Here is a 144,179-nt window from a genome sequence, read left to right on the forward strand (position 1 = left end):
GATCATTCACTTAAATTTCTGGAAATTTTTGTTTGATGTACCTATTGATTGTTGTTTGTAAACGTACCTATATTTTAACCAGCAAGACCGTGCAAATTTCCATCTTGCTTTTAACAGAAGGGTTTTATTGCACCAAAGATGAGTCACCTGTTGTACAGCAATGCATCCCAACTAACTCTTTGTTTTGCAACTTGCTTTTAAACTGTGTTTATTACATGTTTTGTGTATATGATTTATATTTATCGTGCTTTAGTATCAATCAATTGCAACAAATTATTTATACATTGACAACAGTTTCACTGTTGCTCATTCGAGATTATAGGCTATTATACAATAACCAGAGCTGCCGTTAGCCTTCACGGACCTCGGGAATATATGTGATGACCGGGCCCCTATAATGACAAATTTTATTATCCATCATATATTTTCAATCTTTCCTTCTTTCTTGGATTCAAAAGGTGAACATTTGAATAATGTTCATATATGTACCTACATACACAGCAATTTTCATAACTTATTATTAAATGCAAGATCCCTTTTGTCCGGGCCCCCAAAATACGATCGGACCAGGGGACATTACCCCTGCTTACCACCCTTATCGGCGGCCCTGACAATAACTGATCTAAATGCAAAGACATTCAAAATGAGAATTATTTTTTGTTGTTGTTTTAGTCTGTGTTTCTTCCCAACAATTCTTCAGGTCATAGCGTTGTTAACAACTAACATAAGGGCGGCCTGTCTTAGATGTTTGATAACGTGCCATTTTTCGATTTGAAATTTTAGCGGGATCTGTTTAACTTTTGGAGTGAATAACCAGATTAGAGAACCAGTGCAACAAAACTAAAGTACTCTACAATAGAAGGAGCAACCCACATAAGGGAGGCAATTCACTAATTTCAGGTGAATGACCTGTACCTGATGGCCGAAACACTGTAATAGTGTTTGTGGACATTAATAAGAGCATCAGAAGCTGAGATATGTCAGTGTCTAAAATGCTCTATCTGCAATAATGATCTGAAAGGAAACCCGACCCTCAAAAAATCAGCTAAAAAAGGGCACAAAAGACCATCTACAAATCCTAACAGAGAAAGAAGAAGTAACAGTTCACAGAACATGTCAAAAAATATTGCAATGAGGCTATGATCGCCGCTCATAGGTAGGTATATGCCCTGAAAGTGCGGGATAGATGATTCAGCCCACCCGCCATCAACGAGCTTTAAAAGGTCTGTGCTCAGGTCAGTTTTCGCTTCAATGGTCATTTACCGCCTTTATGCCGACGAAATAACTGCTATTTTTTTTGGAAAAAGGAAAGCAGACTCCTCTTGCAAAACGAAAAGAATGCTGCCCACAATCGTGGAGATTGAACATTCTAGGACGGGTTCTTTCTGACTTGCGGCTGATGCACAATACCATCATTTTTGTCAGAGGTACCTACCTAGTTATTTCTCCATGTCTTCAGAGTATGCATATGCAGTGCTATTCATTATGAAGTACACATAGGAATTTATGAGTATTGTTGTTGACTATGTCTACTTTTAAATGACAAAATCTCTTCTGACGGGCGCCTAATTTTATCCAGCCAAAATAACTTTTTAAAGCAAATGAAGATCTGCCCGTCACATTAATTACTTTGAATACTGTTGCTTTGGGTTCCGTATTTTTACTTTCGTTGATATTCCTAATTGGTATAGTGTTGGCAACAGTTTAAGAAGCGTAAAAGATTTATTTTCTGGTAATCCAAAACTAATTATTAGTATGACAGGCTATTGTAGATGCTTAAAATTAGGCGTTCTTCAGAAGAGATTTTTGTCTTTTAAAAGTAAACATATACCTAACTCCCGCCAAGAAAGATTGTCGGTCACAGTACACCTTGTGTCAATTTAAAATCTATGTTTTTTAAGATGCGAGCGACTTCCGGAATAGGATCGTGCCAATGTTGAACGAAAACACTTTTCCTTCAACACTGGCACGATCCTATCCCGGAGGTCGCTCACATCTTTAGAAAAACAGACCGGGATCAGGTGACCGGCAATCTTTCCTGGCGAGAGGTTTAGAGAAAAACACACGTAAATCCCTTGTCTACTTCTTAATAAATACCACTGTATAAGAAATGCGGCATCGTGCGCAAATTTTTTTAATCACCTGTAATACGCACTATTACCACCTTATGACGTAATATACAATTTATCTAAGTGTGAAATTTAAAAATTACCTACCTATGCATAATTATTGAGTAGTAATTTAAACACAAAATTTCCTTAATTTTAAATACAATTTTTGACTTTAAGTCTCAAAGAATCAACCCTAAAATCCTTCCTTGGATGCACTTCAAAAACCCGAATCGAAAATAATCAAAACTGCATTCAATTTCCAGAAAGCGCTAAAAATCTGAAAAAATAGCTTGTCGTGTCGATTGCCGGAATGTCAATGCAAATTTTTTTTTCCTTATATTAAGTAAACGCAATTATTTACGTTAAATTAGACTATACAGTTATTCTGGGGAAGTTGATATCAAATGACTCCTCGAAAACAAAGTGTCAGCAGCGGTACTTCCAAATGGAAGATGGAAGGTCTAGGAGAGAATATTCTGTCAGTGAGTGTGAAAATTTCGAATAGCTCGAGAACGGTGTAGGGAGAGAGCATTCTAAAAGATAAAATAACAGGTCCAGACGAAACGTGTGTGTCTGTGTAACTGACCCAATCCTTGATAGATTGTGGGAAAAATCTGTTCACCAACAAGCAGCGTGATAAATTTGCAGTGCATAAGTAGGTACATTTTGTAATTTTTGCCGTAGTTTAATTTCAAGTGAGTAGGTGCTTAACATTTTATATGTGGTAAGTACACAAACACCTACCCACGTTAAGACCGTAATGTACGACAACCGCCGCCTACCAGAGTGAATATTTACACTGTTAATGAGGTAATTTCCCTAAATGAAATTATGCAGAAAACACCCTGTATTTGCTGAATTTAATTTTCGGTCACACTGTCCACCAAATAGCGAAAACTTGTTTTTCGATTTTCACAAAGAATGCGGTTCCAGATCTTCGTTAGGGATAACTACCTGCTAAATTGCGACATGATAGCATCAAAATTGTGTCCCGTATCAAGGTGATAAGAACAAAATGTGATAACTCCAGTATGACACCATGACCATATAAGAGCATTGCTGTTGCGGTATTTGCCCAAATTATTTTTTTGTCTTTCTGATGTAAGGAATTAGAAAAGTGACATAAACCCAGAACTATGAGATCTTGAGATCCAAATCCTTGTTTCTCCATTAGAATTCAACCCAACATTCTCACTGAAATAATTTTTCAATTTGTAAGCCGTCTGTGTCGTGTCTATTTAACACAAACTAAAATCAAATGTGCTTTTTCACTACACTTTGTACAGAATAAACAAATTAGAAATGTTTGGTTTTATACATATTTATATTTGACTAAGTATATTGTAAATATATAAAAATCATACATGCTCTTACAGTACATTGTGTTATACGTATTCCATAAAAATATTAGTATGTTGCACTACAAGCGCTACTTAACAAATTATTATCCAATTTTCAAATAATTTTTTTACAGAAGATATTATAAATTGGCAAGAAAACTGAACTTTAATCAAAATTCTGTAGTGGAACTAACTCGTAAGACAATTTTAAGGCTTGGATTTTTTATTGAACACCACATAAAGTTGGGACACCTAAACGTTCATCAAAATGCCGATAGGTACTATATGTACATGATGTGATATGAAATTTAATAATTTCGGTATTTATTGAAGTGTGTGATTTGCATATAGCACTGCACTATCATAAAGTAAGTATAAAAACAAATATTTACAATAGCTGAACTCTCTGAAAATAAATTATTAAATATCATGCAAGTTGCATTCAACAGCAAATATAGTACAAAAGTGAATTTCTCACGTTTAAATCTTCGTGTTTAATGACACAACGATTTGAACATTTTTGGTCAATCCTCTACTTCATATAATCTATTTAAATAGATACCTATAAGTAAATGTTCGTTACACACTAAATATTAATAGGTAAATCTTCTGGCACGTGATATATAGTTATTTGTGTGTCATCTGACAGTGTAGGCGTAGTTGTGTTAGACTTCATTGAACTAGTCGAGTGTTGAGAATTTGATTTCTCCAAAGGCCAATAGGTGTGTGAATTGTCGTGGCAATCTTCAGGACCCATCGAAATATCTGCTATAATCCCACTTTCTGTAACAAATTACTGTCATTATGCGAATTGCCCCATCTAATCACTCGAAACCTTTCAGAAAGCTCTTTTTTGGCACCGCTCCGGCAAGCAGGTAAAGGTTCTGAGTGAGTTTAGAATTTGCGCCCCATGCACTTACCTGTTGAACATTGACTATTTAGAGTTCCAGATCTTCGACAGAACTTTGGACTCCCACAGAAAGGTTCAAATAATACTGGTGCGGCTGCAGACGTTGGCGTAGTTACGGCACCTCCAATTGATCCGCCCGAACTGGTACTACTCGATGATATACTCGACATGGAAATCACAGAGTGAGGTCTTTTTGTACTTCGACACGATTCAATTATGGGACCGGCGATCGAGTTACGAAATCGTGGCGCAGCTGAAATCAATGGAAACGTTGCCACCCTCAGTGCCAGAATGTAGACTTACTTTTACTAAGCTGGGCGAAGCTAATGGACCGATCACTAATTTGGTCGACGCTCGGTCGGATATCCAGGCACGGTTTATTTCCAATTCCCATTGAAGACATTTCGGCCATTCTTACCTCTACACAAAGAATTAATGACAACAGCAAGAACGGGAATACTCACCTCGATTCCTAATCGCCTGTTTCCACAGCAATTGCGAAAGCTCCTCAGCCCAGGCCTTCTTGCAATCCTCCGAGGTTGCTTGAATAGTAAAGGTGTCGTTGGGCTTACGTTTCCTAAACCATATTTCAAACTTCGTAGGGCTATCGCCTATTTTGGCGGTCAGTCCGATATCCGTCAGTTTAATACTGTTTTTGTAGATAAATAAGTCTAGATTCTGAAAGGACACTTAATTCATGGCGTTAGCTACAAATGAGACGTACCTTTCTATCGGGAAACCTTCTGGCTTTACTAAACAGTATCAACTCCTCGAACAGGAATACTTGTCGCAACGTCTTTTTACCCGTACGTCCCTCCCACACCAAAAATTCATTTTGCCTTATTAGCTTTCCTTGTTCCTTTAAATTGACCTAAATGCATGCGATTAGAAAAATGCGCGAAAAGGGGAGACGACTTACATCGCAATCCCGAATGGAATCCATCGCCAGTAAGTCATTGCCATGGCGCAGTTGGAAACGTACCATCTCTTCGGCTTGCTTCAGATCGTCTTGTTCAGAAATTGCTCTCTCTGAAGCGCCAGGTGCTAGAGGGGGGCAAGCTTTCATCATCTGCTGCAAGAGTAACGCGTACTTTCCCATGCGCTGTACCGGCTTCAGCAGGTAACTGGCCAGGTCCATCTTATCCTCCAATTGCAACTGCTTGGTCTACCAACAAGTAAGTGAACAGCGGGTCGTTTTTTAGACACTCACCTTAAAAAAGATCGTCCCGTATTCGGACAGCAACGAATCTGACTTTGGCTTGTTTTTGTTGTACAGAGCGTACAAATAAAATTTCTTGCTATGCTTTAGGAAGATCTGTCCGACCTGCAACGGATTATTTTCGCACTGCTCCAGTTCCCTTAGAAAGTGCTGACTGTGAAACTCGTAAATCTTTTCCACATTTCCAAATATTACATTACGTTGTCCACGTAACGCTTGAGGTATATCGTCCCTCATTAGCTCGGGTATGTAGTTTTCAATTATATAATCCAGGGATTTGACGTAATCTCTCTCAGTATGTATCATCTCTCGCATTATGAATAAGAGAGTTCTGCGAAAAGTCATACTAGGCGCACATAATTTGAGCGTGGTAACTTACTTCTGAGTTTTTGGATCGGTGTGCGAATCGAAGGAGTCGACTGGTAAGTGGAAAGTTGAGGCATGGCAATGTAAGTGGCTGTTGGCTGAAATGGGAGGCACCTTTTTCCTGCTTTCGCCAAAATGATCGTCTTCAATGTCATCGCTACCGCTGGAAAAATAAGTGTAATAAACATATTAGGGTAAAAAATGTTTCGTTTGGGAAATACGTTCCCAAAAGTCCCAAAACTTGAATTTTTTATGTTTTTTTTTACAAACAACACGCAGAAGAATCAAACTAAACGGTTATACCCACATTATTATGGATGGTTTATTTACAAAAATGTTCGTTTTGGATCTTTCTACAGGTCGTCGTTTTACGTGTTGGGCACATATAATATATTATATGGTTAGGCAACATACCTCACAGCAAGATTAATGATACTACAGCTGCATCCAATTCGTAGTCTTTTAGTGAAATCCGTCATATCACAAAAGCCTAATCAGTTCGTGAAACAAAGAGAATTTGACGTGTGGGGTAGTTTCCCTTCCCATTCTAGATCGATTTTTATTTTTTTCTGGATACCGGGGACGGATACAAAAAAAATTGCCAAACCAAAAGGTTTCTAAACAAATCAGAAAATTAAATTCTTGTTTCACAATCTACAAGTGGTGCACAGAAAAGAAGTTCAGGGGTAGAAAATGGAACATGACTCCTGCAAAAACAACACCCTGTAAATGTTCACTACCATTGACATGGCCAATGATGTAATACCTTCAGCGTAACTTATATTTCACATATGAGCCCAGTATCCCAAAAGCTGCAGGAGATATAAAAAAATAAAAAATGAAATTTTAACACCCTGTAGATCGATAATGCGGACCTACGTTTATATGAAAATGAGGTAAAGAATTAGCCCCTTCCGTATTTACATCATATTTAGGAAGACCCCGTGTAAAAATCTCGTGTCAGGGTGTTTGTGGTGGCACTCCTCCGAAACGGCTCGACCAAATTTTTATGAAATTTTGTAGGTATGCCGGGGCGCTTCCGCCGAAACTAAGCGTATGTCCCCCAAAAAAAAAGATATTTCCCAACGTCAGTACAAAGTCCGCGGGGTCTGCTAGTTATTAGACAAAAATGCAAAATTATTGCTTTTCTTTAAATTGATAAGACATTGTAAATGATAAAGTTGCACATGTTCTTTGTACGGAATTTCTTTATGCTTAGAAACTATTTGTAAGTTTTATCCTTCGTATAAATTTAACACGTGTTAAAAGCAAAGGAATTTTGTCTAGATAAGAAACCAATCGATAAAAATTGAGTTTATGCGTGTTTAATTAAAGTAGTTTAGCTTTTTGGAAAAAAAAATAAATACAATTAAATTTTGTTTTTAAATCTAGTTTTTGACCTTTTGAACTCATTTTTAGTGACGAATAGTGGAATGACAATCTCATTTATTTTTGTGTTAGTCGAGGTGTTACCCCTGTTTGTATTTTTTGTGTCACACAGCAATATACCGTGCGTCCTATTTTGGTAGAGATTGTAGTATACATTAACTGTTTTTAAAGGGACTTGATGTTTTCGCCAGGCCCCTTTTTGGTAAAACTTTTAATAGTTTTCATGCCAGAATAAGTCTATCTACGTTTGTCTCTGAGATACAGGGTGAAAATGAAAAGTTTGCACAGAAATCCTCCCAAGATCCACGTGAATGGTATAAATCTGGTAAAATTGCTTACTGCAGCTTTTAAATGTTCCGTCCAAAATTCCAAAAATGCCCCTTTACCTCTTTCACTTGACCCCGCAGTCTTCCCATCATCGGCGAAAAGAAATAATATAACGTTGATCAATCTCTCATCTTCAATGTGAGCCGAACATGGCGGTAGGCGCTAAAGAATCGCAAGAATCCGAAGGATGTTAAGGTTTTAAAATTTTAAGAAAGAACTAAAAATTGGAAAAACGTGAACAATTTATAGATTCTCAAAAAATTCAGCAATTCGAAAAATTTGAAAATAATTGACGAATTTGAAAGATTGGATGGAAGCATCAGAAATTTAAAAAATCTGAAAACTTTGAGGAATCCGAAACACGCGAATAAATCAAAAAGAATAATTGCTAGAAACTGAAGAATACAAATAATTGAATCGTATTACTTATGTGAATATTTTTGAAGATTGAAAAGGTCATTTTCGACATTTGCTACACATTTCAACAATTTCCTGCACATCTGTAACATTTTCGTCAATTTTGTGCACCAGGTAGGTATATTTCCTTTCTAAACATTTTGAAAAGATTTCCAAAATTGTCTTTTCTTAAAAAAAAACTCAAAAACTATTACTTAATAACAGGCAAAATTTTGAAAAGTAGGTTTTGTTTTTATAAAATTTTTATTTTTTTTCTGCAGGATAAAAATTGGGTGAGAAATATGGCGGTTTAAAGTTGGTAAATAGTAACTTCTTCAAACCTCAGAGCAATACTGAGGGTCAAACCTGTTCAGCTCAAACACTATCAAAAGTTAAGGTGAAAGGTGAAAAAATAAATCTGTATAGGGTATATGAAGCAGTTGAAAAATCCACAAAATGGTTTTTTGAATAAAGGGGAGCGGACCGGGAGTGACATTGACAGACAGGCGGTACGAATTTCGTAGGGGCTGCAAGAAATTAATAAAAAATTAAATCAATAAAGAAATGTGAATCTAATACCACTATACAGGATGATTCAAACTCCCATATTGTTGAATGGGGAGATTAATAATGCAAAAAATAGTATAAACAACGTCATTTAGACGTTAATTTGTCCTAAACACCAAATATAAAAAATAAGCACAGGGGTCATTTTGCTTGTTTTTGTATTTCAGCGTGTTTTTCCTTTTAGAAATTTGTGTAGAAGCGTAATGTTTTCGTGTTGTAAAATGTTCAATTTCGATAAGGCGATCCCCATGAGAACATCTCACATCTGGTCGAATTTGTGTGGTTATAGAAGGTCTTATCTGGTCGTTTGCGATAAGAAGTGTTTTTATCAGGCGAAATTTAATTATCGCACGTGTTCCTTCGCTGATAAAAGAGATACAGGTGTTTTACGAAGGTATGCGCTTTATTTCGGCGTGAATGGGGACGCGTCCTGTCGAAGCTGGGGTTATTGAAGTCTAATTGTGAATGGCGGTTTATTGATAAATTCATTGAAGATGGAGATTATTTTATGTTGGAAGTGATGTTTCATTAAATACCGATGACAACGAGATGACGGGGATTTTTTTCAGCCTGTGTATGTGAAAACGTAATTCGTCGGTATGGAAATAAGGTGTTCAGAAGAAGTTAAGAAAGATTAATAAAAATTTAAGTTATTACATCGTCAAATGAAGTGATAAAAGTTCTCGGAAAGTTTTTTAAACATGTTTTGCTCGTTACATAAGATTTTTTATTAATTGTCCATCGAACGACTGCGTGCGGGGTATGTGTAAAAAAACTGGATCGATAGCCTCTCTTTCTGTCAGCGTCTTGTTTAATTTTGTTTTTCATGTTTTGCGGAATAAATTTTTGTCTGTCATTCCCGCTAGGGTAAAACTGATGTAAACGAATCTAAAAATGCAAATTTTCGTAATATTCCGTAACTGTAACATCCACTATGAAATGCATCATTTAATAATTAGACCTTTGGAATGTGCTGTGAACAATTCCAAAAATATTGTCTAATACACAGTTTTTATTCCAACCTTGAACCACAATAACTAAGAATTTAATTCTAAAGATTTTTTACATTTTTAATGATTACTGCCATAGGGTGATTTTTAGGGGTTGAACATTTTCAATTCATCACTATGTCTCCCTCAGAATGCCATTGATTAGAAGCTAGAATCTACAATTTTATAATTATTTGGAAAAATGAATAAGCAACCTACCCTGGTAGAACCTAAATTCAAAATTTCATGAAAATCGGTGAGATTAACGTAATTAGACGATTTCAATCGATTTTGCGCTCGAATCTAGACCTACAAAGTTATCTTTGAATGGGAGTGGCATTCACTCCCAACTTTGAATTAGCGGGTAAGTAGAACTTAAATCCAAATTTTTGTGCAAATTGGAGCTGTTTCGTATAATTATAGGGTATGGCCGTAGCTTCAATGAGTGGACTATCAAAGAATTTTTGGAAATTTGCACTCCATATTTCTATTTGTAGAGCTTCTCCAAAATTTCCAAAACCATATTCAAACAATTTTGCGAATCAGTATTTTGAAATCAAGGACACTACGTTTCAAAATGATGTGCCGCGCTTTTGAAGAATGGAGTTGAGATATTCTAGGTACACAAAACAAGGTAAGTAATCGATTCTACTGATGAACATGAAAAGCCGCAGCCTGATGGACCGCAACGAATACACCTGTTACCAAACTGACTTCATCTAAACTTGCTACTTGGGAGTCTACAGACTTACAGTTAAAATTGGAATTATAGCTATTATTATTATTCTACAGAACTACAACATGGAGCACTTTATTTACCATACGAGTTAGATAAATTGGTATACCTGACCCTCGACCTGACCATAGTGATAATATCTACCTTTTTCCAAAACCATCACTACCCTCCTCCGTGATGCTATCCTGCTGGTTTTCTGTATGGTCTTGATTAGATCCGGTGCTGGAGCTGCCCGTACTGCACAAGGTACAACTTTCACTATAGAACTGGCACGAACAAGTACTTTGCAGTTTCTTTTTGTAGACACTATCGTCACCAAGCGAATTGTCCGCGGTCGAAACACCACTATCACAACGGCCACACCCACTTAAACGTGAATCCGAACTGTCAATTTTTTCTAATAAATTTTCTACACTCTCGCGCACCTCCTTTATTCCGTCTAGGGTTAAACTGTTTTTACGATCAAGCGTTTCCTTTGTACTGTTCGTTAGGCTACACCCGCAGCTTTGTAGGCTTTGCATGTACTTCTTCTTTAACTTGTATGACACACTGTTTTCAATGTCCGACTCGTGGCAGCTGCAGGGAACGCCGGCAGCATGGTGGTTGCATTTGTAAATGAAGGCTATGGAACTAACGGAACGTCTTCGGAGGGGCTGGGTCTGCATTTTAATTGGGGTACTCGTCGCGTATTCTGATGATGATATGTATTGGAGACGATCAACTTTGTCCTCTTCCAGCTTAGGTGGCTGAGAGTGGTGAACACCCTGAGAAGGCAATAAGACAATCGGTTTTGCAAACGTGCAAATTACTTACCTTGTATAATTCGACTAACTTCTCATTTCCCGTTTTAATCGCAACCTTCCGTATGTTTTCACCCTCGGCACTTCCAACCGTCGAATCGACCAACTGGAGGCACCGAGATACATCTTCCAAATTTTCCCTGACCTCCTCCAGTTTCTCGCTGAAAATCTTGACGTGAGACTTCAAATCGGTCGCGTTTTCCTTCAGGTTTTTCCCTTTCACGTCGGGAATGTTGCCGGATTCGTCGACCAAGTCACCGACTCGATCAATTTGCCTCTGCAATTAAAATCGTAACGCAAAAAACCGTTACAAAACAAGCCGTAGCATTCAAAAGAAGTAATGAATGGGTAACTTTTTGTCGATTATTAAATTAGATGAGCATTCTTTCTTTTTGTTAGAGTACTTTCATCGGTTGCACCATTATTCAATTTAGACAATTACGATTACAACAATGTAATTTAGTGTTATGCAGTGCCAATCAGTGAAAGTGCTAAAAAAATGCAATAGCCGTTAATTACCGATTGATTTATCTAAATAAAAAGGGGTCAACTAGCAAAAAAAGTCATACCATAGCGTCGAAGTAAAATTTTTCAAAATCCTTTTCGACAGCTTTCACACTTGCGACGTCACCAACCGCGCGTAGTGCCATGGTCTGACTTCGAAGTGTTTCATCCCCGACTTTGCGAATCCAGGAAAGCAACTGCAAAAAAAAACGCACAAGTAGTAATTTCCATACGTACAATGAAATCATTACGCTAATTGCACGTGAGAAAATAGACCGCACGCACTCTAAAATTTCTCCACAAGCCTTTCTTACAAATTGCACTATGACAGTTACCGTCGACTTTTTGTTAATTATATTGTGCAAAATTACACAGTGTTTCAGTTAGGCGTACCTCACCGGAATCAAACTCGTACTGTAAACAGGTGAGAAGTGGTGGGTGATAGTAGGTACCATCGTCACATTCGCAGAATTTATTGTTATAGAATTGAAATAAAAACGAAAACTGTTTATACAAAAGCTCCAATCACCATGGAAAAGTAAACTCGAAGAATGTATTTAAGGATATCGGAGAATGTATTATCAGTTTCCAAGTAAGTGTTCTATTGCATTACTAATGCAAATGCTTCGTATTTTAATCATCCGAATAAACGGAGGCGTATCAGAAATTCCACTATAATAGACTTGCAATAATCATATCACATTTTTTGCCATAGAAGAAGAAGCTGATTGTGTTATATAGATAACTGTAACTGGTGATTTTAATGTTGACTATCTCAATGCCATTTGTAGAAAATTATTTGGATCACCATGAATGAAAGAAGCTTGTCTCCTCTTTTGATTCGTCAATAAGAATACCAAAGTACAGTTGTCGATGAGTTGACATTTGATTCTTTTTATTTATTTTAGTGGTTATTGTGTATAGTATAAGTATAAATAGTAACCTTATTATTGACAGATGCAGTTATATTTGTTGTCTGTAACGTCAAGAGCCTTAAAAGACCTCGATAGATTTTATGTGTTAAACAAATGGTTTTGATCTACAATGTTATTAGTATTTATTTAGGCACGATCGGAATTTTTTTATTTGCTATAGTATAAACCGGGCAACATTAACCAAATCATAAGACAGGTTCTAAATTATTTTTTGCGAGGCGGCTCAAATTGCGTAGTTACGCCACTGTTCGCCGCAAAATTACAATTGAATGCCATGCCTATTCAAAAAAACCTGAAAATGTTGTTGCTCGATTACGGAATTTCGTGATAAAAGTTAAATCCAAAGGATCAAGCCGCACCAAACAAAACCGTGACAAAAGACTCGTTTGATTCAAGTCAAAATTAACTTTGATACCCAATTTTTGGGGAATATAATTTAATGCTAAGAACGCTGATCGTCGATCCGATCAAGATCAATTGTGCTCGTTTTGGCTGTTTTGTAGTTTCATTTCCTTCTAATCACAACGACGGGTAAACGCGACACTACGGCAGATTACGGCGTTGTGTCAGGAAACCGTCAAGTTAAAAGCGCGACCAACCACGGCACGTTAGCGTGGAACTTCGAAATGAGCCAAACCGACCCTTTACGTGCTCGGATTCAGAACCCACCGTTTTCTTTTTCAATCCATTAGGGAATGATATAGTATTCCAAGGTTGGACGACACAAAGGGTAGTTTTAGTTGCTGTATAAATAAGGTAACGTGTTTTTTTTCTATTGTATTCAATACAAACCGATTCCTTTAAGGATAGTGTATAAATAGAGTAGGAATTTTGTCGTTTAAGCAGTAAAGGAAAAACATTCCTTAAAGGTTGGGTCAAGTTTAAGTAAGTTAATTAGAAAAAGATAAAATATTCAATTTGAATTCCATACTAAGTACCAATCAGCAACAGACACTGGGAACGAAACTTGAATGCGATAATAGAAATATAAAAAAATGTGAATTGCGTTTGTATAGAACAAAAACATGGAGAGGAAACAAAACGAGAATAATCTAAAATATGAAATCGGAGACGGAACGAAAACGAAACGATATCGGAGAAAGAAAATAAGGAAAGTGGAATGGGCCTTGTAACGGAATGACCCGGAACGAAAGGGTAGCATAAATTGAGTCAACTTGTATAAGGGAAAGAAAACCAAAATGGATTGAGAAGGTAACGCAAGCGGAAATATAGCAATAAATCAATAACATAAACATGAACAGAATGAGAACCGAACCGAAAGAGGAAACCAAGAGTATATGAGTAAAACTGAAACGAAATGAAACGCTAGTGGAAAAGCGAATAGGAGCGGAATAGAAATGGATGAACAATAGGCCGTATAGAAATTATAAGCAAAAAAGGAACAGAACAAAATGTGAATCGAACATGACAAAAAGGGAAACAGAGCGGAAGCCATACTAAACACAACGATAACACAACGGTAGTGGACCAAAAACAATTGAGAGCAGGAACTATAAAGAAATGGGTGAGAATTGAAATACTCCAAAAAGAATTCAAAGGAAATCGAATGAAAACTGTAATGGAATGGAAAAGCAGAGGAACTTAACAGAAGCATAACGAGAAGATAACCTGAACGGAAAGAGGTGCTGAAACAGGTAGGGAGATGGAACGAGATTTAAAAAAGAACATGAAAAAAATGGAGGGATAGCAAGAGAACAGACGAACACAGAACCAGAAAATCGTTAAAACAGAAATAAAAAGGAATTAAAACGGAGATGAAAAATAACTGCAAGAAGCATGAGTAAAACAACTGCTACTAAGAATGGAACGAGCACGGAAAAACAAGAATAAGGTATATATAAAAAATAAATTACTTAAAAATAAAACAAGAACACAGCGAAAATCAAGCGGGGGCCAAACTAGGAGATAACGGAAATGGAAAAAACTAATACAAAACGAACGTGGGCGAAATGGAGCCGGAATTAAAACGGAACACGGCCAGAAAACAAAAATAAGAAAACTGGAATATGCGGCGATAGGGAGGATAGAAAAACATCCTATTTGAAAAATAGACAACCGGGAGAGCAAACGCATTCAGCATAGAATTGAGGGCAATAATAAATAAATACTGAAGTAGAACGACAACAAGATGGGAGTAAAGCAAATACCTATTATGAAATGAGAAGATAAGGAAAACAGAATCAGAGATGGGTGGGAAAGAAAAGACGGAGTAGAAAAGGGAAAAGAAAATTAACCAAGAAAAACAGAAACAAATCAAAGCAGAAGCAAAACAGAAAGAAAATAGTATAGGTATAAAACGGTAACACAACGAGAACGGAACGGAAGAACAACGAAAATAGAATAGGCGCTAAACAAGAACGGAAGGCAAGCAGAATGTGAAAACTGGACCATAAAGGCAATCACGGAGAAAACATAACGAAGATAGTATATTGCTAGAATGGAAATAGAAGGAAAAGGTAACGTAGACGGAACGCAAGCGAAGTGAAAAAGAAACAATTGCGCAACAACAACAAAGAGAAACAGAATGGTTAACACTTTAACAGAGCGGAAACAAAATAGCAACGAGCAGGATACAGATACCGAGAACGAGAGCACAGCGGAAGATATCGGAAAGGGATTGTAACGGAAGCGAAACGGGAATAAAACGGAAACAGACCACGAACACAGAAGGAAAGGCATATATAATAAAAGAATAAAGTTGACAGAACGGGAAATAAGGAAAACAGGTATTGAATGAAACGAAAACGTAAAAGAATGGAAACAAATAAAAACCCAAAGGAAACGAGAATTGGGCTCTGGCGGGGAGCGAGAGTGGAGGAACCCATTGTTCCACATGACGTGAGAGAAAAGCTTTCTACCACTGTGGAGGATGTAAAACAACAAGACCACACACGATTTTCAGTAGGGGAATTTTTTGCCACTCAGTCCGCATTCGGAAACCAGACTTTTAATCCGGCTCGTATTCAAAAACCTTGAACACTAAGAAATCCATGGCGAAAGTTTAACATCGCGGTTTCGTTCTCGAGTTAGACGAGGAACACACGGACAAATCAATCACAACGGGAATTTTTCTCTTTCGAAAAATTCCTGTAAAAATCGCTAGGACGTCTAAAGAATATTCAGATAAGTGAATTTAAAAAATGTTTTGAACAATGGAAAGATCGTTTGGAGAAGTGCGTTGTAGTCAATGGAGAATAATTTGCAGCTGATCAAAATTATTAAGAAATAAAGAAGTTATGGATGAAACTCCCATTTTTTTGGAGGTCCCCCCTCATATTTTAATAAAATTTAGTAGAATGGAGAAGAATAGAACGTCAAATAGGGAGAAGGAGCATCCTCAGTAAAATAACCGGAAGATAATGAACATGCACTTTCGGTTGCGCAAAGAGAAAGGTTGCTAATGGTAACAACAGAACTGGAATAACATAGATGTAAAACGGTAACTCAGAGAGACGGCAACGGGAACAAAACGGAAACAGAGCAGGGAAACGGGACACGAAGTGGAAGGGGAACGAAATGGGAAAGATAATAGATAAAATAACGAGAATCTAACCAAAGAGAATAGAGCACAGGAAAAAAATAGAATTGTAACGACAGCGAAAGAAATGGGACGGCCACGAATGAGGCGGTAAGAAAGAAGAAAACACAGGAACAGAACAGGAAGGTAACAGAAACAACACATGGACGAGGCAATGGCCCGTATGAATAAAAGTAAGCAAATGCTTATACTTGCAAAATTCAAAGTAAATACTCGTAAGTGCTCCTTCGCACTGGGCGACTTAGTAGCGCTTCTAAGCAGAAGGACAGGACGCAATGCAGCGCTGCTAAACCATGCTAAACAAACCAGTATGAGGGGGCAGTTACGAGTATTTACTTTGAATTTTGCAAGTATAAGCATTTGCTTACTTTTATTCATACGGGCCATTATAACGAACCGACAACAGAGCGGGAATAAAATGGGAACATAGCAAGAAAATGGCTGGAACAACAACTGGACAAAAACAGAACGGAAACAGAGAAACAGAATTGAACCGGAGCATATATGTAGTAAAAAATTATCAAAGTCCTCGTGTGACGAAGGGACTTCAGCGCATTTTTGTGTGGCAGATCAGTATTCAATTAGCCACTTTTGACTCAACCATCAATAAAAGATCTTGTCCAAGGCTACTACATTCACTTTGTCGGTACCCGCTTCCCACTTTCCGCGTGCACCCGCAATTAGCGTGTAAAGTTTTGACTCCACCATCAGTAAAATCTTGTCGGGGGCTACCATATTCCCTTTGTCGGTATCCACTTCCGATGTCCCGTTCCCTTCCAATGCGCGTTTGAAGATTTGACTCCACCATCAGTAAGATCGTGTCGGGGGCTACCACATTCCCTTTGACGGTACCCACTTCCGACGTCCCGTTCACCCGCAATTCGCGTTTGAAGATTTCACTCCACCATCAGTTAGATTTTGTCGGAGGCTATCACATTACCTCTTTCGGTGCATACTTATATTACACCCACATTTTGGTGAATTTCGCTAAAAACCTTCCACAAGATAGTACTTAATTTTTGGGGCACTTCTTATTACTCGAGCTTCTATTGGCGACACGAGAAAGAGAGACAGCGATTCGAGATTTACGAAACGTTAAACCGCGTGACAAAATTCGCAACGGAAGGTAAAAGGCGCCCGAAGTTTAGTACCTCTCGAAGACGCGCGCGCGCGCCTTGAAAAAGGTCGTTAATTTCGCCCCTAGGACAAACAAGTTTTCAAGCGGCGTTAGTTATTTCGCAAATTCTAATTAAACGCAACCACTACGGGCTTAATGAATGTCCATTGCGCCAATAACTCGACAAGACGGAGATAATGCAAAAAAACCGGACCTCTCTACGATGTCTAGATCAAAAGTTTTTCAATCCGCCCAGCCAGCCAGCCAGCCAGCCAGCCGGACAAAGTGAAATGATAAGCTCCTTTTTGTTACCAAAAATGCGCTAAAAACAGGTTGGAAATAAAATGGGAAAATAAAGGAAATGGAAACAGACTGGTAACAAAATAGAAACGAACAAAATGATAAAGGAAATAGAATAGAAACAAAAACAGATTGCGTATAAAACGCAAAACAAACACCTAGAGAAAAGAGTAAACCAAACAAAAGAAAAAGGAAGAAGAAAACAGAAATAGGAAGAAACTAACACACAAAAGGAACGTAGGTGTATCGGACACGCAATGTAAACGGAACGGAAGGAAACAGGTGTGTAACGGTAACAGAGAGGATAGCATGACAGGAGCAGAATGTAAAAAGCACAAATACAAAACTGAAATAAGGAATCGGTAACTGAAGCGGAGCCGGCCGAGTGGGAACGTAGTAACAACAGAACGGAAATGGAATGAGATTGGTACGTAAGCGAAAGCCAAACAGAGCAGGAACAGAGAAACAAATAATGAGTGCAGAACGAAACAGGTTAACAAAGTAATCGTAAACGATTTACAAAAAGCGCATTTCCACTTGCATTCATTTCCCATTTGTAAGATGCAACTTCTATTAAAATCGTAAAAATGCGGTCACAAATATGAAGGATAGCGTTGCATAAGTGCAATCAATTTTTGGCGTCCTACTTCAATTTCAGTTTATAAGAAGAAATTCATTTCAATGCTTTCATAAATAAGAAAGTTGACACTGCGCATGCGCAAACCTAAATTTTGAAACTGGCGTTAGATTTTCTTTTATTCCAAGCGCCTATGCATCAAATTTCATTTAAATACTTTTATAAATAAAAAAGTTTGCAATTCGGTTTATAAATGGTCGAGATGCGAAAAGGGCACTGTGAATTTTGAATCGATTCGACTCAACTTTTGGCATTGCGTATTATATGGCTAAAGTTATGCCCATATTGAATTTCATGCAATTCAGTTAATAACTAACGGAGATGTAAAAGCGATCGGACATTTCTAAACAAAGTTATCGTTCACACGGACAGATAGATGGACAGACAGACAAAGGAACAAACGGACAGACCAACAGACAGACGACAGAAAGCAATACAAAATTATAAACGATCTCTAGAATCGTTAAAAAACAGCAAAAGTGTAAAATTATGGAACATGTAAAAATCGGTTTTTTGTTTTTTTTTTACTTTTTTAGCAATAAACGCAGACACCATAACGAACCAAATAACGCAAAACGTAGGATAATAGCTCTTAAGATAAAGAACTAGTAGCGTCTCAACGAACGAGCGGGCGGACGGACGGACAAAGTTGCCACAATAGCGCATTTTTTAAAATTTGTATGGAAATTATTATTATTATTATCCCTCTCTTGTTTTGGGCCCTCAACAGGCATGCCGCCCAATTACAGAGTGACCCGCATAATGCTATTTAGAGGTGCCTCTGCAGAAGGTCTTAAGATGGTCTATACTACTCCGGTATTTACCTTACGAATTAGGAAAACTGCAGGAAAACCTAATTCGGAGTAGCCGGTAGAATGCTCGGAACTGGCCTAAGGTAATTTCCATCTCCGCCACAGATGAAAAATTCACCTCAACCCAGGTTCGAACACCCGACCTTCGGATTTATAACCCAATGCTCTTACCACTGAGCCATAAATCCGAAAATGCGCTAAAAAGGTGAGCAAAGTATATGAATAAGAGATAATGGAAAGATAACGGTGAAGAACAAGATAGGAGCAATACGCATACAACGGTAAAAGATCGAAACTAACTGAATAAAAATCTAAAACAAAATAGAAGTTAGACAAGAGGGAAAAGAAACGAAGGGGCCAAAGAAAGAAAAAGGAACATATAACGGAAACGGAAACACAACAAGCATGTCACCGGAGCAAAACGGAAATAGAGTAACAAAATGAAAACCAACTGGTAAGGTAAAAAAGAACGAGAAAAAACAACAGAACAGAACGGGAACACTACAGGAACACAACACAAACAGGACGAGTACTGATCGTGAAAACGGGAACAGGATGGGAAACACAATGGTCACAGAACGATATCAAAACGACAGCGACATGAGAAGATAATGGTAAAACACGGTTAAACACAAAAGACATAGAAGAAAAAGGAACTGCAAAAAGAATGAAACAGACAGGATGCAGAATGCAACTTCAGTAGTCCTTAAAATTAAAGAAAAAACTGACACGTGTAATTTAAGTTAACCTTTCATCTCTCCCTCAATACGAAACCTAAATCATTGAATTTTGTTTTAGAGTCGATATATCTTCAAAGGCAAGGTTTTCAGATGCATATTTATCCAAGTAAATTTAGGCGAGTTCTCAGTTCAGATGTCTATGCATCGAAACGAAATGCAGATGTCAGATTCTCGCATCTGGTGGTTTTGATGCAACAACATATTTCGAAACCCCCTAATCCTCAACTTATGATAAATGTGTTGACTTGTAAAAGTGAAAGTTTTTTATGTACCTACACGCAGATTGTTATTGCGAATTAGAAAAATGTCATTCTTCATATATTCCGCATGTTTAATCGAAGTTCCTGTTAAACAAAGGCAAACTCTTGACCGTGACTTGCAAGACATGCATATGAGCCATAAACAAACTAAAAAGACAGGCAATAAATTAGAAATTTATCGAAAATAAATTAACATTCCTTTGTATCGATGCGGTAGACACATGCATCTACCTATTTGCTAATTTAGATCCCAGCCGTAAAAGAGCAACATAAACTTGCTTTATTGTTCTTGTAGTCGGAACACACCATTCATTGCTTCCTATATTGAAAATTATTCATTATTTTCCATAATAAGTAATTATTGCGTGCCGTACCTTGTCGAGAATTATGTCGGAAAAAAGCGCGACCATGCCGGAGGTGGTAGCGGTTTGCCGTCGCAATTACAATATTCGCCCGGCAAATGGGACCGTCATGTATAAAGCTCGAAAGTACAAAATTACATTTATAATTTGTAGGTTAATTGATCCAGGAAAGAGATTTATAATCAAAGAGAATCTCAATGGAAGAAAAAAGAGAAGTACAAATTAGTACATCGAGATCACGTTCTGAGATTCTATAAAAGGTTGCACATCTCCTTAAAAGCATTAGAACCTAGAAGTTCGTCTTCGTGATGTCATGTGAACTGTCAAGTCAACATTCACAAGACGAACCCTTGTTTATGTAGCTGACATATTTAAGAGTGCACAAATGATACTTACAACTGCCGCCTCGTCTTCCAAACTTCGCAACCTCGCCAGCTCCTTCAGCCGCTCTTTGCGCAGCGTGGAAAGCTCCTCGAGCCTTTTGGCCACGCGATCCACAGACTGAAATGACGCATTCGCGAAATTCGCCAGCCTCCTCACATCTCTGCTCGCTCCCAGCCACTGGGTTCGGTCCTCCAAACTTTGAAAGGTCACCAGACCGTCTCGCCGCAACTTTTGAACCGACTCGTTTTGAAGCGCCTTCGATATTTGCCTACGGAACGACTGAATTAAAGCACATGTTCGAATACACATTGCGATCAATTGTAGTTTAATTAGGTGATGTCATACGTTTATTGAGAGAAAAATTGGCACGCACCTGCATTGATGGTTTAGAAATCTTCTATTCACTTGCGCCGGAATTTCTTCGCCTCGTAATTGAGACAGAGCGGAAAGTAAGGCTCGTGCAGCCGCCTGACACGAATTCAGGAAGGGCTCCAGTTGCTTGATGAACTCGACCCATTCCAGTTGGTCGTGTGTGCAGGAACCGCCGCAGCTCGCTGGTAACTGATCTTTTTTTATGTACGTTTCAAGGATGGATTCGTCGGTGATAACGATTCCCTGCAAAAGAGAATGGCAAGTTAAATATTGTAGATATAGCCTTTTTTTGGCTGCAACAGAAAATTGGAAAACCCCTTTTGAAAACCAATTATAACCAGATTTTGAATAAACTTTATGCACTGTGCAAATAGTAAATCCAGTGCCTTTCCTTAAAAAAATTTAGTTGGGTGCGAGCTTGATTACCTACTATACTGGGCGTTTGATGAAGGTTGGCACAAGTGAGTGTATAGCGTTCTCGTACGTTTTCGCTCCATTCGCCTTAAACAGCGATTTTCATTTATTACCCGTTTTCCAAAATTGTGGAATCTTTCGTTGTGCAGATATCGCGCAGTAAAATTTACCAACACCGAATTTCGATGGAAAAAACAATATAATATCGTGATTGTCATAGTTTAGATGTAACAAAGAAAAATTAGAGTCGATATTTCAACTTTAAGTAAAGTGGACTTAGGGTACGCTTTCTAAGCCATAGCGAAAATTGTTTTTAAACTTTCAACAATATTAATTTCTATGTTTGACCTGGAGATGGATGGCGATGGCGATTAATACTTAGAGACTACAAGGACCAGTTGATTTGGAGGACGAGTTGCGTTTCCAATGTTATTGTTAATGCTGAATGGGCTACACCGAGCATACCGGCCGAGATCCTAGGATAAAGCCGGAGTTGTGTTTCCCATTTTCTATATGTAATTCAATAGAACTTAATTGGGAAAAGTTCCGTAAATTTGCAAGTGAATTAAATCATCTTTCGCCATTGTGTTAAAATTTCTAATCTATGAGTTATTTTCACCTAGGTTAGGTCATGAAGTAGCGCATATAAGACGGCCATTCAGGAAACAATTTAAAATAACTAGTAAAAAATCAATATAGTATTACATATAGGATATATGTAAACAAGGTAATCACCCAGGGCCCATCGCTTACTTTTAAGAAGAAGAAATCTTTGATAATTGTAGACCACATCTGAAGCCCCTGAAGGAATTTAAATTACAATTAATTTTTCTTTAATAATATGTGCAACAATTTGGCAAATCTCAATTTTTTAATCATCACTTCAATCTAGTAGTTTTTTCTAGAATTTTTTCCTTCAAACGAAGAACCGATTACCTATAACCATATTTGCAGGAACGGTACGGCCAGATTCCGTTATTACACAAAATCTCGATAAGACTTTAATTTATTAATCTGAGAAAACTCTGCAGCATTGATCATTGATCAACTCCACACCTCCAAAGAATAATATATAGCGAATTTTTATTTAAACCATGGCATAACCCTGGTTACCAACAGAATAATTTAGCATCTTACCTCGGTGGTAATTTGGACCCAATTAAACACAACATATATTATTATAGACGAAAGAAACTTCTAAACAGAGGCTGAAATAAAAATAGGCACTCAGGGCCAGAGTATAAATACCACACAACAAGCGATCGTGGCAACTGATGTACTTCTGAAACTTCACTTTTTACTTTAATTGCACTTGAATCTCCCTTAAGATGACACTTGTTTTGTTGTAATTACTGATGTAAAATTGGCTTCACTTCACTTCTTTATTTATTTATTTATTTTGCCTTTATTTTTTAGTAGGTGCGGTTTCAGACAAAGCTGCTCTACCAACCCAACCCACTATACTTTCATTCGACTTAAACATTTACTTTAAACGGCATAATAAAAATCTCATAGAGTATTCAACATTCAACAGAATTCCAGGTGAATTTTCCCCCGGGAGATTATCTCCCGGAAGTTCCGCCCCAAAGATTTGCCCACGCGTATTTACCTTAACAAAATTGCTGTTGTATATGTACCTCAACAGAAATCCAAAGATGTGAGGTGTATTAAAGTCAAATGGACAGGAATAAAATTAACGTATTGTTGTGTAAACTTCGTCATGCGGACGATTCCTTTGGCATTACCACCTATAATAATGATGGGTCGCCCTGTACGTGAGTTTCGTTTATTTGTAACGTAAAATCTTGATTGAACACAATCTCGATCATATTAGTCGAGGTCAATATTTTGTATTAGAATTGGATGTTTGATTTTTGTTTAAATAATCGCCTTTTAATTTGCTTATTTTACTGTTCAGTTAGTAAGTTAAGGAACATCTGGAATTAAATGGGTTAATATTATGTTAAAGTTATCTCTTGTAAATCCGGTCGTTGCGATAAGAAGCTTCGTTACCGCTGCGTAAGCTAATTAAGTTAAGATAAGCAGATGTTTTCAGATGGCAGTTATTCGACGACGCAGTAATTTTCATAAGGGGATTGTTACGAAAAGAAAAGAAACTTGTTTTAAATAGAAGAGGCGGACGTTAATCGCGGGTTTTTTGATGGTGGAGGCTTTTGGTGTATCGCAGTCAGCGACAGTTGAGGATACTTTGTTACAAGACCGCCGTCTTACCAGTTGTACACTGCACAGTTTTGTGGAAGAAAGTTGTAAGAGATGTTTATTAGGCCATTTAAAGTAAATGTTTAAGTCAAATTAAAGAAGTTAATCGGAGTGTTATAGAAAGCCTTTTTTTAAAGTGATCCAAATTACCTGTTAAAGAGAGTTTTATTTCTACCATCATAGAGTCAATTTTGCCTCTGTAATTACAGCGAACCCAGTGTCGTCTGGATCGAAATTTTAGTGCAAGTGAAGAAGTGGAGTTTCGAAGCAATATCATCGTTTAGCGTTTGTGTGTTTGTGCATCACTTATACAAAGCGCAATTGAACCGGATATTGTGGATTACTAACAGGTTAAGGTAATTAAAATTTCTTTAATTAATTGTTTCAATCGATCGCTTGTTGCGTTGTATGTGTATTCTGGTCCTGAGTGCCTATTGTTATTTCAGCCTCATTTGATTGATTTGGTCTAATAACCTTATTTCATTTGTAAATGCCGAAATTACAACTTAGGTAAGAGTTCTCATGCGAAATTTTTGTGTTGGTATCCAGGGTTATGCCAGGGTTTTTAATTCAAAATTTGTAATATAATTCTATGGAATTGTGAAGATGATCAAGGCTGCTGAATTTTGTCAAATTTTATAAAATGAAAGTCTTATCGAGATTTTTCGTAGTAACAAATGCTGGACATGCCCCAAAAAAATTGTAATTATTTCTTATGAAAGATTTTGTTACTGCCTGTGTTTAATTGAGCTAACTGGACAGGTGCTTGTGAGTATAGTCAGTGACCATTTGCCATTGCACAATGCACATAGCAGTATTATTAGATGATGCATTTAAATTGGGCACATACGCTATGTACATCGAAATGGCACTTTTGAGGTACTCTTATGCTATTATAATTCCTTGATTTGAGACCTTTAATTCAAATACCATGAATGATACAACTTTTTTTCCAAAACAAAGTCACAAGTAATAAATTTCAATATGGACTACATGATCGCAAACAATGGTGTGATACGAATTGATCGTCGGATGTAAAAGCGATGCACGTTTTACCTTCCAAAACAGACTCTGAAGAAATAATTCCAGGGACTCGGAGTTAAGAAACAAACATTTGAAGACCATCTGGCCCACCTTCGACACATAATACCTACTTATTTCATTAAAATTCAGAGCCATTTCATAGTTTAAAATGGCAGAAGTGCTTTCTGGCAGAGAAACAAGACGTATACAATAGCACTTTTTTTTGTTAAAACTGTAACGAAGCATAAGTCTGGAGATTTCCATTTTTAGTGATTACTCTGTAGATGAACACCCGGTATCTAGAAGCGTTTTAAGTTGGGCGCCTCGTTACGAAGATTGTCGGTCCGAAAATATTTATCTCCGAGTTTGAAATAGAAGATAGAAATTATGGAGTTAATTTGTAGAGCCGCCCGTTAAGGAAAATAAGAGGCCGTATTTAATTTGCCGTTTGCAACCGTTCCCGTAGGAATATTTAAATTTACAGTCCCCGAAAGCTCTCTTGTCAGGAAATGAAGATTCAACCTTGTTAAGTTTTGGGTCCGTTAATTACCCATTAATCGATTTTAATTTCCAATGATATACGAAAACCAGCATTAAACCGACAAGGTCGTGCAGTTTAAAAAAAGGGAATTGCTGGACTGCCGAATTTGGAGATTTCATTCCGACTATTTGGGTAAGTACAATTAACCGTAATTAGTTAAATGGGTTACAAATAACAACCTCCCATTAAATCGAGTCGTTTCTTAAACAAACTTGAATTTTGATATTGGTTCCGTATTTTTAAGACGTCTGACGGCCAGTTGCACAAAAAAAATAATCCAGGATTATTGTTTAATCCGGTATTAAGACATTTGACTGGCTTTATACTGCTGTATGCAGCCAATCAAATGTCAAAATTCTTGTTTAAACTCAGATTTGGCAAATAATCTAGGATTTTGATTAAAATTCGCTTTCCTGCAACCGGCCGTCAGAAGGACATAATTAAATCTAATTTTTGGATGTAAATAACCAAATACGCTGTGTCGATTGAAAAACTGGCATATCCGTATTTTATAAATGGTCAAGCCGTTGTTTAGAGGGGATCTTTTATATTTTTCCCTTTGAGTTTACCGAAACGTAAGAAATCTTGTTGCGTTTAGCATCTTTTCCAGTTCCGTTAGTAAATACCGTAATTTTTAAGATTTTCCGTAAATTTACTTTGCCAACCGTACTGTATTTAAATCATGGATCTTTTTGAATTTAGTGTTTAACCGAATAGTAAGTTTATCTTTCTTCCTTTTGTAGTTTCGCAAGCTAAATTTATTTTGCAATCATGCCGTTTAACTTTTGCGTTTACATTGAGTTTACGGCACTGTATCTGTAGATTTTGCTTTTTCTTGCACAGTAAATTCTACAGTTTCATTTAGTTGCAAGGTAAGTGTTTAGGGAATCAAAGTATGCATTTTATTTTGCTAAATCAACCGAGGGCTTAAACAGTTTTTTTTTAAGCTACACTTCTACAAGTAACAAAAGTTGCGTTTCTTCGACTTCTTCCTCGGTTTTACCTGGGACTTTGAGGCCCAAGAGAGGCCTGGTTTTACAAAATTTGGTATCTACGGATTACTCAACATAATAATGCCGAATCCAACATTTTTCAATTCCTCGCGGTTTTTAAATATGATTTTTCAAATAAAAATAAATTCTTTGCGCATTTATTGAACGCCGGACACCGATATTTTTTGGAGAAATGATCGTTCAGAAATCAACGCTTCTGTTTCTGAGTCGTACTAGTGCCAAAAATGTATATTTCAGTCAGAGTATAACCTTCAGGAGCTCCAGAATTGCGGAAACCTCGTTCATAATAGAAAATCCGAAAATCCGAGTTGGTCGCAACATTTCTCTTGAGCTTTCTAATTTGTACTAGGTGATATGAATGCGATGTCCACTCCCAGAATTGCTAGGAGCAATCGCTGTGAGAGAATACGAAAATAAAGATGCGCGTAAGTTAAAAATGCAATGTGGATTGGGTGGGTTTTTAACATTTCTCTTCAAAGTAAAATTTCCCTCCCACTGCGATTAAAAAACGCTCGTGAGGCAAAACGTGGGGTAATGCTCGTGGTGTAGACACAAACGGGATTCAAATGGAGGTAATCTAAACGGTGAGGGGGTAAAAAACCTTTTGAAATTTTTAACAAACTATTTTTTTTATGTTCTACCATAGAGTAAATACAATTATTGTATGGTTCTACTTAATTTATGGTTTGTCCATTTCATGCTTTATAGTTTCCATTTCAAATACAGCTTATTAGTTATCATCACCACATACATTAAATGTTCGTACCTACCTATACTAAATTTGTTAAGCCAATCTACATTGTTGAGTCGATTAATATTTCATTACCTACCTCGATTTAGTTGCTAATATCCTAATGGATGGCGCTCTCATCGTAACTGTCTGACACCGATGACAGCTGATTTAGTTGCAAATTGTTCAAAACCGCATTTTAAAAACAATTCTTATTCTTATTATGAGTAATATGGATTATTTTAAGTTCTGTGCTTTTTTTTGTAAACTGCAAATGAACGACCAAACGCGAAAAAGTGAAATAAGTAAATGCGTACCGAAGTAAACACAAGTAGGAGTTGTGATTAACTTTAGCCAGATTACGGGAAATGATGGTTTGTTTTACGTAACCTATAACTAAACGAGCGCTGTGCTAAATGGTTAAGTAAAAACAAAAGCAAAAAGAAACCGTTAATTATTAAAGGATCGGTAAGTATATAAAACTCGAACTTGAGTTTAATAAAATTGATTGTTACTTTAGAAAGCCCATTACTGTTTAAATTTCTGGGTGGAAAAGTTCAATTCTTGTCTATAAGACATGGAAACATTGGGTTGCGCTTGCGACCCATGAGAAGAGCAAGGGATGGCAATTTATGGCATCATAATGTTGCATATCGGAGACGTAGTAGCACTACCTGAAGAGGATACTGCCATACTTTGTTATTTTCGCGTGCCCGTAAAGCGAATGGGCCACTAAATGGGCGACGAAACCTCCTGCTAGTGCAGCCAATCTACAGCCACCGAACTGTTTTAAGTTGAAGAACTCTACTGGCACTTGCTAATATTGTAGCGATCATATGCCAAAAACAATGTCCGGTAATTAAATGTAATTTGTCACATTTTAGAAATAGATAATGCTATTTTTAGGGCTATCGTATTGGAACAGGTGTTTAGTGACTACCTGCTTGGATCTGGAGAATAAATCTTTCGTTATTGACATCTGCACAGATTATAATACTAATATTGTAACCCAGTCTAAATCTGTAATCACAAAAGATCGCTGTAGGTACATTTTAGAATAATAAAACTGACATGGTCATTAGGCATTACCGCATTAGGTTTGAATGTGGATCACAACATTATTTGGTCGTTCATAATGTGGATGATTTTTTTACCTTTACCTCATTAAAATAAGCAAGTAAAACATGAAGTTTTACCTATACCCTTTCCTGCCCACCATTGTTCATTCACTTCAAAAATTCATTCGGGGAGTAAATTTTTTACTACACTCAATTTCCCTTATTTGAGGGGATGTACATTGAAATTCTTTAGTATGGGCCATTTTTTAACATACATGTTAAATTAATATGAATATTAATTAGGTAAATTTCCAAATCTGTATTACCGACAACATTTTATGTAGGGCAATGATATTGCAGATGGCGCATAAGATGAATATAATACGTATAAATTTAGTGAATTATTTTATTTTTGATAATGGAATGATTATAATGATGATCGTGAATAAAATCGTATACGAACCTCGACGAAAGGTTATTTTTCTTAGAATATAATCACCCTCGGCGCTGCGCGCCTCGGGTGATTAAAATTCTTCGAAAAATAACCTACTTTCGCACTCGGTGCGTAATATACTAATTATTCCTTGCGCAAATGAGATATGCTTCGGCCATATACGTCCAGAAAAAAAAGATCAAGAGGGCACGATCGAAAACTTACCTTCAATTGACTAGCTTGTAAGTGGCGAGGTGCCGAACTGGTTGTCGGTTTCCAGATGAGAAAATTGACTACTTTGATTAGGCGCGAAACCAACGCGATGGCCTCGTCTAAGGACACAAGCGCCTCTTTCTCATCCGTCTCGGCGAGCAGAAGAACGGTAAAACCCTTTTCCTTCTCCTTGGCGCTGCAACAAAGGCCAATTTAAGTAACGTTACCGCAGCTTACCTAATTTTGGACAATTACGGGAATGGCAACAAATCAAGTCGCAGATATAGAACAAGATAAAGTTAAATGCATATGCCCGACTATAATTATGAATTTGCTGCAGTTGGAAATGAAAGGAGTTGCATGTACCGCATGACGATTGTATGTAAATCCAAAGACAGGTGACCATAAGCCGCCTCGGGTGTCGTGGAACCTACATACTGCCTTAAATGCACTTACTGTGTCACCTACCAATTTAGGTTCAGCTCACTATACTACCGCATACTCAGTCAATGCGAAATTATGCTGTCATCAAATCAGTTAGCTAAATAATAACGAAATGTGAGAAATGTTACTAAACCGCCCCGAGCTAGGAATACATGCAACTCAATAAATAATAAAGGTAATAATTACATATGTTATCTTAATAGTTAATATACTTATAATATAATTATAGAAAGTTTAACTTCCTTTTCAACTATCGATTTGTTTCCATCCTATCTCGCTAAAAAATCGAGAAAAACGCAATGGAAAGTTTCTTACCTCGGAATGGACCCGTAATAAAGAAGAACCTTTGCAATTTCGTACTTGTTTAAACCCGCCCTGGCGATGCATTCCGCGTAGCACAGCAGAATCGGCCTTCCCTGTGCGTCCGTGGTACCTGAAACAAAAAATTGAGATTATTGCAAACGTTGTTTTAGTTTAAATAAATCACGTCTTACTAGAATCATCAAAATTCTCAAGTGTAAGAATCGAGAATTCTGAAATTTAAAAATAAGAATGGGACATTTGTTATTTCGTACGCTTGTTGACAACGCAGAAGAAAGCAAAATGCGCAGATTTTTTTCTTATAAGGGGTCGCAACTTAGAAACTAAAACGCACATGTCAAATAATTGTAGAAACAACATTGCCTCATATTTTACTTGATCCTGTGTGAAAAGTCACGCTTGCAATACCCGATATCTAACATACTCTTAGTTGTGTGTTGATAAATACGGTAAATTCCATTTCGGTTACCATAAAACGCATGTAAGTACAGAACCTATGACCATGACTTTGATACCAAATTTTGGAAATGATAACTTACTCTTTGACACTCTTTAATACTTTTAATATTGTGTAATGAAAACTAATATTTGTCAAAAAAATGTCCCCCTTGGCCAGGCCAGAAGTACGCCACTGGCAACAAATTTAAAGTACGTAGATTGCTAGCAGTTTTAATTTTGGATACCATAAAAAGCTTCTTTAAAAAGTCTTGTTTTGAAGGTATATCTAGTGTTACAGACAAAATGTTCACCCTGTGTAGTACGATTTCCCTATTCTTTAAAATGGACTAAAGTTTTTCGATTTACTTAATTTTGGTACCCTTAACGTAATGTAATATAATGTTTCCTAATTATTTCTGTGTATCCCTGTAAGCAAAATTTGTTCATATTATATGCATCCGCAGATGTAAATTTGCATTTTAATTTCAGATTATTACTAGAACGTCATCCTAAAAACGACAATATTAGAGATAAATGGGAAAAAATTCAAATGCTTGCAACAAGATTGTGTATTAATGTTCCTTTACCATGCCATCTTAATTTATTATGGAATAGAAGATTACTTTCTTGTTTCATTTAGCAACAGATCATTTGCTAGCTATAATCAACATCTATCCATCAGAGGGAACTAAGTATAGCGTAAATGTCAACCGTAGGTGCAACAAAGCTAATTAATACAATGCCAACCACCTCCATATTGACAACACTAATAAAATACAAAATTACTCTTGTTGCACCTCCAGGTTCACTAACAACAAAACACAATAATGACTTTGCGTTATTATGGACACCAAAGCTACGATCATCAAATTAATAAAAAAGGGTACCTTAATTAAGCGTTTTCAACAAAAAAATTTGTGGGAGACGCCCGAAATTTTCCACCATGTAGATCATTATGCTTCAAAGAAATGAAAGCAGAGATTGGCCACTTGAAAATATGGTGGAAGTTTCAACAAGATCTTTAAAAAACTAATTCTGACCCCACGCAATGTAACCTAGCATTCCCTCTTCCACCTCAAAAATGTAATTAAGAATGTTGAGCTTTCACTATCCCCCATTCAGTGTAATTTCCTTATCGCACCTGTTTTCCTTACACTTTTAATCTCCCAAATTTCATTTTACTACTATTTTTCTTCTATTTCCTATCACCCCAGCCGCATGTTTTTGATTCTACTCAACGTTTCATAACCCTGCAAAGTTCCAATTCAGAATTAGTTGCGTGCAGTCAATCACCCAAAATCTTACGTTCCTGGTCATAATTTTCTTTATTTTCATTCAATTTTTCCATTATTTTCTACAGTAGTGGTCAGCAATGTTTAGATTCCATAGGTCAAGTTGCCTCTCATTCACAAAATCACCCCCTTCGTCTAGGATCCATTTCCATTTCTTCTATATTCTTGTGAATTTCATCCAACAACTCGCCATATATCTGGTTGAAAACTCTCTCATTCTACCTAACCTACAGCTAACTTTTTAACAGATAATCAACAGCTGCGTCAGGGCTGCGTGAGGATCTGCGAAAACTAATCCTGACAATATTCAGACAGACAGACTGAGGTGTATTCAACACTGTGACGGGTTTTTAAAGCGTACACGTCGTTTTTGAGCAATTACAAGGGGGGGGGGATTTTTGGGATTTAGTTATTTATTTTACTTTAATTTTTAGCTTTGTTTGTCACAATCCAATTTTGTTCTTTACTCTTCTTTTGTCCTCTGTGATTTATTTATTTATTTTTTTTTTTTTATTTAAGATCCCTCTCTTATTCTGGACCCTCAAAAGGCTTGCGCCCAATTACAGAGTGACCCGTATAATGCTTTTTAGAGATGCCTCTGCAGAAGGTCTTAAGTTGTTCTATACTACTATGGTTCCTTACGAATTAGGAAAACTGCAGGAAAACCTAATTCGGAGTAGCCGGCAGAATGCTCGAAACTGGTCTAAGGTAATTCCCATCTCTGCTACAGATGAAAAATTCACCTCAACCCAGGTTCGAACACCCAACACCCGACCCTCGGATTTATAGTCCAACGCTCTACCACTTAATCCATAAAGATTTCACATTTGCACTGTTCACATTTAAAATCTTATCACGTATCACTCTTGGTCTTTTTCTACGTAGGTATCTTCTCTCTCTTTCCCTTTCCTAAAATTCAAATGTGTAAAGTATAGTTCATTAAACCTAAGACCGGTGCAGTATAACTACTGGTTCAATTGAATCAAATCTTTGTAAGACAAAGACAAGACCGTTTCAGCATTAAATACTGCCTGGTTCAATACGAAAAATCTTTCAATGGCAACCTGTGCACAATAACACTTTAAATCCACACTTCTGCTGGTTTATAATTAAAACTAGCCATTACTCTTGTTGCCATCAGGTATGATTTTCTATCGTACTTAACCAGGCAGTATTTAATACCGCAATAACCAACAATTAATAATAATAATTGAAACGGTCTTGTCTTTGTCGGTTCCCAAATTTGAATTTTAGTAAAGAGAGAAAAGATACTAAGAAAGACCAAGAGTGATAAGAATTTAAATGTGAACAGTGCAAATGTGAAATCACAAAGAAGAAAAGAAGAGTAAAGTAAAAAATTGAAATGTTACAACTAAAGCTGAAAATTAAACTAAAATAAATTAACTAAATTCCAAAAATCAGCCCCCCCTCCTCCATAATTTCTCAATGACGTGTACAGTTTCGGAAAAAACCGTCACAACTACCGTGACAGTTGCCATCAAATCTTCCCTTGCTGGGGGGTATTCTATACCCCCCTGACCCTCGGGTGTACATTCTTCCCCAAAATTTTCAGACCTTAGAACTTTTGTATATGGCACGAAAATTTCATGACACTCACTACAAAACAGTGATAAGCATGGTGATTATACTAACCATTTTGGAAAAGAATTTATCACCGGGGGGACTGGGGAGTATTTGAAAAATCAACCCCGCCCCCATAATTGCTCAGAAAATGACGTGTACCTACACTTGTACAGTAAACCGTCACAACTACTATGGCAGTTGTCATCAAATCTCCCATTGCTGAGGGGTATTCCCAGGGGTATTCCATACCCCCCAGACCTCACGGTGTAAATTCTCCCCAAAAACGTTCAGACCTTAGAAAGTGATTGAGGCAGAGACGAGGGCTTTACTATGGGCTATAATTTGTATCGTATCCCTCAGTAACCATCTACAAGGATTTTTCTGCGTATAGCGAATTTGCCACATCATAAGTCACTAATGGCCGTTTGCACCAACAAAGTTATGATCAGCTTAGCTACGCGTAGATTAAAATCCATGACCAACATTGTCGCAATAGTCGTTGCTATGGATTTTAAGTTATACCTAAGCTAAGCTCCTCTTAAATTTGTCCGCGCAAACGGCGCTAAATCGCGTTTTTAAATCATTTTCAAAACTGCGTTTCGCTTTAAATTATTAATGCCTCTTTCTGTAAACGTTCTGCATTTGCATAAATTACGTACGCATTCACTTTTGATAACTGATAACATTCTCCCTTAAGTCAATAGTGTGCGAAGTCCCTAATTCGTTCCATGAACTGTCGTCTGCTTCCTACTGTTCAATTGCAGATAAGCGTACGGCGAAACCAGCACACATACCACCGCGATGAAAGCCATCTTCATTTGCCTACCCTTATAGCACTAAATTACTACATCTAATATACAGTGGTATTCATTTCAATTCAGCTTCTTAAAACAAATGAAGAATTTGCTATCATATTAATTTATTGGAATATTATTGCTTTGGTTTTCGTATTTTCGTTCGTGTGCGATGTAATCCACTGAAGAAAAAGTTGATTGTCAATTGGTATAGTGCAGGTAATAGTTTAAGGGGCGTAAGACACCGCAAACGACCCTCAATTTTAACGGAGGATATTAAACTGAATGTTTAAATTTTTGTGGAAGGGAAACTATCAAAAACTTAACGGAAATAGCCACCAAATTTAATATCTCTTCAACATAAACTAAAAGCATACCGTTTACTGTCGTTTTTAATAAAATGTAGACTGTCAATGAAAAATACGTGCGCATGTTATTTCGGTTGCATAAAATTAGGCGTCTTTCAGAAGAATTTTTGACATTTAAAAGTAGACATAGGAAATCCCAAGGTCTACTTCTAAATAAACCGGATTGTATATAAGGTTGTATCTTTTTCAAAACATGATTACACATAGGTACAATCAAAACCAACAGTGCCAATTCAATTTACGTGTAACCTTTTTAAAAAAATAGCAAAAATCATTTCTATGCAGCTTAATACAGTGAAAAGGGGTAGTGGATTAAAATGCTGCAATAATCGGATTCTATCATGGCTAATCGGACGTGTTGATTAGTGTCGATTAGATCCCACAGTTTGTAGTCTCGTTAGTTATACACTTTGCAGAAATTTTCAGGAGAAAGTACTTCCCTTGCGCAGGATTTAATTACGCCTTACGAGTGCAGTACAATTAACAAGATAGCTCGGGGCGAGAATCACTATTTCTATTTTCAAGTCGAATGGCGACGCTACACGCTGAAATGTGCAAAATTAATTATACCCACTTCGGAAAACAATTTGTATCTAAAACGAACACTCCTACATCCACCTTTAGCACAACAAGGTAGCTTTGATAATGACTTAATGTGTATGCGGAACAGGTTTACCTACTGCGATGCCGGACACGCGCTCAATCACAGTGGCAGGTGGCCACCCTAAAAAAACTCATTGTTTTAAATTTAGTTGTAATTTTTCTCGAATGAGTGCACGCGCTCCATTGTTTCTCACGGTCCGAGAACGCCTGACCCATAGAGTTGATTACCATAGATCAATCTCGACTTCTGGTGCACCTACACTTCACCGACCTGCATCTCTTTACGTGGATGCTCAAAAGACAGGGCGTTTCACTTAACTTTTCTTCTGCCACTTATCTGATATACTAATTTCTATTTTACTCTTTGCTTATTTCCTCGTTATTTGAATACGAAGACACGCGACATGCCCCTTAAACACGTGCGCATACATTTGCACTAATTCCAGTGTCAAAAAAATTACCTAACGTTCTTGCATAACCGTTTTATTTATAACACGTAGTCGTCACTCATTTTCCTTTGAAGAGGATGACTGTTTAAGATCTCTGGATAAAGCGATGGTAAGTGCTCTTTCTTAAAGTGAAAGGGCACCGGGTTGTACCAAAAGTGCTTCATTACGTAAAGCGATTAAGATAGTGGCTGGGTAATTTCAAGTGCCATTTCTTAATTATTATTATTGACTAATAATTTATGGACGATTGCCATTGATTCGTGACCTAGTCGCATACGATTGTTGATATACATAGGTGTGTTGCGACTGAGAAACAGATCTATTAACACTTTTGCAGTTTTAACATTCTAAAGCAGTCTGATGATAGGATAGAAGGTTTTACGAGGAGCGAGAAGCTTGATAAACAAACCAAAACAAGAATAAGGCCCGTTTAGGGTTTGTTTATTTTTTTCGTTTAAAGTTGTATCCGACCAGAAGAAAAACAGTATTTTAATTAGGAGGAAGTACCAAATTAATTGATGTACTCGTGTTTGATCTGCACTTCGTGGAGAGTAACCCAATGAGTGCTAAGTGGGAGTAAAAAGTCAAGTCAAGACATACTAAGAACGCGGATGCTGTTAGATTATGAACAAGAATTGTCAAAACGAACGTTCATTTTGTTTTGGAGAAACTTGTGGTAAGGATCGGTTGGTTCCTGGTTGAGTATCACAGTAATTTTTGTTCGAGGACCACTGTATTTCCCAAATTGTAGTTTTTAGACGTGGCGAATTATGATTGACGGAATCCTAAAGGCGGGTGGATCGCGAATATTGGTTTTGGTTTCCGCTTCATTACATTCTTGCGGTATGATGTTGATTTGACACGTTGACGCTTGTTTTAATTGAAAAATCGTTAGAATATTGTTTCTGGCGATTAACCAGGTGCGGTGTATTTCTCGAAGTAGTTTGGAATTGGATTTATTAAATACGTAAGTACATAGTCGCCATTTACTAAATTAATTGATATCTCGTGTGTTATTTTTTGGATTACGGAATTCGCAGTTGATTTAATTGTCAACCGTTGCCGTTTTGCCGTTTCATTGCCATTATTGTTTTTTCAATAGCCCTCTTATTAATTTGACGTATGTTAAGTTTTGTGTTCGTAGGGAAGTTACATGTGATTTTTTACAGGGTTTTAATTTTTTGTTTTAAGTAGCTTCAATCTTAGTGAAAAGCTCTAATTTTCAAGTCTACATCCACGGTTATGAGCTCCACTTTTAATTGACCTTGACACCTGCCCAGCTATATTAATTCAGGGAATGCAATCGTTAGCATAAAGTCAACACCTTCTCTAAGTTAACGTACCGGGTGACCCAATAAGACTGTTCCCCGGCCATATCTCGGGAACTGTTCGTCGTGTGAGTTAGGGGTAAAAAAATTATTGGGTAAATCGATTATGAAGGATTGCTGGAAAATATTTTCAAGTTCTAAAAATGACCACCAGAGGGTGTGACTGCCATCTTAAATTTTAAAATTGAATTTTCTTTACATTGCGCATAATAAACTAAACATTCTTTTTTCACATTTTTATAGAGAACCAGTTTATCTATCATTTTCGTAAAAACAAAAACTCAGTTATTTCAAAAACAAAGATGGCGTGGGGCGTTCAATTGTTTTTGCAATAATCTTCTTTAACTTCTTAACCGTTTGACCGATTGTAACGCATTTGGTATCGTTGAAAAGAGCATTCCTTGGGCGGGCAACAAGAATCAACCAAAATACAGTTAATTTAGTTGAATCCTTCTCCGCCAGGGGGCTAGTGTTGACACTATGATCCAAATTCCTAAAAAAATTTAAAAAATCAAATGAAATGATAATATGACTTTTTCTTTATGAAAAAGTAGCCACATAACACATAAAGAAGCCAGTGAAAACCGTTTTTCAAAATCTCGTTCCTAATCTCAAATATTGGGAAAGTGAGATTAATTAATTAATAAAAATGCTTAATTTGTATCTTATTTGACGTATTTCCGGTATTTGTGGCGCGAAAGATTGTTTGCCCAAGGAATGCTCTTTTCAACCATACCAAATTTGTTAAAATCGGTCAAACGGTTAAGAAGTTAAAGCAGGTTATTGGAAAAAAAAATTGAACGCCCCACGCCATCTTTGTTTTTGAAATAACTGAGTTTTTGTTTTTACGAAAATGATAGATAAACTGGTCCTCTTTAAAAATGTGAAAAAAATGTTCGTTTAAATTTAAATTTAAAGAAAATGTTTAAAATTTAAGATTGCAGTTACGCCCTCTGTTGGTCATTTTTAGAACTTTCCAGCGATTCTTCATGACCGATTTACTCAATAATTTTTTTTACCCCTGTCATATGACAAACGGTTCTCGAGATATAGCCGAGGAACAGTCTTATTGGGTCACCCGGTACAGACAGCGCTTTGAGGGAAGTGTGAATATTTGAAAAATTTCTATATTTAAAAATTCCTAACATTCGGAAAATTAAAAATCTCTCCTGAGGGAGGTTCACGGAATATTTATTTCCTGGAATTTTTAATTTAATAATTTATAATTATAATAATAATTTAACCTGTGTATGGCTGACCCCCCAGTCCACCGGTGTTTGACTCTCCCTGAAACCGGTAAACTTCCAGCACGCTTGTGATCATATTCGGGGAGGGCAATCGAACTTTTTTTACCTGAAAGGTAATCCATATCTCCTAAAAATCCCTGTGGCTGTGTTGTCCTCATGAGCGTTCAAGAGAATAATAAACATTCGATGGCCCTCCTTGAAAAATTAACACCAGAGTAGTGATGCTTTAATAATTTGAGGGAGAGTCAAACACCGGGGGGCTTATACCCCACAGCCACACACAGGCATACATTTCAGGAAAGAAGAACAAAATAACCAACTCTCGATTGGTTCTCTCTCGCAACCAAAAGCAACACTTGATTGGTTTTACGAGATAACTCCGCCCTCTTTCTCTTACTAATTCCATTCCTATGAACTCAAGAATAAGGGCGCTGGAAAGTATTCCTGTGTGGGGCATTCCATACACCCCAAACCCTCGGTGTTTGACTCTCCCTCAAATCGTTAAACCTTTAGTCCCCTTGTGATCATATTCGGGGAGGCCTATTGAACTGAATGTGTCTAAAAGGTATTCCACATCTCCTAAACTCCCTGTTGCCGTGTTGTCTATACCCCCAGTCCAGGATTCCTGAGGTAAATTCACCGAATATTTCTTACCTGCAATGTACAGCGGGGGGGTATTGATACCCCCCCCCTTTTCAGCTCGCCGGTGTTTGACTTACCTCAAATCATTAAAACTTTCAGCACTCTTGTTGTTGTTGTCACAAGAATACTGAAGGTTTGATAATTTGAGGAAGAATCAAATAGCGGAGAGTCTGGGAAGTATTGAATGCCCCCCAGCCACACACAGGTATGCATTCCAGAAAGAAGAGCTCTCGAGATTTCAATAACAATTTTTGAGGAAGATTCGCCGAATATTTCTTTTCTGGTGTGGTGTGGAGTATGACCTCCGGTGTTTGACCCTCCCTCAAATCGTTAAACTTTCAACACTCTTGTGATCATATTAGGGGAGGGGAGGGCCGTAGAACTTTCTTTGAATGAAAGGTATTCCATATCTCCTTAATTCCCTGTTGCTGTGTTGTCCCCCAAAGCGTTCCAAAGAATAATAAACAGTCGATGGTCCTCCTTCAAAAATAATCACCATCAAATGAATTTCAGGGAGAGTGTGTGCTGTAACAGGAGTATTACTATAATAGGTGTTCCTTAAAGAGCGGCGATTCTTGGACCCATTTTAAGAAAAAAAACTTCCTATGAACGTATGTCCTACACGTTTTAACTATTGAGCTAAAGAGGGTGGTAAAGTTAAAAAAAATCACTTTTTAATAACAGATAATATTGTAGACATCTTTATAGAATTTGGTACATGTCTTCTATGCATCGAGATGCATTTTCTGATGTGGAAAAGTATTTATTTTCTCTGTCAGTAGCTTTTGCATTGAATATTTTTGAAGAAAAAAATACTACGCCACTGCCTTCTCTTAAAATAACAATTGTTTTTTAAATCCTCATTCATTTTTTAGCAAATTTTTCTTTGTTCAGCGCATGGTGTTCGCTTAAAAAATAATCATCAAATTTTTAGGAAATTGATCCTGAAGTAAAACGATTTTTATTTTTTTAAGCGAAAACCATGCGTCAGACGAAGAAAAATCAGAAGGACAAATTTGCTAAAAAATGAATGAGAAGTTCAAAAATAATTTTTATTTTAAGAGAAAGCATTGGCAGTGGCGTAGTATTTTTTTATCCAAAAATATTCACTGCAAAATCGGTACGGACGCCACTGATAGAGTAAATAAAAACTTTTGCACATCAGAAAATGCATCTTGATGCATAGAAGACATGTACCAAATTTCATAAAGATGTCTATTATCTCTGTTATTAAAAAAACTGACTTTTTTAAAACTTTACCACCCTCTGTATCTCAAAAGTTAACGTAAGACATTCCATAATGTTCACCCCAGCATGGATCACTGTGGTACCCCAGCAAGAATAAATTCCATTGAAGATATGCTTACTGTCATCTGAAATTCTCTGCCCAATAACCTACCGCATTTTCAAACTGCGGCCTCCCTTACAATAGAAACACTTGAGCAACTATTGTAGGTATTAGTTCTATGCCCCCCCCCCCTTTCGCGAAATTCTGTGCTGCAATGCGGTTTGGGCACCTGAGATCAAATCGAAAGTTTGTCTTAAAAACGGAAGATGAAAAGAAACGATTATAGATTGCCAAACAAAAGGCCTTCAGTTTAAATAGTTAAGGACGATATATTACTTCCTTGTGACACCCCACTTTCCCGATCCGGTATATGAGAAGTGGTCCAACAGACCTAATAGACTTGTGTGTCGCGTATAATTTTCTCAATTTAGTTATTTCAGGATGCGATTCGCCGTTTCGCAATAATCAAGAACGTTTATCTTCCTTATCAATGTCAGAATTGTTAATCTATTGCAGCACCATCACGACCGACAGATCAATTCAATAAATCCGATATTAATTGGGCCGTACATGGTCATTATAAATAAATCATCATTTCATAACGTTTATGATTGCAATCAGAGTTGGACTGGGTCACTGGGTCACTGGGTCAACTGGGTCACCTGGGTCACTAAATTAAACTGGGTCACTGGGTCGCTGGGGCACGTCATACTCTTTTCAGTTAGACCCAGTGACCCAGTTGACCCAGTGACCCAAAAAATGACCCAGTTGGTGACCCATTGACCCAGTTTGACCCAGAGTTTGACCCAGCGACGCAATTTCACCCGGGGACCCAATTCGACCCAGTCACCTAGTTTGATTGAATAACGCAGTTAAGTCAGTGCCCTCGGTTCAAGTGTACAGATTATGCAATAAATGAAATGCTGGTTTGTTGAAAATAATACTCGATTGCTTGACAACTGCCATTTCTGTGATGTTTGCTTTAATACTGCCGTAAAAAACTTTCCATGTCCCGAATTGTATTAGAATAAGTTATTTCTTTGCTTCAGGGCTTCCAGTTTGCTTACAGGTGTTCATTCACATTTAATTTTTTTCTACTAGTTAGCTTAATCAAATAAATCTTTTCTCTAAATACTTTCATTGACTACTTGACTACAAACTATAAACAAATGCATTTGATTTTTTTAGGTATTAGTTCTCTTGAATGAAAACGAACTGGGTCATGGGTCACTGGGTCAAGCTGGGTCACCGGGTCAAGTCACTGGGTCACTGGGTTTGGGTCAAACTGGGTCACCGGGTCAAAGTGGGTCACAGCTATTGCTTGACAAGTTCAGGAATTAAATACATTGAACTGTATACGCATTAAATTACTTAAATTAATATAATTAACTTCGCACGCGATTATCTTGATTTACAGTAGTCATATAATAGTGAAACATTACCCAATGCGTGCTTAATTGAAATACGCATTTATACCAATGTCGGCGAAAGAAATCGTTTCCGCTATCTAGACATTTATCAAGTGCGTAATTTTACAAGAAATCTTTAATTATCCCATAATTTACAGGGAGGGTCGTTTTTTTCTTCGGCAAGGAAACTTTGCATTATTGTCTTCCGCCACACGAATTCCTTTCGATCTTCCGCATGTAAGTAAACTGTTTAGTAATTAGCAGTTTTATTAGATTGCCTTCACTCGATTTCAAATCCGCACATTCTTCCTGCACCATTCTCGCTGCCACATGCAATTGATGACAGATTTTTTTTTAATTATCGGTCTAGTGTGTGAAATGTCAGCTTTTGGAAATAATGGAATGATTTCTCGCATTTGCAAACACTTGTGTTGTACTTTCGGGTTATGATTCTAGGCACTTGATCAGATGGCTCTGCCAGTTCTGAATAGTAGGTACCTATACTGGGCTCATCGAAAAATCACAAGCTTCTTCATAACAGCTTTTTTGCCTTTAGTGAAAACTTATTTGACGAGTGTCCTAGATCCTTTAAGTATAATTAGAATCACAGACAATTCTTGTTTTAATGTTAGTTTCTCATTGTAAATTTGGCCGGTAATTGTTTCATTCATTTAATTCTATTTGTTGTATTTAGTTTCTATGATAAATTTAAAACGAGTAACTTATGGAGCATTTAATAGAAATTTTTAACGTGTGTTTAAGGTTTTATCTCCTCAGCGTCAGGTGTTGATGAAAAGTTATTTTCAGACAAGAATTAATAATTTAAAAATTTTATTTAAACGAAATATTTAAAATTGTGTAACAAAGAAGAAAGCAATAATTAACTATAACAAAAAAATTTCGTCGAACTGTTTTTGGACCAACAATGTCACGTGCGAGATAAGCGATACAGGTGTTTTACCGGTTCTAGCGGCGTAGTCGGAATTTTGAGTGTCGTCGGGAATAACGATGTTGATTTTATCATAGGAAGTGACTTTTGCTTTGAAAGAAAGCGCAATTATATGTGATGCTAATTTTGGTACCGGTAATACAGCCGGCTATGCAATTTTAAAAATAAAAAACGTAATCGTCCTCGCGTTAGTTAAATAATGTGGAAACAAGTTTAATGTTGTGCAAGAAGTTTTACACATGGAATTTCGACTTTTTAAAAGTTTGTGGTATCGAGTGTGATTATTCCAAGGATCCATTTCGTAATGAGGTTAATGTGAATCAATGAAGGAAAAAGCATAAGGGGAGATATTGATTTTTCATTCATTGGTACCTTCATTGATTATCAAGTAGGTAATAGTAGGGGAGCTAGCACGAAATCCACTGAACGAGAATGATCAAAATTTTAACCGATGGAGTTCCATTTTGCTCTATCAGAGTATGCTAAAATCGATCGTCTGCCGCCTGAGGTCATATGACTTAAGGCGCTGCGGGTACTTCTTGCGGTACCAATTCTGAAGGGTTGTTTTTCGAGAAAATAAGTTATACACCAAATGAAAACGTTGATAATAGCTCTTAAAAAAATATTTAAAAAAATCGCGCACATTTGATAACTCCGTAAAAAAACAATTCTTAGTCGGTTTTTCACGAAATTTCTACGGATATAACTAGGTTACGGTTGGACGAATGAAGCTGATTTTTTTTACAGACTAATGATAGGCACAGCCAATGACTATGAGAGTGTTTCTTTTTTAAATTTTTTCTCTAATTATAAGATATCTTATAGGTACTGTTAAGATAATAAGATAATCTTATAATTAGATAAAAAATTTAAAAACGAAACACCGTTAAGTCATTAGTAGTACCTATCATCAGTCTGTAGAAAAAATCAGCTTCATTCGTCTAACCGTAACCTAGTTATATCCGTAGAAAGTTCGTGAAAAACCGACTAAGAATTGGTTTTTTACGGAGTTATCAAATGCGCGGGATTTTTTAAAATATTTTTTTAAGAGCTATTATCAACGTTTTCCTTTGGTGTATAACTTATTTTCTCGAAAAACAACCTTTCAGAATTGGTACCGCAAGAAGTACCCGCAGCGCCTTAAGTCATATGACCTGAGGCGGCAGACGATCGATTTTAGCATACTCTGATAGGGCAAAATGGAACTCCATCGGTTAAAATTTTGATCATTCTCGTTCAGTGGATTTCGTGCTAGCTCCCCTACTATAAGTGTGAAGAAGTAATTGGTGTAATACAAGAAAAGTCTTACCATCAGAGCAGCCACAAAGGAAAGTATTATTGTCTTTGAACCAGATGTAGTGTTTCAAGAGTGAGTTTCTGAAAAGAATGTGTCAGATTCGTGTCAAGTTGTGTGTTTTGTTGAACGTCGCATATTTCTTGTCCTGGCCAGTTTATGGGATTATTATTAGCAAAACTGTAAGTAATTTTTGAGAACTCTTAATTTGTTTTTAAGTCGACAACGGAAGGTTTTGTATTCAAAAGGCACTGTTGCCCTTAAATTTTTTTCTTACAAGATTTTTTTGTATATCTTTTTCTTATTGTGTGTTAGACTAAATTTTTGTAATTTTTCATGTGTGAATTTGAATCGGAATTTGAAATCCGGGTAGTTTTATTTTTCCATGTCAGATTTTTCCAATTCCTTTTATCCGAATATTATTTCCATTTTTTCAAAATTTGAATAGTGATTGCATTGGAATTTACGGAATTCGATTGAGGCCTGTTTCGAGTTTATAAGCACCACAAGAAGCAAGAATAAAATCCTCCTACAAGAGCTACAGCCCTGGGCCGCAGCATAGAACGAAGTTTTTTCACAAAAAATTTTCTGTATGTCGGCTTTGTAGCTGAGTGGTAGAGCGTTGGGCTACAATACCGGAGGTCGAGTGTGTCGAGATGGGAATTACCTTAGATCAGTTTCGAGCATTCTCGTTTTCTAATTCGTAAGGTAAATACCGGACTTATAGAACAACTTAAGACCTTCTGCAGGGGCATCTCTAAAAAGCAATATGCGGGTCACTCTCTAATTGGACGCAAGCCTGTTGAGGGCCTAGAACAAGAGGGACAATAAATAAATAAATAAATAAATAAAGCTTTTTAATACATTACCAGACGATATTAAGTAACTAGTTAGTCCACTCTAGTTATTTAGATTGTTACCAATAATTTTAGTATGTTTTAATAGTTTTTATTTGTTGTACGTTGTATTGATTGTGATTCTACATTTGTGACATGTCCATATACATTGAAAACGTCTTAACTGGATTTCAAAATAAATATTAAATATCAATATATATCAATAAATATATCAAATATCAAATAAGAATTTTAAATTAATATTAGATTTATTTGTGCCCCGAAGGAGAATTAAAAAAAAATGTGTAATTTGAGCTAGTTAGGTAAGGGTGAGGGTGTATCTGTTGAGTGGTATAGTAATCGCATAGCATTGCACACAGAATTATTATTTGGCGGCCAACGTGGGACCACAGCATTATTATTTGGCGCCCAACGTGGGGCCATCGCAATATTATTTGGCGTCAAAAGGTGCCACTAAAATTATTTGATATGTGTACTGAACTCTATAAATGGGCACACAAAATAAAATGTATAGGCATAAATAGTGGACAATACTAATGCGTGTTAAATGTGAAAGACAAGGTGAGGTGATTCACGAAAACAAAATACAAACATAGGAAGTACCAAAATAGTACTGACTACTGGATGAAGCGTTGCAGACGCAAAATCGCCTGATTTTTATTTTATTGTGCCCCACATATTATGCCCTACAGCCCCAGGACACAGGAGGCTAAGTACGCCATTTCTAAATACAATTGAAACAAAATTAGAACAAAATTGTTGCATAAACGAGTTTCGCGTCGCTAGTCAAAATGCGGATGGTCATAAAAAATGCAACAAATTCACTCTGTAGAATCCAAACTTGAACGTTTTGGAATTTCAAAATCTAGAAAAATTTTGCGTCCTGTGTGGGGTGTTTAAGAACCTTTAAAATTATTTAGAAGCCATTGAAGTCCTTCGAAAGTTTTCAAAAGCTAGCAGGGTTTCTAGATGCCTCAAGAACATACCAGAAGTCTTTAAACATGTCAATTTATTACTTTATTACCCTTTAAATGTGTTTAAGGCTCTTCTAGAATCTTTAAAAACATTTCATTGTCTTCTAAGGGTAATTAAGAGAACTCTTTTAGACTGTAATGAAGCACCCCTTTCAAACAGCTTTATAATGAATACCTGGTACATGGATGAACACAACCGGGTGCTTCTTTACGAAAAACTGTAGCTTCTGGACCTGGTAGAAGTAAGTGCTTAGTTTCCAGTGTGTCTTAAGCGCTGATATGGAAAAGAAGATGCCGCATCTAATTATTCCGTTTTCTAATGGTTCCCGTAGAGATATTTTAATTATTCTTTCAGCCTCCGAAAGCTCTCAACCTTGGGAAGACGATTAATATTATATGACTTCAGTTCCCTTCGCTCAATAACCGATTTTAGTTTCTTTGTGATTTGCGACATTTTCAATTAACTGCATGCGAAATTAGATCACTCACTAGTAGGCGGGGGACACTTTGTAACCCGAAGGCTGTTTGAAAAGTGATTTTAAAAAACTGTTCGACAATTTTGTTCCTTAACTCATCAAGTATGTACACAACAAATTTCGTGGAATTATCTCCATTTTCGTTGTCCGGGCAAGAATTGCAGTAGAATTCTTTGTCGAATTTTAAAAACACTTTTGTGGGGTGGCTCCCAGACGAAACACGTTGGACCCTCGATATTTGAAAAAAGTGCTTGTTTTGATCCCCTCTACAACTCAATTTTTTTTTACATACTTACCTATATGTAACACCCTGTATTTTCCGATTTCCCGATTAAAAGATCAGTGGCTATCGATTCAAAAGGTTAAATGGCGAACTTGAACTACTGCAATAATTCAAAAAACAGCGTAAATAACATTGAGTCAGTGTAGAGGTGCATGGACTAACAATTATAACTACATGACGTAATCCGTCGGCTGATGAGAGATTGCCTACGTAAAAAATGTCTGACAATATTGACGTCTACCCTGGGGAAGCATATTTCCAATCGTCAGATAAAAAAATTAGCCGCCCAATTAACACGAGAGCTAAATTTCTGCAACGCCTGCTATCTGAGTCCATTGGACCCATTTAAGGGATGATTCAGAACTTCCAGTTGAGTGAAATGGGAGGAGGGGGGACATCGTTATCTTTACGACTGTGTACTTACGGTAAATGATTTAGTTTGTGTTCAGAATCAACCGCATCCGTAAGTGTTATAATTTCGTTTCCAATCAAATAACATAAAGAGGATTCGAGCAATATTGTACACAGAGGAACTTTGTTTTTCTTGTATGGATCCAGCCAGAAGAAAGTAAAGTGTTTCCGATTAAATGTAATATTAAATAATGAGAATTTTCTAGCCGAGTTGAAAAATTAGATTTTTATTTATTTATATATTATTTTTATTTTATTTAAAAATTAGATTAGATCACTATTAAACAGGGGATCAGGAAATTAGTTTCAAATAGAAGAGACTGAAGAGAGGCTACATTGATTAATATCGTACAACTGATCTTGAAATTTGGTTTTCGATCTTAATGCGGAGGGCCGTTGTAGAAGGCAGATTTTTGATGTCTCATTTTTTTAATTATTATACGTAAATATTTTGACAATTTGGATTTGTATTTATTTGCAACCACCTTTTAATCATTTGTGCTGATTTCATTTTCGTAAATTGGGTTTTATGGGGTTTTATATCATGTCATGTCATGTAATGTTTGTTGTCCCTTCAATTTTATGCAAAGTGGAACTAAACAATTTTAGGGAGCCTACCCTCGCCCTACTATGGAGCCTCGCTGTTAAAAATACCTCTACGCTTTGACACTAATGAGAATTTAAAAACAGTTAACAAAGGTCAATTTGTGTAACTTTAATAGGTATAAAAGATTTTTCGCAAAAATTAATTATGAAAATATGGCATTGAACAATGAATCTTAATAGAAACGATATGTGGAAAATTAACGATATTACAATAATAGGTAGGCATGCCGTGTATTTCTAAATGATTAAGCAAGTTTAATTGCTCAGAAAATCGATTACATACCAATCAATTGAGTTCTCATAGAACACACATGCGAAATGCGTACACAATGAGAATAAGAAATTTCGTTCTCAAGCGCTTGCGTTACGGAATCATTAAATGATTTACTAATCACCGATGGCGGAAATGAATTAACGAAGGTTGAAGGTGATGGACGTTTATTTTAATACGCGTCCTTGGCGAGTTAATTCCAGCTTCCATTCCACAATAACAATAATTAACGTAAACTTAGACCGTTGTGTACGGTTATATACTCTAATTACCGCGATGAAACATGTGTCATTAAAGAAAACCGCACGTTCTATTTACTTTACACAGAGCTAGCTCTTCGGCTACAAACAGTCAATTCGTCCATATTGGGGAAGTAATCAGAGGTAGTAATGTGTGTCTATGTGAATCTACGCTTCACCGGTTACGTGGAGTTTAAATCAGCCATATTTGGTATTAAATTAATCATCAAACCTGCAAGTTTATCATAAACGTATGGATTGAGAAAAATACAACAAACCATAAATTTTCCGCGCCAATATCTTCGATTAATTTAATATTTAAAAAGGGCAAAAAACGTTTCCTGATTCGTATTTGGTATAAATTAAAGAAATCGTGAACTTCATTAACCGTTTACGTTCCCATGGGTTGTTCGGAGACAACTTCGCCTATGAATGTAGGCCATCTAAAAAGTGCACACATGACCATTTACCGGATTGATCAAAAAAACGTCCTGCGTCCGGTTAATCGGTTACGGGCGCGGGTGAACTTTAACCCGCGCCGCTTCCGCATAGCGGTCGTCCGAAGATCCACCCTTTCATGTTGCACTAGGTCATGCCTGTCATGATTGCGTGCGTAATATTTAAATTATACGTACGCGAGTGTAGCAAAACGTAAAGAAATTGCGGAGTGCCGCCGACGGCTACAAATGAGCCCTATTTCATCGTCGGATACAAATTACCGACAACTTTGAAGCTGGCACTTATTTTCCTTACCGAGATGTGAAACTTATTATTTATTGCCGATTTATTGTTAGTTAAAGTGTAGAATTCTATACGTCAAATAATGAATAGCGGCAGGTACGACATTGAGGTTTTAAACTGAAAGTGAAAAAACCTTTATTGCCGATTTACGGACGATTATTTCGCAGGAATTTGACGTTCCATTTAGACAAAACACCTACATTAAGATGCACTCCCCTGCCATATCTAATTTTTTATTTATTTGTGTGCTGCTGAATTAGCATTCCGTTTCTTGACGATGGTAGTACTTTGGAGTAATCGTTGTACCCATTTTAAAAGAAAATATATCGGTCTTAATACGTTCTAGCTGATTATTACAATACTAACTGGAGATCGATATTCAAACTACCTTTGAGACACTTCCATACAATGGCGTAATTTCCGGTTTACGCATTTGAAATAGCAATCAGGACATCCCCTATGTAAAATGTCTCGATTTATGTAATAGACCCTGGGGGAATTTCGAAAAAGACACAAAATTGGAAAATTTGGAAAATTGTCATTGTATTTAGTTTTTGTTTTTAATGGTACATTAGTAATCGTTCAAGTCACGTAAGTTTATTCGTAGATTTTAGAAAGCATAATGAGGGAATATTCATCGTAAGGTCGACGATAGATAAACGTCTTATCAGATGTTTTGTAAAAGCGTTATCGGACAAATTAATTGACATTATTTATTAACAACGCCAGGTGCGAGATACCGCAACGGTGTTTCGAGTCTTATGGGGAAACTACGAGGTTGAAGGCCATCATAATTATTGGTTAAACTCATCCAACAAGTCATTAGATTATCCAGTTTATGTGTTAAACAAAAGTGAGTTAAAAGGTGTCAGCTTTGTGTCACGTGTTTGTTTTGTCATTGTACGGACCTTCCGTTTTTTTTAATTTATCCTTTTTGTAAATGGGTTGTGTTTACGATAAAAAAAGGCGTTGTTAGCATCAATTTTTTCCCACAGGTTTTTGTATTTGTTTGTTTTATTATGATGTCTTAGAATAAATTCTTGTCATTTCTTGTTATTCATCAATTGAGGGTCAATTTGAATCTCTATTAGAGATCGAGCTAAAGTTTCACATTTGCACTCAAATTTAGTGATCTATCTGACAATTCAAAAGTTGCCAAATCAGTCTGAAAATTTATACAAAAATGTGTCTGGAGAATTTACAGACCTATCTGTAATTTTAGTTATTTATTTGAAAATATACAAACCTATGTGGGAATTTACATATCTATCTAGGAATTTTGAATAGTTGCCACATTTATATTGTTATGTGCAATGGTAAACGGTCACTAAACCACCTACAAGCACCTGTCCAACTAGATCAATTAAACACAAATACTAGCAAAATCATTACAAGGAAAATCCGGTCATAATTATTGGGCTTTCTATAACTGACGCACAAACACAAACACCAAATGAAATTACTTCGAAAATTTGCTTCTTTAATTGCACTTAGATCTCGATCTAGATGGCACTGGGGTCGTTGTGATTACAGATATATTGGCTCTTTGGTGGTGGGAAAACTCCCTTTAACGGGTATTGGGAAACAATACGCTCAAATACGGCTAACTGTCGAACACCAAAACCAGAAAACAGTTACGTTTCAATGCCTACCAAACCAAAAACCCGCGATTCACGTCTTCCTCTGCTATTTAAAACCGGTTCCCTTTCCTTTCAACCTTCCGAACCACCTCTGTAACAAAGTACCTGTTTTCGCCTTGACCTTGACCCGTTTTGGTGACCGCTCTGTAGATGAACACCAGGTATCTAGAAGCGTTTTAGGTTGGTCATTTCTGTTTAGGATTCGGAAATATATGGTAGAAATTAGTGAGTTAATTTGTACACTACGGACGCTCGTTAAGAAAAATAAGAGGGCGTATTTAGTTCCCGTTCCCGTATGAATATTGAAATTATTTTTACAGCTGCCGAAAGCTCTCTTGCCAGAGAACAAAGAGAGAGAATCAAGTTTGTTAAGTGAACACGGATTTATTCAAACATAAACGCGACTACAGACTTTTATAACGACGACTTCAAACTTTCTTTGAAAAAACACAAACTCCAATATACAGTAAAACGCCAAGGCAAAAAGCCTCCACAAAACTGACAATTCATCTTTTGTTACTTCATCAAACAGTTTTGCAAAAAAGCCACCACACAACAAGCTTTTGACTAAACAAAAGATAAAATGCAAAAGGCGAAAAAAGTCTCGTTAAAACGTCCGTCTCTCTTTTCTATTGAATAACTCTTCCCTTTACTTAACTTCCGTGCCTACTTTAACAAAATACTGCGTCTTCCTAGAATAATCTAATCTGCACCTGTGTTTAATTTACGCGCAAAACATCTGCTTATCTTGAAACTAATTAACAGCGATAAGAAAACTTCTTATCTACCACCGGAGGTAAGTTTTTACAAATTCTATGCAATTATTCCAGGTGTTCCTTATCTTACTAATACAAAACAACTCCGCAACAAAATAAATAAATTAAACAAAGCCATTATTTATACAAAGTTAACAAGTAATAATTGTGATATAAAATAAAATTGACAGGAGTCGTTGTTTTCTACGTCAAAATATATATCTAAATTTTTCAGTTTTTACCTTTTTTTCTTGCATCTTGCATCCCAAAAAGTCAACCTTTTCGTTTTCGCCGTGTACCTATCTCACAAACAAACGTAGCTAGATTGATTCTGTTTGTGGTATTAAAAGTTACACGTAGGGTCGCGAAAACCGCGATGACCCTGCCGATGCCAGATGCGCTCGTCATCAGTGTGCTCTGCTGATGCAGCGGAATTTTGAATCAATGTGGATATGATAAAACCTGCCAATTTGGGATTCTGTAAATTTGGTTGGTTGAGAAGAAGTTAGCTGGTTGGTGGAACATAGTCCAATGATTGACGGACGTGGTTCTAAAAAATTAAAGGAATTTAGGTCATTGGTAGGGTGCCGTGGGACAATGCGCGTTAAGCCAGCGTTCGCGTCGAGCGATTTAAGTCAATTCTAAGTTTGCGCGGGGGGGTTTTATAAAGTGAAAAATTCAAATTAAGGCACGGGGCAGTCGTCGTAATCCGCGAGCCAGAGAATGCGAGCCAATTACAAAAATCAAGTCGGTCACTGTGGTGTAACTTTTTGTTTTTGTGCAAAATTCACGTTGACCCTCAGCGAGATTAAATCAATAGCATTTAATCTGCCTCAGGGTGGATTTTTATAATTTTTATGTTAATCGTTTTCAAAGTGCTTAAAATATCAGGAATTCTTTGAAATTTTTACGAATTTCCTCGCTGCGACATAAACTCCTTTTGAAATTACTATCTTGTACAGGATAATTGACTGTGGTATATTACTGGCATTTTTTCCAATAATAAAAAATGTATATCGTACAGGGTGGTAATTTCAAAAATTTCATAGAGTATTTTTTTCCTTCCTGGAAACATCAAAATTGGTCCCTAAAACCGTGGCGCACAACATCCATACTAAGAATGTTTCAACCGCGACTCTGATGGAAACTTCAAACGAGAAGGGTGAAAGCATTAAGTTTAAATTTAAAAGTTATAATTTTAAATAAAAAGAATATTCCAACCCGAGATTCTGATACGAAACTTCTAATTTGTAGTTCTGAGTTGCTATAAATTCCAACCTAAATTCCTTAATTTTAAAATTTGGAGCATCAAGAACTAGTTTCAAACAATTTCACACGATGTATGGAAACTATTTGCAACCTTAAATTTCAATTAAAACCCATGTCAAAACATCTTGGGTATGGATACTGCACAAATTAAAAGTTTTAAAGGTTAAAAGTAAATTGAAAGTTAGAAGTTAAAAGTTAATGTTAAAAGTTAAAAGTTGAAGGTCACCTAAAAGTTATAAGTTAAAAGCTAAAAGTTAAAAATTAAAAGTTTTAAAGGTTAAAAGTAAGTTGAAAGTTAAAAGTTGAAAGTAGAAAGTTGAAAGTAGAAAGTTGAAAGTAGAAAGTTAAAAGTTGAAAATTGAAAAGAGATAACTGGAAGCTATCATTGTTGATTTGGGCTTCGATCATTTTAAGCATTTATCCCTCAATTCTAGAAAAAGAGGACGCTACTACACCCTTCAATTTTCATAGTGGTAAAATTCCTTATTTAAAACGTTTTTCGAATGTTACTAGCGACTCGCAAAACAATGACTGTACTAATTAGTAACGGACATTCTCATTGATATATCAAAATATTGCGGTACTTTAAGATATAGAAGAGAAATTCTTAAAAGAAAACAAAAAACAGTCACTCTCACACATTTTAATAACAAAACTGTTTTCTTAAACCCCTAAAGTAACCACAAAATGAAAAGGAAGACGAAACACAAATGGCGTTGGTATGAAAGGTATTTAAAAAAATGTCTGAACAACACGCTGCGTATGACATCAGAAAACATGTACCTGCATGCTTACCCTCACTTAAGATTTACCTGTAAATAAATCGACGCCTATCTATCTATTTATAAGCAAGACAGGCGCAATATCTTCAGATTCCACTTACTTTACGACGGTAGATACGCAGCTATATAGGAAAATGGGTCGTAACAATACCCGGTCTTTATTTCCAGGTATCCGAAGTAGGTGGAATTCAATGCAACATGTGCAATATCTGCATTGAGATATAACTGATTGAAAGTAAATCCAAGAAAGTAAACAGCTAACAAGCTAACAATGTCCTCACGACTGGATAGGGCGTGACACACGAATATCTACTCAATTCTTATAATTGATTTCAAAATACCGCACATTCTGGTAGCTTGGCGTTTTTTTTATTTACGTTATGCTCAGCATGTCACACGGTTTATTGTGTTTATAGTCCAAATTCGTAGGTGTCGGTCAATGTTTTGCATAATTACAGTTGACCTTTGCAATCAAATCAAAGGAGTGTCCCGCGACGAAACAAGTTCAGCCCCAATACCAAAATTTGCCGTATCATTGTTATTTAGACTTTCGTTAAGATGCACATTTTGATACGGCTATTACAAATCCCCTAATCCCTAATGGGATTAATGTAATCTTTTTGAAGGCTAACCTTTGTATGGCGAACAATGCAATGGTACCTCCTTGTGTCAATAAAGATGATGACGCGACGGACAAAAGAGGTTTTTTGAAGTCCAAAAATATTGGAGTTGTGAATTCTAAAATTACTCTGAAATTTAATTTTTGAGGACCGAGATTGCATTTTAGAAATTTCTAGATTTGAATTAAGTACTAGTTTTATAGTAAAACTTGGAAGTCTTGAAAACCGAATTTCGGTGTTTTTGGTTCGAGATTTGGAGTGTAGAGTTTAAGGTTTAAAATTTAGCATTTGAGGCTAGGATATCATAGTTTGCAGATTTAGAGTTTCAAGTTAGATACAGGAGATTTGAAAAATTGAAGTTTGAAAGACTTTAGTTTTGGTTAGATTTTAGACTCCAAATTCGAGTTGGAGGTTTGGAACGTTATGGTGAAATATGGAAGTTAGACTTCCGCTGGTTCCCAAGAACCTGGAAACCAATTTTCGAAATTTAAGGTTTAAGGTTTCTGTACTAAAGTTTCAAGAAAAGATCTAAAAGGTAAAAGTTTGGATTTTGATGTATCAAATTTAATGTTCCGAGTCACAGGTGTAGGGTTTCAAAATCTCGAACTTAAAAGACGTTACTCCGAAACGCTGTTAGAAAACTTCGAAGTAATGGTCCGAAGGTTGAGTTTCGAGTATTAAGGTTGAAAAGTTCGAGATTCTAAGCTTTCCAAGTGTTGCGGTTTTCAAAATCCTAGGAACGTTGATGGTAAAATATGGAAGTGAGGATATCTGTCACACTCAAAATCTGGAGATCCTTCAAGACTCCAAGTCAGAGACGTCCAAAGTATCAAGTGTATAGTTTGAAGTTTGAGGTTCTAGGTTTGCAGGTTCATGGTTCGCAGTTTAAAGTTTGATGTTCTAAGTTCGCAGTTTTAGATTTTAAGTTACCAGTTTCAAGGTGATATCTCCCATGTCTCAAAACCAGTAAATCCTTTAAGGATGGAAGTCATAAAAAAGAGGCGAAGGTTGAAGATTGCAGTTTGCAAATTTGAGGTTTAAGGTTATGATTTAGTGTTTCAGCATGGCAGTTCGAGAAACCCTAATGGTAAATTTGGAAGTAAGAATTCCCGTTAGTCTCAGAGTGCAGAGGATATTGAAGTTTGGAAGTTGTACAGAAGCTATATCCAAAGTTTGGAGTGTCACGTATCGAGTTAAAAATGTTCAGTTCGCAGCTACAAGGATTTTAAATTGACCTTAACCAAAGTCGGGGGTTGGGAGTGGGGGAAATTGCTTTTATCCTACATGGATAGTTCTCGATGAAAGTAATCAATTTCTGCCAAGCATAGTCCTCCTAGACCCCTTATGCGTATACGGTTATAATTCCTGATATCTCAACAACGAAATGTGAGAGGAAAGTACTCACAATGGGCGATTGGGACATCTGTAAGAAAAATATCTATTGGTGCTGTCAAAATTTTAAGAGCGAATATCTCCAAAGCGGTATGTCTCAGAAGGTCAAGATGAATCGTGTGGGCTGACACATATGTATTGGTGAAGTCGAAGCGACTGGTGATTATGTTAAAAAGATGTCGATACACTTTGTATATTTAAATTCTTTGTTGTTAACCAATGTCCATACCGAAACAGTTTTTGGAGAAATTGCAGAAAGAGGTGTATATTTTTAAGTAAAAAATGACCTCCTTCCAAACAAAATCGACCTGTTTTTGCACTTTTTCCGAGTACTATTTCTATGCGAGTATTCAGTTTCGTTTTCGTTGTGCCACCCTGTATTAATACATAAACCTTAAGAGAACATTCCCTTGAAGAGAGCCACTTTTTCAGGATGCAGTCTGTTCACTGTTCAACAATTTATTTATTTATTTATTTATTTATTTATTTATTTATTTATTTATTTATTTATTTATTTATTTATTTATTTATTTATTTATTTATTTATTTATTTATTATTCTCTTCTTCTGGGTCCTCAACAAGCAATTACAGAATGACACGCATAATGCGTTTTAGAGGGATGCGTATATGGCGATATAAACATTTTTTATCCCTGAACCAGGTAAAGGTGACTATTCTACACCTGAATCGTATCGTTATATTAGTCTGATTTCTTCTCTTCCTAAGACTTTTGAGGGGTTACGTGCGACATATATACGGGTTGAAAATATTGTCTGCAACAACTCGATAAATAAACTACGTCACGCAGACGTTATTTTGGTTTCGGCACCTTCAATAAGGTTGGGCCACCCTGTATGTGAAATAATTTCAATTTTTTTAGAGCATTTTTGAAAAATTATGCTTGAAGCTTGTACCAAACGGTATTCAAACTTTGTTGTCTTAAGCAGGACACTCCCATTAATTATTTTCCGAGATGCATACCTTTTACATGGGACAACCAATTGTTCTCAGACTTTGCATACGCATAGGGCATTAGTTATCTTTCATGGTATTCTAATTAAAGGTCTCAACAAAAGAAACTAATCTCTATCAACTACGCCCATCTTTGTGGCCCATTATCAAAATAGGAGATGGGGGGGGGGGGATACTTTTATCCTTCATGGTACTCTAATGAAAAGTATCAACGAAAGGAATTAATTTTACCAACCGTAGTCCTCCTATCTCAAGAACGGATTGTAGGAAGAGGGTACTCACAAAAAGCGATTGGGACGCCTGGAATAAATATATCCATTGGTGACGCTACAACTGTTAAGAGCGAATATTTAAAAAACGGTTTGTCGGAGACTCTATTGGTGAAATCTTGGCGAATATCTTGAAAACAAAGTGTCGGCATAGCGAGACGGTACTCATCAAAGACAAGTGAAACGTCTGGAATAAATATCTGCAGATCGGAGTGTCGGGGGAGCACACTCTCAAAGGGCGAAAAGATCGTCTAGACGAGACGATGTGAAAACTGAACTGTGAGTATTTCGAAAGAGGAAAGTACCTACAAAGAGAAAATGCAATATTTCGTGAGTCTCTCAAAGGACTTGGTTCTTCTTCCATTATACAGCGCAGATTTTGAATGTATGTTATTATCAGGCTAAATTTAATTAACGCACGTGTTCTTCTGCTGGAAGTGGCGTTTCGTTTAAATACTGAAGACGACGAGAAGACGTGGCATCATTTTTCAAGGCGGTTTGACAGCGTGTACATTTCTTGACGCCTAGATTTTGTCAGTCTGTTTTATGCGAAAACGTAATTCGTCGGTACCGAAAACAAGGTGTTTTAGAAGAAGTTAAGCAATCTTAGTAATAGATTCAAGTTGGTTACATCGACAAGTGAAATAGTAAAAGTTCGTGGAAAGTTTTTGAAACGCTTTGTCCGTATTAGTGTTGAGTCATCCAAGCAGTTGCTGCATAGTGAAGCCTTCGACAAGGTTTGTCATTTATTAAAAGTAAAAGTATTATACCATCAGAAAAAAGTCATAAAATCTAATTCAACAAGTTCAGTGTTACCAAGAAGAAGTGAGGTTTCACGAAGCTGTCACAATTCTAAATTTAAAGGTAGATTTGTTTTGAGCTAGCTGGACAAGTGTTTTGTGGGTCGCTTAGTGACCATAGTTTGCCATTGCACACAGCAATACCTTTAAAACGAACAGTATTGTAAAGAAACTCTTTATGGTATCCAAAATTATTTATTATTATTGTATTAAAGGTCATTAAAAGTAAATCCACATGCCTAGAAACTATTTACAGTGGCGTGCGTCTAGACTCTAGAGAACTAAGAGGGTCATTTTTTTAATGGAAAACACTATTTTTCTTGCATTATTCCATTTTTTTTAATATGACCCCCGCTCCCACGCAGAAGTACACCATTGCCCACAGTAAAGTACGTAGATTATTAGCAAAACTTTTTTTAAATTGTGGATACCATAAAAGAACTTCTTTGCAAAAATTGTAATTTTGAAGATATATTTAGTGCTTGTAACAATATATTTTCTCCATTATGAATGTTCACGGTATATATTACTTGTTGGAGAACCCCCGTAACATCTAAAGCGGTTTGATATAGAGCTCCACCTATCGATGCAATTTTTTCACGCAAATTTTACGCGCAGGGGTTGGGAACTTCCTTTCACTTTCTGTTTCCGATAGTGTCATCGGTCGGCACGATTGACAAAAGCAGCTAATGGTGTGTTAATTTCATTAAGGTGGATTGTATATTTTCTATCTTTGAAGATTCACATGTATTGTTGTGACTTTGTAGGTTGGGTTATATTTCGAATTACACTTATCTCGCTATGAGGATATAAGGGGGGAATTTCAGACGCGGTGAGTAACCTGCCATTTTCATTACCGGGGATATTTTGATGCCTTTTACACTTCTACAATCTTACGGCTGAGACAACGTAAATTAATTAATTCACCATCGTTATGTTGATAATCATTATTTTCTGAGCACCCTCTTGTGGATTAGAGGTAGGTGCGATTGGAATTTACAGATGGGTGTTTAATGTACTCGTAGTACTTTTAGAGAGTTTTTCGGGTAGCCCTGCTGAAAAATACCAGTCCCAGTTCGAGGGTATACCAACTACAAGGGTGCAAATTATCATCGTAATTAGGAGCTGTAAGTGTTCACTCTTATCAGTTAAGATAAGGCCTTCCTGAGGAGCAGCCATTTATGCCATCCTCGGTTTCACACCTGCCATATGGACACTTGGGGAATTAACCAAGGCATATAACTAGCATTTGATTTCACTGTGAGTCTTCTCAGCTTTATCCAAGGAAAATACAGTATTTAAAGAAACTGGGTGGCGCTAAACCCTAGGGTAAGTTGTAAGGAGGTTGGGAAGATTATATACCTTACACCATTGAGTATTCACTCAACGCCTAAAGGAATCGACTTGCTGTGGAAGATCTCAGGCCTTTAAATTTTCCAACCCTCGGCCAACTGCTCGCTATGCGACGGGTTTGAGTTAATTAATTAATTCGATATCCGTTGTATCATAATCGGCATACCAGAGAGGTCTGAATTCGCACTTCACCAAGTGGTGGATCTTTTAGTTAGCTATAACCTCGCCTATAACCTTTTTGATAGGAGGTTAAGTTTCTTTGGAAATAGTGAAAAACCATTTTCCACCCTTAAAAGCTAATCCCCTTTCTTTTTAACTCCATTCGAATCGACTATAATTAATTACCTTTCCTGTCATACTCGCATTATCTTCTCAACGATTCTCAAGGTGTTACTAATTTTTATGATTTCTTGTCTATTTAAAGCTTTTTTGTACAAATGTATTTTTAAAATTGTGTAACACAACACTTCGAGACACGCGTGACAATCTCTTAATCACATATGGGGGAACAAAAAATATATACTAATTATAGACAAGTATAAGTATTTATATTTTTAGACCAGTGTTTTTCATTACATGTTGCAGTAGTGACTTAATTTTTTTTTGGTGCCGCTGAAGTAATGTCAAAATTTGGCAAAGCTAAGCTAGAATTTACTGAAATACCAAGCCAAAAAGTGAAGGGTATACACTTAATAATTTAATTAGCCCCAAGAAACCTCTCTATTAGTGTAACCGAAAACCAAAAGTAATATAGAAATAAAAGTATAATAAACTAATCAAAATTATGGCCTTTCTTTTCACTCGCTGACGCTGTTGTCGTGTCTAACATCCACGAAAATATGTTAAACATCATCGAAACACTAAAACGTACATCAAAACGTACTCTCCGTTAATTTATTACTCAATAACCCGATGTCCCTTTATTCAAATTTGTACCTATTAAACGAAGAAGAAAGAAAAAGGAATAAAGTACATCGTCGTTCCGTATAGAAACGGCAAGTTTCTCGCCCGTGTATCAGATACCTACATTGTGTACCTTGCCCATAAAATAGTCGCTTTACAATGAGTTGTGATTACGGTCAAGTGTGTGGTCTGAGATTACATGGTAATGGGATACAGAAGAAATTACTCTACGTGCATTTCCTTTAATCTTAGTACCACAGATAAAGGACTTTATAATTAGATCGACGTTATACGTTTATAATTGCCCTTAACGTACCTGGCAAATTGATTCCGGACATGAGAAGCTTCTCAGGAATATCCGTTATCCTTTTAGGCACTTCGATTTCTTCCACGCGCTTCCCTTGCAGATCTGAAACAATTTAAGGCGTTAGGTACAGTTTTGCACTTTGCTAAGGATAGTAAAGTAAGGATGTCGAGTATAGATACCTTTTATCCAAGTTTGAAATAAACAATGTACTAGTATGGCAAAAGAATGAGACCATATGCTTGACATTCACCAACTGACAATTCAGGGGTTTAGCTATACGTTTATAACAGAATTGCACGTTTATTTATAAATAAACAAAACTTTGTAACCACAAGATTTAATTATGGATTTCTCCCTTGAGATATGTACATTGTATGAGACGTTTCACTTTTATACAGCAGATTAGAATCTCAATCTGGAGAAATATTTCCCAGAGAGATTAATTGTGTGCGATAATTAATACTAATCATTTTTTAATTGCTGGGTCACTACAACCTACCCTAATACTATTGAAGCAAGTGCTAAAAATAAACAGAACTTGCCTTTTTACTACAATAAAAACTGCCCATTTTCATCCTCCCCATGTTGCTAAATCGTCCAGTCAAATTAGCTCCAAAAGTATTACTAAGTAAAGTTCATCGAATCATTTTCCGTATTTGGTAACAATGTTCTAAACCCGATCATCATAGGTTTTATAGTCATTGCATAATTAAATAAACAAATTTAAAATAACCATCATACGGTGGCGTTTTATTTATTCGGGGTTTACCGTTCGTATCTCGCTATAGTCGGAGCTATATAAGAGCGCGATTCGCAATGAACAAAGGCATTCCTGTTCCTAAAACCGCTGCTCTCGATTCTACGATGGTTAGCGCAAGATTTACAGTTTGTGTAACAACTAACAATGGGTCCTATGATCGCTTTCCGAGGGGAAAGAGCTCTATGGCATCATAAAGCATTTCAGGCGGAAGAAGAGGTCAGAAGAGGGGTATTATTATTATTCCGAAGACCATGGCCCAGTCGGTTAAGACCACCCAAGATTGTGTAACAGTTTATTTTCTCAAGTACGCAAAACTTACATTAGTTAGTTGAGGGTCACTGTAATTTTTGTTTGAGATTCGCTGTAACATCTAAATCGTATCTGTCATTTCGTTCCTTATTGGTGGATTCCTTCACGTAAGCCCAAAGGCATATTTGTGCTGTGCTCTTCCTTTTTCCGGTCTCATTCTTTCGACAAGCACGTTTCGGTTCAACACGCGAAGCGAAGTGTAGTATTAATCATCCGTGTGGGTATAATTGCACGATCTTTAATTACTATATCTTGGCGATTAAACCTATTGTGGGATTTCTCAGTGTTGTTTTGAACGAGTTCTGTCCAGTGTCTCCGGTCTGGAGGATATAATTTGGAACGCGAGTTGACCGCCATTTTGGTTGCGTTATTGTTATTTTTTGCATTCTTTTAGGTAGGTAGATTGTTGGGATCAGGGGGGTTGTTACTTGTTTCAGTTTCAGGTCCAAGTTGTGGATTTCTCATTTTAATTTTAAGTTTAATTTCATGCCAAGGGAATTTTTCATTTACACTTGATTGCGGTTATCAACACGAGTTTCTTATCAAGATATAATAATAATAATAATAATAATAATAATATATATATTTACTCCAAATTACATGGAATCCCATGGCCACAAATTCAGCAAAAGCTGCTCTTCCACATGCACCATGCACATAAATAAGTGGAGTAACCGAGTAACGTAAAAAATAACAAGTAACACTTTTTCAGCTAAAAATAAAACCTGTACATCATAGTGACATAAATATAAATAACTATTCCAATTGACAAATATTAAATAAGGAGACGTAAAATCACACGAGACAAATAAAAATGAAAAGGTAAGTAAAACAAAATCTTAACTTTGTGATGTAAATAGGATATTGAACATCTCAAACTTAAATTTTTCTCAAACTTCAATTTCAGACGGCGGCCATTTCGTTATGGAAGTTACGCGAAAGCAAGGACAACACTTAATCATTCTAACTCGTAATCTAAGGTTGTAGATAGCGAATTGAGTCACTAACTGGAATTCAAATACCGAACTAGTAACTAATTGGATAATTCCTCTACAAGGAACAATATTCGGAAAATTATAACGACAACTTTTGTAAAGGTTTTATGGTGGGTTTATGCTATCATTAGGTCATTAATAAATACCCAATAGAAACAAATGTATAGCTTGGTTGTTTAACGACGCACCAATAAACCTTTGATTCTATTGACTATACACTTCAGATTCAGATTCGCTCTCACCTCGGATCAACTGCCGAAATATGAACACCCCCACCCCAACTCCCAAAATTTGACCTTGCACCCAGGGGCCAACTTCCGAAATATAGCACCCCGAACCGGACTACCGAAATACCTACTCCGGGCGAACTGCCAAAATACGACCCGGGTCAACTACCGGAATTAGGCGATCCTCAGAATTCTCCTAGGCCAAAGTGCGCCAATAGCTACTCTTGTAGTCTCATTTAGGATATTTAAGATTTAAAATTTCGAGACATACTCCATACAGCCGAAGGAATAGCACTATGGAGAAAAATACGAAACGCTTTGTATACAGCAAATCCGTGTGAAAAGTTTGCCACTTTGACCGTTCTGCGCAGCGAGTACTTACAGATAGTAATAATTTTATTCTTTCTCGTACTAGCCATCAATCTTTGAATTTTATGTCACAATTTGTTATTATTTACATTTTGCATTAGATTTTGATATCGGTTTATTGTAGCATGGCGTGTTCCAAGCTTTTGTTTCTTTGTACCGTAATCTGAATCACGTTTTTTTGTATATTGTACAGGTGGTTATGCCGTTATGTCATTTTATGAAGTATTTATTTATGTATTCGTCACAGAGAAGATTATCTAGTGTGTTGTTGCCCTGTATGATTTCATTAACCGTTTATACCATGGAGGAAGCACCAAATACAGTTCCGATGTATGTGTGTATTCCTTTCCCTTCTCGTGCCCGCTGTTGGACGATATAATAATTAACGCTTCTTTTGTTTAGTATTTGGGTTCGCTTGTGTGATAATGGCCTTTACCTTGAATACTGCCTTGCATTCTGGCCTGCATTTTCTTGTGTTGAATTAATTTATTATGTCACTTGTATTATCTCGTTTTTTTAACTTGTTAATTGTGTGTTATGCCGTGTTGGTTATTTTTTCTGATTTTTCATGTGTAATATATTTCATTGTTCTTGTTTTTTATCGCACAAAACTCATAGTTTTGTTCAGTTCCTTTCCCGATTGTGTCTCACGTCCCAAAACATAAAAGAATTGGCCTATTATAACACAACGCAGGAGTTCTATTCGTATCACCCACTCCGCGTTGACTGCTACCGAGATTTGAAAGTGGCGCGAAACGTCTATCATTTTGAAATTGGTCTACATGTAATTTTTGCCAGAGTTGCCAACTGTAAGTATATGGTAAGTAAAAAGAATTATCATAGTCCTTGTGTGATATCGAAGGCTACCATATTCCCTTTGTCAGTATCCACTTCCGACGTCTCTGTAGAAGATTGCAAAAAAACTGAAAAATCTCCGGGTTAGTATAACACGCTCGGGGATGGCGCCTAGATGTCGCCGACCCCAGATCATGTAGCGCCGTCCCGAAAGTTGTTAATTACACGGCCACGGTAGGTACATGTATGTACACTCCTCGTCTTTTTCCTATCTTGTTTTAAAGTTTTAGTGAGTTTAAGTCAGTACCGACAAATGGAATGTGGTAGCCTCCGACAAGATCTTACTGATGGTGGAGTCAAAACTGGCCAATAGGGAATGATCTGCCACACAAAAATGCGTTGAAGTCCCTCTGATCTCACGGGAGAACTTTGATAATTTTTAAAATCGAATCCGGCACCATCGGCTAATACTAAAATTGTTGCATAAGGTGTTATGGTAGCCACCATTATTAAAACTTTGTTACCCATATACTGGTTAATGTAAACAACGCCAGGTGAACGTTATTTACGCTGAAATAATACCGAAGAAAATAAAGAGCCATCCTGTATGTGTGAATGTTCAAATTTAATTTAAATCTCTAGGATTTCATTACGAATAAGCACAGAATTGGTTTATTTCATCGGAATTTGTTATTCTAGTGTCTATTTTTCCATTTTGCATTTTCATTTTGAGATTGGCTGAAGTAGGAGTTTGGGACGTGTCCTGTTTAAAGACGAAATTAAAGAGAAAAATGGAGCTCGTTAGCCTAAGGCGACTGTCAAGCCGTATGCTGTTCACCTCGCGACGGGACCAAGAGCGTGTACGTCTTTGTACGCTAATTTTGTCAAGCAATTGACCTTTTTCGTTATTTGAAGACGCAGTTTCGTCGCAATCCGAATAATCTGTACAGATGCATTTAAGTTCAAGTTCGTGCAAAGTTGAATGCGGTTTGTCCGTTTACGGAAGTAGACTTTAGAAAAGAATGAAACTGTTTTAGATTTTTGTTTTTGTTTCATTAACAAAAGTTTAAAGTGTTTACCGTTTGGATAGCCATAAGAAAGGAATTTTGCCTTTCAATTCAACAAACCAGCTTGAGTGATTGAGTTCCGTGTAATAGTAAAGAAATCAAGTTTTTTGATGACGTCAACGAGTGTTTTTGTGTTAGTCTGAGTATCGCAAAACTGTTGTTTTGACCAGATCAAATGAATTGAACTCCAAGTAATTTTAAGACTTTCTTTGTTTATTTGTGTCGATCACCTGCATGTAACGGGATTGTAACCCTCGTTATTTCAAGGTTTTCTTGATGATTTATTGCGTTCCGGAAGAATTTGTACCATAGTGGTGGCCCCCCTTGACCATGCAGACGTACGCCACTGACCACAAATTGAAATCCCGTAGACTGGTAGCAAACTTTTTATAATTTGGGTACTACACAAATCTTTAAAAAAAATGTTGTTTTGAAGACATATTCAGCGTTCCAGACAAAATTTCCTCTGTATACAATTTTCACAGACTTGTTTCGGAAAATTAATCCACTCCTTGACACCTAACAATAACGGGGGTTTATTTACCATTTAAAAAACAAAAAAATTAGCAACCGCAAAGTTTCATTAGTTCTACCTACATCTTCTACGTGAGGGGATGTTGAATAGCGCTTATAATTTAAAGCAAATAGTCTGTGAGTTTAAATTAAGTTCTTTTAACTTGAAAAATACGGATCTAGAAAAATTGTATCATATACAGGGTGTATCAGATAAATATGTAAAAAAGTTAGGTGGTGGAAATGACAAATATAATCAATTCTTTCCAAAAAACTGAGAATTTAACCTGTTTGGTTTGGGAACAAGTTCCCAAAAGTACTCAATTTCTATGTAAAGCCGTTAATTCCACCCTCCTGTATGTTATGGTTGCACAGAAACAAATTATAGGAAGGGGGTAACTTTCAAATGAGGCATTTTAGGCACTAGGTTTACTTGGATCTAGTGCAAAGAATTGCATCATCAAGTGAGGGCAGGGAACACCCGATATATTGTTTTTAAAAGTTTGAAGGACTAAAAACAAGGATATGTTCATGGAAGTCAATCAGAATGAAAATCAAAAACTACATTTAGAAACAATTTAAACAGGCAAAAAATCATTCCTAAACAAATTTTTAAATTTAAAACAAGTCAGGCGTGACTTTTTGGAAATTCAAAATAGCACGCACATCGAAGAATCAGAAAAGTAAAAAGTTAAGAAATTGCCCATCAATACAGGCAACAAAAAGAATGATTTTTCAAAAGTCCTAAGTAAAATCGGGCCAATAAAGAAAAATATCAATTCGTTTACATTACGCATCTATACCCCTTTTGTGTGAGATTACGTGACACTTTTTTCGAGCTATCAGTACCTCAATCGTACAATCAGTCGTTGACGCTTTTTGATAGCCTTTGACTTACGTAGTTGGAAGAGCTAAAGACGTAAGTTGTCTTCCTCTTATGCGGGTTGGTTCATTTAATTCCTTCACCACTTCTAAGACCACTCTCACTAAAAGTGATAAATATAATAATTACTTTTCAATTACGGGTACACCCCAATATGTTTACTGTCTTATATATATTATTACGAATCTATTGTAATGAATAGGGTGAAATTAATACACAGTACACATTAGTTCAAATTATAAAAAATCAGAATGTTTGCATTAGAATGAATCAGGCAGTAATTTAATACAAAGCAGCATCTGTATTTGAAAACTTAAAACATGATTGACAGACTGTAAGTTAATACAATCCAAACACGTATGGTATTGCAAATAGGGCCTTTCGACGTTGAAGCACGCCGGAAACAACATCTTAACGGTAAACTGTTTTTTAATGTACCTACAATAATTTGTATGTACACACTTAATGGATAATACCTTTGTTTATGTGAAATATTACGCAAAACCCTCACCTGGGAGTACTTAAGTAGTGCTCCAGAACGTACCGTTCCCTGCTAAGTGCAAGCTTTTTCACACAAGACAGAAATTGACTGCATACCAAACCCACGCGTCCGTCCGAAAATCGACATTAACATCACCCAGAAGTAGAATGTTGACCGAAACCGAAAGCCTAATTTGTCAGTGGTACCGTTGATCGTGATTAGAATTGGACATCTTAAACACACACCGCGGCATTGAAAGTAAAATTAAACAGATGCGACGTCTTGTATCTTCTCATATCAATTTTCGACGTTGTTCTCGTTGAACCATCACAAAAAGTTAATCGAAAGGATGCTGCACCTACCGGCTCGTGGGAATTTACCTTGCGTTGTCTTTTTTTTTGTCAATGGAACAGCTGATTAGCGTGTAAATTTTGAAAGGATCGGCTATAGTAAGGTCAATATCCCGGTATTTATTACACTCTTATTTGAATGACAGAACAATGCGAGCATATCAGTCCGGCTATTACATGCGATTACATACAGAAGCGTAAGATAAAGATCAATCACACAAACACAAGGTATGTTGGTTGCACGCAAGTTTTTTTTTTACTTAAAGAAACGGCCAGTTGAATGTATTAATTAAGAGGTGCATTTAGTTATCTGGTGCAAGCGTTACAAATTTTTTTCGATCAGTTGTCTATACATGTAACGTTTCTATTTCCGCACCTTCGTGCTTGAAAGAAGTGCGGCACTTACATTCACTTGGGATGCAGTACCTATTAATTTATGCTTCAGTGAGTTACCATTTTCTTCCGATTCATATACAATACATCAAGTTTTATCGACCATTTTGTATAGGAAATGAGTGAAGGGTGATTAGTTGCAGAAGGATGGTCCACCACATTGTTTTGTTGTTTTCCTAAATTGAAACTGAAGAAACTGCGAGATGCGTTTGATTGATGAAAAAATTCAATTTCTCCATTTTGTAATAAAACAGTGTGTCGAAAATTGTTATAACAATTTCCATAGACACCATTCCGAATTACACCCTGAGGGAAGTTAGAAATGTTTGTCGCAAAAAGCATTAATTTAGACAGCTGGACAGGTTAATAGTACCCCTCACCGAAAGACGCCAATAAGCATTTCTCCAAGTCAATGTACTGTGTCAAATACTATCACTATTTTCCTCGATAACGATTTCATTTTTTGTATGAAACAGTGTAGTGGTTTAGAATTTAGTAATCTCTTCAAGATCACATGCTTCTTGTAACCACAATTTCCAGGTTAGTTTTTAACAATGCTGTGTATTTGGTTAAAACATGATTTCTTAACTACCAATAGGAAATGGCCACACTGTTACAGATGCCACGAAATGATCTGGCTCAGTTGTACCACTTACCAATATACTGTTGTGTAAACCTATAATAATCTAGTGGGTCACCCTGTATGTGGAATATCAATTTTTGTTAATGTAAATTTGTTCGCCTTTTAATTTGTTTTGTAAGTGAAATTACGTGTTAAAAGTTAGGAACATCTGGTCGTATTTGTTTGGTTTTCAAAGCATAATAATGACTATTTTATTTTTCCGATAGAATTTTGTAATCTGCCAGGGTCGAGTAGATAACTGTTACTCGCATTCAGTCCGTCGTGCGAATAAGTCGTTTTTCGTTTGCTCATACAATTTTTAAATCTCTGATACGGGACAAAAGCAACTAAAACTCGCCTAGTGGAATTTGTGAAAACCGAATAACGAACTGGTAGTTCCACAATAATTCAATATTGCATTCCCCCTCACACCTTCTTTTTTTCTTTCCTTTCCCTATCCGTTTGTGCGAAGAAACTACATCAAAAGGGTAGGTGCAAAAGATTAGTAAAATTACAGTCCATTGCATTATAAGACAGTATTTGCGTGTTGTATTAAAACGTTTATCTGGTCAATGCAATAAGAACATTTGTTCGCCCTACGCAAGGTGGAATTTAATTAGTTCCTAGATAAGGAGGTATCTTATCTCAGAGAAGAAAACAACGGGTGTGCAGTTTATTTCGAAGCTGACGTTAGTCAAATTTGGTTTTGATTGGCTATTTGTTTATGAAATCTTAAAGGAGATTTTTAAGGTGGAAGAGAAGAGATCTTTTTAATACGCGAACATAACGAAAAACGAGGCCTTTTCTTGGCATTCAACCCTGTTTGGATGTAGTGACGCAGTTCGTCGTTATCCTAACAAAGTTTTGTAGAGGGAAGTTCGTGAAAAATGTAAAGCGTTTCAAACGTATTCGGAAAAAGTAATAGTTCGAGTTGTGTGTCGTCCAAGCAGTTTATGGTACAACGACCCTTTTACAAGGTTATCGTTTCGTTAAAAGTAAAAGTGTCCTACCGTCCGAAAAGCCACAAGCTTTATTCATTGAATTCAACAAAGCCACTTCCTGTCATCCGGATCAAGTGTAATAGAAAAGATGTGCAATTTTGAGTTTGTCAGGGCATGTGATTTGGTGCGCCAGAAAATCGCTGTTACCAGATTATTGGATTATTAAAAACTGTAAGTAATGAATATTTGTTTACATTGTCTATCAATCGCTTGCATGAGTGGTATGTGTAAAACTGGTCCTAAGAGCCTCTCTTTCTATCAGCTTTGGTGAGTATCGAACTAGGTATCGAATGGTAACTCCCGAAGGTATTTGAAAACCATTTTGGATCCGCTTGGAGCTTGTATAACTATACATTCCGTTACAATGTAAGTAATTTTGGTAGCCGAGCAGTTTAAGGGTGGCTTATTCTAGGTTAAGTGTGACATTGAATTTCTTTTTGAAACTATGTAAGATGGGAAGAGTAGTCTCATTTTTATCGTTTCTTATAAAAAAATTTAAGATGAATGAAGAGCGAAGAAACCTTCATATGTACCACTTCATGCGATTAGGTTATTGATTCCGTTTTGCATTTTTCAGCGGGCATGTTAGCAAATGAAAGAGAGGAAGAACGACAGTGAGAACGTTTGCACCATCCAACAGCCCTCGGTATGGGAAAGCAATGGACAAATTAATATTTTATAATTTCAGCTTCGTTAAATAATTATTAACAGATTTTAATTTCCCAATGTTAAGTGAAAACGAACATTAGAGCTGCAAGGTCGCGCAGTTGTCCCGAAATTACCGGTAACAATCCGAGACCGTTCGGAAACCGCTGACCTTAGAAAGGCGTTAATCCTCTGGTGGCGCTCGAGTTAGTCAGAAATTCCAGCTAACAATGGCCATTACTGGGTCCGAATTTGGAAATTTTAATACGGCCATTTAGTTAAGCATAATTAATCGTTGCTAATTAGGTGTTACGGAAAAAGTTATCCGAACTCGTCGTGAGATCAGTTACTGATTTCGTTGCGGCACAATTCAATAAAGTTTTAACTTTTGGACGTTATTATTCGAATACGTTGTGTTGGCTGGAAAAACCGTCGATCCCTCCATGAAATGGCCGAAGATAAAGCCTTAGAGGGAATCTATTTGCCTTTGGTGTTTAACCGAAATGTAAGATCTTTTGGCATCTTTCGTTATGCCCGAGTATGCATTTTTGTAAACCTTTATCATCGTACCGTTAAATTTTAAAGGTAAGCGTTGGATACTTTCCATTCCGTTAATTATAAGGGGGATATTTCTTTACTTTTCCTGTATTTGATTTTCCGTAGTTACCGCTAATTAATTTATGCTTTTGTAGCGAGAACTTTTACTTTTGCTTTCTAAAAAGTGAAACTGAGTTCCGCTTAAAATTACCCCTTTGTACAGGACTGAAAGTGACCGGTCCTTTCACACCAATTATGCGACACGCACATGTGCTACCCATTATGAGTATGGGGTGCGCTGTGGGGTATCACGAACGTTACCTTCACGGCAACGCGGATGTTTTAAATGGTGGTTCCTATTAGATGTAGGTTCCGACGCAGCAAAAAAATCCTAACATGACTTAAAAAGCACTTATAAACTTGAAAGGGTCGATTGCCTCATCAAATTCCGTAAATTCCGATGAAATCACTCTTCAAAGTTCAAGCTGGAAATAACATTCGAATAAACAGAAATTAGAAAAACCTTTTTTTCAAAATGTGATAATTTTAGGTATGTAATTTCTCTGGAAATGGCGGATGGTGGTCATTTTAGAGAACTTGCCCAAACGTTTATTGAGCGAAATTTCGGGTCGTGTTTTCTAAAAGTGACAGCGTGACAGTTCTCATTATTGACTACTAGTTAATAATGTCCACATTATTAACCACTTTGAACAAATGCCGAGAAAGGCTACTTTATAAGTGGAAAAAAGGTTAATAATCATGTCATCAGACGCTAGTAGTGAAAAAAAGTAGTTAAGGCCTCGGACAGACGGACGGACAGAGAAAGTGGCTTCGTTGGAAAATGCGCTAGAAAGTACAGTTTTGACATGAAAAAAAAACATTTAAATTTATAACTGATTGGATGGTAAGACTTTTCTTGTATTACACCAATTATTTCATCGTTCATGAAAAACACAAACTTTTTAAACTCGAAATTACAAAATGAGTAGAAGATTCTCCACAAAATAAAATTTATTTTTCTTCTTTTAATATCATATACCCGGGTAGACTACCGGTGCTCTCCTTCAAAATATCCCAAGACATATCCACAGCCTGGTTTACTCTTAATTCTTCTTATTTGAGGGAAAAACTACTTCCACTAATAAATTCATCGTTGTTCTACGGCGACACTCAAAATTCCGCACAATCGCGTTGCCCGAACTGATCGACACCTGCGTTGCTTATCTCGCACGTGGCGTTGTTTATTGCAAAAACCAATTAATTTTTGTCCGATAATGTCCCCTTACTTAGGCGATTTAAATTTATCATACAAACTAAACATCATCTTCGGCATTGGTTTAATCTAGAGAAACGACATCCCCATGTAGTTTATACAACAATATTTACAAAGATTTACTATGTGCCATTGACCAGAATCACTCGATTGAATAAAATTGAATGATGGCAATTTTATTTTTTTCAATTTTAGCTACAACCACTTTCTCCATCAACGTTTACGATGCGTTGAAGGAGAAGCGTAGAAAATAAAAGAAGTGCAGTTTAATGCATACAGCGGGAACCGAACATAATGGGCATGTTGTAAAGGAGAAGTGCAGCATATGTACATCAATCAATTTAATAGCTTTCAATTATGTAAAGAATGCATAATATAAAATAATGGCCACACAACATGAAGGTATGTTACTTGTTACACCTACCTTCAAAGACAAGTGGAGAAAAATGCATAACCATACGCAAGTAGCAATAACTTTGAAATCAATTTCATGCAACGTAACGCAAAGAATATGAATAAATATGACAGACATGCACAAGTGCACTCGGAACTTGTTTGATTGGCAAATTACCTTCGATGGTGAGAGAAAAAGGTATAATATCTGTTGGTAAAGATCAAAATAGTAGCATAAACGAAAACGGTAATGAAATATTAGTATATTCCAACATTATGTTGTATATTACACGCAAGTTAAGTGTAAATGTGTTAAGATCTTAGTGATTTGTTTTCGCACTGAAAACGTACATTCTCACGGTTATAAATTTTCCGCACGTAACCCGAGATAAATGCCTTAAAGGAAATACTACAAATCGAAATTATTGCATTTCATATATTGATAATTACTTATTGTCCGTAGAAAGTGCGCGCATGTTGCAATATGTTGAAAGGAGACTTCAGAAAGTATTAGTTAAGACAAGTAATCAACGATTGATGTGTAAATCAAGAATGAACAAAATAACCGTAACGAATTTGCTTTCAACTTTGCAATTTATCATTCGAGCAAATCGGCGAAAAAAAAGCGAGAATGTGTTCGTCGTCGTATCGGCGATTTCAGGATCGCAATTACGGTAAATGTTATAATTAAATGCCGTTGTGTCAGAGTAAATGCCATTATTTGCAATTTTGCGCAATAATATTTTAATCTGATGTGAAACGGTTTCGAATTAAGGCCTAACCTAATTATGTGTTTCTAGTTGATCTCGAAGTGTGACGGTTTGACCTTTATCTGATACCATCAATTGTAAAAGTGGCCACGAAATATTAGTTTTTGCGTAAATATATAAATCTAAATACTGAATTTTTTTTAATATAGGTAGGTAGGGGTGGGGGGGTTCGTGTTTCACACCTAATTTTCTCTTTCGCGATTTATCCTTTGAAGTCACTTTGATCGCGCGTGTTCTCTTCCTTGTACCTACTAAAAAATCACCAAACAATTTTCGATTGCGCATGGCCTAACGCAATAATCTCGTTTAAGAATTTTTCCCAACTAACCCGCGGAACTTTACTTAAACTCTTTTAATTGTTTGACGCGAATGCTACCGTGGCTTGACACACATTGGCCCCCGGGTTACCACCAACGACCCATTTCTTACCACATTAGTCTTTTGAAACAACGCCCATCGAATCTGTTCCACAAATGAACTAGATTCTTTCAACCAATGAAATCTGTAGAAGCCCAAATTGACATTTCTTCCCAAATTCACGTTGATTCAAAATTTCGAGTGGATATGACATCAGATGGACCGTCAAGTAATTCTAGTAAATTTCGCCCAAAAAATCCAACAAAATTTTGCAAAATCTGTCCCGAAATGATAACGATAATTTGCATCACCAATTTAAAAAAACCAAATAAATTTAACGCCGCGCCTAACTTGGAAGAAACCACCCTTAAATCCGTTTCAGTAACCAAAATCTAATTAATTTCCCGCATATATCCCATGCCATTTTTTATACGTTGAGTTTGGGACTGAAGCAGGAAAAGTGGCATACATCTTGGAAAGGGCCTAGCTCTGACGCGGTAAACAAAAAGTTGTACCTGAGGAAGCCACTTCCCTACATACCCGCCAGGAAATGCTGGACATTTACTACAAAACACAATCCTAATGACTCGACATTAATAATCACGAGACTCAGCGTCAACCAACTTTCATAGATTCCCAAGAAATCAATTACAAAAGTTTTGTTAAACACCTGAGATAAATTTTGGGCACAAATAAAATTTGAACGTGAGAATTCTATCTGGATCGTAAAATGGATTCAAATAAACACACTTAATTGATTGACAAAGACAAAAGAATTTATTTTGAAATTCATACGCATAAAATAATCAAGAGAAACCTGAAATAAAGAGGAGCACAAGCCCGTTACATTTATCCCACACGCAGGTGGTCAAAATTACTTACAGTTTTTCAAACAATAATCCCTTAATCTGGTCAACGGCCTTGCAATATTCCGACGCACTTAGTATAGATGGAAAAACACTCGCCGAAAGCTTCAGGAAACCATTTTTCTACTCTATTGAGACAAAGATAACACAAAGTGGCTTAATTAACACGATTAACGTACCACGCCCTATTAACCCGTGACGTACGGCGGGCGAAACAGCGGCCTTAGGCTCCACCGACCCCTTTCTTCCTTATTTTTCCTACTTAAGGTAAATCACCACCTTTACTCCATCAGACTCCTACTTCCAGTAATTTCAATAAAATTCATCAACAAAACAAAACGCGTCGTGCGTCCCCACTTATGCCGAAATTAATGCACAAAAAAGTACACTTTCCGTTTCGTTATCTCCTTTATTTATTTATTTACTTATTTATTTATTATCCCCCAATGACCCCAATAACAGAGTGACCCGCATAATGCGATAAAGCACTCGTGCATTAATTAAATTAGGTCGGATAACATTTCTTATCGCAAAACGACCAGATAGCCCAGAATGCACTCGACCAGATGTTTAACATTCTGACACGTAATTTCACATATTATAATTTTAAATAAACAAACTTACACAAAGAATAATACTTAAGCAAAAAATCAAGCAATTAAAAATGAAGCTAAAATGCACAAATAGACACAAAAATAACAAATTTCGATCAAATAAACCAATTCCGTGCTTATGTGTAATAAATTCCTCCAGGTTTAAACTAAATTAAAAACATTCACACTATCCGGATCACGCGTCCTTATCTTTAATAATAATAATAGTTGATTGTGTCACAGAAAAAGGAATCCAGTTACAGAACAAATTAACACATGTTAACATAAAAAATTTAACCTTTACACAAACATACCTTCAAATAACAAAAAAAAGGAAACCTAACTGAATATAATATGATTTTAAAGTCAATAACTAAACTTAATCCAAGAGAGCTAAGATATCATTTAGAGAATTGATATTTATATCTGCCAATCTAGGTAATTTATTAAACAAATTTACAGAGTAATGTATAGGAGATTTAAACAGCGAATTGGTGTTAGGTGTTGGAACAAAGAAGGTGGAATTACTACGGAAAAAATAAGGTAGAACATAAAAGTGCGACTAGGTCAGTGCAATCGATCTTATCATGTAATAGTTTGTAAAGTAATGTTAGACTTGACAACTTTCGTCTTTGTTGTAATGATAAAACATGAAAACGTTGCAACAAAAGGCTACTACTATACCCTCTAGGTGGGTAAACACTGTCTAGCTAGCTTGTATGCTAGCTTGAAAAATCTACGCTGGACAATTGCAACCATATCAATCTGACTTTGGCAAGTTGGGTTCCAGATTATCGAACAATATTCAAGTCTAGAACGTACTAAGAACGTAAAAATTATATTGCAAATTTTTATTTAAATACACGGCATAACCCTGGTACCAAAAAAAATTATCATAAGAACTCTTATTTAGGTCGTAATTTGGGCTCGATTAAACAACACATAGAACATTTACCAATGAAACAAATTTGTTAGACAAAATCAATCAAATAAGGCTGAAATAAATAGAGGCACTCAATGCCAGAGTACACATATCAGGCAACAAGCGATCGATTGAAATAATTAATTAAAATCTTAATTACCCTAAAGTGTTAATCATCCAAAGTGCAATACGATCACAAACACCAAATGATGATACTTCGCAATTTCACTTCTTTGATTGCACTTAAATTTCTAGTTAGAGGACACTTGCTTTGTTTCAGTTGCTGATGTAATATTGGCTCTCTGATGGCGGAAAAGCTCCCTTTAACTGATACTTTTATACCTTGAAGAAAGCGATAACTGCACAATACCACAACACTCCGACTAACTGCTTCGGAAACTTCACTTTTTATTTTTTATTTTTTTGCCTTTATTTTATAGTGGGCGGAGTGTTAGCAATTTGCTACTCTTCCCACTCAACCCACTATACAATCACAAACAGCCATGCCTTACCTGGGATTCGAACCCAAGACGTTTTGTTAGTACAATAGCTCTAACCTTGGCTACAAGGGCCAACGTTAGAGCTACTAACGTAAGCTCATCTCAGCTACGCAGGTCGACTTCTTTAATTAGACTAAACTTTCACTTTAAACGGCATAATAAAAATCTCCCAAAGAAACCTATTAACTTTCTTCTGCAACACTTTACTATTGGCAAGACGGACTGTCTTGCAATAATAGCAGGCAAAACTGCCACTCACCAAAACAAGCAGCGAATAGGTTTCAACGCCCACCAAACCAAAAAAAAACGACGATTAAACGTCCACCACCGAAAAAGCCTCAATTAACGTTCGTCTCTTCTATTTAAAACATTATTTCCTTTTTCACTTTCCGGGTCTCCTCTACTTGAATTTTTGGCTTCGATAACCTCATACCTGTGTTACTTCGGGGATTAACACGTGCTTATCTTCAAACTTAATTAGCTTCGATAAATAGGCTTATGCCTGGGTTTATGGAAACGACCGGGTTTAAAAAAGATAGAACTTTACAAAAAAACGCCATTTTTTCCAAATGTTCCTAACTTACTAACACACGTAATTGAACTTTACAATAAACAAAGCTATTATTTAAACAAAAGTTTTCCATTATTAAATAAATCTTAACAAAAAAATCAACATTGACTTCAAATTCGAGAAAATGATCGAAATTGTGTTCGTTCTAAATTAATGCCCACGTTTAACGTTACGATAATTGAAATTTGACACATACAGGGTGGCCCACCATTATTGTAAGTACTGAAAGCAAATAAAACGCCGCATGACGTAATTTTCACAACAATGTACAGAAGAATATATCACCAAATAACAATAAAATCAAAATAAATTAAATAGAAAATCAAATCAAAGGAGTGAGTTCACGGAATCCCGTTACACCTTGAACATTTATTCTTGAGTCATGAGAATTGGAACTTCCCCGCTACGCAAAGTTTTAAGCTGAAGGCCTGAAGTTTGAATGCGTGAGCCGTTAACCCTAAACGTATTGGAACAGTTGTAAAATAATATTAACATTTCTGTCCATATTTCAATTTCCACTTGTATATTTTCTAAATTTTCTCGAGTCATTGAATGCGACCAATTTCTTTGGCTTGGGTAAAATTTCGAAACTTGTGGCGTCTTCCAGCAACCTGCAATAGAATCGGTGGTGCTAAATTCCCGAGTTTGGGTGTTTGATATATTTTCCAATGGCCGAATTGATGTAATAATTAGCGAAAGCATCTTTAATCAATCGATTACCCGTTGTGCTGACAATTTGTTTTTGGACGTTCGGTTACAATTTTTTCCGAAATGGACGTTTAACACGGAAAACTCAAGCATTCCAAATCGTGAGTGTTTTCTTGTGCATGAATTGAGGTTACCGATGTTATTTTTTCTATTGTAGAGGAACAAATACCGACCATATAGTAAATTTTGGAGTCATTTGGGACGTATCCAGTTCTTTTCTTTTGTGTACTCTGAATAAGAGGTTAGCATTATTGTGGGTTATGACGTAGTCGTAATTAGGTTACTTTTTAGAGGCTTTGCAAGGAGCTCAATATTCAGCTGAATCCGGGGAAATAATCGGCCAACTGCAGATGAGTGTGCTGTAACACATCCCGTAGAATCATTAAGATCTTAAGGGCAGCCGAACGTAGATCGTGAGAGAAATATACCTGGAGCACAAGCTTTGTTACCTCCGTAGGAGTTATTTTTGGTTACACCAGGAACCTGTGGAATTGCCGACACAATTTGTCGTTAGCGGTGACGCACCTTCAACCTTTTTTTTGTTGTTAAGACCTAAATATCTATGAACAGTTTATTTGACCCACATATGTAAGTGGAAATTTTTACGTGTAATTAGTATGCTTGATCTTTAGGACTGTTTAACTATCAAATACGAATTACTCTAGAGAAGTAATCACTTGTAAGGTAAAGAGCTCGTTACTACGATTAACTTCAACACCTCAAGCTACCAATTATAGTACATCATTTCAATTTTAATTTCTATTAATTATACTTGTCGTTGCTTAGCGGTACGAGGTGTCACATAACTTCAGAGGTTGTTGGTGGGTTAATTTTTGGGTTAATAGTTCATGGGAAGATTTCATTTTTTTTTGTATTTTGCATACTCTGGTTAATAAACAATAATTTTTCTTGTGGGTCAATTGTTGACTCTTTTTATACTGAAGCTACCTTTCGTAATTCCGGTGGCTGCAGATAAAATTGTTAGCGGAATGAGGTGGCGCCCGAAAGACTTGAATCGAAGCACCAGTAAGTATTAGTGGCGGAGATTTACTTGGAATCTTTTATAATAATTTGTAGTCAAAGTTTTTAATTCACTTACCTACCACCCTGAGTAAGAGCATATCTCTCTACGCTGTTAACTATTTGCACGTGTTTGACGCTTAAATCAGTGTTAATCCTGGACATTAACTTACATTGAAATGTATCCCTTAATGGTCTAGTGGCTTGCATCCAGGGGGTTCGAGTTCGATTCTTGCTATGAAAAAGGATTTTTCGCAAAAATGCATATACATTCAGCAGAGTTGGACATTTGGTTATTTCTTCTTACATTTTTTTGAAAAGTAAACACACAAAACGTTTTAAAAAAGTACAGCGCATGCCCATCAACGTCTTTCTTCTTTTTTTATTTTTCCACTATCCCTTTGTATGAGCATAAAGTCACATCACATTTAATGTCACTATCTATTTTACTCTTTTGTGGCGTAAAAGCTTGAAATGTACGCTGTACATCCTTCTTCAGCTCTTCTAAAAGGTCTAATGATCATTTTTAAACGTTGTGAACGTCTCAATCATTAAATCTATTGGTAATTTTCGATTCAGGTAAGCAGATTCATATAGCAAAGAAACCGTTAAGGGATTTCTTGAAATGTACCTTATCGCAAAATCACAGTCTCAAATAAAAATTCATACATGCAATACCTAATAGAAATCTCCCACAGAAGATATAATCCTTATTAATTGCGATTTATTCTGGCGTCAGATTTCGAAAATAAAACGCATTCGAGGTTGTAGCTAACGTAAATTCCTTGCATTCTCGAGATTTGCAACCAATTTCCTATTCTTGGCAACAGCAACAACATTAAGTAAGTAACGTGTGTGTCACTTATACCATGTAAGTAAAACTAATTGCTGTGACATATTACCTTATTTGCCTTTATGTAATTTAGTTTGAAAAAACTGGGCAGGTTGAAAATTTGCATTTGAAGTATCTCGTTTGCAACTCACAGGAAACTATGCAATACCGATTTGTTTCACATGTGTATGTGACACTGGTAGCATTTTTTGAACTACAAACTAAAGTGATTGTTGGGCAAGTAAAGGCGAAGGCAAGGTAATAAAGCAAGTTGCAACAGTTTTATATGGCACTCACCTACGCCAAACACAATTTGTACAACTTTTCGTGTTCTAATAACTAAATTTTTAAATCGCTTGGTCATTCACTTCGGCTCGATTACAAAAAGTAAAAGTCACGAGCGTTACAAATATCTACTCTCCCATGATCATCAATCGGATAAAATGGGCATTAACTTCGTTTGGCATTAGCCTAACAAGGCCAACCTTCGACACCTTCTGCTTTTGTTATTGGTGTTTTTCGGTCATGATGTGTAAACCGAGATGAAGAAGATGTGATTTCTCCGCAAACAAAGAAAGTGACCCGATACAAAATTAGGATTGCTTAGAATTTTTACGCCGCTGCCGTCGCCGATTTTATTTGGGGAAAAATTGTCGGCGAAAGTCCATATCGGAAATCCCACGCCTTTGTTTGTGTGGGCTTACTGAAGTTATTAAATAATTTATTCGTACATACTTCATTAGAGGACGCGTTGGCGATTTGCGTAACTTATTGATAAGTTCCCAATGCCGTACATATTCCAAATTTCTCAGATACCGGTGTGGGGTGCGTAGAACATGTCGTGACTGTCTGACACATTTAATAATCAGTAGTCCAGTGCTAATCTTTTAAACAAACAGCTCATGTGATAATTATTTAACGGTCCAGCTTAGGTATTTTCTCCTCGCATTTCTTTTAGCACGGGAATGATTACTTCCTTGATGTCTTCATGCATTTATAAATATATTAATTTATAATGCATGAGTTTATGCGATTTTCTTGATGTTAAAAAGCACCTAACTAGTTTTACCTGCTTTATTATTTTAAGGCATCCAAGGTTTAAACATTCATTGCGTTCTACTTCGAGGAACCGTGCAGTAGTTACGAGTCGTCCGAATTAAATACGTCCTCTTCAAGTGGCATCACGGCCATCTGTAAAATCATTTTGTTTTATTCGTAATTTCTATAATTTTATCATCTGTAAGGCGGTGGAGAATACGCTCAGCTAACGTGATATCCTGAACGTTACAACGTTATTTAGGGGTTAGGCGACTGCAAATTAACAATTTCACAGGAAATAAAATATTCTAAGAGTACATGACGTGTTGGAAACTGCACATAAGTTGAGGAATTCTGAACTTTATTTTCCGTCATTATCAACAAAAAAGCACCTTGACATCAGAAAAGTTGAAGCTGCAGAAATCCATAGATAATCTGATCAATCTGGGCCGAAAGTAAGGCAAATCCATATTTCGGACAATTGCCCAACGCCGTCAACTTTATACATACACGCATACCACTACTGTGCCCACTCTTATACAAATTGTACTACATCAGGCGTGGGCAACCTTTTTTTCCAAGGGGCCAAAATAAAATTTTTCATATGCGCCACGGGCCACACTTGCAAATCCAAATAAAAAGTATGTTTAAAGAAATCAATATTTATCTATTTCTTTTTGGTCTTGATCTATTTTTTGCTTTCGTAAAAATTATTTTAAAAAAATCAATAAGTACTCCTGAAAATTGTATCCAAATTTTCATTTATGCTCTTAAGATTTGTTGCAATATGGCTTAAAAATATTGCTTAATCCCAAAACACGTGTCGTTATATTGCCCCACCCGGTATATATCGCGAGGAAAATTCTGGAAAATATTTGGCTATATCTCTGAAACAAGAAATTCATCATTAACTAGGCTTTCAAACGTTTTGGAAGCTTCGGATCGCGTCCACTAGATGCTGCACGTCTAACATAATCATATTAATTAATTAGAATTTTAAATGTAATTTGTGGGCTCTATGATTAACTATGAATTATATTAGCGGGCCGGACAAAACTTATCGGCGGGCCGTGGGTTGCCCACGCCTGTACTACATGAACACCTTTTGAGCGGCGGAATGCATGTTCCTGCTTCGTTGATAATAATAATAATAATGACATTTATTGAGCACACACCATACAAAGAACAGATATTATACATTACATTACATAATGGGTGACTCAATAGGGCGAAGTTCAGACTGGAATAAACCGTGTTATTCCGTCTGCTCTACCATTCAACCCCCTACATATGAAATTAACAACAAGAGACCAAGACATAAAAAATCTAGCAAGAAAAAACTATATGATAATAAAAACCATTCAGTATGAAGGCACAAATGAAAACCTAAAAAAAAAATTATAGCAATAATGATATTAACGATGGAACTTAATGCTGTCTTGCAAGGAGTATGAGGCGCAAGCGTTTTTTAAAGAGACTTTCGGATAAATGTTTTAAATGAGATGGTAATTCATTATACGTCTTTGCAATATTGTAACTGAAGGAGCGTTTAAATAGTGACGTTTTGTGAGTAGGTATAGTTATAAAAAAACGATCTCTAACATTGACATTATGGACGTCAGCTCTGTATGTTACCTTTTCAAATAAATATGACGGAGTTTTGGTTTGAAGTATGCCATGGAACAAACAGGCAGAATGTAATATTCTTCTGTTGTTCATATCAAGCCACTGGAGGGATTTTAATTTATGTGTAATCGTATTTTCGGATACCAAATATTAGTCTAAGGCAAGAATTCTGCATTCTCTGAATTCGATTGTAGTCTCTTTTGTCGATACATGGGCCATACACACTATTACAATAGTTAAATTGGGAAAGCACTAAGGATTCACAAAGCATAACCTTAATACTACGATTAATAAGAAATCGGCTATTAAATATTAGTTTAATATTTGTAAACGCTTCATTAATTATTTGAGATATATGCTTTTTGAAACGTAATTGGGAGTCAAAAATCAATCCAAGATTTTTGTATTCATTAACGACTGGTAATATTGCCCCGTTGGACTCAACAATTATTGCATGCTTGAGCGTGTTAATAATCGACGTTCGGCCAAATAGCATAACAGCTGACTTATTGCAGTTAATCTGGAGTCCATGTTCTTCAGAAATCTTAGCTATATTATACAGGTCAGAATTGAGTTGATTATTGATTGTATTAATGTTAAGGTTTTCAGTCGGAGCTTGATATAATAATTGTGTGTCATCCGCGTACATGTGATAAGTGCAGTATTCTAAACAAGTGTCAAAATTGGAGGTGTATATAATATACAGTAAAGGTCCCTGCACTGACCCCTGCGGAACACCTGCTGTAACAGCAATGGGGTTTGACATGTGGTCATTTAAAGACACGCGTTGTGTTCTATTGCTAAAAGGAAGCTTGAAATAAATTTAATAGAATAGTCGTTAAATCCGATAAATTTTAGTATTGCAAGGAGAACAGCATGGTTTATTCTATCAAAAGCTCTAGAGTAATCGAGCAAAATAAGAACTAGCAGTTTTTACGATCAATTGCAGAAATAATTGTGTCTGTGACGTGCAAAAGGGCAGTAGTGCAACTGTGCCGCGACCTGAAACCGGACTGTAAAGGGGGAAGAAAGTTTTCAGAGGTTAAATATGCCCTGATCTGCCTATCCATGATCCTTTCCAAAATCTTAGACATACAAGGCAAAATACTTATTGGACGTAGATCAGTAAACTCCTTTGGATGTTTAATTTTAGGGAGAGGTATTATCTTGGCATTTTTCTATGAATTTGGGAATACACCAGCGATAAGACAAGAGTTGATTATGTGGGTGATCAAGTCGGTTAAATATGGAAGGCATAACTGCAGCATGTACACACTAATCTGATCCAGACCTATCGATTTAGACTTTATCAAATATATGCAGTTAAGTACTTCTACTTCAGTAGTGGCGGTAAAACTAAATTTATGTTTAGAATTGCTATTATAATAATGAAGTAAAGTATCATTGACAGGTGTACTTGTGTAGGTACAAAAAGAACTATTAATTTTGTCAACATCACATAACTGGGGAGGAATTTCATTATGGCATTTGGTTCTATATACATCAGCTTTGCGTAGCTCTGCCCAGATTACCTTAGGGTTATTATTAGACGATTTTAATTTTGCTTCTAAAAATGATGCAGTTTGAAGGATCAGATTGAGAACTGTCAGTGAAATAACTAAGCGCAAGGCCAAGATTTGAGAACAATTGGCGCAATGTAAATTTTCCTACGGCCCATTTTAAATAACTCAACACCCTGTATATGTACTACCAATACGAACTCCAACCTAGGAGATCTCGAATCGAGACAATTTCTGTGGAAATTATTCTTTAGAAGACGATTAATTAGAGGTTTTGTTTCTATTGATTCAGACCCCTAGCTAAGATATTACATGAATTTTTCAAGAAGTTAGTTACCATTTTTGTAGGAACCTACTCTCTTTTAAACCAGTATTCATCACATTCGTTTAATGGGCTTCCATATGAGGAAACTTTTAAAACTTGACCTTGATCGGAAACAAACTTTTGGATTTTACACTAGCCTTTGGACTTGAATGGCGAGGAATGGACTTTGACCGGTCGGCAACCTTTAGACTTTACACGAATCCTTAGACCGGAAACCAACCTTTAGACTTTGAACAGCTGGCAATATGAACTTTGACCGACTTAGAACGGATGTGTAATGGACTTTGACCGGTCGGCAACCGCCATGGACTTTGAACAGCGGGGAGTTGCAATGCGAACGATCAAATTTGAAATTAAGTTATACATTTGTCACGTTAGATCAATTTACTCGAAGCAAGTAGGGCCACTCCGATCCAAATACCAACAAATAAATCCTACTAATATACTCTCAATAAATAATTACAATGTAATTATAATTTTTCTAGAAGTGTTAAAGTTACCATTTTTGTAGAAAACGACTCTCTTTCAATTCAATATACATCACATTCGTTTAATTGGCTTCCTGACTTCCACATGACGAAACTTTTAAGTTGATCTTGATCTCATCACCTGAATATCATCATCACCATGATAAGCAACGTTTAAACGTTGGGCAAACTGTCTGGACCTCGGTCTGGTCTTTGATCAGCAACAAAATTTTGTACAGTTTACACTAACCTTTGGACTTGAATAACGAGAAATGGACTTTAACCGTTCGGTAACCTTTAGACTTTACACGAATCCTTGAACTTTGACCGGAAACCAACCTTTAGACTTTGAACAGCTGCGAATGGACCGAATCAGAACAGGTGTGTAGTGGACTTTGACCGATCAGGAACCTTTGGACTTTGCCCGATCAGCAACCTTTGGGCTTTGAACAGCGGAGAATGAACTTTGTCCCGATCCTGCTTGAAATGTGCGCATGTGTCATTTTAACGCACAATCTTAACCAGTCAGTTGGACTTTGACCGATTTAGCACATGGAATTTTATCGGTCAGCAACCTTTGTACCTTGAATAGCGGAGAATGGGCTTTGAACAGTGTGGACTTGGATCGATAGCTTGACCTACTTTGATGTGACCTTGAAATGTACGCATGTGTCATTTTAACGCACAACCTAGACCTGTCAGTCTTCTTCCAGATCGTGGCGAGTGTACACGCGAAGTGGTTTGTGTCTTGTGCAATGACGTTTTTGTATAAGAGGCTGTGAACCTGGACGGATTCTTGCATAGAAGACTGTGCAGTAAATTAAGATAAGTAAATCTAGAGTAAAATTAAACTTCCTGGACCAATTGACAAACTAACCCCCAGGGTGCCAACCTCCGAAATACCTCGAGTCACACCCCCGGCCAACTGCTGAAATACTCCAAGACCAACTACCGAAATACTCCAATTGGCAAAATTTGACCTTGCATCCCAGAGCAATTGCCAAAATTTAACCTTGCACCTCGGGCCAATTGCCAAAATTTGATCCGGGGCCAATTGCCGAAATTTGACCGTGAATTACGGAGAGCGGAAGTTTTGAAGTCATCGAGAAGTTAAGCTCTTTAACCCTGAACCCGGAGAGTGTCCTAAAGATAGACCGCATGACGTATTTTAGTCCGCCGCATATTGTACGCAGATAACTTATTTTGAATGATATGTTCGTCTTCCGACGGATTGCGAAATTTCTGCAATCGCGTGAAATTTCAAAAAGCCCAACCGCATTCTATCTATCTAGGAGTTTCCATCGATTGATTTTTTGTTCGTCAACCTTTTGCAGACATTGGCCCATATGAATAAAAGGGAGCATATGCTTATACTTGCAAAATGTGCTCCTTCACACTGGGCGACTTAGCAGTGCTGCTGAGCAGCAGGACAGGACGCAGTGCAGCGCTGCTAAGCAGCCCAGTGTGAGGGGGCACTTCCGAGTATTAACTTTGAATTTTGCAAGTATAAGCATATGCTCCGTTTTATCCATACGGACCATTGCAGCAGAAAGATGAAATAAGAGAGCGAACATGAAAAGTAAGAAGAAATAGTGAGGACAAAACCCGATTGGATCAGAAGAAGAAGGTCCGTGGAAAAAACGGAAGAGAACATGAGAGAGTAAGGCGAAGGTAAAAAAGAAAACAAAACTAAGAAACGGGTACATCATCTCAAATGTCAAAGAAGATCCGTACAACAAAAGATACTAAACTCCGGGAAAAGAGCAAAATGTACATTGTACATAAAACTTTGGAGAGTACTGCCATAAAATCAAACAATGATGTAGTAGTCTATGAAAATGGAAGGGAAAAGGAACTTACTATTCTTGAAATACCCTTAAATGTATGATGATAATTGTCTAAAGGAATCTTGTGAGGTTGAGTTACTAAGTCTGAAGATTATTATTCACATAATTTGTGGTGGTCAATGAGAATCTTATCGGTCTCTTGAAAAATCAAACGATATAATGGGAGCATTTCTTTCGTTTAAATGACGTCACATCAGCAAAAACAATAGCCAGAGTAAACGTAGAAAAAGGTACCCAAAGTCGCTCGAAATTACGGCGATCCCTGCTTTCCATGCTTATGATTGCGATTTTTCTCATTCAGAGACTTTGGGTCAAGAATTTTACTATAAAAATGTCTTGCCATTGAATTTAAAGCGAGCCATTCCTTTTGACTTTCGAAAAACGGAAACACCATTTCACAGTACAATAAATCTGTCATTATCCAACCAAATTTAACTAACAACAACTGCTAGACATAAAAGAACTTGATTTAAATTAACCGTTGCTACAAAAAAAACCTAAATAATAAAATCTCAGATATATAAGTTGGCTCAATTACAACCATTGAAAGTGCCTATACATTTAATTACGCATACCAATTTGTTTAATCTAAATTTATGTGGCGTTGTACGATGCCAGTTAATTGTAGGCAGTCGGACACCCCATGCCAGCTTTTACCGGCGGAATGTAAAAGAAAACAATAATTAAGCAATAAATTCCTCCTTTAGATTTCCTTTGCGTTGTAAATCGCGAGGAGAACTGCTAATTTTCCGACGTTCACGTTTCTGGAAATGTATTAGCGTTCCGTGTTGTCCGCCGTTGGCCTAGATCTCGGCGATGTCGGAAAAAACACAGTGCAATTAATTGCGGTAGCAGCAGGAAGCGCGCCGTTTGTGCGGGTGAAATTCTTTTAGTTTAGGCTGTTCCCTGTCAGAGGAGGATCCGTCAAATTTTGATTTCACTAAGCGCGAGAGAGTGACGTGCGTGTCGTATTTAGAAGGCACTACTAATTAATTAGCGTGAACGAATACCACCGACCGTCACTGTCATTAGTAATTTTAGGTTAAATACATAATTATTTATGTTAACAATATAATAAAATACGGAAGAAGGCGACTTTTTTCACCTTACGTGCATATTACAAACGCCCTGAGCGCTGCACGTTTTTTAAAGACGACGACGGACACTGGAAATGTTCTTGAAATGTTGGTCAAATGTAATATGTGGGTTATTTCTGTTTTAGAAGTAGTAACGATCGTAATATTTAAAAACTTTCATTTAAGTAATTAAAATAAAGAGTAATTTGTTTTCCAAACACGTTTTTAACATGTGCTAATTTTATTTGAACGTCTTCAATGATATTGTTGCGAATTGTATGCTAAACGTCTTCGATTACTTTCGTTTGTCCGATTTTTGCAACTGAAAACGAGGTTTGATGCAAAACGAATTACTCAACTACATAAAATGTACTACTAGTGGTCCTAAATTGTTGCCCTGAGCAACGCCTTCCCTTACATTACACGCTACTCCAATAAATCATTAATAATTAAAATTAAATTAAAAATAATTAAAACATTACACGACATAGTGTGATGACCTTTTCGGTAAAGCTCTAGAAATTAATTGAGGCAAAAGGTAAGAACCTTAACCTATGTGGCATTGAGTCATCGACAAATATACGATAATATTTCGAGAATGTGGGCCAAGATATGCACGCTTGATTACTCGTACAATCTATGATATGTTGATCTTGTCAATGAGTCACTCTTCACTTCAAAGCTGTTTAATGTTAACAAAAAAAACGCGAAAAGAACACGGATTCATTTGTTTCCAAATGATGTTGAATTAAATCACTGCCCGGTTTATTTTAAAATTTCATTGCTTTTTATTTTTCTTAAAGTTAAAGTTTAGAATCATGACTGAAAGAAAAGGCCGAGTTAATTTTTTTGCGCTTTTCTTCATCGTGTCAAGTAATGACAAATGTTGAAACTGGTTTTTTGAAATTCAAAGGTTTGTTTCAAAAAATGATTTGGATTCATTGTTAGTCCGAGCAAACGTGCCGGTAAATACTCAAATTTGCAAGGGGAGTTTATTTAGAATTTTATTGCAAATGTAAAATGTTGACCTGAAATTTCTCATTCAAATTTATTTATGCATTTAATTTACTTACCCTCAAAACGTATTGTCGAAAATTAAGAGTTTTCGTCTATAGTTTAGTTCTACAGGGTCGCTATTACATAATTTGGGACAGGCCCTCACGCTAAAACTGTTTGAGATATACACATGAAAATTAAACGCTTCCATTTGAATATACAGGGCGTTTGAGTGCGACCGCCATCTTGAATTGGCAACATGTCATGTGATACGTCATTAGAAGGGTTATTTTTCCCTCTTTCTGACTACCTTAATCGTATACGGTGTTAAATTAGGAACTTCAATAGAGTTCGAAAATATGATCCAAAATTGGTTTGAGTCGTAAAATTTGAAGAATCAAAAAAAAATCGTAAAAACGAACAAATTTGGGGAATACGAAGAAGTTGAAAGATTCCAAAAAAAAACAGAAAAATGTACAGATAGCTAAGAGAAAAATGGGAGCAGTTGAAAGAGACAAACGAGTTTAGTGAATTTTTCGAATCTAAAGGGTTGAAAAATTTCGCTGAAGCGGAAGAATCTACAGAACTGAAAAAATTAAAAAAGGAAGAATTCGAAGAATCTCAAAGTAACACAGAAATTTAATATTTTGAAAAAAATGTAGTAATTCGAAAAATGTGTAGGGCTTGAAGGTAATTGGAGAATTTTAAAAATTCTATGAAATCTGCAGAATCTAAGACGAGGATATAAAAAATTAGAAAACTCCGAATAACCCGAAGCATACGAATAAATCAAAAGGGGACATTCCTAGAAAATGAAGAATCCAAATAATTCTAACAGTTTACAGATAAATACTAGTGTAAATATTTTGAAGGATCCGGAGAATTCGAAGATTTGGATGACTTCGAAGAAACAAAAAGAAATCCAAATTCAATGAAGCTTAATGATCTGATATGAAGGGCATTCAAGGAAGACAAGAGGAGGAATTAAAAGTATTCGAATTTAAAAAAATTAGATTTGAAGAATTTGAATAGTCGGAAGAATTTTAAGAATCTTCAGGATATCGGAACATTTTAAAGAATCGAAAAAATTTCGAGACTCGAAAAATTTGAAGCAACAAAAGAACTGGAAAGTGTTCAAGAATCTGAAGCATTCGAGTTAGTCATTGAGAAGAATTGATAGATTTCGAAGAATCGGAAGAATCCAGAAAATCTTAAGACAATGTAGAATTCGCTCAAAAACGAAAAAATTTACATTTGATAGACTAGAAGAATCCGAAAAAATGGAAATACATGAAAACTTGGCATATAAAGAATCCAATAAAGAATGACAAGAATTCGAAGAAACAGATTGAAAATATTTAAAATTTGAAAAATTTTAAGAATTAAATTCAAAACAGTGGAAGAGTTTGATGGATTCGAAGAATTCTAAAAATGTGAAGATTCCCAAGAATCAAAATTTTACTTTCTGCGGAAGCCTGTTTTGATATTAATATAGATTTAAAAATAAATTAAATTAAAATCTCACCTCAATCTTGAGAAACTGAAGAATCATGCGGATGCGAAGATCTGAAAGAAACGCAATGATCCAAAGAAGATAAATAATCCTAAGAATTCAGAATGGATTTGAAGAAACGGATGAATTTGACGAAGTTCAAGAATCTGAAGCATTCGAATTACTCATTGGGGAAAATTGAAAGGAAACGAAGATTCGGAAGCATCAAACTGAACCGAAATTTCATGAATGAACTTTGAAAAACTGAAATAATAACGTATAATAAATGACAAGACCAATCCAAACAATGTTTACATTGTAATTTTAAGCAGTCTGAACAATCGAAAGCATTGGGGAAAAACGTAACGTCGTTTTAGCCGCCGATAAGGAAAACAAGATACCGCCTCTAATTGTTCCCGTAGAGTTATTTTAATTATTCTTGCAGTATCCGAAAGCTCCCGTCATTTGGAAGATGAGAGGAAATTAATATTTTGTGGTATCCGTTTCGTTTATTAATCATTAGAAGTTTACTTTCCCTAATTTAAAACCAAGATTACAACGAGAAAGGTCGCCGTAGTACGATAGATAAGTAGATTCTTGCTTGACTCGAGAATTGCAATCAGCAATGGATCTTAAGTGAACTATCGAATTTTGGAATTTCAATCCGATCAATTAAGTAAGCATAATTACCGGTAGATGTGTCGCAGCAAACGGCGCCTGATTCACATTGGTGTCAAATGAATTTTAAGCCGTTTTCCGGATTTTTGTAATGACAGGGAACCGATCAATTCATTAAAGATGTTTTAATTTTTGAACGATGGCCGTGCTTTTTGGGAAACTCAACTTTCCCTTCTCGAAATTGCCGAATTTAATAAAAGGGAAAAAACAACGTGATTTAGAGGACATCTTTTTGCTTTTTCTTCGTGGTAAAGTGAATATTTAGGTTTTATCAAGTTTTTAGCGAAGTAAATTCAACGCTATTGTCCGCACTTTGTTTGCCTGTCTGTACCACTACTAGTCCTCCAGTTTAAGCTTTTTCGTTGTGGTTTCTTTCTTATTCGGTGTAGTACAGTCCCGAGACCAGAACGATAAAAGATTTTTTAGATGAGTCACTTCCTTCTCGAGTTATTACTGATTATGTACGGCAAAAATACGCGTTTGTCGATCACGAGTGACCACGTTTTTAACTTGTTATAATATCGACATACATTAAAATTTAGATAACTCGATCAATTTCGGCCTTCTTCTACAGCCCTCCAAAATGTAGTACTAACTTCATTGAACCATCCAGTATCTAAAATTTTCCCTTCACTTCACATATTTTGCACTAAAATTAACGTTGGGCTACACAAATTTGACGTAATCCCAACACGTATTCGGATTATTTTCGCGGCGACCCGTGTAAACTCTATCGCGCTTACGAAGTTTACTCTTTAGCAACCACGTGTGGCCAAAACTCGTGGCCCAAAACCGAATGCGCTACTCGCGTCCCTAGTCGTTTTTAATTTTACAAAAACCACCTTCAAAATGAGGCTAAATCTTTAAATATTAGCCAATAGACTTCGGCACCCGTGTGCGTAAATACCATTAATCAAAATCAGCTCCTGATGCCGTTTAAAAACCAATTCAGCGCTTGTCACACTGCTCGATGACATCGCCATGAGTTTCTTATTTATCTGGTTTGGTGACGTAAATGATATTAAGATTGTGTTACCGCCCGTCAGACTGGCGCTCTAATAATTTTAGTCCAGGCTATATAATATTTTTGTATGAAAAAATTAGTTACCGGGCGAAACCGGGTTTTTCAGGCAGGTGGAATGAATAGAATTTTTCCGCGGGTGAAATCACGGGGGTTGAAAGGGGTGGAAATTGGAATTTTGCAAATTGTGGTAAAACAATTGATTTTAGACGAAAATGTTAAATGTAAAAGTTATAGAGATTAAAAAAATGAGCAACTTTTGTATCTGCACTATTTTCACATAACCTCCAATTTTTCTAGAAAAACCGGAAAAACTGTTTTTTTTCCGCTTTTTATTCTTATTTTTGCGAAAAAATGTCGTAGGAGTTTGAAATTTGGAAGTAACATATCCTGTTTTATGATAAAACGGAAGATAATTCTTTGGGCCCATAAAGTTGAACGGTTTCCAAGATCTCACGATTTCTGAAAAAAATCACCTCTTTTTCAAGGGGATGAAAAATCTATTTTTTTTTTCATCGTACAGAGGTGCGCGGGGTAGCAAAATTTTCGTAACGACACATTTTAATAATCAAAAATAAAAAATATTATTCCAATAGAAAAATTTCAAGAAAAGCGGCAAAAACGGGGTGATTTTTTACAGAAATCGTGAGATCTTGGAAACGGTTCAACTTTATAGGCCCAAACAATTATCTTCTGTTTTATCATAAAACAGGTTATGTTACCTCCAAATTTCAAACCCCTACGACATTTTTTCGCAAAAATAAGAATAAAAAACGAAGAAAACAGTTTTGAGGTTATGTGAAAATAGTGTAGATACAAAAGTTGCTCATTTTTTTAATCTCTATAACTTTTACATTTAACATTTTCGTCTAAAATCAATAGTTTTGCCACAATTTGCAAAATACCACTTTCCCCCCATTTCAACCCCCGTAATTTCACCCGCGGAAAAATTCAGCTGTTTTAATTATTTTTTCCCAATTTCTATTCATTTCACCTGCATAAAAAAACCCGGTTTCGCCCGGTAACTAATTTTTTTTGAAAATAAATCATTTTAGAGCTATTTAGCCTGGACTATTTTGCCTAGGCCGTTAGCCGGTCACGACGTATCCGGTAAACTATTGGCTCACAAAATATAGATCATCAACTCCATTAAGAATTCACTGACGAAAAATTTGAATTAAATAGAACTTTAGAGAACACAAAAAAATTCGAAAAAATAAAGTCAATTACAGGACTACCTCTTAGTAAAATCATAGGTTTAACTGACGGGAAGTAATCGGCCTTCGTTAGGGTTGCATTGGTGGTGTTTATTAGGGTAAATTAGGCCAAGATGAAAGTAATTCAAAAATTTGACAACATGTGGATGTTACCATCACTTCATTTAGTATCCTGTGCTTTTAATTGTTAGTGTTTGTCTGATGTTTTGATTACAAAATTTGGCACATGTCGCCATTTAACCATTCAAAGGAATCTTGGACTTTTTAGGCGCATTTTTGCAAATTTATTTGTAAAAGTAGCTTTTAATCTCACTTTGGCTGGCTGGCTGGCTGGCAGCAAATGTGGGCGCGTAGAAGAACTCTTGTAGAAAGGCAACGGGTGTACGTGTATCTACAAGGCCGTGTAATTTGTCAACCTTAGGGACAGGGCTACATGATGTGGGGTTGGCGACATCTGGGCGTCATCCTCGAGCGTAGTATACTAACGTGAAGGTTTTTCAGTTTTTTCCTATCTTCTACTACAGTTTTGGTCCGATTCTTTTCAAATTGGTGTCGTCGGAAAGATGTTGTAAACGCACACAATTCCTGCGTGGCGGAATTTTGTTTTTTGTCCTAGGGGCGAAATTAACGACCTTTTGCAAGGCTCGCGCGCGCGTCTTCGAGAGGTAGTCAACTTCGGGCACCTTTGACCTTCCGTTGCAAATTCTGTCACGCGTTTTAACGTTTCGTAAATCTCGAATCGCTGTCTCTCTTTCTCGTGTCGCCAATAGAAGCTCGAGCAATGAGAAGTGCCTCCCAAAAATTAAGTACTATCTTGTGGAAGGTTTTTAGCGAAATCCACCAAAATGTGGGTGTAATATAAGTATGCACCGAAAAAGGAAATGTGGTAGCCTCCGACAAGATCTAACTGATGGTGGAGTGAAAACTTCAAACGCGAATTTGGGGTGAACGGGGCGTCGGAAGTGGGTACCAACAAAGGGAATGTGGTAGCCCCCAACACGATCTTACTGATGGTGGAGTCAAATCTTCAAACGCGAATTGCGGGTGAACGGGACGTCGGAAGTGGGTATCGTCAAAGGGAATGTGGTAGCCTTCGACATTCGACTTTTATTCATGGTTGAGTCAAAAGTGGCTAATAGAATACTGATCTGCCACACAAAAATGCGCTGAAGTCCCTTCGATCTCACACGAGGACTTTGATAATTTTTTTCATCTCACATTGTAAGTACTCCCTAATTTTATTAGAATTGCTTAAATTACATGTTTTACACAGTAGTTCCACTGAGGAAGAGTGGCGATAGGCACTAAAAATATCTGGACATCCAAATAAATTTTTGAATTACTTTCATCGTCACCATACGTTTCACTTTTTTTTTCAGTGATAAAGGCTTCGACTGCTTTTGGTCTTTCGCCTCACGTACCTCCTTCTAACTTAAATCTTATTGAATATATCAATACTCTTTAAAAATGAAATAGGTTTAACTTAAATTAAATTAGATTGAGTGTTAGTATCATAACCAATATTGCTTCAAGGTAACTGTTGGACATTTCAGGGAAATGCGGTTATTGTCAGGATAGTTTAATATGGGGACGAGGAGTTTGTAGTAAATCTGAAATTTGCATCTACGAGGCCGGTCCGATAAGTTCTTGCCTCGCCGCGGAATGGCGCGACTATCGCAAGAGAACTATCGTGTAGGATATTCTCGTAGACGGCTCTTGTCAATTGTTTGGAGTATAACATATTTGGCCTTCGAGCATGTTTGCTCTGGAGTAATTATTTCCATTATGATGTTATGCACTCATTTCTATGGGTTGCCCTCGGATCAATTTCCATTATCTTTGTCCGCACACAATTTGACTACCGTAGTTTGTGTATTCGATCCCCATAAGACACCGTAAACAACCGTAAATTTTAACGGAGTATATGAAGCTGAATATTGTAATTTTTGTGGAAAAGAATCCCATAAGAAACTTAAGGAAAATAGTGGCCGAATTTAATATCTCTTCATCATACCTAAAAGTCCTCATGATAACCAATAATGCTGTAAGCGATTTAAGAAACGATCAAAGCATCATTCCATATTTGATTATCTACTATATATGGCTAATTGGGCAACAAATTGTCTAAATCTATTTCTGCAATTGCCTTTAGCTCAACTCCATTTGATCGTCCCCCTGTCGGATCGACTTTAATTTATTTTTCCTGTGTATGAGCACAATATCATCATGGTGTTACTAATTTTTATGATTTTTTTAAGGTATCTGAACCGCATTTACTAATGATGTGGCGTTTTTAAAAATGGAGGATTGACCAAGACGAGTTAGAGCAGAAAAGAGTTCAAATGCTGTCAGTTAATCTGAGGTAGTAATGAATTCTGCATTCTCATCGACAGCAAACATTGAACTGCATGCATGCATCAAAGCTTATGCAACTAGTTCGCTACCCACAATTGTTAACACTTGTAACTCGCAATAAAACACGTAAAATCTCAACTCGGAACGACACGCTCTCATTAAGAACGTAACGATATTATATTCAAAGTGTAAACGTCAGAATAAAGTGTAAGAAAACGGTATGTTAATGAAGATTGTTGTCAATTATGCTAATGAAATCCTACGAGCGCACAATAAAACAAATACTACGCCAAGTGGGGCTAATCGCATGATGCATAATGACAGAACAGAAAAGCTGATCCGATCCGAGTCGCTCTTGGGCCTCACGACTTTGAAATGTCGAATCTACCTGCTCGTACAATTTTCACCCGGAAACAAAAACCGGCATTATGTTTTATATCATGCGAAGTCGGCGGATCGCTAATTGGAATATGCTAATTTGGTTATCATAGATCTTCAGATGGTATCGACGTGCAGATCTTCATAATGGATTAGCAATAAATTAAGTCCTCGTTAAAAAGGTTCACCTACTTGTTTTTGTCGACTCTCGATCTTCATCCTCGTCACTATCGATGTGCGGAATTGGGCCGGCGAACTCGAACATCGGACTGGTTTGTATCGAGGTATCTTTCTTGAGCACCACGGCCTCGGGCGATCGGCACGAGCACTGGCACGAACAGACCGTATCGCCGGAAGTCTGCTCCTGCTGTTCCAAAGGCACGTACTGCAAGCACTGAGGGCAGGGATTGGCGAGATCGTCGAGGGGCACCCTCTCGATGGCGTGCTCCACGGATATGAGCAGATTCTGCAGGAGCTCGGGCAGTTCGATCCCCTCCGAATCGTCTATGGCAAGACTTTCGACATCCATTACGGACCGAAGGGTTGAGCACATGATTTCATCTAAGTTGTGTAGAGGACTTTTGAATTCCCCGATCGTTTGGCAGTGAAATTGGGCGGAATTTCGCCAGATAAGGGCTAGCTCGAGACCGGGCGCGCTTCGTGTCCGTATGCAAACGTAGCAATCCGCGTGACGTACTAACGTCGACGATAACGGGCCGAGGTGGACGATTATACCCGATGCGCCCAAAGATAGGGGCCAACCAGATGGTGCTGATCCTGAATAGGCATTTTTATCCTGAAACAAAAGAAACGTATAAGACTTCATTTTTCACAGTCTGCAGTTATCTGTGCTGTTTCATACAGAATCTCGAATTAGAGTGGTAATAGTAGTGCATGCTAGTATACTGTTTTTCATTTCTGCCCTTCTTCCTTGCAAGTACCCGTTGGTTGGCACATTTTAAGAATAGTTGTGTTCATCGCAATTCAACGACTAGTAATTGCATTTTATGGCGATTAACCGGATGTTTTATAATTCTCGAAGTAGGTCATTTCGGCTCGAGTCTAAACACTTAACTCTCATTGTGGAGGATATAATTGAAATTACGTAGCGGCCATTTTCTTTAATCATTTGTTAATTGTGCGTTTCAGGACTTTTTATTTTAAAATTTTATTATTTATTTTAAACCGTTACCGTAATATTGTTTTTTAATTAACCCTCTTATTAAACGGAGGTAGGCTAAACTCACATTAATTAACGCAGTCGATCATGGACCGCAATGCAAGTATTTTGGCTACTCTAGCCATCGTCATTATTTGCGTTTGCCGATTACGTTACCTACCTTGTGGATCACCTCATCACCGTTATTTAACTCACATGGATGTTGTTGGAGGATAGTTCCAAAATAATAATATTGTAGCGAATGTTCTAGAACGTGCACAAAGCGCCATTGCATTGTTGCTGTTATAAATCAGTCTATTAAAAAAAAACATTCTATGTTATATTTACGTTTAGGTTTAGGGGCAATAATTTCATCACTTCCTTCTGGACACGATAGATATTTGTAAAAGTGATATTTATGCTTTCGCAATTGTTATGTAATAAGTTCGACATTCTTTTAGGCGGCAAAATGAAACCGACTTAAACGGAAAAATTCAATCCTGTGGGCAGAAACGGTAATAATAGTCTTCTAAACTCATTCCTCACCTCCGCACTGTAAATGTGGGAGCTAGAGCGCCACATTTTTTTTCTCTCGAGATTCGATTATGAAAACAACGTCCGCATTAATTATTCAATGGTTCCATAATACGATTAAGATAAATTTGAGCCAAACGGACGCTGAAAGGCACAAGCTAATAATGTATGTAGATTAACAGATAAGGTAAGCATGTAACTTATAATGACAGGTTGATAGGAATTGAAGTAACAACTCCTACATTTGATTTCTCTACCTATGTTCAATTAACTCGGCTACTATTTTAAAATCTATTTTGTCATTAATTCGACAACAGGTGCACATTTCAACCTTTTGAAACGACTTTAATGGCGTTTAAGAGTTAGTTGCGCAGCAAGAATAATTAGCGCCAGTTTATTTAATGCGGTCTTAAATAATTACGCGCGCGCTCATTACGTAACCGATTTTTATTTCAATCCTGGAGCATTAAAAATCTATAAACCTCTTCCTTATCGGGACATAATTGCTACGGCTTCCATCTTTCAAAAACTCGTTCGTATATAATAAATTACATTCGGTAAGTACGGGCTCGAGATCAATTTAGATGCAATTTATGATTCTGTTTGAGGGGTTCGTCATCCTTTCCCCAGCACACGTGCCTCCACGAAAAGCCAGTAGCTTATTTGGTACATGTAAATATTGTGCTATAGGTGTCAAGGTTAAAATCGTAAAAATCTATAAATATCCACAGCATATAAAAAACTCAAATCTGGAACACTTTACTGTATAAAAATGATCCTGAATCCATTTTAAACAATAGTGGTTCTAATATTGCACCTTGCGGTACACCACCTTTTCAATGGTTTTTGTTTTATTCCAACGCACGTACATTGTTTATGGTTCAATAATTCTTTAATTAGACTCTAATAATATTTTTGCACTTGGGTTTTTAGGTCTGAAGATCAGCAGCAACAAATGCACAAAATATTTTCTTAAAAACCGTGACCTTTGAAATCTTTAAAATCTTCTTTTCAAATGTTAATAGAAAGTTCGTACAGTAGTTTGTCGAATATTGCACACTCTTCTTCTTGAAATACATCTTAGCAATCGTAGAATTCTTTTAAAAAAACAACTTAGTAATTATCTTAGACAAATTTTCTGGATCTACGGAAAATCGGGTCACAAAACTTCTTTCCAATTTCGATGGTTCCATTTTTTGGGGGAAAACTCAGTGTAAAGTAGCAAATGGAAAAAAGAGAACAAAAGAGAAGATGTAGGGAAGGCGATCTAAAAACACGTACAAAGAATTTCAAGTAAAAAATTAGTAACATGGGGTACAAACGCAAAGATTCGACATCTTAGAGTTGAAATAAAACAAAAATTTGTGGGACGTTTTGTTACGTAGCCTAAAAACGGGAAAACAAATTAAGCCATTAGTTTAAAACAATATCCGCGATAAATTAGTAGGTAACATTTGCTGGCGTTTTAGGGCTTAAAACAGAGCCCGAACACTGCATTGTACCGGGGATTCTATGGCTGTTCTCCAAATAAAAAATAATCGTGCCACTCTGGCAAAAGACATAATCGAAATCGAGATCGAGATACCATAAAACCCCCAGGAAGTAGTCACCATTGCGTATGTTCTTTTGCTTTATATTGACCTTTCAGTAATCGGCAAGTTGGTCTTTCGCACAAGCTCTCAGTCACCTTAACTCAAGATCTTTCCAAGCTGTGGATAATAAATAAATAATAATAAATAATTCCCGCAACAGACTACGAAGGTGAAGAAAACTTAAACAGCGTCCGATCATTGGAACTTTAGGCTAATCACACATATAAAACTGTAAGCCAACTTGACATTATACATATGGTGGTTCAAATTCGTGACCCACCATTGAAATGTCCGCAACGGTGAGAGATACAGTGTAAATTAAATTGGGACCAAGGTACCCCTTTTTGTTACTAAAGAACGGATTTGGAATTTTTGGAAAATCTTTTAAAACATCCGAGATATCATCGAAAAACTGGCTTAAACGGTCGAAACTGGACGGTTCCCGTTAGCACCTTCACATGGGCACTTTTCTTTTAGAGAATCTGAATCTGTTATCTGAATTTTCATAACACGATAGAAGCTTTTTATTTTTTTTTTCTTTACCGATTTAAATTCCATTTAGGTAACCTTCAATTTGTGCTCTTATTTAAATTCTTACGCCATTTAGGTAGTACATTTGTTATTGTTATTACGATCTCTCTTACCCTAGTTCTTTATTTTCGCCACTAGAAGCCATGGAAGTGTTGGAGATTTCTTATTACAATAGTTCCTTGTTTTGCCGACGGAGGTCGCGCAGCGGTTCTTACTTCTTTCCTTGTAAAAGACGAACATATTCAACTGTTATATGATTGTATAAATTTGGTGAAGTTTTTCTCTTGTGATTTTGTTTTTGATACTTCGCTGACGCTGTTTACGGATATATTTTTCAATTTCTAAGGCCGTTTTCGGTATGTACTTTATTTATTTAATTTTTATTTAATTATTTTTAGACTTCTTACATCTGACTTACTCTTTTCTTTATTATTACCGACCTGATTATTGCTTTCTACATCGATATTTCTTGGTGGAAATTGCAGAATTTTGTATTTTCTGAATGCGCACGGAAAGTTCATTAGGAAAAATCGACCGCCATCTTGGATTCATGCACGCAATTACACTTCATTCTACCAACATTAGACACTAAGGACAGAGATGCGTATCTACCGCATTCTACAAGAGCCTGAAAACTGGATCAACACAATCTGACGAATCCGAAGCATCTAACTAAGCTAAACAGTAGCCGAAGATTATAAAGAATCCGACGAATCGGAAACATTGAAATTCGAAGACGAAACCAAAGAACCTGATGAGAATCCAGAAAGAATCGGGAAGAATAAAAGAGTTTAAAAAATCCCAAGACGCGACAAAATCTGAAAAAAATAAAAAAATATGAAGAATAGGAGGATCATAAAGGGTTAGAAAAACTGCGATATCTTATAGTACAACCAATGCAACGTCTGATCTCCGACACTCCGTTCTGAAGATATTTGCACTGAAAGTTTTGAGAACATCAGTAGCTGTGTCTTCCGACACGGCGTTTTCAAGATATTCGCTTCAACTTCACTTCAATTTTGCCTTTGTGAGTACTCTCCTCCAATAATCCGCTCTTGAGATTTAAGGAAGTATTCTTTTCATTGAGACCTTTCATTAGAGTACCATAAAGGATCAAAGCAATTATGCTCCCTCTCCCCATACAGCTCCCTATTTTGGGAAGGGCTAAAAAAAGGTTGGTAGAAGTTGGTAGAAAACATTTCCTTTTGTCGAAACCTTTAATTAAAATGCCATGAAAGATCCAAGCAATCCCCATCCCACCTATTGATATCGAGGAGTTTTGGAGTAAATCTATAATTTGTAGAACCAATTCATTTCTATGAGCATCCCCCCTCCCCCATTTTCAAAAATTTTACTTGACACCACTATAGGAAAAGGAAAGCAACATTTGAGACTAATTGGTTGCTAATTGGATATGCATGTTTCTTTGAAGGGGGGGGGGGGGGGGGGGGGAGTATCCGCTGGCCTAAGACAAAGGGGGTAATAAAACTATTGTCAATTTCATTACTGATCTAAGGAAATTCCCATCTCTGCCACAGATGAAAAATTCACCTCAACTCAGGTTCGAACACCCGACGTCCCTTCTGTGTAGTCCAAGTTTCTACCACTAAGCCAGGTACAACAGTCATCGGATCTAACTTCATTTTTTGTAAATGGAAGACCCTGTATAATTTAATCTAAAAAGATAACAACTTAAAATCTTTTTCCAAAAAAATATAACATTAAAAAAGATTCCAAAATTTTTACAAAATTTAGAAAATGCATTCTTGCATTTTTTTTAATTATTTGAACCTTTTTCTAATGTGATTAAGTCTATTCGAAACTCTTTTAATCACTTGAATCTATTTTAAACATCATCTCGGGTGTGTTCTATTTCTGAAAAAAGTTTAATACGATATCTTTTTGATTAAAATTCACATTCCATGAAAAAAAAGTAGGGTATGTCAGATAATTTTTTTTAATATCCCGTATATTTATTTTGAATACGGCTGATTATTTACCAATCATTATAAAGAAACAAAGTATACAAAATGTTTTGTATCTCTTTTACCTTAGAAAATATAGGGTGATGTTGAAATGGACAATTTTTTGACTTTCCCCATATCTTTTCAGCGAGGGTATATTTTCAAATTTTGATTTTATCATTTTGAAGCAAAAAGAGGACATGGCGCCTATGTTACGTATTTTGATAAACCTTGTAACAGCCGCTTTGTCGTACCAAAACATTTTTTTTGAATCTGTAGTTTATTCAACATAGGAAAATTATTACTTACTTAAACCGCTTCATAGCGAACGTGAACAAAAGTGTGTAGAATAAGAGCGATAACAAATTATGCATTTTCGATAAAATTTGGCTTGGATTCGCGATTCATACGAACTTTTCTCCCGACTAATTTTGCATTCATCTCGAAGATAATGTCACTGGGGTGGTGCAGAAAGTGTACGATCGAATAAATCTGTTTCCATAACTCTAAAGGAAGTGGCACTTCCCAACGGAAGATAAGATCGAATTTGTAACCAGAAGAGAATATGTTAATAACTGTAAGTTTTTTTAATTTTTTTATTTGGAATAGTGTCGAAAATCGGAAACTCGAAAATTTTCCGAATTTTTGTGCGTTTTTACAAATTAATCAGTTTTTACAAAACAGTTCAAATGTTTTCGCTGTGTATTTTTTCGCACTTGCAGCGTGCTAGAATCACAAAACCACAGTCAGATGCTACCAGAATTGGACGCCCTATTATTTCAATATGGAAAATTTTGAAAACTAAACAATCAAATCGACAATTCCCTATGTTTTAGACTGAATTATGTGAAAACGATCATGAAATGAACATAAAATTTTCATACAGAGAACCGTATCGGGATGTTAATTATAACCGTTTTAATTGGATATTTTATATAAGGCATCGGTAAGATGTCAATAATTATAGGTCAAACTGCGATCGCTGCCTAGCTCGCGTCGTTTGTCTTATTAATTATCTTCACATTTAGAATTTTTATTAAAAATGTAAGCGATTAACGTCACTTCTCCCGCTCGCTTTTCACAATAAATAGCTTCATCCTATAACGTTGTCGACACGGACTTCTAGTATTATATCTTCCTTGTGAAACTAATGTCGAACACTGAAAATATAAATGCACAAACATGGCACGGAACATGTCAATGTAAATTTATTATTCCGTATATAAACGTTGTTAAATGTAGAATTCAATTTGTAGAAAATCATGTATCAGAATTAAAAATGGCGATGCCCCCGGTTAAAGCTCTGACATATAATTTTATGAATAATTGCGTATAATATTTACTTACAAGCAATAACTCAACTTAGGTATAAGTGGGCGTAACATTGATAATTGTAATGCAAAATATTTTGTTCTAATGATTATTGAAAGTATTTCATTGTGTTATCGCCTCTAAGTAAATTATTACTATTATTACACGCTCCGTTCATCATTAATTGAATCCCATTTCAGTTAATAAATTGTACTTCTTCGTGATCTGATAATGCGAGCCCATCGTTAACTTCGCTTGTCAACTAGCGCTACGAATCCCACTACAACTACACGTAACCAACTTTCTTCGTTATCGTAATTAGAAAATTAACGCGTGCATAACCTGCCATCCTGTTTGTCAAACGAGCGCGACTTCTGTACGGTGAAACTAAGAATTTATGGTTTCTGTTATTATTATCGGTAATCTGTAGGAAAACGGTTTGCTTATTAGTTAATACCAAAGTCACAAGTATCGGTATTTATTACCCTGTTAATATGTAAATTGCTTTTGTAATAGATACACATAATTGGTTACATCAATTACGTTATTACAGGAAAAGGGATAGGAAGCTCCGCCCAGCGTTTCAATCGACATTCTAAGCTTAGATTTTTTTCATTTGGTTTCATGGAGGGGTTCAAAAGACCTGTACTTTCTGTGCGTCACTTGTAGGTAAATGGGGAAATAATTAGTAATTTTTTTATACTTTACCTAGTACAAGTAACTATTTTTGCAGCTAAAACTGCTCCACCTACCCAAGATACTATTCATGTCCAAACGTAACAGGTGTAACGAAGTACACAGTTTTCATACCGGAATTTATGAACACACCGTACATAGATAACCGCTATCAGTTTTAATGACCACCCGGTATCTAGAGGCGCTTCGCTACGAAAAGTGTTGTTCGAGAGCTATTTATTTCTTTAGGAGTTTTATATCGATATTGTAAGTAATTTTCAATCATCCGACATCTCTCGGCATGGGGAAACAAAAGAAAAGTTAATATTTTAGAATTTCAACTCCGTTAATCAATTATTAACAGATTTTAATTCCCCGATGTTTTTAAGGAAAAACAAACATTAGAACTGCATGCGATTGACTCGAAATTCCAGGTGACAATTGGGCATTGTTGGGCTACCGAATTTGGAAATTTTAATCCGGCAAGTTAAGTAGAGCTAATTAAATGAGTTGCAGAAGATCGCAACCGAACCAGTTGCAAGTGGTTCCATTAGAAGAATCTCAAGAGCAATTACATATTTTTATGTTTATCGCAGACCGCACAATTAGAAATTTTATTTTTTGGATCATAAGAATCGAATACAGTGTGCCGGCTGGAAAACCGTAGATCCCTTCATAAAATGTAAAAATTTTCTAAAAGGTAAAGCCGCCTAGAGGGGATCTTTTTGCCTTATTTTGTGTTTACCCAAAACGCAAGATAACTTTATCGCAATTGTTCGTTGTACTCGAATACGTTTGTTCTTTTATCCGTCACCGTACCGATAAATTTACAGATGAGCTCTAATACCGCTAATTAATTTACGCTTTGTTGCATGCGTTCCCGTTATAGGAATCCCTACCGTGTCCGTGTACTGTAATTCGGTTTTAGTTGCTTTCCTGGACGTAACCGTCAACCTAATTCGGAACTAAGCCGTTTCTTCAACTCACTGCTTGTGGCTGCCGATTGTGCCAAACCTCCGAGACCATTCCGAAACCGCCCACTTGGCCAGAAGCGAGGCTTTATTCTTCTGGTGGGGCTCGAGTCTGTCCGACCGTTCCACCGACATCACATCCAGGTGGTTGCCGTGTGTCGCTACTTTCTCTCGTGGTGTGATTTAATTCCAATAATTTATACATTTATTTATTTTCTTATTCTTAGATTTTAATATTGATTCGCTAATCATATTGTTTCATTTTCATGCAATTTGTGCGCGGACTTGCTACGTTGGTCGCACAAGGACCCTCAACATTGTAGTTACGCTTGTAACCTACTGTGCTATGCAACACATGGATGTGGGCGAGAATTTTTTAATAGTTTGATGGTTGAAGTTAGGTCAAGCAGAGACTTGGGATTTGGCGTTGATTTTTTTTATGGTAAAGTTTATGATTTCCTCAAAAATTTGTCGATTTTGTATGTGGGCCAGTATTCCTGCATACGGTCCTTATTACTGTTTAAATGCGTGTGAATGCTTGAGGCGCCGAGAAGTCGTGGCAGCAGACGAGATTAGCTGGAATCACAAGACTATTTTGCAAGGGCTACATTCGTCATTTTCACGTTAGTTATGTGAGTGAAGGAATCTCATTGGCTAAACGTTGAGAAGAAATGGAGAAGGTTGTGCGTCCCAAAATGGGTGTGAATCAGAAAAGTTAAGTAGTGCGAATTTGGTCGTTCGCGTCTGAGGCAATGGGTATTAAGCCGCGAGACAATTCTCATCGAGCCGCGGAGACAATTAAGAATCTGTTAAGTAGCCCACCCGTGGAGCGTTGTTTTTTTATGATGTGTTAGAAAAACTCGGATTGAGCCGCGAACGAACTTAAGTTAGTCACCTGGAATTTATCGCAAGGTGGATTTTTGGTGGTATTTTAATTCGAATCGATCCATCGAAATTAAGCCGACCACCTGTGGAAAAGTTGCGTGCGCCACCAGTAGCGAAATCCGTTTAAATCAAAGGAGAAAAACTGCGAAAGGCAGGAATTTTTTTTATAGCGTTGGCTGTTGTGGCTATCAATTTTGGTAAGTATGAATTACATACTATTTCTATACTTCAATGTGTAGTTTTTTTAATTTATTTATTATTATATATAAGAATGACGTACAGGTACAGTCAAACACTAATCGTTACTTGATTTTAATCCGTGGGATTAGTTAACCAGGCTAGACCTGAGTTCTAACAAGAAACACATACATAATACTAGTAATAATAATGACTTTATTAGACCATATTTACAAGAAAAGAAAAAAGTATTTCATATAATACCCAACCGAAAGTTGTACATTTTTTTGTAGAACAAAGTTAGAGAGATTTTTATTACGCTGTTGAAAGTGAATGTTTAAGTCGAATGAAAGAAGTCGCAAGTACGACCGGATATTTTTTATGACTTTAAGGTCATTAAGATTTATTTTGATTGGTTGGTTCTATAAATCCCTTGCGCGTGGTACTTGGTTTATGTCTATGTTGTGTTTAATCGAGCCCAAATTCCGACCCAGACGAGAGTTCTCATAGGACAGACGAAGGGCTAAAGAAATAAAATTGTGGAAGTGGAAATATAAGCAAATAAAGAGAAGAGCAATGAAAAAGGAAAAAGATGGACTGATGAACGCTAAGAAAGGAAACAAAAAGGTAAAGTAAAGGGAATGGGGTTGTAAGAATAGTAATGGTGTACGAGGAGTAACAGAAAGAAAAGATTGGTGGAAACAAAGGAGTTGAAAACAGAGAAGAAAGTGGCGGGTTTGTAGAGAGAAAGTATAAGTTGAAGAAACAACAAAGGGAAGAGTAGGAATTGCTTTAAAACTGACAAAAACATGGGGGTCGTGATAAATAGGGATATTAAACTTGCATGGGGAGTAAAGCAAAATCGGTAACAGATTAGATTGTAGTAAAGAATGGAAGAGCTGGAAGAGATAATTTTAAGAAGAAAGGTAAGAAATGGAACGGTACCGATAGAGGCGGAAAAAAAGTGGGGAATTACAGAAGAACAAAAAGAAGCAGAATGCGACAAGATGGAGAATAACAAAAATTTGAAATGCAATAGCACGTAAAGAGGTACAAGAAGAAGAAGGGAGAGAAAAAATGAAAGAATAATGGGACGGTTTGTACCGAAGAGGAAAATATCAAAACAGAAATGGAAAGAGGGAAAAAGTGGGATGTGAGAAGAAGTTGGGAGAACAGAAAAGAGGGTACAAAAACATGAAAAGAAAGTAATATGAAGAGGCTGAAGAAATTATGGGAAGTTGATAAAAAAGAAAGGAAAAATAGGAAGGGGATCGTATTCTTCAAGCTGCTACAAGGGGAAGTGATAGAGGAAGAGGAGTGAAGGTGTAGTTTGCTACATAGTAGACGAAAGGACAAGAACACCGAAGATATAGGGATAGAACACAGGATGGAAGGATAAACAAATAGAGAGAGGAAACAAACTGGTGAAGTTGTGCTTGTTAACAAAGAAAATGGCGAGAACAATGAAAAAATTACTAAACAAACGGATATGGATGGGAAGAGACGGATACGAGGAGAGAAAAGAGCATAAAACATAGAAAAAAAAATTTAATAAGAAAGAACCGATCCAAGGAATTGGAATAATGAGAGAAAGCCTGGAATTCACAGGGGAGCAAAAGAATATAAAAATTATAGCAGTGTTCAGATGTGGAATGAGGGATAAGGAAAAGAAGCATAGAAGGAGGGCTACACGGTGAGAAAGATCAGAATACAGACAATCTGATGTGGAAAGCAGTAAAGAAATATTACACGAAGCGGAAAAGGGAGAGAACTGGATGAAGAGAATTATAGAAAAAAAAGAGAAACAAATAAAAAGGAAGAACAGAAACTCGACAGAGAAAGGGAGATGAACACTTCGAGAAAAGAGAGAGGCGAAATGGATTGAATGGAGAATGGAGAAAAATTTAAATTAGAGATTTTACAATTTATTATCGTTTACCGCCGAAATTCTTCAAAAGGAATTATGTTAAAACTACACAGTTGGAAAAGAAAAGTCTTATGGATGTCTAACCTGAATAAACGGAAGAATCCGAAGAAACTTAAGAATCTGAAGCACTTAAAGAACTCATGCAAAAAAATAGAAAGGATTCGAAGAATCGGAATAATGCAAAGCATCTTAAGATTTTGAAGAATTAATTCTAGAACTGAAGGAGAAATTTGATCGGCAGCCGAATACTCTGAAAAATCGGAAAAATATGAAATCACTAAAGAATCAAAAGTTTGTAATGAATAGAAAAACCCATCCAAAAAATTTCAAGAATTAAAAGAAATTGGATATCTCAAAAAATTTAAGGAATTGGAGTAAGTATTTGAACAGCCTAAAATATTTTAAGAATTTGAAAGTCTGAAGAGTCGGAATTTATTTTGCCTTTATTTTTGAGTGGGCGGGGTTTCAGCCAAGGCTTAAAATGACACAAGTAATCGTAAAAGTAACTTCAGAAAACTTAAGAATCGGAAATATATGAAGAACTTATCCGCATGGGAATAAAATTACCTATAAGCGTATGAAGAATGCAAGTTCGTAGAGTAGTACAAGAAGCTCAAAAATTGAAGGAGTTGCAAGAAACTGAAGAATCCGACGAAAGTTAATTATCCAAAATGTTTATGATTCGGAAGAAATTGAACAATAGGTGGAATTCAAAGTTTCGATAGAATTTGAAAAGCCCAACGAAACGGATCTTAGGAGCAGGTATGAAGAAACTGAAGTATCCAAAAAATCCGAATAGGATCTGAAAATGTTCAAGGGAAAAATTCCAGAAAAGTTTTAAAAAAATCCTGAAGACGCTGAGGGATCAGAGAAATCCAAATATGCAATACGCACGCATTCATTTTCCATTTTGAAACAACTCTGCAACGGTTTGATTGAGGGCGTGGGGGATTTTAGATCTATACCCATAAACCGCCACCACCAATTATACCTTCACTTCCTTCGTTCCTGTTAAAACTACAATCAATCTTGTTCATGGGGTATTTCTTTTCATTTATTGACATCTTGGTGACGTTTGTAAAGTGGTAAAAGCTCCGCGCTCACGCGATAGGCTAAAGCGTATTCTTCATCATTCGCGTTCGATCTGCGACACCATTACTTAACCATTTTTCAAACATAGGTACTACACCTAATGTAACAAATTCACTAAAATACTAACGATAGATAACACTGTTAGTTACAATTTCAACATGTGTCTCTTGGTAAATTTGGGATGCTCGTAAACAAACTTAATGCAAATGTATGGAGATTGACGCAATTTTACATAATACGCCACAATAAACCGAAAAAAATGTCTCGTACCTACACTGTTACATAATAGTCGAAAGCTCTCACGAAACCGAAATTAAAAATTCAAAACTGAAAGTGCAAACCCCACTTACACTCTCAATATAAAACTAAACGAATATTCCCACGAGAATCGCCCATTTGCATCACTTAGCGTTGCCACTGTAAAAACAGAGGTGTGGCCGGTCGCCAAACATGGACGAATAGGCGGTAATGTATGTACTTCAAAAGCACATTTTGTACTCAGACAAAGGTGTTAAAGGTTAAGCCATGCTCTGCTTTCGTACATATTTTAACATCTCACACGAGTGCCTGTTCTAGTTTTCTACAAATTTGCATTGCACAATTGCTCTACTAATAGATCTAGGTAGTGTTGGAGGTGAGCTCGAAAAAAAAGATCTAAAATGAAAGTTTAGTACTTTATCTGACGCGAGAGGCGTTTTATGATTTGTTTGAATTATCTCTTTATGAGCTTCCATATCTGATCAGTCGGTAGTGATTTATCTCCGGCAATGAAATGTTCATCAAACTCAATTGCGACTTATTTTTAGGACGTTTAGAATTACAGCTTTCCTGTTGAGCAATAAACGTCGGAAAGAAAAGCTCTTGTACTAATCTTATAGGTACATAGAATGTTAAATTTCCATTTCCCTCTAAATCTAAATACGGAAGCAAAATAACAAATAGAACTAAATACGACTTAATCGTATAGCGCCCATTTCTCGCAACGAAGTAACACCACCAAATCAGAAGTGTGGCCTCCCTACCAAAGTTGAGTTTTTTGATACTTTTCAGTTCAACAAAGTATAATTAAGAAATCATCCCCTCAAGAAATGTTGCTGAAGTTTAATGGTTTTATAAATTAGAAATAAAAGTGGTCCAAAGATACTGCCCTGCGATACATCACTATACCATTAAACATCCTAATGTATTGACCAGTATAAATTATGTTCGCCATTTTAGAATAAAATTGCCCATGAGTTTTTTGAACAGCGTGAATGGTACGATTGCGCTTTAATTGCGACAGGATGTCTTCCCCACGCAGATTTACCTAAATAACAATGATTATAAACACAGTGACGGCGAAAGCGGCACCTCCGTCAATAAACTACTAAAAAGAAAACCAGAGACAATTTATAAAAAAAAGTAAATTGAATTTATAAACAAACAGCAATTAAAAAAGCAATAACCGCAGGAATTGCATGCTTGTTTAAGGTAAACGTACTTTATAATTTGCCAAGATTACAAGACAAACGCCGATTATCTTCAGGCGTTTTGTTACAATTTGCCGTAGCCGCTTTACGTTCTTTCGTAGCTTTTTTTTAAGCGGTCTTCCGCGAGACGATGAAACTATTAGATTAATAGAAACGTTTTGCGGATTACTAAGCGGAAACACGTGTGCATTTTTTCGTACAAGAATTTAAACCACAGAATATAATTATTCAAGCCTTCAATGGAAGTGGTTCTATTTTCAATTCTGCATCTACTATCCGAGCAACACGTCTAATCCAGTCACTTTAGACGTCTATAGATATTTAAAAAGAACCCAATCGATTTGTACGAATAACGCTTGATTTAGCTTTTTACCTTACCTTTTTCTACGTGCGTGTTCATAATTTCATAATCTTTGGGCATTTACACAAAAGTGATAGCGACAAAATGGCAAACTTGAAAAATGTTTTTGTACGAATAACGCTTGATTTAGCTTTTTACCTTACCTTTTTCTACGTGCGTGTTCATAATTTCATAATCTTTGGGCATTTACACAAAAGTGATAGCGACAAAATGGCAAACTTGAAAAATGTTTATGCGTACCAACAAAGGAAATTTATCATTATTACGAACCATAAGCAGTGATAAAAAATTGTTAAAGATTTCAAACATTAAAATACGGTAAGATAACGAGATAGTAGAAACAGCCGATGCGGAAGTTGGGGGGGGGGGGGTAGTCTTGCACTGAACGGTTAGACGTTGCAAATTCAAAAAGATATGGTGCTAATCTAATACCAGTGCATCAATTCAATGTGTTTTGTCGTTTCGCCGACGAAATTGGTTAGTAACTGAACATTTTGCTCTGCCAACTTAACCAAAATAAGAGTATGACAGGAAGATCACACAATTTAACTCTTGCTGTCTTTCAGTTTCGCCAATGAAATGGGTGAAAATAAACTTTGCTCTACCAACTTAATAAAAAAGGAGGACTACAAAATCTACTGGTCCTTATCTTATGTTTTAATTTTTTTCCGGCCAAATTGGTGCATAACATTCTTTACCATCATAAAGTCACATAAAGTGAAGTTCAGAGTCCCCGTTTTTCTGCGAGTTTAGCGCGCCTTCTATCTCAAACTTTGTACTACCACATTATTTGGATTGTTGATTTCTTATTTTATTTGTTGAGCGCCCGCTGCGAGTAATATGTCCAAAGAAGCTTTGTAAGTTTCTCTTTCTTTCGGGGGTTTGTTTTAATTTGTTTTTGTGTTTCGGAATAAATTTTTGTCATTGTCAATCAGTTAATTGTGTGTTTATTCGAATCCATTATGCGACCCAGACAGAGTTTTAGGTGAGATTTTTTTTCTATTCGTGCCCAAGAGTTTTTTCAGGTGTTAATCAAAATTTGTTTAATAAATTCTTTGAAATTTTCGGAAGAAAATGGGACATTATTAAATCTCTATCCTTTAGGAACCTCTTAAGTGCATCACTAGAACTTCAAAAGCTCAAAGGACGAAGTAACTTGATCTCTAGATACTTCGTGAACGATTTTGGAGCTGCTAAGGTATCTAAACCTTTTGGATACTTTTCTAAATCTTTAAAACATCTAGAAAGATGTGATCTGTATACTATAAATTAATTCTATAGATATTCGATTTCCGAAAGCTGTGTTTCTGTACCGCGGAACACTCGAACTATTTAACGCTTCTGTAGTTTCTAATCGAAATTTGTAACGTAGACATTTTATTTGTAAACACCTTGTAGTAAGTGTTGTAACATTCCTACGTTAAATGTCCCCATCCTTTGAAATTAAATCCCCTAATTCCCACTTGTTTGTGCTTCTAAAGTAGGATTTTGTATTTCAGCAGAAACTTTTCTGAGACCTGTACGAGAGCCCACTAACCGACGAGAGCCGATCATTTATTAATTATTCCGGTATATTCCCAACCAGATACCAGAATCACTTTCCCGTTTATTTTCCGTTTCACCTGAAACTTTCCATTACTAATTTCTCACCAGACCTATTAATTTTTATTTACTTTTGATTCATTAGCCCATCTTACTTGTCTTGACGCCGTAACGGTAATTCCTGTAGGGTATAGCCTGCGGGCTTCCATTACCTAGTAGGTACTGCAGTGATCTTTTGGGTTTGTGCTGTAGGTCCATAGACCTGACTCGAACACGATTGACACAGTCCTCCGTGATAGCCCAAATATTGAAATGGCTTTTAATAAGGGCTGTTTGAATCGCTCGGAAGATTCCTTTTAAGAGACAGACGTATGCCAGGCAAATCCTAGGCGATCTTATTGGGAAACCAGACAGCCAGTAGAACATATCCCATGGTACTATCGATCGGGTGGTTTTCTGAAAATCGCAAGGGAACCGTCTCCTGTGGTGAGGAGTATTCCATACTCCCCAGACGCCCCGGTTACTTTCTTCCACAAAACGTCCAGCTCCCAGGAATTTTTCTGAAAATTTGTACAAACGGTCACGTACGGGACCGTTTTTGTGCCCCCCCCCTCCCTTTGAGAGCAAACAATAAGAGTTACGGAGTTGCCGCTGCGGCTTAGGAGGGTACCGAGGACGGACACTATTTCGGACCTGGACCTGCATCCGGGTCGCCCCCCCCCCCCGAATGTAGGGGGCCGTTTTTAGGTAGCCACGACTTTAAAAATTCGTAGTGGTCGAAGGAGGGGGGATACGAAAAGACTTTACGTTGCGCGCGATTAGCCCGTAGTGCAGGCCAAAGGAATGGAGGGTTTTTTCGAGAAAAAGTGCGCTTTTGGGAGGTAAAACGAAATTTCCCCCAGGAAAAATTGGAAATGGCGTTACGGGAGGAGAAGGTGGCGAAACGTACGCGGGACGTCGAGACGCTGCGCTGCGCGCCGAGCTCGCACCCCCCTCCTCCCGCGGTGTGGGAGCAAAGTCGAGAAGTTGTAGCGGGGAAAAGGGGAGCCCTACCCAGTTGCATTTTTTTGCGTTGGCCACGTAGTTCGAGGGCGCTTTCGAGGTGCCTGGTCGGGCATCGATCGCGAGGGTCAGGGATGTGGGGGAAACGAGGAAGCGCAAGTGACGTTTTTTAGACACTTTCTCTGAAATTACTCAAAGAAATAACCGGAGAATTTAATTAAACTTTCTTCAACTGGAGTGGAGATACGCCATCTGCAATTTTTCCATGAAATGGTATTCCCTTGGGGGGGGGGGGGTTCGCGAAGGCAAAGGTGGAGAATCGGACGAGCGACGTCGCGGTGCTTACAACGGCAACCATTGTTTCAATAATCGTTGCCATGGATTTTAAGCGACCCTTAAGCTAAGCTCCGCTTAAATTTGTCGGTGCAAACGGTCATTATCAAGGCGCGGTTTTGCATTCGCATTTTTCTCTTATTTTGGAGTTTTTTTCAGAAACGACGACAGTTAGAAGCGTACCGTTTGTTACGTCGGATTCCTATATCAATCGTTCACGTTTGAAAATCGACGACGATTGGAGCTCGCACCCCCCATCCCCCTCCTCCGCGTAAAGAACGGTGGGACGTATCGAGTTGCGGTTTTGTGCGTTGGTCTCGTAGTTCGCATTTTATAAAATTCCAACCTTACTTAAAAACAACCCCAACGACAATCTTTCAAGCCAAAAAACAAAAAATTGACAAACGGAAAACAATAAAAAATGGCGTTTGCTAAAGAAACGGCGGTGATAGGTCCGTAAGGACTCGATAACGTTACTCAATAACCCCCAAATAATCCCATGGTTCGTGGTGGTTTTCTGAAAATGGCAAGGGAACTGTCATATGCTGTGGGGTATTCCATATATGCTCAGTACCCCCTTATTCTGGTATTCTGAAAATGACACTCGAGCTGTTGGTTACCAGAAGAGTTGTTCCGCCGGAAGATACGGGTGTCTTCTTAGAGCTATTGAACACGTATTTTGTTAGACCCTCCCTGTATATTGAATTCAATCAGTTCCCGCATCTTTCTGATGTTATACCCCTGTTTGAAATTTGTTGAAATGAGAATAAGATTAGTACCTACCTAATGAATTTAACCTCAACAAATATTAATAAATAATAGGTAATAGAGGAAAGCATAACCATCATGTGAAAGGGGTTAGAGAAAACAATCTTATATGTCATTCATACTAAGATTAGTTTTCGGGAGAGAATCTTTATCACTACTTATGAAACTAATGCAATTCTTGAGTTTACAAGAATACGATAAACCGAGCATTGCATGGGGCACGGTTACGTTAGCTGTACATTTTTTGCATCTCGCATCCTTCGCGTACGAAGTATTATTTAATGGAAGGAAAATCGTGACCATGACATCGGCCTTGATGTTCGCTAAAAAGTTGCCGAGTCATTACAATAAAATTATGGTGAAATGACATTATTAGCATCGAACTTTTCCTTAACGTAACCTACTTCATTACCTCTTAATTACCGGTACGAATTATTTCAAAAATTCATTGTCATGATTTTTTTCTTGTTTCGTGCCTATATGGGTTAAACATGAATGAATTAAAGTGAACTGACGATTTCGTTCTTTGGCTGCTGGCTATAGTTTTTTTCTATCGCCTGGCAGACCATCCGTCGAACTAATCGTCCGTTAAAATTCGACGCACACGCATCGAGCGACTTTCACACATTAAACTAAACGATACGCGATGGAAAAAAATAATCAATTAACTGAGACAAATCGTATGTGGTTATTAATTAATTTTTTGTAAGTCGCCCCGTTAATCAGTTAGATTTGTACAAAACCGTGTAATTATTAATAATTAATGCAAATTTGGGCAGCAATAAAGCGTGGAAATCTAATTGACGAAACCGATTTTTTACGAGATGTTTTAACGCATTCCTTCCAGTAATTCAATTTAGTAGTGAAATAATAACAGCTTTTAATTCTCATTATTGAATTAGAGACATTTAATTGTGTCAAATGTCAATTGAATAAACAACGAGAATTGCTTTTATAATCAATGTTAAATTTCTTGCGATTCTGGAATGTTTATTTAAATAGGCGAATGTCATTAACTCATTACGTTACGCAATTCTTTTACAATTTTATCCATTACGGTAAAAGCATTTTGCTGTTTTATTAAAATCATTGAGTCCCATTTGTTATTAAAAAATGGGTCATTATGAAGCCTATTTTAGGCAAAGAGACTAACGGTGCCAGATTGAATTTTAAACAAAACCAGTCCAGAGACCTTTGAATGTTTCATGAATCTTCGTAAATTTGTGTCTGTTTAGGTACATTATTAACAACTAAATCACTGTTACTGCTTCAATCTTCAACGTTTTCACTCTTTAAAAATTTAGATCGAAAAGAGATAATGAAAATGATTAAACACTTTCTTCTAGTACTTTTAATTATTTTTTGAATGTTGTTATTACACTGCATTTTTTTCTTCTTTTCACCTTTAGTATTAGTTTACATATAGGTACTTATACAACTATACAACTAAATCTATGTCATTGTTTCGATTTTCAACGTTTTCATTAAACATTTAGATGAAAGAGAAATAGTGAAAATGATTAAACACTTTCCTACCCATATATTTTATATTAACATCACAAACATCATGGCTTATTCATATTCTTCTATTTCTTTTACTTTTTCGATTTGAATTTCACTTTGGTCAAAAAAGGTGTGTGCTCAGTTAATTGCTCTACAAATTTTTTTATTTCTAATTTTTGGCTCTATAATTTTTTTCGAATTAAAACTATTGTTGATTAAGTCTCCTTCATGGATTTTTTTTCTTAACTTTCAAATTGTTAAGTACTTCTTAACTGTTTGTGCCTGAAATGAAAACTATCACAATACCATTTCGGGTATATGTGGGCCTTCAGTTTGTGGTAAAACAAACCATGAATTGAATTTAATTTGTGAAAAATATTTGGATAATTTATCTATTTATACCAGACGTACCTTACGCCAAAATACTATGCCATCAAAAAAGAGTTGCTGTCGAGACGCTTTTGGAAACTTTGTTTCCATGGAAAATCATGTTTAACTTGAACTCCCAAAGGCGACTCGACGTCAATCTTTTTTTGATCAACCGTTCTAAAAGCTTAAACGCGGTTTTTGTTGCCGATAGTTTTCATCCGATCCAGCAAACATTGTGGATGTCGCCGATAAACCAAATTTAATAGTTTTTGATGAGTATGCGACTATAAAATAATTGCTAGACTAGCACAGATACCACTCCCATACCTTCGCATGTCCAATTCTGCCCAAAAGCTCTTCCTGTTATGTCTAAGAATCTGTGTACCAAATTTGGATTCAATCGGTTCAGCCGTTTAGACAGAAATGAGAGTGCAGACAGACCGACAAATCGACAGACATCATCGAGATTTTGTTTGATTCCGATTCCTGGTGCTCTAAAACGTGTATTTCCATAAAAAAACGTGGGGGTTATTTTTTACCCCAATGCAATATCTCCCTTACTACAGTGCTGGTCCGGCTGGTCGTAAAAATGATAAAAATTTATTCATCACAGATAGAACGAAAAATGCTTCTGTAATTTAGTTCACTTTTTCAGGGTGTCTGAAGATATTAAATTACAATGCAATTACATATATAGGTAACCTTGTTTCTGTGTTGTGCAAAAAATAATTTAAAGGCCTTTTTTGGTTAGATTTTTTGTAAAAGACAGTCAGTCTTTGTAGTTTAAATGGTTTTAATTCGTCGTTCAAAGTCGTGCAAAGTTATCAACCACCAAAAAGTCGCTTTTACTTTTTAATTACAACAAAACCCTGACAAAACCAGTTTGTTTAAATCAAAAATCAAATGAAAATAAAGAAATAAAGATTCCGAAGCAACATTAGTTGGTGTTTGTGTTTTTGTGGGTATGTTATAGAAAATCGCAAATATAACCAGGTAATATCATCATGAGAAATCCTGACTGGGGTGTTATGGACACGTAAAACTCATTGAGATAGGCAGTCTCTCGTCAGTGTGTCGCCAGTAACTTTCCAAGGTCATGCGCACAATGAAACCAGTGACCCATAAAAGTACAGATCGCTAATGACTTAAAAACATTGAAAGTAATAAAATTTTGGGTCAAACAGCCCTCTAATGGAAACGACATGTATCACTCAATACTTAATACCTTAAAAAAACCGAGCTACTCTAAATAAAATTCGGAAAAAATCAACCCCTATTTATTTATTTATTGTTCCTTTCTTGTTCTGAGCCCTCGCCAGGGTTGTGCCCAATTATAGAGTGATCCGCAAAATGCTTTTTGGAGGTGCCCCTGCAGAAGGTCTTAAGTTGTTCTATACTACTCCGGTATTTACTTTACGAAATAGGAAAACTATTAAAGGCCTCTCGTTACAATCGGATAATGATGTAAATATTATGTTATTATCTATTATTAAGAAAAGAAGAGAGAGAAAAAGAAAATCAAAATGATTTAATTTAATTAAATTTAAAGAAACGTATCCCACACAGATAATGATTAGTATTATTTCCTTCTTCACTCCACTTGGTTTCATTAATACTTACTTAACTTACTTAATATCTATTTGTCAGATGGACAGCCACAATAATTAAACTACTTTTTTCGTAATAAGAATTCATGCAAAATGAGACTAGAATATTTCCTATTATTTCCTTTGAACTTATATTTCCGTAGTTGTTTTCTATTTTAGAATTGTTTGTAATTGTGTCATTTATTCAATTTAGGTAAGGCACATCTGGTCAATTGCATATTTTATAAAAGGTTTTATTCAAGTGTGTGCCATAAGAAGATTATTTTAATGTGGAGGTGGTATTTCCTTAAATATTGGAATCAATGAAAAAGGCTAGCTGGTTCGCGACGGTTGAAAAAGTGTGTACGTTTCTTTACGCTATTTTTTATTCGGACTGTCAGCCTGATTTGATTAGTTGAAGACCCACAGTTGTGTGAGAAGTTTTCTTCGTTTTTTTTTGAAAAATCTGTCAAGTTGAAAAAGCAAGCAGTTAGGGTACCGCGAGGCCTTCTGTTAAGGTTCTCTTGTTATGAAAAGTTAATACCGTCTGAATAGCCACTGGCACGGCACTTTAACATTCCACGTCATGATCCTGTTCCGCACCATAATGTGATCGCGAGTTGGGTTCGTGCGTTGGAAGAAACTGGTTCAACACAAAGGCCAAGGGGAATGTTAAAATGGCGTCGACAGATACACTGAGTGATAATGAAAGAACGACCATTTTCAAAAAACGTGCGAACGGCTAAGCCGCGGTGCTCCCCATTGCAAACCATTGCTACGACTAAAAATGGGGTGAGTGACCGGACGTACTGTGTCCTCTCTCCGGTTCCCATCACCACCACAGCGGATGTAGTGGGGGAACACAACTGCACTGTTTGTTTTGCCGCACCCAGTATTAAGATGCTGGTCGTCGTTGTCATTCGTCTAACTGTAGCTGCCACGCTGGTGGCCCGGGTTCAATTCCCGGTTGATGCAGACTTTTTTAATTTTATATATTATTTATCATTTCTACATTTCGCAAGGCTAATGCTGTTCGTCAACGTGGGAGGTCACAAAGGCCCGCTGGGGCTGGTATTCCTAATTTTTTAATCAATCTTTACTTGGTGCTTCTCGCTTCTGGAATGTTTACCATTGTGAGCCCTGTCTTTAGGTGTGGTTGTAGAAAGTATTGAAAAGTTCTCAAGTATTGGAGAGAAAAAAAGAAATTTATAGAATTGTATATACAAAGGACTTTTATTAGAATTCAAAGCAAGAAAATGAGAAGATGAAATTTGCTTAAAGAAAGAGAATTTATAAACAAAAATAAATATCAATGGATACGCAATTGCATAATTAGGTATTTTTTAGATATGCAAATTTTTTTTCTCATGTAAGAGTAATAGGGGCAATATTTTTCAATTTTTAATAACAAAGGCGAATGTAAATGCATCCAATTCACCCATTTGATTCACAACTTATTAAATAAAGATTTTATAGAGAATTCTAATTAGAAAAGTACATATAAAATAAGTAGTCTTTGACAGTGTTGAAGAAAAGCTAGAATGTGACACCTACTAACACTGGATTCAATTTCGACCTGAATGCGTCAAATGGTTCCAGTTCGTTATAAATACGTCGTTGAAAGCACGTTTTATATATCTATAATTGTAATAGGACATTAAATGGAGCCATGCTCGAATTGAATCTGTAACAGTAGATTAAACAACAACAAAAGACATGACCCACCTCCGTGCCAAAGTAGCAATAAGTAACGTAGTTTATTACCAGGAACTATCCATTGCAAAAATTCCTCGACTAAACTTAAGAGCGTAGGTACAATCGGCACATTTAACAAATCAAATAACAAAGTAGCAAAATTGCGGCGGGTTGCATTGCTCTTACAAATAAGACCAAATAAGGCGAACAAACATAAATATTAGAACTCGGCACTGTATTTTATGCAGATAACCATTTAATTATTCGCATACTTTCTAGAAATATAGAAAAATTTGTGGTTAACCTTATTTTGAGTTCCTTATACGTACACTGTTTACAATCAGAAATCTGCATATAAACAAATATCCTCTTTGCGGAATACACGCAAGGAGTTTTCCAAAGGAGCTGGTCATTGCAGGCGATCACGATAAACCTATCAGCACCGGTACTAAACTAAAACAGGGCATGATTGAAGAGTACGCAAGTAATCGACTTTCCATATTTACCTGTAATGGGCTTTATGTGTTTAATTGTCCGAGTTACATCTCAATACACAACGCGTGCGAACGGTATACCACGCGAAACGGGACAACGATGTCAATTCGATCATAAATCGCACATATAACGATTCTTCACTTTGACAACTGCTGTCCGTCCATGACGTATGCAATGTCGAAGATTATAATTGAAATTTATGTACTTTTCAAATTGAATGTAAATATTTATGGTTATAAACCGTTGGTACCTTACCTACCTTTTTACATATTTGCTTAAATGATTTATCGCGCGGTAATATTTTTTTATTCTAACAGTACTTGGCCAATAGAAGTATTATTGAGATGGCCATTTTACAGCGAGTGGGTTTGATGTCAAAAGGATTTCGCTAGATTTTGATGGAGTTCACCGGATATCTTCAGGATTTCTTTCAATTTGTACCGTTAAACCTAACAAATATCTGCATATTTGTCTTTTTGTACGTGAGGTCTCTATGAGTATTTAGCGTTTGTTACTATCGTTAAAAATGGAATTTCAAACCACTTTGTGATCTTAAATCACAAATATTACAAGAAGAACAGTTATATTGTGCATAGACCTAACGCTACGGACGATTTGCTCATCACTTAATTAGATTATCGGTTTAGGCCTCTTACACTGCCCCCTTCTTAAAATATGTTGTGTTTAATATCATTACCCTTCCCTGTACTTTGAGATTCTAAGATCAGCGCGATCAACTCATGAATGAAAGCGGTGGAAAATCTTTTGAGGGACAAAATGAATCTTCGGTATTTAACAGGACAGAATCTGGAGAGTGGATGCAAATCGACAGGTCATGTTTGAACTATAGTTTCATTATTTCTGACGATTAACCGAATCTGTTGTGATCTCGAAATGGTTTGGATCGAGATACACATTTCTCTCATGTTGGAGGCTATAAATCTGAATTTAAAGTTGGTGCATACGTGCGTACTGCCATCTTCTTTACCAACCTCGTTATCTCGTGTGTTCTTTTTAGGAGTTTTCAATTAGAAGTTTGAACCGATTTAAGTTTCAAACGTTGCCGTATTAGTAGTAGCATAGAGTAAATATTATTTACTCTATGGTAGTAGTCCAGCCGACTGGGTGGAAAAAGTGAGGTCAGGTGGAAAAAGGTCGCAAGTTAATGGAAGTTTGGGATGTTGTTCAGGGACGGGTATTTAACATGTTTTCATGTTTTAGACTTTTAGACCTCGAGGACCCTGTACGAAAAGAAAGGGGGCGGGAGGAAGCTGCTAAATTGCCGACCTTCGTCAATACCTTTTTCCTCAATAACGGTTTTCCTTCATATACGGCAAACGTATTTCTATACTTTTTTGTAGAAAAAATTTTGACTCATGTTTGTATGTCTATTCGTTACCGAAATATGGCGCTATGCAGAATTCTGATGAATGATGAGAATTGCGGTTCCTGGTTACAATCACCAACTTTGAACCCTTTCACCCCATTCCCGTTCCTCCCTTTTGAAAAAATGGTGTTGTTTCGAAGCAAAATAAGCTAGTATGACTAAGAAGAAGAAATGAAGCAGGAATGAAATATGTGTGAAAAAAAGAGACGAGAAGAAGAGAGGGTGAGAACATCGCAAACCAGGCAAGTGTAAGCGCAATGTCATAGCGTTTAAGGGAATCTTGAGATAAGTAGACATGAATAAAAGAGACAAGGAGACTTAAAAGCGTGGTCAGATAGAGTTAGGAATGAAAAAGTGTTGATAATTAAGCGAAAAACGAAAGTTGCTGAATACCACAGCAGAAAGGAAAGTAGTTGGATCGGGCATGTATTAAGGAACGACTGTTTATTGAGGGAGATGTTGGCGGGGTATTAGCGAGCTTTTAATAATCTTTAAAAATATATTGAGTGGTTAATATCCTTTACTAGGTTTAAGGATCTGTAAGTCTTTAAGAGCGTTTAAATAAGGGTCGGCAGCAGTTTCTAAGCGCTTCCAAAGGCCTCCTGGTGGGTCTTTAAAAACCTTTGAAGTCTCGAAAAGCCTTCAAGATACCACAAAGATTTACTGAGGCGTTGAGAAGAATTAACAGTTGTACAGCCTTGGAAGGTCTTTAAGACCACTATGAATCTCTAATCAATAGTTTTTAATATTTTTTTTGAGTTCATACTCGTCCTTTTCTAGGGAGTCTTAAAGGTCTTTAATGATGTTAAAAGTATTTAAGAACCTTTAGGTCTTTAAGAAACCCTGAAAGTTTTTAACAGCCTTCAAAAAGCTTATATAAACCTGTTTAGCCTTTAACAGCTTTTCAGAAGAGCCTCTAAAAGCTTTTAGAAAGTGCTCCTAAAGATATCCACGGCCACGAAGAGTTTCCGAAAGCATTAAGAATCTTCTAAATGCTGTATTTTATACGAGGCTTTTTACATTCAAGAGCTTTATGACATTTATGACATGAGATACTCCAAGGCGCTTTCTTTAAAAGTCTTTGCAGTCCTTAAGAACCTAAAATATAGTCTCTGAAAATTTGCAAGCATATCCCACGAGATTGAATTCTTGAGATTCTTTCTTCTCTGTATTAGCCGAGATTTTAAGAGCACTCTTTAAGTAGTGTTCAAAAACACTAAGAAGCTCAAACCCTAATTTGCGACTTTAACAGTCTCTTAAAATTGATTTCAAGAAACTTAAAGAACCTTTTGACTCCTTGAGCCAAAGTCTTCAACAGCCTTCAAAGTACTTAGGTTTTCTGATATTTACCTATGTAGGGACAGGAATTGTGGGTGCTGTGTGGCGTGAGAGGCAGTTGGGCAGCGGCGAGTCGGCCACAACTCTGACGCAGGAGTTTTGGGGTTGAGTGGCTGGATTTTCACTTCTATTCTTCCGATTATGACTTTTTTCCCGATTGTGACGATTTTAAACAATAGTAGTCTTACTGCACTATGGTAGTACCAGGGGAATACTCTTCAGCTTTGGAATCTTGTTGAATGGGGACTTGGGTTTTCGTATACTCGACCACCAGGAATGGTGGAGATTCTGGTACCGTAGGCGATTTAGTGGTACCTAGTTTAAAGATTCAGATGGTGCAGGATATATGGCTGAATTTTAATAAGACAGAGGTATGAGTGTTAGGTACCCTAAGTAGGTTATGCAAATCGTGCCGCTTCTCGGCAAACATAGCAACGTTTCGGGTGGTTTCTGCCCACGTTTTGTTTATCTCCCGAGGTGTCAGAGTTGAATTCCTTCCAAGACGCTGTACACCATTTTTCCTTCTTCAATTAATCACGGTTCGCTACTCTAATAAGGACACATGGATGTGGGTGAGCATTTTTTATTAGTTTGATAGAAAGTTGCGTCGGGCGGAGGGATTCTTCCCGTTTGGAGTCTGAAGTGCATTTTTGGGGTTGGACAGTTTTACAAATACAAGAGTGCTAAGGATTTCTTAACACGTTGACTGCGTTACATATCCTCGGGGATATGTGGGTTTCTTTCCGTGGTGACCAAGCGAACTTTTACCAAACATTCGTTGTGTGCGAAAGCCATATCTTCCTTGATTTTTAACGTATATAAGTTTTACGTATAGCTTTTTTATGGTAGTGCTTTGCATAGTCAAGGCCACTGAATTTTTTGGTACATATCTCCGGGGACATGTAACGCACAGGACTAATACAAATTTAATTGTGTGCGGCACATGCCCCCGGAGATATGTACAGTTTTGCAGCTACTTCTAAGGTTATTGCATCATACTGCATGACAGAATTGCGCAAGTTGCATCATCTTTGTATTCCGTAAACATTTCGTTAGTTTTAACGATCTAGTTTCGGTCTAGTTATTGTAATGTTTGTCCAGGCCAACCTGGGTACTATCTTCCATGTTTCAATACTAATCACAAATAATAATATTAATATTAACATGGAATAAATAAATATCCCTCAATTTTCAGAAAATAGTGTTCGTTGTAATGTTTTTTATTCGAGTTGATTGCATAATTTTAGGGTTATACAGTCTTCTTCACTTTCTTGCGGTACCAGTCGCCGGAGATATGTACGGTTCAAGAATTAAATAAATAATAGTGTTAGCTTACAGGTCCCCACGCTGCGGAACTCAAAAATTTACGCACAAGTAAACTAGATGGGGCTTACTTGACCAGTTGTCTACATATCGCCGGCGGTATGTATAGCACTATGGTAAAGTTACATTACAATACCCCGGCGATATGTAACGCATCAACGGCAAGTTCTTGTTTTAAGCTACCGCAGTCAACGTGTTAAATCCTGAATATTTGGTTGTTTCAATGCCGTTTGTTCAAAGTGCTACAACTATTCTTTTTCAAATGGAACTACCACTATTATATTTTGCTATTCGATTGTCTTTTGTGTTCTCTTAAATGTTTATAAGAGGTGCCCTGTGCTTAAACTCCGCAGTGTTTAGGTTATTCAATATTTTTCACAAAAGTACCTACTCATTAATTAATTACGTGTTTATACATCGGAGTAGGCTGGCTATAATAAAAAAACAAAATAATACCAGAAAGTAAACAAGTGTCAAAAATTAGATAATTATTTGCTGCAAGTATACTTTTGATACAAAATAAGATTAATTAAAAAGGCGAATTTCGAACAAATGAACTAATTTCTTTAGGTAAATACGGAGAGCCGCAACTTTATAGGTATTAAAAGAGCCGCAGGTTGCCGATCCCTGATCTAGGATCACACGTCACATCTGGCAATTTTGATACAAAATAAAAAGGTCGTTAACTCGGTACCTCTTTTCTTTTAAATTCTGACGTTTGAAATTTGTTCTCAATGGTTAATCGATAACTTATCGATAATTATCGATTAATAGTCAGTCGACAAATTTTAAACAAATGGTCGACTAATGGATAACACCGATCAACAAAAAAAGAATTTTTTGCGCATGGGATTTACATAATATATTCTGACTATAATAAGCAAAAATAAATAAAAAGTGCGATTAAGACATCGAAAATATTTGCTTTTACAAAAGTTACAGCGATTTGATTGAAAGCTTTCGGGGGCGAAAATTAAAGCTGGAACCTTTGTTTTCCCTCAAAAAAAAAGAAAAATGGAGGATGATATTTTTCCGCGGTTACTTAGCAAAGAGGAAAAAAAATCCTGGAACAGCTTTAAGGCAATAGTCCATGGTTTCCCGTTCAGTGTTTCCTGGGAAACCATAGAGCTGAAAATTATGACGAGCTGACAGGATTTGGTTTTGTATCATGGGGTATAGAATGTCTCTAAAGAATAAAGATGCACAGGTTACATTCTCATTTAGATCAATTTAAGGATAATATGGGAGCTTATTCGGAATAACAAGGACAACACTTTGTCAAGACAATGGAATTTAGGCACCTTCCCAAGGCCAGGAAGCTGGAAGCATGATGGAAGATCATATTTGGGGGTTGATAAGAAAAACTTCAGTTGAACATGACAAAAACAGCAAAACTGTTCCATTTTTAAACATTTAGACTCTAAGATAAACAAATTATAAATGTAGAAACGTTACCATTTAATAAATCATGCCTTATGTAAGTAAGATTTTATAGGTATTTTTATTTTTTGGTTTTTTGCATTTTTTTCACACAAAAACAAATACATAACTATTTTTTGTTCTAATTCTTATTTGTGGCTATAGAAGCAATAAAAATAAGATATATATGTCCCATGCGCAAAAATGCTGTAGACCGGTGTAATTTATCGAAAATTTTAAAGGATTGGTCGATAAATCTATAATTACCGATAATCTATCGATTAATCTCACAACTAAACTATTAAGATAGATAATTATCGAGAGAATATTTAACGACATAAACTTTTCAATGTTTAGGTATACCAGTTTACTTCCAACAAAAGCGATGTAAGAGCATTGTGGAGTTGCCATATGATCACAATTCACAACCTACTGCTGTACTCATTTTTGAGGATTATCGTCCACTTGATCACCTTTGATTTCAGAAAACTTCAGCATCAAAAGATCCTGTTTTATTTAAATTATCTCTCGCAATACCAATACCAAAAAAACAAAAATGTTAGCGATGTACGCATGGATGATGTAATATATCGATTGAGTATATATATCGATGAGATTTATGAAAAAGTATCGATAGTTTTCTCTTGATAATTTCCGCTACTTATCTATTAATCGATAAATATCAGAGATAGACAATTTTCGACAAGTGGCAATAATAATCGATTATTATCAGCAGGTAACAATCATTATTCATTATTTTCAAAAGTTGTCGATAATTATAAAAAGTTATCGCTAATATCAAACATTATCGATCATTATCGAAAATGATTGTTACGATTTATCGATAATTGTCGATTATTATCGAAAGTTATCGATAATTGTTTAAAGTTATAGATAATTATCGATTAACGATTAATAGATAATTATCAGACTGAACAGACTTATCGATAAATCGATAACAATTTCATTTATCGCTCAGCTCTAGTAGGTAAACGAATTCACGTAAACTGGGACCGATTTATTTGTGCACAATGCTGCAAGGTTATAAAAAAAGCTGATTCGCGAAATTTAGTTATCAAATGTGAATGTGGAAATGATGAAGGTGCCAAATGCCAACAATTCCACTACTGGACTGTTCTGAGGTTCATTCGTTCATTTAAATTTGCATTACCGAAAACTCCATTTCCACATTAACTTTTCTTATACCCTGGCAGCATTGTGCACACAGCAAATAAAATTAACACATCGGTTCCAGTTCACGTGAATTCGTATTATATAGTCTGCCAACGCGGCGGCAAATGTGTTGGTACGTTTTTTTCTCTTCTCGCTGACCGTTGGTTTTCAAAATTCAAATGCTTACAACGGACAATATTTTGCCCTCAAATTTTTTTTATCGTTTTTGAATAACAAAATCTCCCGCTTTCAGTAAAAATAAAAAAATGTTGAACCTGCCTATTGTACTGCCTGTGAATAGAATGTATGAAATTGCATTCCTTCAAGGGCAAGGACTGCAAGCTTCGTTCGTCTAAATGTATTATTATTTACATTACACATTTATGCAACACTTCTTAAGGGATCTATTTTTAGAACATTCCAATCCTCCATTCCAATGATAGCACAAAAAACATCCCGAGTTCCTGACATCTAACGATTAAAAAGGAAAATATTCGAATGGTCAAAATGAATGGTTTGTAATGCTGCCATCTAATGTCAATGTAACGCTCCACTTTCGATCGGCCACGGACTTTCAAACTATCGAACTGCCCCTAGCGGCGGAAAGTTCGCATATGGTCACAAACTGTTATATGGGATCAGCGCTTCTGATAGTTATAAATTCAATGGTTGTAGTAGTGAATGAGCGATCATATCTATAGATTTATTAATGATGTTAATATAATACCTTTGTTTATTCATTTATATAAGTGCTGCCACATCGTGTTGAATTGTAGTACTATCTGATTATTCAATCGGTGAAACTGAAAAACAAGACCCTGTAAGTCTACTAGCCTACGATGAGGCAGGTTTTCTGGTATAGCGAGGAAAATGCATCAAACGGATGTCTGGTGAGAAAGTAACCCACACCGCTCTACGACCTGCCGATAAGCATAGACTTGGACATTTTAAAGCAATAGACAGAATGTGTAGCAAGCTATCGCAATCGATTTAGTGAAATTATTTATCTATTTGGATTATTGGCACCGCAGATTGAAACAATTAAAAGATATTGTAGCGAATATTCTAGAAATCTAGTGATAGTGTTTCCTGAATATTTCTCGTAGGAAAAGTAACAAAATTCGCACTCTGAACTCCAGAGTGTTGCCAATTTGGAATATTTCCCCAGCAACTGTCCTGAGCGTTCTGAATCCTAAACAGTTTGTAATAGAAGGTGTTACCAGAGAATCTGGGAATTATTTAAAGCAACACTTTATCCAACGTGAATAAACAATGATATTAGTTTGTCATACAAATATCAGTATAAGCGAAGTTGACCATAGCTCAGTTGCAAGCTCGATATCGCGAGTTCGAACCCCAGCGCAAACGTATATTTTTTCTATAATACATTGCAGCAAAAAGAATAAAGGAGTGTGAGGGAGTGCCACTTTCAAATTTTTTTCCAGAACAACTTTGAACTCTAATTTTATGGTATAGAATATTAAGTCCTTTGAAAATTTCATACTGTGTTGCTTAATTGACATCATCTGAATATGGCACGTTATATCTTAAATTTGCAGTTTTCCAAAAGTGTATGGAGATGTTTTCTATCTCACTATTTTATTATTTACGTACATTGCGGTATTATTTTTGGAGTACCTGGAGTTGGTGATTCCTGAATCATTCATCACCTTGCAAAATGATTGAAATGTGAAGAATCGAGAAGTTTTGCGATTTTAGGAAAAACAAAACCTTGAGAAAGTTCTTGAAGAGATTAATTTTTAAATTATGCTTCAATAAATGGTGTAAGAACGCACTTTCAGTTTCTTACACAGAATAAAGAAAAAGGGTGTAAAATTCTGGTAACAATAAAACAAAAACAAAAAAAATAGTTACATACCTTTTATTGGCAACTAGAACTACTCTGCCGGTAAGCAGTTGTCCTTGTTTCACTATTAGAGGCCTTTCAAGTAAGCAACGCACTTGGTACCAATGTGTCAATGGTTCAGTGGGACCCGTACTTAACCAAACTGTTTGTTGTGAGCCTGCAAATGCGACATCAAACCAAAATGCTAGGCCGTGGCAAGTGCCAGTTTCTAAAAGATGAAATTCTAATGGAATATCTAAAAAACGCGCTGTGTTGAATTTGGATCGACCTTTAGCAAACTTGTACAATACCAATTGTGTGTAAATCTGTTTCTGAAGCTTCTAAAAAGTCTACCACGTGCCTTATCGATTTGCTCATACAAATTCGAATATCAAACGTGTCTACTATTGGTTGCCTAAAATATTCTTTCAGAGCGCAACTTTGTAACGCTGACAGATTTACACCATGGAAGCAAGTTTGAAACCTACAATGTTGAAATTACATCGAGCACCAGCTTTCAATAAAATCCTTGCCAAAAGTTCGCTTTACTAAATTGTTCCATATATAAAGCATCATCTGTAAAAGGAGCTATGTGAAGATCGCCACGAGCTGGATACATTTTTCCACCAGGAAACAGCCATTTTTTTGCATGAAGGTAAGTTTCTAACATTCTTTCGTTGTATAACATATACCCCATTGGTTCCGATATTATGACATCCACTTTCTCTGGTAATTCTATTTCCTCTATTTTCCCTGGTATAACTTTTATATGATCTTGTAAATTGTTAGCTGTGACTAATTTCTACAATTATAGAATCAGCAAGAACAAGACATGTAGAAGTACATACTTGTGCATAATGAGCCATACTTGAAGCTTCAACTGCGTATATTCGTTTAGCCCCCGCTTGAGCAGCAAAGAATGACAATATTCCGGAACCAGCCCCTACATCCAATACGACTTTGTCCTAAAATGTACCTACCTATTAACAAAATTCGCCCGCAAATCTATACGTACCTTGAAGTCATTTAAATTGCTTAGTATTGCTCTTTGGTATGTGTAGGTCCTTACAAAATCCTGTAGCATATTTTGCTGTTGTGACAAATATCCGTAAAACTGAAAATACTGTGTGGCTGAGGAATCTTCTGTTCGCACCGAGAAGACGGACGCTCCTTTACCCGATTTAGCCTTTTTCACTGCCATTGTAAAATTGCAGGCATCTAAACCAAAGTTGTAATTTTAGACATTTGTCTCAATTTAAATGGACTTAATGATGACTTAACAAAAGTTAATTTTTTTCCCACATATACGAAGGGCTTAAATTTTTTGTTTAGGAATGACGCCCCCAGATAGGCCAAAATGAAGGTGATAGCTAGGAAGCGTCGGCTCGGGATCAAGCTGAACCTGTACCAAAGCCTAAGGCTGTATCTGGGCTGTTGGCTCAGGGAGGCAAGGAACCAACTGACTCAGATAGGAGGGCAGCCTGAGTAGAAGCCCAGAGGTTCTGGAGCACCTAAAGTTGCGGTTGAACCATTGAAATTGTGGGAATTTGGGTGTAATTTTTTCTCTCCTTCCCGCCATTGTATCTCTTGGTGCAAATTGTTTATGAATGTAAACTTGAATTGTTATTAGATGCATGAATGGCATTTTTGCATATTTGATTTCAACAGCATCATCTGACATAAGACACTTACCTTGATATTCTCGAAATTTTATAAATAATGTTTCATTTTCCGTATTATATACAAATGATTTGGAGGACACGTGACTGCAGTCTGTAGTGGGATGTACAGGTAATTCCATGCAAGCATTACCGTCACCTGAAACAATTTCGTGCAATTAGTTCAAGGTTTTCCAATTCGTAATTATAACAATTTTTTTTATTGCAGTTATTGCGTATTGGTCATATAATGAAAAATTGCGTTTCGATCCACGTTTTAAAATTCAAAATGGTATTAGGACGCCATGTGTAATTGTTATATAAATTGGTGCCTAGGTTGGGGCTAAAAATCCAGGGCTGCTAGGTCCTAATAATCCAAACTCAAACAAAAGTACTAATTTCGAAAACATACTCGTAAGTCATGTGGGGATGGGGGCAGATGACACATGAATGTGTGAAAGGTGCGTATTCATTTGCAACAAAATATATATTGCAAGGATTATCTCGCGTAGGTTTGTTGTTTTTTTAATGTCCAAATGAGAATTAAATAAAATTGGATAATTTTGATATCGATTTTTTTACTGTGCACGTCCAACGAGATGATATGATAAGAAATACAAATTAATCGAGTGTAGGTATTTTTTAATGAGTTGTAACAGGTGTTTATTAGGCATTGTTACATACTTATCAACAAGCATAAAAGCGAATTTAAACAGTATTTATTGCCCGTAAAATAACTTACATTTTATGGGAATGGATTTAAAGGTTCTGTAGCACGCTCGAAGGACAACAGGCGAACCTACGAATTTAAGACGAGTAAATTGGTTTAAAGTGACATGTAAATTTAGCAGATATTTTAAACAATTTGTAGGACGCATTAGACTTAGATGAAAGTACTTCCTTTTTTCCCAAATAAATCAAGGACACAAAAATATTTCGTTCGAAAGCATCTCATCTCACATAAAAATAACGAATTCAGTCAGTTTTTTAAAAATATGAATAAAAATTGCAACCTCAAATTCTTGATCCGAGAACAGAAAAAATGTAAAATTACAGATCATTATTTCGACTTCACTCTTAATTTGGGTAACTTCACTCCAAATTCAAGTAGGTTCTTACGTGGACGAAAAGAACCTATATATCAAGTTTCAAGGCCGTAAACATTCCGAAGATTTTTAGAACGGCCCGTTGGGTCATTCATAAACGGAAATATATAAATCAAATGATATATCAACGGATATAAGAAAGGTCGCTACTATTTTTCGTATAGTGTGGAATTTGGAAACATTTTTTTCAAAATTGGGGGTTTAGTTGCTATTTAAATTTAACTGCCGTAAACTTTTTACAACTACCTCAAACAGACACAAATTTCTCTGAAATTTAATATAATTTACGCTCGAATTTACGTTAGCTGCTCGCATATTTGGGCAGACTTAATGCCAATTACAAATAATTAACGTTAGATAGACGCATAATTTCGCACGGGTTAATTTTAATTTACCTATAATTAACGTTGGTCGGAAACATAATTTCGCAAAGGTGTGCGTAATTTAATTGGCGTTATTTAAGGGATTACCCCCAATTTCAAAAGAAAAATTCTTCCAATGGACACCACACTACTATACCCATAAATCGCGCTTCATTATGCGCTGTTACATATAAATCGAGATATAAATATATCAAAATGTAATGTTGGGACTGCTAAGTTAATGAACATTTTTATTGCAGTCATGTAACTTCCTAAAAGGGACAAGTTGCGTACGCATTTTGAAAGAAAATAATTTTAAAATTTTTATTTGTCGGTGCCGCTCCGCATTATCTCCGGATTTCACTATTCCGATCTATCTTGACAACTTGTTTGACATCGTAATCGTGCGAAAATGGTCAAAAAATGCTTTCCAGCTCCGTATGTCGTTAGCAAAAGAAAAATTATCAGATCGCATTCTCTACATTTTCGAACCAGGTTCAGATCAAATATCAGCAGCCCGATAAGCTGCAATCAATAACTTAAAAGTGCCAGTCAATGATGTAATTACATAAACATACAGAAGTGACATGCCATAAGTTATCTGCAAAATGATATTATTGTTCGCATTATCTTTTATCCCATTATGTAATTACAATCAACTACAATAATGCGGATATGCTTGCACTAATTATCCATCAATTATCTCGGTAAACAAATTCTGTAATGCTGAGATGAAAGCTATGATATAGTGAAGTCCCAGTCTTAACACGGAAGGAAAAGTGGCAAACATTTGGCATACTTTCGTCTTCAAACTTTGGAAAATGCTTTACATCCGCTTTTAAATATCAAAAAATCACTGTCAGTGTAGAATCCAAATCAATTCGTACTTTTTCGATCAGACTTCTCAATCAAAAGTTATAGACTAGAAAAGAATTCAAAGGGCTGTAACTTTTGAACTAGTAGCCCAATCTTGGAAACTGTTTGAAATATGGTTTTATCTACAGGCCCACATCTATAAGAAAATTTTTTTTCGGGTCGATCTGAAGACCCAATTTTTTTTGGGGCTCAAAAAAAGTGGGGGGCAGTGTATACCTTCCTTTTTTAATAACCAAAAATCGACTGACCAAAATTTCTCGGGAAAACACTTTTTCTAATTAATTTGGGTGCGTAGAATCCAAATCAATTCGTACTTTTTCGATCAGACTTCTCAATCAAAAGTTATAGACTAGAAACCAATTTCGAAAAAAAAATTCAAAGGGCTGTAACTTTTGAACTAGTAGCCCAATCTTGGAACTGTTTGAAATTATGGATTCTACAGGCCATGGCCTAATAAGAGTCTTATTAGGCCATGCTACAGGCCACATTCTATAAGACACTAATACTTTAATGGCCCGTAACCTATGCAATTTCACCTGGCCCGCAGTTACCCAGTCCGCCCCTGCTAAGACTAGTCGTTATTTGATTTTGATCCACACTTGGCCTGAGTATCGACAGAATTCGAAGAAATGAGAATAATAATAGAAAATATCTAATGTAATATTTGAACCACTTGAATATTATTGTTATATAAATGTATTATAACTTTATAATTTTATATAAGTTATTGTATGTATGTATAAATTGTTTAAACAATTAAAATCTAACTTAGGTACAAATTAGTCTTCATTCTTAGTTTTTGATGCGTTGTATAGGTAGAAGAAGGATATTTAAAATCATAAGTGTATAGTACAAACCGAGGTATAAATCCATCTCAGATTCTGGACGAATAGTACAAGCACAGATTAGTATATTTAAATCTGTGGACAAGGAATACAAAAAGACGCTGCAGCAATTTCTCCCAAAATATTCATAACTGAAAACCATTTTATTGCTAATTTCGTTTTAAGGTTTAATAAGAAACGTATATGTTCATTTGTTGTATTGTTATTGTATAATTACTTGATTAAATAAAGAGTTTTTAATTTGTTTGAAAAATTTTCTTGTATGAGGGTACTAACGTCATCGAAAAGAGAAAACAAATCTCTGGTGATATCATGATATAAATAAAAATAAACGAATACAAGATACAAGGGACTATCGAAGGACCCAAAGTTCACGCTTGTATCCATTTGACCCTCAAGTTCAGCAGGACTAATGAAATACCAAGTCTCAAGACTCCAAGAGCAAGACCTTCCGTTCGAAAGTTATCGTGGGCACAGACGGACGGACACACACACAACAACACGATTTCGTAAAGGACCTGCTGTGTTCTTACCTCGGTTCTTACTAAAGCAACAAATTTACCTTTCAAAGTGTACAAAGCAAATACCGAGGCAAATACGCAGTATGCAAAATAGCAGACGTTTTTTTCATCGCACTATTTCTGTTCAATTAATCGATACTAGGAATGGTCAACAAATTCGAGTCGAAATACCCCCTGCCGTTAATTATAATACAAGTCATTTTCAAAACATCATACGCAGTTAATGTTCGATTTTCGATTTTCACTGTCAGTGATTATACTTAATTGCATCTGCACACGTCGCTCCAAAGTGGGGTTGTTTGTGTTTCTTGATTGAATATTCTTGGAAGAACATTATCTATCATTACCGAGATCATTACGCAAAAAAATGTAATTGAATGCTATGTTTTTAACAATAATAACAATTCCCAGACTAAACTAACACAAATGTACATACAATTCTAGAACAACATTACAAAATAAAAATGTACTTACTTAAGTAAACATAAAACCCTACCATGTAGATAAAGATATGAGAAAAAATAAGATTGCCAAATAAGAGACTGAATTTTGGTTATATGAACATTGAACACTCGAAAAAAGGTTGTAGATACAAACTTCCTGGTGGGCGTAAATTCATTTGCCTCCTTCTTTGATTGTTAATAACGAGCTTAATAATATGCAAAAAATTCTTAATCAATAGAGATTTGGGCACTAAATATATCATGTCTACAATTGACATCAGATCTATACAAATCAACCCCCAAATAGCGTCAATAAGATTCGAGATCAGATAAGTGTGCCTGTCAGTATTGGTCGAGTAACACATGCTCTATTAAGTAGTGTTTATTTATTGGCGTAGATCACATATAGGTACATGAAAATGGATTTGCGCCATTATTCTTTGGGAGGAAACTGGTACACTTTTCATTCTTATAAAATATAATAATACACCTACTATTCCTAGGTACAAATGTCTAGAATCTATTCATGTCAGTATATATTTCTAGACACACTTAAATCATAATAAAATACACGTTTTGAGGACATTAACTTTTTATTTATGATATCGAAACGTTTACAAACAAAAATGAAATGACTTTCGAGAGGTTGTTTGACATCCCTGACTTCTGTCGATCTGCCTGTGCCATGTTCGTCCATATCGCTGCGGCGTTTACGTATTAATTAATTCTACATTGTTCAGACCATATCAATTGAAAGTCTCAACTCTTAACAGGCATGAAGGGGTTGCGTCTTTATACGTAGTAAACCCTATTAAAGGTGGCAGAATACGAAAAGCTACCCCTTGAGCAATTCTAAAAAACAACAAACCGTTGATACTCATCACTTCTTTTTAATTGCATATTAAGGCGATTTTGGTACCGGCGTCGCCGACTAAAAGGCACGCGAAATGTTTTATTTTCGTATTTGTTGAAGAGGTAGACGTGCCGAACCCTTATAATTAAAAAAATTTCCCAATTAAGCGCAGGTGGTGAGTATAACAATAGGCAGGGACACGCAAATGTTTTGGTTTCTGGTGAAACATAACCAAATTTTTTTCATGTGATCCATCACATGGCAAATACATATCATACCCAGTTTCGGTTTTTCAATTAGCAGATTGTTTTATTCATCGCAAACATACTGGTAGTTTATCCCCAATGTTTGCAAAAACAAAGAAATTGATTAACGGATGAATAATAAAAAACACCGGTAAGTTGAATATTGCACAGTTGAACCCTCGACCACCAAAACAAACCCTTCTAATAGAATAAAACACTGTACTTACCATTGATTATTTTAATATTAAGTCCCTCAGGGTCGTAATCCAATCTTAATTGAACACATTTTGGAAGTTTTGGCGATAAGCAACCGTCACTATTTATAACAAAAACATCTACCTCATAGCAGTTCTGCGCCATTGTAGAAACGTTGAGCACTGTCTACAATGCAATAAATACATGCAAAGGGACTAACATCCCAAAATCGCGAACGCGACGTTAGCTACGAAAACCAGAACACAATAGCTTTGTCTCCGTTCGTTACCTTATGCGAACCATCACCGTTCCTTTATTACCAATCGAGATGGCGTAGATGAATCGAAGCTACAATCCCGCCTTAATGCACGCGAAACTATAACAAGGCATTTTTTGAACGCAGCTTGCATTCACGCAAGCACCATGCGATTACGGTGCCATAACCGATGCAAACGATTTAAATGTAACGAAAGAACGGGGTAAATACAAAGCGAAAACGGTTTTTTTAAACGCCGTTGAGTTTCCGCCATTTTTTAAATAGAGCGCCATCCTGTAATCGCCAACATTATTACACCGGTCTGCAGTCTGTAATTTTAAACTTCCGATAATAATATCTGCGGAATATGTTAGGCAACCAAGCATGCTTATACGGTCCTCTTCTTTCCACTGTTTTTTCGAATCTTTCATACCAGCAATACCACTTTCTTTCCCCTTTCTTTTTACTAGGAGGTCATTTATTACTTATCATTCTCATTAAATGCCCCAATCATCGCAGGTTTGTCCCATGTAATTCGATTCAAAATTGTTTCTGGTCATTCGACAATTATAAATCGGTCCATAGGTATAAAAATCATTCTTACTGATTTTTCAGCAGGTCTTCATGGCCCTTTGGCTAGCGTCTGACCAGAGATATTCTTTCAGTATATATCATGCCATTGTTTTAAAATGGTTTTCATTTCTTTTTCCACCGTTACATGTAGGATTCCACAAGTCGGTTGAGCTTTGTTCAACTGCCGACCTTCCTTTAGTTAGTCAGTCCGCAATTTCGTGCCCGGGTACTTATATCAGCTTGATGTTATTTGTCTACAGTTGGCTGAGGTTTCGAATGCATTCCACAACAAGAATTCAACTCTTGAGCCCCCAGCACCTTTTATTGCTGCCTGACTGTCAGTGCAAACACCCCTGCCTGGAAGATTGTTGCATCCTGTCAGGGTTTTTGCATCCCCTTATCAGATTTTATCTTTTATCTGTAAGCCCCTCCGCCCTCTTCACAAGGTGTAGCGACGGTATAGGTTTAGAAGAGTCTCCAGACCTGTAGGCGCATTTTATACCTAAACAGTTTAGTTTAGTCTGACCCACTGACACGAGTCTCAGTCCGTCTCACCACACTAAGGTCGCATTATCATGCGTATATCCAGTAGATAATTTTTTAGCGTAGACTCCCCTTCTTTCCATTGCTCTATAAATCCATAAAGCCCTGATCATCTTGTTACTTTGTCCCATTTTTAATAACGAGCGTTGACCTCCCTCAGGAGGCTCACAAAACGTTCCTCGAGGGGCGCCTTGCCTCATAACTACTGTAGTAGTCAGTTAGTATGTCAGAGCTGATTTCGCCGTTGCTATTGGTCCATTTTTAATCCACTCTCACACTCAAAAAAAAAATTGCACTCTTGATGTCTGTCTGTCTGTCCGGCTGCGGAACTACACCACTTACAGACTGGGTATTAGTGTCATTCGATCATAAATTAAAAATTATTTCACGTTTTTATTCTTGTTAAGGCATGAAATGTCCTATTAAAATCAAATTTGAAAGTGCACTCTTCGTCTCTTGCTATCTCTCACCATTTCCCGAGAAAAGGATTGTTTTCCATTACATTCATCTTGCCGCATCTCTATGATTTCGGACGGGCGGTCTCCTCTCGGATCTGTACAAGGAATCTTATCGGCGGGGTACTGGCTACCACGAAGATGTCTGATTGAAGATTGTTGCGAACCACTTCGGTTGTTCATGTGCCACAGTCACTGTCACGATGAATTCGGGTGGGAGCTCGTCCTGTTCTTTTGGCCGCATTAAAAAGTCTCCGAGTCCCTGCCCGCATCGAAGTTAAGCCCATGGTGGCACTTACTGACACTTACTGTTCCTTTGCTGCTTCGAACGCATCTATTTTCGGCCATTCGGAGATTATTCTTCAAACTCTACAGTACTGTTGTTTTTGAAGGGTAATCCCCAAGTTTTTCTTTTAGGAGTTTCTTATATAGGGCCAACTTGATTTCTGCACACCCAGCTTGTTCTAGGAAGTCCGGTTCATCCGGACAACTGACCGTTGCCTTTTGGACATCTCCTGTCTGTCCATGGTTTTGCTTACGCCCTAATTGAGTATTTTCTCCGATTCATCTTAAGGCCCTGGTATCGGTACCATAATTGCTATCATAGGTTTGGGAAGCTTCTTGGCTTTCCCAAGACCATTTACTTCTAACCAATCCACATTGGCCTGGTTAGGGCTATAGTGATGTGCACGACCTCTCCCTATTGTGTCGGCTGCACTCTGTGTAGCGGGGAGAAACCATCTCCACATCAAGATTTTCAATTCCGCTGAGGATCCAAGTCTTAATGTGCCCTGTTTCCTCTTCGGGTAACGCACTCTATGGATCTTGCTGAACAAACGCCATCCGGGAGTTTGTACCAGCTGCAGATTTTAGTGTTGGTTCTCCTGTGCTTTGCCTTTTGAATAGGTTTCTTTACCTCTTTTCGATTGATGTCGCTTGGGGCGTCCCCCAAGAGGTAGTTGCCAGGGCGATTGGCAGCTTGCTCTCAAAGTCTTGTTAGTCCAGGCGATTAAGTCACAATCCACGGCCACGGACTGCACAACGTTTCCTAGTCTCGTCCTGCTACTTACTAAAGTCGTTGAAGTTGGACTTTGGAAACGGTTTTCCATGCCCATGCACACTAGAAGGGAAAATCTGGGCTTCTAGGGTAAGTCATAGTATAAAGACGTAGGTATGATGGTCCTCTAAGAACCCGGTATGAGCATACAACTTAATCTCTTACACCCTGTATAATGATTTGTAAATAGACTGTATAGTTCTGTGGTATTTTTTAAATTCACATTCTCTGACGTGTCTGCCTTCTGTGGTTTGCAACGGTTTGTAGCCGGTTAAGGACGTATTTTTGAATGTTTATTAATTGAGATTTTGAAGAAGTCTTTGATTTAATACGGTTAGTGGGTTAGTATTTTAGTTTATACCTCTTACACAATAAAATCTGTAACATTTTAGCCGGAGGTGAAATTTGTAGTCATTTGATAAGGAGCCTATTAAAAATGCCACGGAAAAAAAAACCACAGGAACAAATGCAAGAAGTTGAAGACTTTCAAATGAGATCACACATCGAAGACACCTCTATTTGTCTCACTCCCACATCAAAAGATGAAATTCCAATTATGCACTCTCTACCACAGGAGGCTCACTACGAGACACCTGATGTTAGCTTAAATTATTTTGGTGTAAAGGAGCTTTTTAGTTCTAGAACTGGTTGTTACACTAGCTCTCGAATTGAGGCGCACACACCTCTCCATGCAATCACACAAACACCTCAAATTAGTCCATTTAAGCGAACAGATTCTAGTTGGAACAGCGCCGCTTGTGTTGAAGATCTAAATAATTTACAAGGAATGAATGTGCAGCAAAGGGGTTTAAGTTGCAGTCGAACTATTAACAGGGTTCGTTTAGAGCATCTTCGGCAATTTAATGACATTATTCAAAACACTTCACAAGGGGAATGTCTCGAAAGTAGCTGTGCAGTTGATAATGACACTGAGCATTCATTTTATACCCCCTCACTGTTACAGTGCAATTTTACTTCAACACCATCAGTCGCGAATATCCAAATGGTCCAAATGAGCTCATCACAGCCGACGCTTTCACGTAGACGTACCTATAAAACATCGGAGTCTGTAAAGTTTCCACCTATGAAACGGATCTCAAACGAGCATTCATTTGAGACGTGCACAATCGAGGTGTATACACATAACAGTTCTAAACTGGAGAAGTTCAACAAAAAATATCAATTGTTCATCCAGGTTATCGAATTGTGTATGTGGCTGTGGACCACATTGAAGGAGGTGAGTTTGGGCATTGATTATACATAGTTCTGGGTAGCACCGCCAGAGTTTAATAACCCGGAGATTAGAGACGTTCATTTTAACAAAATTGGCTATTAAGATAGATCCATTAAAATTTATCACAGCTTTTTACTAAGGGAGGTGGCTTATCTTATTTATTGTATTGAATCATTGGTTTTGATCACAATATTCATACTCGTTAACCCCTTTTCAGGGCTTAATTTCAGTCTACAATTTGTACAGTACGCAATATTTCACGCACTCTGTCTGTAACAACTGTATCAAATATCACAACAAGATCACAGAGTTAACCAGTAGTGTAGAAAATTTGCACTCCGAGATGTTGAGAATGCGCGAAGAAAACAAGAAAGACTGGGAAAGGATGCGGGACGACAACAAGAAAGACTGGGAATCTGTCAAACAACAGTTGTTGAATCTTGAGCAAAATAGAAGAGACTTGGTTAGCACTGGTGCGGTAGCGCCCGTGCAGCTTATACCTCCACCACCACCACCACCTCCTCCTCCAGTACTGGTTCCACCCACAGTACCTGTGGCTGTGAGCAAGACTAAATTAGTAGACAAGAAGAAGCCAAGAGAAATAGTGCAACCAATCATTTCACTTGATGACATTTTAAAAGTGAAACTCAAGAAAGTTAGTGTAAGTAGCAGGTGGTATCTTCGTTAGGTTCAGCTGTATTTGTCGAACTGAGTTAGTAATGTTACAAATTTAAATATAATACCAAGTAGTTAATCCCATCTTCAAAATTAGTTATAACGATTTTGATTTAGGCATCTCAGACCACATACCAGAATTAAATCATTCAAAATCCAAGAACACAATCGCCAATAATCCAAAGTTCCGTAAAATTCAATGCAAAAATAATCTTCAAATGTCCTGAAAAAATCAAAACTTTTTCAACAAAATGACTGTGTAGAGAGATCGCGAGCTCCCAAAAATGTGTTTACAATGGAAGTGGAAGGTAGCATGTCATATAGTCTTTAAACACAAACACAAATGCGTTATTGCAACTGCTGCATTGAAGCCTTCCTTCCCCCTTCAACCCTTACCCTTTCAGTGTGTTTATTATCATCAGTTCTTATGCGACCTCTGACCGGAACAACAACCTCAGGACCAGAGTTTTCTACTAGAAAAGTTATTAGGTCAGACTCGTTGCTATTGCAAAGACACAGGTTTAGCAATTGATCATATCAATTTGGTACTTCAATAAATTAATTACTCAATCACAATTTGTAGGTGTATTTGTAATTTGTTGTTTGCAGGACCCACCAAGTTCAAAGTTTAGACGTGCCACTGAACCGAACCTGGTGAGCAGTGTAAAAACTTTGAGACCCATTAGACGACAGAATAGTTTGATGTCCACTTCAGTTACGCCAGATAATCTATCTTCGTCTTTGCTGCGTATGTTATCAAGCGTTGATACAGGTTCACATAAGGTCAAAAGGTTGCAGCGCTCCAACTCGAGCCCACAATTCAAACGTGAACGAGAATAGATTATGCAAGATATTTTCCTTTGTGTTTTACTTCCTGATAAACTAATTAAAAATAAAAGTAAAAATCTATTATCATTTTAACATGTGACTTGGTATTGTGATAATTTTTATATTGTGATAATGTGATATGTTTATAATAAAAAGCTATCAAGTTTTTGCATGTTACAAAACCTGACAGTCTAAACGTATCTACAGTAGGTACTGCACTTTTGAAGTCCTATTAGTATCAATCAATCCAGGGGCGGACTGGCACCTAGCCTGTAGATCATAATGGCCCGTTGGAAATTTATAAGTATGTGCTGTATTTAGTTTCTTGCACTATTAATAAATTATTAACACGTTTCTCTAATTGGGGTTGATGTTAGGTTGTGAAAAAGTTCTGTTTTAATTGAAGTGTTTTACAATGAATTTATCATTTTTTGTCGTAGCATGAAAGTGCTGAAATACAATGATAGGCGACGCGCCTCGTGTGGATTGTATATTTTGTTTTAATTATCAGCTGCAATTTAAAAAAAACTGTAAGTATGGTAATTTATTTTCGAGAAAGGAGTACTTTAAAATGTTTTTGTGGTGCACCTCAGAGCTAATCCCCCCCGCCACCTTCATTACTGCACTAATACTTTAATGGCCCGTAAGTACCCAGTCCGCCCCTGTGTATAACTTACCTTTTTTACCAAAATTCGACTACACCAAAATTTCTCGGGAAAACACTTTTTCTTATTAATTTGGGTTGGGTGCGTAGAATCCAAATCAATTCGTACTTTTTAGATCAGACTTCTCAATCAAAAGTTATAGACTAAAAACCAATTTCGAAAAAAAATTCAAAGGGCTGTAACTTTTGAACTAGTAGCCGAATCTTGGAACTGTTTGAAATTATGGATTCTACAGGCCACATTCTATAAGAAAATTTTTTTTCCGGGTCGATCTGAGACAATTTTTTTTTCGGACCTCAAAAAAAGGCAGTGTATTTCCTTCCTTTTTACCAAAAATCGACTTCACCAAAATTTCTCGGGAAAACACTTTTTCTTATTAATTTTGGTGCGTAGAATCCAAAACAATTCGTACTTTTTCAATCAGACTTCTCAATCAAAAGTTATAGACTAGAAACCAATTTCGAAAGAAAATTTAAAGGGCTGTAACTTTTGAACTAGTAGCCAATCTTGGAACTGTTTGAAATTATGGATTCTACAGGCCACATTCTATAAGAAAATTTTTTTTCCGGGTCGATCTGAGACAATTTTTTTTTTCGGGGCTCAAAAAAAGGCAGTGTATAACCTTTCTTTTTTACCAAAAATCGACTACACCAAAATTTCTCGGGAAAACACTTTTTCTTATTAATTTGGGTGCGTAGAATTCAAATCAATTCGTACTTTTTCGATCAGACTTCTCAATCAAAAGTTATAGACTAGAAACCAATTTCGAAAAAAAATTCAAAGGGCTGTAACTTTTGAACTAGTAGCCCAGTCTTGGAAGTGTTTGAAATTATGGATTCTACAGGTCACATTCTATAAGAAAATGTTTTTTTCCGGTCGATCTGAGACAATTTTTTTTCGGACCTCAAAAAAAAGGCAGTGTCCAACCTTCCTTTTTTTCCAAAAATTGACTGCACCAAAATTCTCGGGAAAACACTTTTTCTTATTAATTTTGGTGCGTAGAATCCAAATCAATTCCTACTTTTTCGATCAGACTTCTCAATCAAAAGTTATAGACTAGAAACCAATTTCGAAAAAAATTCAAAGGGCTGTAACTTTTGAACTAGTAGCCCAATCTTGGAAGTGTTTGAAATTATGGATTCTACAGGCCACATTCTATAAGAAAATTTTTTTTCCCGGGTCGATCTGAGACAATTTTTTTTGGGGGGCTCAAAAAAAGGCAGTGTATGACCAGGGGCGCACTGGGCCGGGGGGGGGGCGGGGGGGGATTGCCACCTGGCCTGTAGATCATAATGGTCCGTTGGAAATTTATAATATGTGCTGTATTTAGTTTCTTGCACTATTAATAAATTATTAACACGTTTCTCTAATTGGGGTTGATGTTAGGTTGTTAGGTGCACCTCAGAGCTAACCCCCCGCCACCTTCATTACTACACTAATACTTTAATGGCCCGTAACCTACGCAATTCCACCTGGCCCGCAGTTACCCAGTCCGCCCCTGAATCAATCAATTTTTATTAGACTTCAACACTTTACAAAAACTAAAATGTGATTTCCTATTTTCGTTAGTATCGCTCTCACCTCTTCCAGCACCGCCCTGTCCTTTCCACTTTGCAATTGCATAACCGGTGTTGTATGCTCTCTTCTTCCTCTCACATTTTCATTCTTCTTGTCTCCATTTATTCTCGTTCCTTCTCTTCTCATTTCAACATCTGAATAATCTCCCAGATTGTCTTGCCTTCACATAAATATTTCAGTATCAATCTGCTTATTTCTTGTTCTTCTTATCTTCCCTTTGAGACTCAATTCAATCGGTTGATAATCGGATTCTATCCGCGTTCCTACCAACTGAATTCATCTATTTCCTCCAGTATTTTTTCATTTACTATTGTATATATTACCGATCCCCCTCTTCCTCCCATGTAGGTGAATTGCCTGTTCCTATCTCTCTCCATATTTCCGTTTAAAAATCCCCAACCACTCTTTTTTCATAAATTCAATCTTTCAATTTTCTATCCTCTGTTTCTCTTCCCATCTCTGCCCATTTTCCTTTAATTCCTGTTCTAGCCTCCTTTCCTACCTTTCATCTGCAATATTTTCTATTTTATTCCTTCTCTGTTGTATATCGTTAAACGTCCTTGGTTATCACTCATTTTCTTTCCCTCCACTTTCCCTCGTTTGACTGTTTCCTCTTTCCTTTCATCCCCCCATTTCCTTATTCATTTTTTTACCTCTTACCTTGTTTTGCTCTTCTCTTTATAGTGTCCCACTTCCCAAATTGGTTCTTCCATTATGTATTCACTCGGAATGCTGTTCTTTATTTTCGTCTGTCCATGATTCTACCATCCCACCATACATATCCTCTGCTTCACTAATGCGCCCTCCAACTTGCTAAAAATCCTGTATATCGACCTACGGTATCGTTATGCAACTTTAAATCCAGGCGTGCGTAATGAGTGATGCCTATACACATGAGGTCTATTAGTAAATACGTTGAGTGAAATTCGTTATTCAATATTCAATGGTAATTGTGATTATGTACAAAGCATTTTTTGCTCGTCAGTTTGATTGTGACCAAGAAGGTCCCTAGCTTGAATCTGCTGAAACTGCTCCTAGTTAATAAAATCGAAAACATAATATGAGAATCCTACTTTAGTTCCTGTGCCGCGGTCTCGGGGCAATTGTACCCTCTAACAGTATATGTAGAGGTTCTTACTACGTCACTACGTCAAGGCCCATTTGGCGCAAATGGTTTTTCAATAGACACTTAGTGATCTTGGTAATAACTGTAGATTATTCCTACTGAGTTTCAACAGATTCTCAGCTTGATACAAGGTGATGGCAAACGCAAAAATATTTGCATTTTGCGCATTTTCATAGGGAAACGGTTTTCCACTTTTCACGGAAAAGCTAGTGCGTCCCAAGCCATTCAAATACCGTTTCGGATAGCCCACTTCGTTAAGTTATATAAGATTAAAACGGTTTTCCATTTTCCACGGAAAAACTGGTGTGGACACTAGTCATTGAAACTTTAGATAGCCCAGTTTGTATGTTATATTAGGATTAAGTTTACATCAATATCGATCAATAAACAACAAAGCATCCATTTCTTTAATACGCGCATTTTCATAGGAAAACCCTTTTCTACTTGTCCCGTAAAAATTGGCGAAATACCGTTTTGGGTAGTCCATTTCGTATGTGGGACTTAATAGGAAATTGGAGGATTCAAGGGCGCCAACTCTATGGGGATTTAAGGGGAAGCCTCAGAGAACAATTGATTTTAGGAAAACTTGATGGAACTTTTAGACGAATTTGATAACAAACTTCTAGAAGCTTAGGGAGGAGTATGAAGTACATTTAGATAGAAAGATCGATTTTTCCACTTTTTACGCCCTCCTTCCATTCCTATTTTAGTTCCATTTTTATCGCATTTTTTTAAGAAGAAGAATTTGAGAAATTTATTGTATCTTTAATGGTATTCTAATTAAAAGTCTCAACGAGAGGAACCGTTTATTGCTAACAACCGCGTTTCTTTTTCCCACTTCTGTCGAAACTTGGGCTCCAATATCACAATATTACGCAATCTAATGGTCACGCCGAGTCCAATGTTAAGATAATCAAAAATTTAATACTTAAATGCCCCCAAAAAAAAAGAAACAAGAAGAAACCGGATTTTTCTTCGGTTACTGAAAGGAGGAGATGGGATGGATCCAAGTTATCATTTATAATTGATTGAATGTTAATGATCAAGGTCTCAATAAACCATATTTGTATTGTTTAAACGCCGGATTTATACAACTTACCAACATTGGAACTACACAGGAAGGAGGTAACAAATATCGTTAAAGAACAAGTCAGGTGTCAGTAGGTTATTTCATCTGGTGACAGATGCGTTGTGCCTTCCTCTTAACGCCCATGATCAACATCTTGCTGGAGTCCATGTTTCTTCCGAAAATAGCGAACGTGGTTCAATTATCTTATGTTAGGTTCAAAATTGGCAACGTCATCTTGGGTAATGCTGTTATAATTGTTATAATTAATTGAATGTTAACGATCAAGTTCTGAATGAACTATATTTGTATTGTTTAAACGGATATAACTTACTAAAAATATTCAGAGGAAAAACAACAAACGGTCAAGAACAGCGAGCGAAAAGATCAAAGAACTATACCAGTAGCTAAGCCAATCACAATAAGAATACTAAGATGGCTACCACAAAGAATGCCGAACAAGACGTTGTGCTAATATTAAATAGTTCACTTTATATTATATAGACAGCTTTGATTAATTAATGTCATATTTTTTATTTGATTAAAGTTTGATGGTAAATTTATTACAATTTAATCAAATAAAATAAAATGGAAAAGCTCTTTAAACCAGACAAGTTTTCTTCAAACCCTGATAGTCCTACGGCTCAACAAGAATG

The 144,179-nt window shown here is 36.6% G+C and overlaps 3 protein-coding genes and 1 long non-coding RNA gene across 7 annotated transcripts; 2 read left to right on the top strand and 2 right to left on the bottom strand.

Moving 5' to 3' along the window:
* Window positions 1-3,454: 3,454 nt before the first annotated feature.
* Window positions 3,455-117,810, bottom strand: LOC116173314 (puratrophin-1-like). The gene is made up of 18 exons (XM_031490692.1): window positions 117,712-117,810; window positions 94,129-94,732; window positions 59,158-59,250; window positions 29,537-29,654; window positions 28,790-28,973; window positions 21,134-21,375; window positions 20,773-21,028; window positions 11,720-11,851; window positions 11,164-11,427; window positions 10,495-11,114; window positions 5,960-6,109; window positions 5,572-5,911; window positions 5,281-5,526; window positions 5,086-5,232; window positions 4,826-5,039; window positions 4,665-4,781; window positions 4,372-4,614; window positions 3,455-4,234 (listed from the first exon to the last, which is right to left on the bottom strand). Exons 1-18 carry the CDS (start codon window positions 117,793-117,795, stop codon window positions 4,038-4,040), a joined length of 4,251 nt encoding a protein of 1,416 aa, XP_031346552.1. The 5' UTR covers window positions 117,796-117,810; the 3' UTR covers window positions 3,455-4,037.
* Window positions 27,359-28,013, top strand: LOC116173315. Its single transcript, XR_004145915.1, has 3 exons — window positions 27,359-27,541; window positions 27,594-27,928; window positions 27,980-28,013. It is a non-coding gene; the product is annotated as an uncharacterized LOC116173315 (long non-coding RNA).
* An 8,498-nt stretch (window positions 117,811-126,308) lies between the features above and the next one.
* Window positions 126,309-133,864, bottom strand: LOC116174350 (histone-arginine methyltransferase CARMER-like). Of its 3 annotated transcripts, none has more exons than XM_031492263.1 (7): window positions 133,500-133,864; window positions 128,056-128,181; window positions 127,379-127,581; window positions 127,212-127,328; window positions 126,897-127,165; window positions 126,675-126,847; window positions 126,309-126,619 (listed from the first exon to the last, which is right to left on the bottom strand). In XM_031492263.1, the coding sequence occupies exons 1-7, from the start codon at window positions 133,630-133,632 to the stop codon at window positions 126,324-126,326; spliced, it is 1,317 nt and encodes a 438-aa protein (XP_031348123.1). In that variant the 5' UTR covers window positions 133,633-133,864; the 3' UTR covers window positions 126,309-126,323. The 3 variants fall into 3 exon arrangements, with proteins under 3 accessions (XP_031348123.1, XP_031348122.1, XP_031348124.1); XM_031492262.1 differs by lacking the exon at window positions 133,500-133,864 and adding an exon at window positions 128,764-128,914; XM_031492264.1 differs by lacking the exon at window positions 133,500-133,864 and adding an exon at window positions 128,434-128,514.
* A 2,713-nt stretch (window positions 133,865-136,577) lies between these two features.
* On the top strand, window positions 136,578-139,265 carry LOC116174043. 2 transcript variants are annotated; one of them, XM_031491820.1, is made up of 4 exons: window positions 136,578-136,692; window positions 136,744-137,588; window positions 137,803-138,246; window positions 138,870-139,265. In XM_031491820.1, the coding sequence occupies exons 2-4, from the start codon at window positions 136,788-136,790 to the stop codon at window positions 139,098-139,100; spliced, it is 1,476 nt and encodes a 491-aa protein (XP_031347680.1). In that variant the 5' UTR covers window positions 136,578-136,692; window positions 136,744-136,787; the 3' UTR covers window positions 139,101-139,265. The 2 variants fall into 2 exon arrangements, with proteins under 2 accessions (XP_031347680.1, XP_031347681.1); XM_031491821.1 differs by having other exon boundaries at window positions 136,586-136,684.
* Window positions 139,266-144,179: the final 4,914 nt, after the last annotated feature.

The sequence above is a fragment of the Photinus pyralis genome, unplaced genomic scaffold (assembly GCF_008802855.1).
Source record: "Photinus pyralis isolate 1611_PpyrPB1 unplaced genomic scaffold, Ppyr1.3 Ppyr1.4_LG6, whole genome shotgun sequence".
NCBI classification, from domain to species: Eukaryota; Metazoa; Arthropoda; class Insecta; order Coleoptera; family Lampyridae; genus Photinus; species Photinus pyralis.

What these genes read in the sequence shown, in the direction of transcription:
- LOC116173314 (XM_031490692.1), bottom strand. Translation starts at nt 117,795, where the DNA reads ATGACCAGCTCCTTTGGAAAACTCCTTGCGTGTATTCCGCAAAGAGGA. An exon ending in GTCCGGAATCAATTTGCCAG is followed by an intron (nt 29,655 to 59,157) that starts GTACGTTAAGGG and finishes TTTTTGTTTCAG; the next exon opens with GTACCACGGACGCACAGGGA. An exon ending in AGTTAGTCGAATTATACAAG is followed by an intron (nt 11,115 to 11,163) that starts GTAAGTAATTTG and finishes TTGCCTTCTCAG; the next exon opens with GGTGTTCACCACTCTCAGCC.
- LOC116174350 (XM_031492262.1), bottom strand. Translation starts at nt 128,899, where the DNA reads ATGCGTCCTACAAATTGTTTAAAATATCTGCTAAATTTACATGTCACT. An exon ending in AAAATTTCGAGAATATCAAG is followed by an intron (nt 127,582 to 128,055) that starts GTAAGTGTCTTA and finishes ACTTTGGTTTAG; the next exon opens with ATGCCTGCAATTTTACAATG. An exon ending in AACAGATTTACACACAATTG is followed by an intron (nt 126,620 to 126,674) that starts GTATTGTACAAG and finishes CGCGTTTTTTAG; the next exon opens with ATATTCCATTAGAATTTCAT.
- LOC116174043 (XM_031491820.1), top strand. Translation starts at nt 136,788, where the DNA reads ATGCCACGGAAAAAAAAACCACAGGAACAAATGCAAGAAGTTGAAGAC. An exon ending in TGTGGACCACATTGAAGGAG is followed by an intron (nt 137,589 to 137,802) that starts GTGAGTTTGGGC and finishes ACCCCTTTTCAG; the next exon opens with GGCTTAATTTCAGTCTACAA. An exon ending in TGAAACTCAAGAAAGTTAGT is followed by an intron (nt 138,247 to 138,869) that starts GTAAGTAGCAGG and finishes TGTTGTTTGCAG; the next exon opens with GACCCACCAAGTTCAAAGTT.